The sequence below is a fragment of the Tamandua tetradactyla genome, chromosome 6 (genome assembly GCF_023851605.1).
Source record: "Tamandua tetradactyla isolate mTamTet1 chromosome 6, mTamTet1.pri, whole genome shotgun sequence".
NCBI lineage: Eukaryota > Metazoa > Chordata > Mammalia > Pilosa > Myrmecophagidae > Tamandua > Tamandua tetradactyla.
Genome location: NC_135332.1, coordinates 118,116,323 through 118,244,776, shown reverse-complemented (window position 1 = coordinate 118,244,776; position 128,454 = coordinate 118,116,323). Strand labels below are relative to the sequence as shown.

The 128,454-nt window shown below is 39.5% G+C and overlaps 1 protein-coding gene and 1 pseudogene across 3 annotated transcripts; both read left to right on the top strand.

Moving 5' to 3' along the window:
• Positions 1-33,413: 33,413 nt before the first annotated feature.
• JPH1 (junctophilin 1) lies at positions 33,414-119,937 on the top strand. 3 transcript variants are annotated; one of them, XM_077167027.1, is made up of 6 exons: positions 33,414-33,917; positions 39,238-40,000; positions 94,300-94,418; positions 111,194-111,840; positions 117,378-117,473; positions 119,228-119,937. In XM_077167027.1, exons 1-5 carry the CDS (start codon positions 33,539-33,541, stop codon positions 117,456-117,458), a joined length of 1,989 nt encoding a protein of 662 aa, XP_077023142.1. In that variant the 5' UTR covers positions 33,414-33,538; the 3' UTR covers positions 117,459-117,473; positions 119,228-119,937. The 3 variants fall into 3 exon arrangements, with proteins under 3 accessions (XP_077023142.1, XP_077023141.1, XP_077023143.1); XM_077167026.1 differs by having other exon boundaries at positions 117,650-119,937; XM_077167028.1 differs by lacking the exons at positions 94,300-94,418; positions 111,194-111,840; positions 117,378-117,473; positions 119,228-119,937 and adding an exon at positions 47,879-49,235.
• Positions 107,487-107,644, top strand: LOC143689293 (U11 spliceosomal RNA; annotated as a pseudogene).
• Positions 119,938-128,454: the final 8,517 nt, after the last annotated feature.

The following is a 128,454-nucleotide window of genomic DNA, read 5'->3' as shown; positions in this document are numbered from 1 at the left end:
ACAAAGATATATAAAATCTGATAACTGGCACCCAAGATGTAAGCCCAGTAGGGGAGATGATAAAATAAATAGACAAGCACAATAGAGGTAAGTCTCTTATGGATAAGCACAGGTTACTATGAGAAAGGAAAGTTGAGCATCCAATGCATTCAGAAAAGAGCTCCAAGAAGAGGTGAAATCTCATGAATCCTTCCTCTCCTTTACAACACTTCATTTCCTGTTCTCCATGATTTTTAAAATAAATTTAAAAGGTTTATAACATCTTGTTATATTCTTAAGTTAATTCAAATGCTGCAGCATCAGTGATCCTTACCAAATTTTTTTTATATCAGTTCACTCGTCAGAGAAGTAAAAAAAGCAAAGATTTGAAATCAGACAGAGCAGGATTTAATTTCTAGCTCCACCCCTAACTTGACCTTCCTAGGCCTTCATTTCCTCATTTGTATTTGTAACATAAGAATATAGAAAAAATATGGCTAACCAGACTGCTGTGGGAATCCAATGAGAGGATATATATAAAGCCCCTAGGACATTACCTAGAATGCCACATCTAAGGAAAATGTTTGTAAAAAGCCCCTCACTGACATTAAGGGACATCATATTACAATTGATTTTCTCTTTTAAGCCTCGAAATTCTTATAGCTACTTATATATGCTCCTATCCCATTCCCTTTCAGAAGAACCTCATTTTTAATTTTAGAAATGGGCAAATATTATCTGTCATGGCTTTTTCTTCCAAAGAGTTGGTTGTTAGACATTTAGCAACACCCCACTGAGTGCAGCTATCTTATTCAGTATTTAATAAAGTGGTTTAATGATGATGACAATCAGGAGAGTTTAGGTAAATTGTGTATGAGTAAGTTTGTATATTAATCTGCTTTTGGTACTTTTTCTTGCACCTACCAACTTTAGATCTACTTCCTTTTCCATATCTCAGACACCCACTATCACCAATCTCATTGATCCTCATGGCAGCCTGTGAGGTAGCTACTATCCCTAATTTACAGTTGAGGAATAAAGTTTGTAAATGAGAAGTCCAAAACCTAAAGCTAGTAAGTGACAGAGCTGTAACTCAAACAAATTTTCTGCCTTCTAGCGAACTATTATTTTTTTACTATTCCATGCTGGCCTTAAACCAGAGATAAAGCTGTCAACTTTCAAGCATTAGAGAGCCTTGAAGTAAGCTTTGGAGAAAATATAACCACCTACTTGTTGCTCGTAAAAAACAAAGGCATATATTTAAATCACTTATCAAGCTACTGTATCAAACTACTGTTATATGACTTTCTTGTGCCTTAGACTCTGAGCCTCTTAAGAGCAAAGACTCAATATTATTCATTTTAGTATCCCCAGAGACCTAATAGTGCTTTGTACATAAAAGATACTCAAAAGGTGCTTATGAATTCATGGGGTGGGGGGGAGGGAGTAGGTGACACCACCAATGAAAACAACCACAGCATCAATCAAGAATAATAATAATTGATATACTGTTCAATCTACTGTTCTAGAAATTCTATGTGTAAAAGGTCATTTCATTTGACAATTTTTGACAGTGGATCTTGGTTCTATAACCTGAGACTCTTATGTTAATATTTATTCAATTTATTACTTCTCAGTAAATGAACTGAAAATTTGACTCATGTTCTGAAGTAAAATTAAAGTTTAAAAAAATTTTATCTCATACAGAATACAACTAGGACATTAGCTCTTGTTCTTAAAATAATCTCATAATCTTACATGGTCCAGCCTTACCTTATCTGGAGGATTAGGCAACTGCAATCTAGAAAGGTTAAGTGATCTGGTTGACTTCATGCTAAAATGTTAGCAATTTGTGAGATCCCTTCATCCTAAGGGATGTGAAAAGAAAATGAGCTAAAACCAGGGACAAGAATGAAAGGGGGAAGAGTGGGGCAAAGAGGAATTCTCACTCGCAATGTTGCCCATGGCTGAATCTGGGCATGGAGAGTCTCTTGATAAAGTCAGCACTGGTTTCATGCAATCCGAAAAATGTTAAGGTCTTGGATACAATACAGTCAAAGCAAAACTTGTGTTGATATGCATCTAGCTCAACCAGGTGAAAGACAAGACATTTGAAGAATCAATCCCTTTTGTCTTCATTTTTGAAAAACATGGTTTGAATGATTTTCTTCCCACCAGAGAAACCAGAGAGGTTTTTGTTTTTGTTTTTTTTACAGGTTATGAATGTAACCTGAATAATTAGTATTACTACCTAATTGTTTCTTTGGGGTTTGAAACATGGTCTAGCAATTCTGATACAAAGGGATTAAGAAAAATTATTGAATAAATGCATAACTTTTAAAAAGGAAGTCTTTCCGAGTATGCATTCAGTCTTCTCTGAAATCATAGACTTACTCTCATGGGTCATATACCTCCTTCTCTGGGTTTATGTACTAACTTCTCTGGGGACATTTACTAACTTTGCTGGGGCCATATACTTACTTTTCTGTGGTCATATGCTTACTTCTCTGAGGCCATATACTTATCTTTGTAACCTTTGCAACATGTATCATAGAGCTTTTCACTTGGTGAGTGTTGATAGAAGTATTTTGAACTTCATAAGTCTCAGTATCATTGTCAAAGTGAAAACACTGGCCCAGATCAATTGCTGAAGTGAGAGGTTAGGTAGGAGCAATCTTAGGATTTGGAATGAGGAGACCTTTGAGTCTTTCCATGCTTTGGCAGTTTTAATTTGTTAATGCTGCTGGAAATGCAGTATACCAGAAATGGATTGGCTTTATTAAGTTACAAGTTTACAGTTCTAAGGCCATAAAAATGTCCAAATTGAGGCATCCAGGGAAAGATACCTTGACTCAAGAAATGCTGGTGGGTCCAGAACAGCTCTATCAGCTGGGAAGGCATGTGGCTGATGTCTGCTGGTCCCTTGGCTTCTGGTTTCAAACAGTTTCCCCAGGGGTGTTTTCTTTCTGCAGCTCCAAACATTTGGGTCTCATGTTGGCTCTGAAGCTTTTTCCAAAATAGTTCCCTCTTGAAGGACTCCAGTAAGCGACCCACCTTGAACATCTCTATGGAAACCACCTAATCAAAAGGTCCCACCCACAATTGGGTGGGTCACATCTCCATGGAAACAATCTAATCAAAGATTTCCACTCTACAATACTGAATCAGGATTGAAGGACATGGCTTTTCTGGGGTACAACACTTTCAAACTAGCACAAGCGCTTAATAAGTGTATGCATCATCTTTGACAAATCAAAACCTCTCTGAATCTTAGTCACTTTCCCTGTTGCAAAGATGCTTAAAAAATCTACATTCATGCCGGTTACATAGATATACTGTTTCTGAAAATTCACCAAGCTAGACAATTATGATTTGTGCACTTTCTTGCATGTCTTATGCAGTAATAAAGTTTTAACTTACTATCTAGTATTGTTAAGGCTGAATGAAGTATATGTTTATAAAAACAACCATTATGTAACATCCTATTACTGATCTTACTTATTTTGACAGATATTAGGTAATTCTTATGTAGATTTTTTAAAAAGTCAGTTAAGGTATTACGTGAAACTTGACAAATTAGAATACGCTGTTTCTCTTTTATAAAGTACTTTTATGAATAACCACAAGAGGTCTCTATATTTTAAGAATAAGCAGTCGCCTATTTTCTTGAAGACAAATTCAAAAACACAAATGGTCATATTCTTCAGAAAATGTATTTAATTAAGCTACCTAGTTCAAAACCAAATTTTACAAGTTAAAAAGAAATTTAAACATGTGAAAATGAGAATTTCTTTCTCCTGACAGCAACACTAATAAGCACCCCAGAACTGCTTTGCCTGCTCTTCTTCACACATGCCAGTAATCTGATCCACATGAATTGTGTAGGATTTGTAATTGGTATCCATTTAAGAAAAGGGATGGGTGGGTCCTTATTTAGAGATTGTCCTTGAGAATTTTTATCATAAATGTGAACAAATCCCTAAATTCTAATATCCTCAAGCATCTACTAAATTCTGCAAGTATTGTCTAATTGACTGAGAGGACAGTTGGCTCATTGAGTACATTGATTTGGTTAAAAAATCACAATAGTTCTGGGAAGAATATTTCTGAGTTGTTTAGGCCAGAGCTCTAAACAACTCAGCTGCTGTGTTTATCAAAATGGTTCTCAAAGTATAGTCTCCTTGCAAACAGCATTAGTATCAATCTGAGAATATGCTTAAAATGCACATTTTGCTGACTCTTGAAACTCTGGGCTGGGGGCCCGCAATTTGTGTTTTAACAAGCCCTCCAGGTGATTCTAGTGCATGCTAAAGTTTGAGAACTACAAAAGTAATTGGATGGGGCATGCAACAGTGGCTCTCAGTGGCAGAATTCTTGCCTGCCATGCAGGAGACCAGGGTTCAATTCCTGGTGCCTGTCCATGCAAAAAAAGAAAATAGTAATTGGATGAACTATCTCAATTCTCAGTCTTCACTTGTAAAATTTATAGGGCAGAATAGTATTGAAAGTCAAAAGGCTGACTGACTGGTGGCCTGTGACTCCCCTGTCACATGGAAAGGCATGTGGTGGCACCTGCTGGTCCTTCTCTCCTGGGTTTTGTTGCTTTCAGACTCTGGTTGCTCCTGCTGTGCTTTTCTTTCTGTTTTCTGTGTCCTCTCAACTTCTGTCTATCTTAGCTTCTCTGTGTGAGCTTCTTTTTTTTTTTTTTTTTCTCCCTGGGTCTTCTCTCTGACTTTTTATCCTTTTATAAAAGACTCCAGTAAAGAGTTAAGACCCATCCTGAATGAGGTGGGTTACATCTCAACTTAAGATCCTACTCACCAAAGGATCCTACTTACAGTGGATCCACAGGAATGGATTAGCAGTGTCTGTAAGAAAGGGTTAAATAATTTGGAACAACCTCCACAGACCTGGTAAACCCCTAGGGTGCTGAGCTGAGCTGACACTTAGAGTTTCCATGCTCAGGATGCCAGAAATCCTTCCCCTCAAAAAAGTGTAGATTACCCTCAGCGGCTTCTGAAGAAATGCCTTGTGGCCTTAAATCAGGCAGGACTTGCTTCTGAGACTCTAAAATAGTTTCTCTGGTCTTTCTTGCATCAGATATCAAATAATCATGTTTAATATCAAGCACAATATATTAATTTAGGAGGCTCTAGCTATGTGATTACTGAAGATTATAATAATTTGATTGATTTTCTGGTTTCTTCAAGAACGACTAATAATAATGTTAATGATAGTGCACTAAATTATTTTTTAGTAAAGAACTTAGTTTGAGCCATATTTTGGTGTCTACTGTGATGGTGTACCTTTTCATCAATGAGCAGAATAAATACATGAATATGGACCAAGATACAATTCAAACGAAGATGTACTTGCACTGCTTCATTGGTAATATTTTGGGGAGTGCTTACTGTGTGCCAGGAACTGTTTTACAGGCTCTACCTTTGTGGTTGCATTTAACACTTGCATAATCTCTTAAGGGAGGAAGGAAATACCATCCCCATTTCACACATGAGGAAATTGGGGCACAGAAAGGTTAAGGTAGCTGTGATGGTTTGAAGCTATATGTATCCCAAAAAACATCATGTTCTTAAAGCTAATCCATTCCTGTGGATCCATTGTAAGTAGGATCCTTTGGTGAGTAGGATCTTAAGTTGAGATGTAACCCACCTCATTCAGGATGGGTCTTAACTCTTTACTGGAGTCTTTTATAAAAGGATAAAAAGTCAGAGAGAAGACCCAGGGAGAAAAAAAAAAAAAAAAAAGAAGCTCACACAGAGAAGCTAAGATAGACAGAAGTTGAGAGGACACAGAAAACAGAAAGAAAAGCACAGCAGGAGCAACCAGAGTCTGAAAGCAACAAAACCCAGGAGAGAAGGACCAGCAGGTGCCACCACGTGCCTTTCCATGTGACAGGGGAGTCACAGGCCACCAGCAGCATTTCTTCAGGAAGGAGGTATCATCTTGTTGATGCCTTAAGTTGGACATTTGTGTGGTCTAAGAATTGTAAGCTTGTCAATAAATAATAAGCTTTTACAGCAAATCCCCATTGTGAACGCCAACCCATTTCTAGTATATTGCATTTCATCAGCTTTAATGAACTAACAGTAACGTTCCCAAATTTACACTATTGCCACTAACAGATCCTACCTCAGTATATGAGGCACGACCATAGAATCATCAGATGTGAGTTCACTTATCTCATATGCAACTATTCCTTCTTCTTTAAGTCACTAATTGTTTTATTTCAGAAATTGTTTGTCAGGATTACTTAAAGTTCATAGAAGAAACTTGGAGGAACAGGGTGGAAGAGAATTTCCTCCTAATACTAAGCCAACATTTATTACAAACTTGTATCAAGATTACACTAATAATATCTAACTTCCTTCTAAATGATTACTAAGTACATTTCTATACATTATTGAATTGATCTTCTCAGCAACACCCCTTTTAGATATAAAAAATCTAGAAGCTAACTGCCCCTCTCATAATTGGTAAAACTGGACCTAAAATGGAGGAGGCTTCTAGCTTCAAATTCTCTGTGTATTTTGTTGCATCCCATAGCTTCCATGTGGCCTACCACTTGCCCCAGCATTTATATGGAGCCAACTCTAGAGCTCTCTTTTTATTTATATACTGGCATCAGAGCCCAATCTCCATTCAGTTTGTTATCTCTACCATGAAGGATTTGGATGTGACATGCAATGCCTGAGGTTGTACTTCACTGGGCCCCTTTTCTTTCAACCTTCTACAAATTGGATTTCTCCACTTTAACTTAGCATTACCCTCCAATTTTATTATATAGAGTGGTAAAGATCTCAGGCTATAGAGTTGGAACTGGATTCAAATTGAAACTCCACAGCACACCAGCTTCATGATCCTGGGTACAGCATCTCATCTATAAATTGAATAAGACGATCATACCATCTTCATGGGAATATTTGAGGGCTAAATGTGATTTTTTAAACAGAAAGCATTTAATACAATGTTTAGCACATGGTAAGTAAAAATTACACTAGAGAATGATAGAATGGTAAAATAACTAATATTTTTTTAACACTCTCAGTAAATGTTAACTACTAACTGTGTTTTCCAGTCAGAGTAATTAGGCTACTAGATTGACTGCAGTTTGGAACGTCATTTTTGGCAGTTCCCTGTAATGATTTAATGTCAATCTTAGCCATCTATACTTCAAAAATCCATATGGAAAATGAGTATTCAATGGAAATTGAATTTCCCTAATGAAAGAAATAACCAATGGTGAAATACTTATACTTAGATCCTACTCATAGTTCCACACAGATTTATTTCTTGGCCTCATGCTGTGCCTACTGGAGTAGATCATTAAAGGAAAACCTGGATGATTATGTTCATGTCATGCAAATATCACTTATAATATGAAGATAAGAGAAGTCAAGGAGAAAAAAAGAAAAGATTCACTTCCAAGTGTGTGCTAGAGGTATTTGAATAAAATTAGTATTATCACTAATGTTTCTTTAATTAATGTAACAACAGTAAAGAACACTAGTTACAAATGTTTGCAACTATGAAAGTCTCTAGGATACGTTAGAAACAGTGTTGCAAAAGGCATATTCCGAAGAGGATTCTTAATTCTTAGGTTTAAAATTGCAGCATTTTATTACATTTGCTAAAGGTAAATGCATTCTTAGTAATTTGAAATGTGCTTGGTACATCTTATCTCTCCTTTCATCATAACTACAGGATGCGTACCTCTCAGTGGAAAGTGACTTTTTCTTGCTATTTCCCAATAAATGATTCAGGTGGTCTTCTTCGGTGACCTTATTTTATCGTTCCCTTTTTATGTTTAAATGAATCTTTCCAGGGATTTAAGATCATTTGGGACTTATCTTTGTCATTCAAATTAGAATATTTAATAATACATTGGTATTTATTTTTCAAATGTCCTTACTTTTCTGGTCTTTTAGTCACTAATAAGTGGAGAAGTTAATTTACGCTTGCATTGTCTCTAGCTTACATAAGAAAAATGGCATAAAAACTCTAAAACCTAACTTTTAAAGAAAGAAAATGCTAACGTTACAAGGGTTGCTCTAAATAATATTTTGCTCTGTGAATGTATAAATAGGACAAGATAAGATTCTGGGCAGCAGCAAGTCCTGGGCACCAAATAGTCGTCTATGTTTTTTGGCACTAACTTCAACACACTGGCGTGATTTTTTTCTTAACCTCCCAACGTCACCAGGGACTAGAGAACAAGCATGATAGGTAGGGCTATAAAAACACACTTCATTTAACTCATCAGTTTTAATAAGTTACTAAGAAGTATAAGATAATAGTGACAGTAGAATATAGTGCTGAATTTCACATTGAGAGACCAAAGTATAAAGCAACATTTGCTTTAAGTTTATATATACATATACACTATAAGTTTATATATATACACACTTAAGTTTATATATATATATATATACATATTTTATTCAAATAAAAGCAATACAGTGATCTACAGAGAGAAGATGAATTTAAACCCTGAGCATGGAGCTGAGAAAAATGAAGGCGTGGGGTTGAATATGTGCTTATTAAAGCTGCATGAGAGAAATGGGGTGATGTGAGTGATGATATGTGGCTGAAATGGACCTGTTTCCAGTGACTCCCTGCATGACATCGGAAACAAATTGGGGAGACTAGTGAGCCACAAAATCTCAGAGAGAAGGAGCTTGGATTTATAAGATGTCATATCATTTTAGAGCAGGGAAGTTTAATAGAAAAAGGAAAAGCAGTCAAATTCAGATGAAGTTTGGGTTTCCAGCTTACATGGGAAAACCAGCTATGTATGTTAGCTTTAAAACTTTTCAGCCTAAGAGACCACTGCTGTATGCAAGTTATGAAAATGTAAAAGCCCAAACTTGCCAATTGCAAGTGGCAGAAGAATGTAAAGATGGTAAAACCATAACCTCCCAAAGACAAGGTCATGTATTGTAAGCAGTTGGTGGAAAGGACAAACAAAGATAAAGCACCTGGGGTTGCAGAAATGGGTAGAGCCAAGTTGCTCGGTCTGGAAAAGGAAACTTGGTCAGTTTTGAAAGAAGGAAGATGCACCTTCCTCCAAAACCTCCTGGAGCAAAGGTGCTGATTCTGTAGAATGAAGTGGCTGAAATCTGATGGGCCCTCTTAAAATAACTGATGACCAACAAGAACCCTCTTTTTCACCTTTCTCATTACGCATGTGCCTTGATGCGTTGGCAGCTGCAGATAACAGCAAGTTCTCAGGCAGACGTGCAGGGAAGTTCTCAGCTCAGCTCTTGAGAGTCCTGAGCCAGCTGTCCTGAAAGCTGTTGTAGAACACACTCCCTGTGGCCAGAAGGGTGCCGAACCCTGTCCAGCTCTGTGGTGGATTTTGTGCCCTCTTTCTTTCTGTGCTAAGTCAGAGCTGGGAAATCGATCTCTTCATCAGCATTACTTTTTGCACATTTCCTTCAAAGCCCTGCGCCATCCCCTTAGAGAGCCAGTAAGCCTTTTGGGTGCTGCAAATGTGATCCTACCTGTCATTTCGACCTCAGCAGAAGAGCGACATGACCATATTTATTGCTGTTGCTATTCTGGGGACTGGATGACGTTTTTCTCCCCTTGTGGTCGAGCACTGCCTGTTCATCTTTCACCACTCCCTCCAAGTCTGCAAGGCCAACACCAGTCATACAAATAGAATCTATCAGAGGGAAAGTTAAAATGAAAAGTTCTTAGATGCTTCCAAATCTGTTTGCTGTCTGTCACTAAAACATTTCAATTCTGTACACCTATATTTTAAATGTGTACTGTTGGCATCTCACTACCCCCGTTAATTGCTATTGGTGGTAACTTTGCTAAGAAAAGAGAACAGGAATAGGTGGGAAAAAAAACAGCATAACCAATAAACACGATTTGAAAATTAGGCAAATGCTGAGTTTTTTACTGTTGAGCGTTGGAAGTATCCGAATGTCACAGGAACACTTGAAAGGTTTTCACTTGTCTGTTTGTGGACCTCAGTCCCTTCCCTCTTCCTTATTCAGACACTCCTATTTCGTGACGTGAAAGGGACTAAATGACAAGCTGCAGAAACTTCTATTAAAGGTACAATGATGCAGGACAAGGAATGAAGCCATAGATGATGGCTCCTGAGAAGTAACTATATACAGGTTTTTCTAGATGAGGAACTTAGACACATAAATAACCAATTACAGCATGCATTGCATGATGCTTCAAGTGAGAGTGATTCTTAATCACTAACCCTTATTCATTAATAACTGATGAAATTTCTTCTGCCATAGCTCATAACCCCTTCTTGGATTCCACATTTGTCCTCACCTGTCTAACCATCTGAACTTGGCAAAAGTTATATATTTAGCTTGGTTAAAATGACTCCAGCTTCCTTATTTCTTTCCACAGCTCATGTCTGTAAGCACACATAGCAGAATAGTTTAGCAGGAGGCGGCGAAGGTGAGTGCAAGCCTCAAAGCCAGCTGCTTGGGTTTGAATCCCTGTCCGGTCACTTCCTAGCCCTGTGACCTCTTTAAGCCTCAGTATCCTCTGTAAAATTTAAGTGATGAATTGTGAAAATTATATGAGAAAATGTATATAAAAACAGTTAGAAAACTTTAAAGCCTGAGAACAGGAGCCTTATTTTCAGCTTTGTTGCAAACTTTTCTCTTTTCTTAGCCTCACTCTGACATATTTTCTTGGATCCGTTGTAGTTCACCTTCAACCTGTCTGTACACTCTTTTTTGTGTATGAATACCTTCCATTAGTGTGATACATTTCTATAATTCATGAAAGAACATTTTTATAATTGTACCATTACTATAATTGTACTATTACCTACAGTCCATCATTTACAATAGGGTTCACTGTGTTGTACAGTCCTATCTTGTTTATGTTTAAATTTTATTCTAGTAACATACATACAACCTAAAATTTCTACTTTTAAGCACATTCACATATATAATTCAGTACTGTTAATTACATTCACAGTGTTTTACTATCATCACCACCATCCATTACCAAAACTTTAAGATAAACCCAAATAGAAACTGTAAAACTCAAACATTAACTCCTCATTCCCTACCCCCAGCCTGGCCCCTGGTAAACTATACTACAGATTCTGACTGTATGCGTTTGTTTATTCTAATTATTTCATATCAGTGAAATCATATAATATTTGTCCTTGTATGCCTGGCTTATTTCACTCAACTTGATGTCTCCAAGATTCATTGATGATGCATATATCAGGACTACTTGCCTTTTTGCAGTTGAATGATATTCCATTGTGTGTACATACCACGTTTTATTTATCCACTCATCTGTTGATGGGCACATGGGTTGCTTCCATCTTTTGGCAATTGTGAATAATGCCATTATAATGTACAAGTATCTATTTGTCCCTGCTTTCAGTTCCTGTGGGTATATACCCAGAAGTGGGATTGCGGGGTCATATGGTAATTCTCTTCTTAACCACCAAACGTCTTCCACAGCCAACTGAACCACTTGGCATTCCCACCAGCAATGAATGAGTGTTCCTAGTCCGCCACACCCTGTCCATTCTGCTTTTTCATTAGTAGCCATTCTAATGGCTATGAAATGGTATCTCATTGTGGTTTGCTTTGCATTACCCTAATAACCAATGTTGTTGAATGTCTTTTTGTGTGCTTTTTAGCCATTTGTGTATCCTGTTTGGAAAAACATCTATTCAAGTCTTTTGCCCATTTTTAATTGGGCTGTTTGTCTTTTTATTATAGTGTTGTAGGATTTTATATATATATATATTCTGGATATTAAACCCTTATCAGATACGTAGTTTCCAAATATTTTCTCCCATTTTGTAGGTTTTCTTTTCACTTTTGTGACAGTTTTTTTAGTAACAAAAGTTATTAATTTTGATGAGGTCCCATTTATTTATTTTTTCTTTTGTACATGTGCTTTGGATGTAAAGTCTTAAGAAAGCATTGCCTAAAACAAGATCCTGAAGATGCGTCCCCACATTTTCTTCTAGTAGTTTTATAGTTCTAGTTCTTATATTTAGTTATTTAATCCATTTTGAATTAACTTGTGTATATGTTGTGAGATAGGGGTCCTCCTTCATTCTTTTGTATATAGATACATAATTCTCCCAGCACTGTTTGTTGAAGAGGCTATACTTTCTCAATTGAGTGAACGTGGAGTCTTATCAAAAATTGGCCATAGATGTGAGGGTCTAATTCTGAACTTTCAATTTGATTCCTTTGGTCTATATATCTATCCTTGGGTAAGTATCATGCTGTTTCAACTACTGTAATTTTAAAATAAATATTTAAGTCAGGAAGTGTGAGACCTCCAACTTTGTACTTTGTTCCTCGTTTCTATAATCATTTTGGCTATTCAGAGCCTCTTCCTTACTCTTCCAGATAAATTTGATTATTGGTTTCCATTTCTGCAAATAGGTTATTGGAGTTTTTTTTTTTCAAGCCAATCCTTTGTACGTAGTTTTTTTTTCATATGATCATTCTGTTCTACGTATATAATCAGTAACTCACAATATTATCACATAGCTGCATATTCATCCTCATGATCATTTCTTAGAGCATTTGCATCAATTCAGAAAAAGAAATAAAAAGACAACAGAAAAAGAAACAAAACGAAAACAGAAAAAGAGATTATACATACCATACCCCTTACCCCTCCCTGTCATTGATCACTAGCATTTCAAACCAAATTTATTTTAATATTCGTTCCCCCTATTATTTATTTTTATTCCATATGTTCTACTCGTCTGTTGACAAGGTAGATAAAAGGAGCATCAGACACAAGGTTTTCACAATCACAGAGTCACATTGTGAAAGCTATATCATTATTCAATCATCATCAAGAAACATGGCTACTGGAACACAGCTCTACATTTTCAGGCAGTTCCCTCCAGCCTCTCCATTACATCTTGAATAACAAGGTGATGTCTACTTAATGCGTAAGAATAACCTCCAGGATAACCTCTCGACTCTGTTTGGAATCTCTCAGCCATTGACACTTTGTCTCATTTCACTCTTCCCCGTTTTGGTCGAGAAGGTTTTCTCAATCCCTTGATGCTGAGTCGCAGCTCATTCTAGGGTTTTTCTCAATCCCTTGATGCTGAGTCTCAGCTCATTCTAGGATTTCTGTCCCACATTGCTGGGAAGGTCCACACCCCTGGGAGTCATGTCCCACGTAGGCAGGGGGAAAGTGGTGAGTTTGCTTGTTTATTTGACTGGAGAGAGAGGCCACATCTGAGCAACAAAAAAGGCTCTCCTGGGGGTGACTCTTAGGCCTAAATTTTAAGTAGTCTTGACCTGTCCTTTGTGGGATTAAGTTTCATATGAGCAAATCCCAAGACTGGGGGCCCAGCCTATAGCTTTGGTTGTCCACACTGCCTGTGAGAATATCAAAGTTTCCAAAGGGGACTTTGCAAATACTTTTCCACTCACTGGGGTTATTGGAGTTTTGATAGGAATTGTGTTGAATCTGTAAATCATTTTGGATAGAATTGACATCTTGACAATACTTAGTCTTCCAATCCATGAGCATGGAATATTTTTCCATTATTTAGGTTTTATGTGATTTGTTTTAACAAAGTTTTGTAGTTTTCTATGTATAAGACCTTTAAATTCTTGGTTAAATTTATTTATTCCCAGATATTTGATTTTTAGTTGTTATTGTAAATGGAATTTGTTTCTTGATTTCCTCCCCAGATTGTTCATTACTAGTTTATAGACACACTACAAAAACACTATATGTTTTTGTATTGATGTTGTGCTCTACCACTTAGCTAAATTTATTTATTAGTTCTGGAAGATTTGCTGTAGATTTTTCAGGACTTTGTAAACATAGGATCATGTCAATGCAAAGTGAAAGTTTTATTTCTTCCTTTCCAATTTTTATGCCTTTTATTTTTTTTCCTTGCATAATTGCTGTAGCTTGAACTTTGGGTATAATGTTGAATAACAGCGGTGACAATGAGCATCCTAGTCTTGTCCAAACCTTAGAGAGAAAGCTATCAGCATTGAGTATTCTGTTAGCTGTTGGTTTTTCATGTATGCCATTTATCACATTGAGGAAATTTCCTTCTATTCCTATTTTTCTAAGTGTTTTTATCAAGAAAGGATGCCAGAGTTTGTCTAATGCCTTTTCTATATCAAATGAGATTATCATGCAGTTTTCCCCTTCATTTTGTTAATATGGTTCATTACATTCATTGATTTTCTCATGTTGAACCACCCTTTCATACCTGGGATAAATCCTACGTGATCATGGTGTATTATTCTTTTAATGTGCTGTTGAACTTGATTTGCTAGACTTTTGTTGAGGATTTTTGCATGTATATTCGTAAGAGAAATAGTAATTTTCTTTTGTTGTAGTATCTTTATCTGGTTTTAGTATTTTTTATGTTGGCTTCATAGAATGAGTTAGATAATGTTTCCTCCTCCTCAGTTTTTGGAAGAGTTTAACAGGATTCGTATTAATTCTTCTTGGAATGTTTGGTAGAATTCATCTGTGAATTCATTAGTCCTGGCTTTTGCTTGGGAGGTTTTTGATGACTGATTCAATCTCTTTACTACTAGTTGATCTGTTGAGATCTCTTTCTTTTTTTTTTTTTAACTTTTTTTATTAATTAAAAAAATTAACAAACAAAACATTAAGATATCATTCCATTCTACATATACAATCAGTAATTCTTAATATCATCACATAGTTGCATATTCATCATTTCTTAGAACATTTGCATCAATTTAGAAAAAGAAATAAAAAGATAACAGAAAAAGAAATAAAATGATAATAGAGAAAAAAACGATTATACATACCAGAGATCTCTTTCTTTCAGAGTCAGTGTAGGTTGTTTTTGTGTTTCTAGGATTTTGTCCATTTCATCTAGGTTGTGTAATTTGTTGATATACAGATGTTCTTAGTATCCCTTATGTGTCTGTTCACACTTAAGTGGACATTACACCCTTCTGCTCCCAATTTAGGTTTCTCTGGCTGCCTGGCTGACCACATGTACCCTGGATATTGTCAGCTGGCAGCTGGGACTAATTTTCACCTGAAATGTATATAATCTTTAGAAATATTTAAATAAATATTATTTAAATGTTTCTTAGAACAGTCCCTGGTTCTTAGTATTAAGAAAGTGGTATATAGGGAAATATTTTATATATGGCTTTTTCACCCTGATTTTGTTTTTGCTTGCCTCTCTTTTTCCAGCTGCACATTTCTGTACCATTGAATCTCAGATGTGTAAAGATGGGACTGATTTTATTTCTCTGTGACCAAAATTATCATTTCTAGAGACCCATTTCCACTGATAGTGGAAAAACTCTTAATTTTATACATTTCTGGGTAACTCAGTCACCTCCAGTATAATTCAAATATCTTTGGAGTAAATATGCAGTCATCCTTCTCCTTCGTTTTTGGTGGTGGTGGAGGGGGGAGGTTTAGGAATTGATCTAATATTTGGGGTGGCCCAAATGAGGGTCATCTCATTTGAGAACCAACCTCTGATCCTCACTGGCCTCCTCTGGGGTGTCTTGCATCTGCTGAAGGGTTCGTATCTTGGCTCATTTGTGATCAGTTTTTCCAGCACAATCAGGGTATGATCAACATGTGGCCGTCCACCCTCTTCCCCAAAGATGACTCATCTTGGCTCTATCCAGTCCTCTGAAATCCAGCCATATATACCAGAGAGCCTCTGGCTTTATGACATCCACCCTTATATCTCACCCCACCACAGCAACCTACTGGAAGCACACCATAACTCTCTTCTATATTGGGTTAGGAAAACTTTTTTTAGGTTTCCCTTATATTTCAATACCCCAAGTCTAGAGGTAGGAAGACCTAGGCAACTTGTTGTAGGAAAAGTTCACAGGAAACAGGCATAGAGATTTACATACTGAAGGTTTATTGGCAAATGCTCTCCAAAACAACACTTATAACGGATGTAGAGTAATTGGACTGAACAGAAAAAGATGTTAGAACTATCATGTAGTTGCAAAGAAGCTGATTATACAAAAAGCTTGGCGCTGAGAAGCCCTTTCAGAATTATCCCAATTCAGGCAAATGGCCAGACCTTTATATCACCTACAATCAACCAGTTTTTGGGTGTAGGCTGTCCCCAGGGAGCTCACAATGACCTTGCACTAGATGACCTTCTTTGGCTAATGGCAATTCTTGGAGAGGGACTCAGCTGTAAGCTATCAACTGCCAACACTCTCAGCAGCTGGAGGGATGAGTGCCTCAATCCCAGAAAGGGGATCTTGGCAGCACTACACAGTGCCCACTACATGGCTGGGAGCTCTGGGCAGCACTACACAGTGCCCACTTCGTGGCTTTCTCTGGTTCTATCTTGCTAAACACCGTACCATCTCCTCTGTCCTATGGTGGCTGTTCTGTGTTGGTTCCAGTTGTTTCATGAGGCTGCTCCTCCCTCCCTACACCTCACCTCTACCCCAGAAGTCCATGACAGAAGTGGAATATATGATACTTTTACCCTCAGATCCTCAGTATAGCTGGGAATATATCTGGGAATTTCTACTCCCACTCCACCTCTCCCAAACTTCTCCAGACTGCTCTAATAGCATATCCTGCATCTTCTCTAATCTATGTTGTATTGTAAAAACCCTGTGTTCAATTCTCTAATTAATGATTTGGGGGAACTCTGTAAATATTTTATTTTCCTTAGCAAAGCCTGAATCTTTTTTTGTTTTGTTTGTTTGTTTTTTCAAAGCCTGAATCTTACAAGTATTATCCTTTATCTCTTCCATATTATTTCTTTTAAAGTTGAAATTTTTCAGTTAGAAGTTTCAAGTTGACTTCTTTGTACCTTGCCCTCCTTTCCTCCTGAAGTAATGAACACTGATGGATAAGATTTACAGCAACTTGGAACAGTTAAAATCAACTTCAGTTGACATTTCAAATATATTAACTGTATCAGCTTACAAATGTAGACTACATCGTTTTCTGTCTTGTCAGGAATACAACTTTTTATTGGTTGTTCTTTGCACTTGGTAAATTAGGCAAACTGTTGAGCTCTCAAAATTTTGCAGAGCCCTCACTCAGGCTTCTTTGTGACCTGTTCTTTATATCCTTGAAAGTAGGGCTCGGGCTTCCTAGGGCTCTTAGTACTTTCCTCCCACACCCTACTGGATCACTTTGTGCACCTGACTTTGGAGACCTGTACTCTCAGCCTCTTCCAGCCAGATGGCCAGGGAAGCAAAGTTCTCACAGTCACCTCTTTCTAATCTCATCTCTCCTGGATACCATAAGCAGGAGTCACAGGACTTATGAACCCACACAGTTGGTCTTTCCTTACACTCAGATCTCAGTGACCCATCTTAATCCTACTAAACCTTGGATTCAAATATTATAATGTTGGAAGGAACAATTCATCCTGTCCCCATGGCTCTGTGTGAGAAGAAACAGTTTCCCTTTTTTCCTTTGAGAATAACCTATTCTCTATTTAGGATCGTTTTCCAAACAGAAGTCCACACACTCCTGGGAGTCCCCACTATAATCTAAGGGGCCTGGTAGTTTTTTCTAGAGTTTTCATCTCTACTTCTGTTACCTGGTTCTGGCAACTGGTTTTGTAATTATGTTTAGGCTCTACTTCATTTATGGCTAATGAGAAGAGAGGCAGACCTGATATGTAAATGATGCATCTCACTAAGCAATAGCTCAGTAGTATCCCAGCACACCATATAGAGAAAGGCTTCATGGTAGATGATGTGGAGGTGTCTTTAACAGTGTTGAGCAGGGATGGATGTGCTGAACTCAGGAGAAACTGTGCCTCCATGGACAGTGCTTCATTATTTTAAATGCAAGCAGCAATTTCATTTAATTAAAACATCATCTGGGGGCACAAATGAAATCAGAAGGAAAGATATACGATAAAGACTGAGGTGGTATCATCTAGGAATGCCTAGAGTGTATAATGATAGTGACTAAATGTACAAATTTAAAAATGTGTTGCATAAAAGAACAAAGGAATGTCAAGAATGCAGGCTGTTGAAAATAGATGGTAATTAATATTTTAAAACTTTAACTTATGTGTGAGACTAAAGCAAAAAAATTTTATTTGGTACAAAATTTATATTTTGACTAGCATTTCATAATATAACTTATGTGGATAGCTTAATTGAACACCGTAAGTACATGGAATCTTGAGTAGGGCACGAGATTTTGTAGGTTTGTCCAGAGTGATGCCTCGATAAATCTCAGAAGGATTTGAACAGTGAATAAAAAAGTATTTGCAAAGTCCCCTTGGGGGAATGGTGATAAAGGGGGAAAATTCACCTTCCCCAAGTGGAGAATTCTTGATATTCTCACAAGCAGTGGGGACAACCAAAGCAATAGGTTGAGCCCCCAATCTTGGGGTTTGTTCATATGAAACTTAACCCCGCAAAGGATAGGCTAAGCCTACTTAAAATTAGGCCTAAGAGTCACCCCTAAGAGAACCTCTTTTGTTGCTCAGATGTGGCCTCTCTCAGCCAACACAACAAGCAAACTCACTACCCTCCCCCTCTCTACATGGGACATGACTCCCAGGGGTGTGGACCTTCCTGGCAATGTGGGACAGAAATCTTAGAATGAGCTGGGACTCAGCACCAAGGGATTGAGAAAATCTTCTCGACCAAAAGGGGGAAGAGCAAATGACAAAATAAAGTGTCAATGGCTGAGAGATTCCAGAGTCGAGAGGTTATCCTGGAGGTTATTCTTACGCATTAAATAGGTATCACCTTTTTAGTTAAGGTGTAACGGAAAGGCTGGAGGGAACTGCCTGAAACTGTAGAGCTGTGTTCCAGTAGCCATGTTTCTTGAAGATGATTGTATAATGATATAGCTTTCACCATGTGACTGTGTGATTGTGAAAACCTTGTGTCTGATGTTCCTTTTATCTCCCTTATCGACAGATGAGGAAAGCATATGGATTAAAAATAAATAAAAAATAGGGGGAACAAGTGTTAAAATAAATTTAGTAGATTGAAATGCTAGTGATCAATGAAAGGGAGGGTTAAGGGGTATAGTATGTATGAATTTTTTTCTGTTTTCTTTTTATTTCTTTTTCTGAATTGATGCAAATGTTCTAAGAAATTATGATGATGAATATACAACTATGTGATGAAAAAAAGAATGTTCATATTGTATGTTGATTGGTTTTATTAATAAAAATTTTAAAAATCATCTGTCTTATTAAATTCATGTTGTTCATTTCAACCTTGTTTTCATTTTATATTTTAAATAAACCATAAGCCTGCAGAGTTGTACCTTATTTTTTTAAGTACCTGCATGCAATGATTATGTTTTTTAATAAATAATAAAATTACTTAAATCACCATGAGGGAGGGGTCTTGATAAACTTTTGTTTTCCTCTGAAAACAATGTGTGGATTTCTTAGGTTTGAAAAACACTGCTTGCTCTGTGGTGAGGGTAATATCTTGTTTCAGGGTATACATCATTATAGGGAAAAGGTGGCATTTAACATCTTTGTCCTCCTTTCCTCTCTCTGCCCCATCCCTAGCCATAACAGAAGTGACTAGTCACCCTTTCTGATGATGCTTTTAGAGTAGAGATCACACTGTCTCTGGCCCATGCCCCCGTCTACACCATCATCTCTTATCTGATCCTCTCCCTTGTGCACGAAGCCCGAGTCATACTGTCTTGCTTTCAGCTTCTTCAGTGTGCCAAGCTCTTTCCTACCTCAGAGCCGTTTCTTCTCCAGCTGATCTCCTGTGATGGATGGACCGGAGGCCTTCCCTGATCTTGCAGTCTAAATCAAAGTGTCTTAGTAGTCCTTTTAATGGCACTAATTTTTCCTTCCATACAGTGCAATTTGCAATGATATATTGATGCAGTATATATTCCCCCACTGGGCTGTAGGTTCCATGAAGGCAGGGAGTTAATGACTGTATGCCCTGCCATTTAGAAGGCCTTCACTGTATGTGCACTGAGTGAACAAATTCAAGGAAAAATGAAGATTACATTCAGATCACTGGAAGGGTTGTAAAGAGCAGGAAATACTTTTTTAAAAAAACTTTTTAAATATGTAGTTAATGGATTATGATAACATGAAACAACCCAAAAGAGCAGTAAGTTTTGAGGAAAACTAACCCCTGGTCTTTAAGTTAAAAGAGAATCACAAACTGAAACCCTTGTAAACAGCCTCTCTGGACAATAATCAGAGACAAAATATGTATCATAATTGACATGAAAATGACTTTAAAGGCCACAGATGTTTTAGCAAAATTCATTAATTATTTGGACAGAATAGCTCTTAAGATATATGTGGTTCAGTAGCACTCAACCATTTGCTCATAATAGTAGCAAAAATAAGATTGATTTTTTTTCATCTAGCAATAATTTTAAAGGGCACCTTAAAAAAAGGAAATCTGCAGGAATGATCGCTAGAGCATTTAGACACATTCTCTTACTATGTATTTAACTCTGGGCCCCTCCTGCCTCCACACTACTCTAAAAACCCCTGGGAGTAATGGAGAGGGGAACCAGCTAACTCAGATGTGATCAGCAAGAACAGCAGACAAGCCCCTGAGTCTGGCTGCCACAGTGCCCAGCACCAGCCGGATCAAGGCTATACTTCTAAACGGGCTGGAAATCTCAACAGCTGAGGACAAGGGTACTTTGCTCTGTGGCTCGCCTCATCTTCAGGAAGATGAAGGAGAAAAACTGGTCAAGTCAGTGATCACCAGAGAGCACGCCCTGCAGGGTTCAAGATCAAGGCAAAAAAGACCTTTTAATTATAAAAAGTGACAGACTGATCTGGTCTAGAGTTTATCTGATTTTTGTTAAGGTCTGGGCTTCGCGGCCTTCTCATTAATGGTTTGTTTTGTTTTTAAATATTCACTGCCCGTTGTACACACCTTTGGGAGACAGACTCCTGCATAGTACTTTTGAATTTTACTTGTAAGATGATGAGGACCATATTGTGTATAATTATCAAAGAACTTAGAAAGAATTCATGCAAGGAAGATGCAGTAATGTTGAAATCACCAGTATCAGGTAACTGTGTATGTATCAGTTTATGGCATCTAAGGTAGTCCTTGAGAGATTACACCACAGCAGTGTTTCCCAGCAGATAAAAACACCTGTTTTATTTGTTAAAAATACAGGTTCCTGAGCCCCAATTCAAACCCACTGAATCAGAATTCACCAAGGCAGAGACCTGGGCATTTGTATATTTAACAAGTACCCTGTTGATTGTTATCAGAGTAGCTTTAGAAATTGTTTTCAGAAATGATTCTTCGTCCCAGAAACCCATTAGGATGGCTGGCTCCATGGCTCAGAATGTATGTGATACAGCCTCTGAGCGATTTTGCTAGGGGAGCATGAAGTCTATGGTAAGTTCCTTTTGAAATCCCTTATCAGGGGGTTCTTAACTGTGCTTTGATGAAGTATCACTGTACCAAAGGATGTTCAAAATGGGTCTGAGGTGTGGAAATGGGGCATAGTTTAGCCTAAGCCTGTCATGTTGAAGACAAAAACGGTGGTGCATACTACTTTTGGGAAGCAGCAAAACTTTCAGACCAGCCACCCCAGTGTCTTTCCAGCAAACATGCAGGGCTGACACACCAGTATAGAGCTGGAGGTTCCTAAATGACCACCTCTGTCATAGTCAAACAGTCAGTCAGTCTATGAATTATTCAATTAGTTGGTGAGTCAGAAACCACTCATACTGTCTGGCTTTTACCATTTTGGAGGGCCCTATAAGTCTTTTTATGACAGGTCCACTCATTGTTCTACACGTGTGATTGCATCATATGATTACTGGCAGTTCTGGCCAATCACATATAAAGGATTGGTTTTTTCAATAACTAAGAATAAAACGATAAGATACTGAAGATTAAAATTTTATTTAATTATTAACAGGTAGTACAAACTGAAGTTCAAAAATAAAACTAATCAAAAGCTCTACAATGAAGCTACCAATTCCACTTCCTTTTAATTTTTTTGGATCTTTACAGGCTTTTTTATATATATACAGATACATCAAAATATGGCATGCTATATACACTGGTTTGTACTTTGCTTTCTTCTACCTAATACGTTTTGGGGATTTTCCCATAACAGTGTATCAAGAGTTTCCTCATTCTCTTTTAAGGACCATGAAATCTGAATTTCAGTTCAATTTTATTAAGCACTGAATCAGACTTTTCATGCCTCTTTGACTAAGACTCACCTGTAAATTAAAAGTGTGTGTGTGCGCACGTGTGTGTGTGTGTGTTTTAAAGATTGCTGGGTGTGTCAGTTCAAATCCTCCAAGAAGCAAATGCCAGTATAGAATTAGACGTACAAGAAATGTACCTGTATGAAAACACATGTGAAGAGTAAAGTCTGGAGGGAGCAGAGGTAGGTAGAGAGTGCCTTTGGATCATGATGCTGATGTGAAACCAGTAAAAGGAAACAAGGAGGATTGGATTGGGTAGAGGAGCCTCTGACTGCAGTGAAGCCCTGAGAAAGTTTCAGCCAGGTCCATGGAGAGCCCAAGAAAATACATAGCTTATCAGACAGGGCCTGTATTGAGGAAGGGCCCAGCACTGATAATCCCACAGTGCTCAGTTTTTGGCTGGAAACAGCCTAGGTAGAGCCTAGCCTCACATGGACACTGCAGGGATCCAAAGGCACTGATGGTTGATGTCTCCCAACCATCCTCCTCACAGCAAGTTCTCTTGAAGGAAGATCAGAATGGTCCACATCCACAGCTGCCACAATTCCCCTTTTCATCACCAAGATTCTCATCTCCACACATGCTCAGACAGCAGCTCCCATGAGCCTCTCTTCCAAAGGGAAATCTTAAAAAAGGGAAGTTAATGGGACAACGAGCAGCCCCTATCTCTGCAGTTGGTCCTGGGGTTGCAAATGGTTCTTCTCCACTACCCATTCTAAATTCCCCTCATCCTCTGCTATCACCTCAGCAGGTCCTGCAGGCTCACCTGGTGGGTATGACCACATCTTCATTCCTGGACGGTCTGAACCCTTGGAAAGTCAAACCCACCTCAAACAAGCATGGCCTCATGTGGGTAGTCCTGGTTTTAATGGGCCTGGGGAGTACAGGAAGCCCCCAAATGGATCACCTGGTTCCACACATATCCCTCCCAGCCCTCATTGTGTAAAAGCCTCTTTCTAGTCATCAGGGTATTATTCCTGACAGTAAGGTGATTCCTTTTCTTGCCTGTTCATCTCTGGCCACAAGGAGTAAATGGGACTGCCAGGTAGCTGCCATAGTTTGCAGTTCAAGAGGACCCTTTCCTTGTTCTCTAGCAAGACTGCTCCCCCTTTGGGGGCCCTGTAGAACCCAAGCTGCAGGATGGGAAGCACAAAGACCCAAGTGGATCACTGTATGTGATGCCAAGTAGGCCTACCCTTGCTTCTACCTTTTAGTTCCCAGGCCCTATATATTCTTCCTATTGAGGACATAGCGATATACCTAAGTCTGATTTAATGCACCCTGAAAGATGTCACTCCGTCTTTGCAGATTATTACCAGTGAGCTGGCACTTAGCTGGGCCTTTACAGGCTATGCCAATAGTCTGTAAAGCTGGTCCCTTCTAGATAATTAGACATGTGATAGACCAGTGAATCCCATGGGTCACGGCTCACTCCCTCAATTCCTCCACTTCCTTGTAGTGGGTCCCCCAAATCGGACATTTGTTGTGCAAGATTCCTTGCCTGAAGATCAGACATTCCATAAGCACCTGAAGAGTGGCAGTGCAAGCTGAGGCTTTGTGAACAGGAAAGGCAACCCAGACCCAGAATAGATATTTATCTCCAGTGAGGATAACCCTCTGGCTCTTTCAGGCTGGAAAGGCCACCAAGTGGATGGTTGCTATTTTCGAGGAACAGACTCTCCTCTCTTGTTAGCAGGTTGGACATTCAGAGGTAGTAGTTGCTGAACTGGCCTTTGTAATTGGAGTGCATGCTGTTGGGCCCATGTTTAACCTCCATCTCTGCAAACATGGCAACTGAATTGACATGCCCATTGTTCCAAAATGGAATAGCTGATGACAAATACTGGGTAACAAATGGCCAAGTCGTGTGGTTTGCTTGGTTTTTCAGTGCCTTTTTCATGGAGGGCATTAACATGTAATACAGAAATCTTCATACTTTGTGTCCAACCACATGCCTCTACCCCAGTCCTCCATGTCTCCAATCTTCCATTCCTTTTCCCTCCTGGCCTCTGACCAGATGGCCAGACTGGGGCCACTGCCCAGGAATCTACATATATTCTTATCTCAGGCCACTTTCCCTTTCACATAAAATAGATGACCAAGTCCACTACTCGCAGTTCTGCCCATTGGAGAAGTTTTCCCTCTATAGACTTTCAAAACTTCCCGAGTGTAGCTGTAATGCTGCCTCCATTTATTTTCAGCTTCATGTATATACTGTTCCTATCCATCCATAAACTAAGTGCAGGGTTTTCCTCCTCCTTCAGCTGGTTGTATGGGATCCTCAACCTGCCTATAGATGAGATCTGGGGGATAGATGCTGGTGCAACCTTTGTAGGTCACTTTACAATCTGGCCAATTTATTTTTGCAGGTTACTTGTGTCCTCTGGTCCCACTATTTTGGTCCTGGATATACCGTGTCCATCTTACAATAGACTGTTTCTGTATCTGTCTAGTTTTGTCTTGCGAGCTTCAAAAAGACCCAGCTTATAATGGGCAATTCTGGATGAATGGCCACCAGTGTCCCATGCTCAACATACCAGGAGTTGTTTCTCAAAAGGTGTATTTCTCTGCTGCAGATGGCATGACCTTTTCCCAGAACTCCATGGGCATGCATTGTGTTTCTCCCACTAGGGCTTGCCATAAACTTCATATTACATCTTTTCTCACCACTGACACTCCCAACACCAAAGGGTCTGCCTAATTATGTGGCCCAAGAAGCAGGACTGATTGTACCACAATCTGGACCTGCTGAAAAACCCTTTCCTGCTCTGATCCCCTTCAAAGCTGGCAGCCTTTCACATCACTCAGTATACAGGCTGGAGCAGTTTCTAAGGGTGGTATGTGTTACTTCCAAAACCCAAGAGGCCTACCAGGTGCTCTGCTTCCTTTTTTGTACTAGGGGATGCAAGCTGCAGCAGTCTGTCTTTTACTTTGGAGGGGATGTCCTGGGGAGAGTGTGGCCTTGATGTGAACACTGCAGCAGATCTGAAGTAGCAGCAGCTGGAAGCTGTCTGCCAAATACCCTCCTTTTTGCAGTTCTTATGAAAGGAGATTGGAGTGGTACACCGCCATGGCCACATGTGGTGTTCTGACGTCTCAGTGTGCTTTAAAGTGCTTGACATGTGAAAGTAATAAGTGAAATGCAAGAGATGACAAAAATGCTAAGAGTATAATTAGGGAAAGGAAAAGGAATTTAAGCTTTATCTGGAATGCGATCAGTATCTGAAGAATCCAACAAGGGCTTTGAGGTGTGTGTTGAGGTGCTATGTGGATTGGGACTGCAACACCTGGCAAGCATAAAACATTCCCCTTTGTCATTTAGTTAGAGGAAAGCCTTTCCATTATTGGCTATTGTTTCAAATCCCATTCCAGAGCTCCTGGAACAATTCATTCCCTAATTATAAAATTTACATTTCTTTTACTGCCTAATAACTTCTTTCTTCTTTGCTCTCCTTCAGTTATCAGTCATTTAGCAGCTACTTACTTCTTAGTTGTGCTTTTCTACAAATCACGTGCCTGCTTTATTCAGCCTCTTTGTGAAAAGGTTATCTCATTTATTTTCACAACTTTTAGTAACATCTTCATACCAACACTCCCAACCATGCTTTTATATTCACATGCCATCCCCAATTTGCGCTATTTCAAATTTTGAGTTGCCTTTCAGCCATATCTTCAGAATAAAGCATTGCAATTTTAAATGTAGCATGAAATAAATGAACTCAACATCTTGTCTTCTAAGATTTCAGTGGCCTCTTTTCCAGCAGGTCTCTCCTTTCCTTGCAAAGACATAAATTCCCCTCATTACCTCCCCTGTAGGGTATCCCCTAACTCAAGAAGATCTTTCCTTTATAGATACCTGGAAGGATGCCTCTTTCTCTTTATCCGTAGAGCTAAAGAATATGCCCATGATTTTCAGAAATAGTTCACCCATAGCAACTCACAAAAATCACTCTCTTCTTTGAATTCTCATGAACTCGGTACTTATTTGCTACTTGTAGTTTTTTTCCTTTTTACTTGCTTCTTTAGAGATAGTTTATGCTCTTAAGGGCAATGTCTGTGCCTTACTTCTCTGTTCCAAACCTAACACTATAATCATATATACATATATATGTATATGTATATATATATATACATACATGTATACTTAGTTATTTCATTTTCTGGTTTGCTTCAGCTACTAGGGCTGCAATCCACTCTGTGTCTTTCACGCTTACTATGTCTTTTAAATCTCTCTTAAGTCTGCTGTTACTGTTTTCCTCTTTAGAACCTTCCTGAAACCTTCTCAGAGTCTTGACATTGGACATGTATGCTGCCTGGGTCTTCATGGAGCTTCCCTCCTAGGAAGAGCAGGGACAAGAATTGGGGAGAAACCAAAACCCTGCCCTTGAGATTTAAATAAGGGTCAGCTGGTGTTTTTACATCAGAATTAGACTATTTCTAAATTAAACTGTTAGCCCTGAGGGTAAGATTGCCTAATACTTGCACAAGATAAGCCAAGTATCCAGCAGTTATATCCAAGTATTAGCTTCTAGTACCATGAAGCTAATGTCTAGGACACACATGATAGCGTAAAATTAAGAAGACTGGAAAGGGATAAATAAAAGCCCAAAGGCAGAACTGTGGAAATAACAGCCATCATTTAAAAGATAGGAAGAAAAATACACAGAGAATGTGACCCCTGAAGTGGTGGGAGAGGGAGAAGAGAAGCAAAAGATACACAGAAGCCCAGTGGCTTAAGACCTCACAAGTATCAAATGCACAGCTGCCACTGGCAGGACAGAACTGAGGAGATGCCATTGTAGCTGTCAAACAGGAATTCCAACAAGCTACTCTAAAATAGTGAGGACAGAACCCTAATCGTGGTGAATTAAAGCAAATATGAGATGAGAGGGTAAAGACATAGGCTCTTTCAAGAAAGCCTGAAGTTTCAAGAAGCACAGACATAGAGGACTGGAGGACTTGAGGCAAAGGTAAGACCCAGAAAATTATGATTGTTTTAACATGAGCATACATAAGCACATTGGCCGGCTGGAAGGGAAGAACTTAAAGCATATTCAAAAGAGAGAAGAAGTGATGGATCAAGAACTTGGAGAAGAAAAAGGGCATCTTTCCTTCTAGGATGAGGTGGGTAGAGGAATCAATAAATTCTGGAGGGAAGAAGTTGAGGTATTCCCATGTGTTTACTATTTCTTCTGTGAGGAAAACAAGGAGCCTGCTCAGGAGAGAGTCAGAGTTGAGAGGGACTCCAGTACAGTAATAAGCATCTGGAAGCTGTTGGGGGAGAGAGGGCTATGATCTGCTTCATGATGTCAAGGGATTAGTTGAGGCTCAACCCACAACTTGTAATAGCAGCTGGTAATGATGTGATTATCTCCAGCAGGGACTTCCAAGGAATAGGGGATGAGAAATGGTGGCTTAGGACTGGAGAACTGGGCACCAGGAGGTCACTATGGAAATGAAATTGAGTACCAGGGAGAAGAGGGTTATAATGACTCATGAGGGCCTTTGGGGAGGGCAGGGAAGAGAGTGGGCCAGAAGGACAGGTTGGGTATTGCAGGTGTGGAGAATTTGCTAAGTTAGAGTGGAAACAAGAGATTTTGTCAAAGAGTGGAATTGTAAAGTTCCAGTTTTCAGAGTTGACCTATCCTTGGGTCAAAGTCAGGTCCAGGCTGTGTCTAAGGAAATGACTTTAAGGTCAAGAGGGTAAGCCTGCCTGGGACAATGGCAGAGGACAGTGTGTGGAGGAAGAATGGATGAGCCACTTGTCCTCACCAAACATGGGAAAATGAGTGACCTAGAGAAGAGGGTGATAAGACTGGACCACAGATGGCAGGAATGAATAGTGCAGGTCTCAAAAGGAGGTGTTGGGAACAAAGGCTGTCAGAGGAGGAAAAGAAGGATTATTTCTTTATCTACTTATGAATTTTTAGTTCTTGGCTTGTATTATCCAACTGCCTACTGGACATCTTCTCTGGGTACACTTGTCGAACATCCCCTTCCAAAGAAGCATACTGTCCCTAACTCCTACAATTTAGTCTTCTTCCTCCACTTTTAACATTTTAGACAGCAGCATCTCCATTCATCCAGGCAGCTATTCTTAAAAATAAGAAACAACATCTTCTTCACCATCCCCTTCTTCCTGTGCCCCTAGACTGATCCTTCCACTATTTGAATGTTCTCAGTGTGCTCTCATACTCTTACCAATGAAGAACAGTAATTAAGAGAATCACCTCTAGAGTCAGTCAGACCTGGATTTGAATTCCAACTCAATCATTTCTACCTTGAATGATCTAGGGCAAATAAATACTCTAAACCCTATTTTCATCTTCTGTAAAAGGGGATAATATTAGAACTAATCTCACAGGGATATGATGAAGTTTAAATAAATTAATGCATGCAGAATAGTGGCACAGTTTGTTGCTACGAAAGTCTTAAAGATCTTTAATTTGGGGATTCTCTTCCTCTTCTGGCTTCATACTATCTGCAAAACTTCTTACCATATTTCATAATTATTTTTATTTATTGTGGATAAATTTCTTAAACTTTTATGAATGTACTGATCATTCTAAATGTGCTAGTGACATTCATTTTGATTATAAAGTACTAGTGAGTAATTTTAATTGTCTGTGCTTTTATTACACCACACTACCAAGAAGGACCTCTGGATGAGTTTCTGTCTTTTGTAAAATTTTTATTAAAAGTTATCAATAATAATTAATTCTAATATGTAGACAGAATGAAGTCATCAACACATTTTTAAGCACGTCTTCATTTAAAAATTCAAGGTTCAATTCTAACCAAAACATCCTTGCCAACATGTTACTGGCCATCATAACACTCCAAAAGAGCTTACCTCTTGTTACAGACATTCTGCAATGGAAATATATAGTAGCTGGGTTTTGAGCATGAAGGAACACAAACGGTTACAGTAGTGTTGGCCCCTCTACTTTAGTGGCCTCCCCCATCCACCTGTCGGCTAACAGCCCTATTCTCTTCTTACTAATCCCTTCCTAAAGCTAAATTCAATTCCCCCTTATGCAGGGCAAAGGTTCCGAGTGAGAAGGAGAATAAGGACATTATTAACCCTGACAATTAAACTGCAACATTATTTCTGCTGCTTTCTGTCTGCTATGCCATCACTTTTCAGGCCCTCTTCCTCCTGGTTCTCTTTCCCAGTCTTCCCCCAAGCACTACAACTGAACCTAAACACTTACATCAAAGAACAACTCAGTGTGACTGGAAACATCATATTGTGATGGAAGTAGGTAAATGGAAACAACTTGTATAGTGTTTGCCAAAAATTGTCCAGTAAGGTACCAAAAATTCAATACTACCTCTCTTCCATGAAGAGAGTCAATGGCAGAGTCAGGTTATAATTAGGCTTCTTTGAAATTTAAAGCAGATATTTGAATCCCTGGTGGTGGATTTTCTCTTTTAATTACGTTTCCTTCCATGAAAGAATGAAGGGAGGCAAAAGATTAAGAGATAAATGGCCACATTTTTTATCCTCCCTAAATCTCCATATCCATCCAGATGTGTGTGCATCACCATCCTTTGTCCATCCACAAATGGACCAGACATTCACCATAGAAGCTAGGATTTTGCTCTAGCAAAACTGTTCAGAAAAGCCATCATTTGTGTGAGAGCTAGCTATGGAGAAAAAAAAGTGTTCACCATACTGTGGTGTATACATACAATGGATTACTGAGCAGCTACAAGAAGGAATGAAGTTGTGAGGCATACAACTAGGTGAATGAACCCTGATGACAATATGTTGAATGAACAGTCAGAAACAAAAAGACATATCATGCCTCACTCATATGGACTATAATATATAGACTCAGAGAACTGAAATTGAAAGCATGGGTTATCAAGTTGGCGCCTATTGTAAAGGGTCCTACAATGTAAGCTCCTACAGCAGTCACATCTATTCTGGAGTTGTAACCGTTACTAAATTCTGAGATGCTGAGCTATTTGTGTATAACCTAGTCATTCCCTGAAACTGTGGGTATTTATGTGGCATCTGAGACTTAGAGTTAGGGTTCTGAAGCTATGAAAGTCAGCGTTACACCATACATCAACTGTTTAAAAAGTTGAAAAAGTGATCAGACTTCGACTAGAGATATGAATGAAGCTGATCTGGATAGGACTAAAGTAATTCAGTATATAGGGTAAAAGATGATATGGTCCATATTTTAAAACTTCAACTTCTGCATGAGACCAAAGGAAGAGATGTTTATTTGGTGCAAAATTTATATTTTGGGTAGTGCATTATCTAATTTAGCCTGTATGGTCAGTTTATTTGAACACCATAATTACATGGAATTTTGAATAAGGGAGGAGATCTTGTTGGTTTGTACATGTTAGTGTGATGCCCTGATATATCCCAGAGAAATCTGGGCAGAAAATAAGAAAAGTATTTGCAAAGTCCCCCTGGGGGCTGGGGAGAAAGGAGGAAGTATTAAACTTCTCCTTCTGGAGAATTCCTGATATTCTCAAAAGTGGGACAACCAATTCAATAGGCTGAGCCCTCAATCTAGGGGTTCACCCCTATGAAACTTATTCCTGCAAAGGAGAAGCTAAGCCTACTCATAATTATGCCTAAAGTCACCCCCAAAGAACCTCTTTTGTTGCTCAGATGTGGGTTCTCTCTCTAAGTCAACTTGGCAGGTGAACTCACTGCCCTCTCCTCTTCATGAGACATGACTCCCAGGAGTGTTAATTTTCCTGGCAACATGAGATAGAACTCCCAGGGATGAGCTGGGACCCAGCATCATGGGATTGAGAAAGCCTTCTTGACCAAAAGGGATAGAGAGAACTAAGACAATAAAGTTTCAGTGGTTGAGAGATTTCAAACAGAGCCGAGAGGTTAACCTGGAGGTTATTCTTATGCATTTAACAGTTTATAAATAAAAATAAATAAATAATGGGGGGATAAGGGGTAAAAAAAAAAAAGCTGGGTAGCTTGAAATACCAGTGGTCAAGGAGAGAGAGGGGTAAGGGATATATGAGTTTTTTTGTTTTTGTTTTTCTGAAGTGATACAAATGTTCTAAAAATGATCATGGTGATGAATACACAACCATCTGATGATACTATGAACCACTGATTGCATACTTTGGATGAATTGTATGTGTGTGAATATCTCAATAAAAATATTTAAAAAAACATGAAAAAAAAAGTGTTCACCATACTTACAAGCAAAAACATTATGGAAGAAGCCAGTTAAAAAATAATAATAAAATGGCTTGAGTAATCATAGAGTTTCTCTTATCAAACAGAACACCATATAGATGGAATAGGCATGTCTATGCTAAACCCTGATTCTGGTGTTTCCCATACCAGAGAAGTGGGATTATGGCTCAGATGGCTCAGCTGCAAAGCCCTGGGCCCTTGTTTCCCAGTGGCCTAAATCAATCCCCATCTCTAGTCCCTGACAAGACGCTGAGCAAGATGCTAAATTATTTCAGGCCACTAGGGTAAGCACTATTCCTGGCAACTCTGCAAGCAGCACCATGGATGAGAGTTTCTAATTCTCTTTGGTGATTTGGTTCTGTATAAACTGAGATTTTTCCTTCAGTATTTCTGCCAGATAAGCAGGAGAGGCCAGCTCTGGCCCCGAGATAGAGCCAATCAAGGTCAATTTTAGTTCCTTTTCTGTACTGTTTAGTCTATTTTCTACAACCCTGATGCCTTCCCTTACACCTGCCCTTATATTTTTATCTGATTATCAATTATCTGCTGAGAGAATGCTTGGCAGCCTCTGGTGCTCACCAAGTCTTCCAAAGGCCTCTTAGCCTAAGGAATACAAATACTCCACGAGGCAGGGTCCTTGGCCTAAGCCCCCAGGCTGTGAACCACTTGGAAGTGTTTCTCAAGGATATTTTGAGACCACAGCCCACTCTATCTAGAAGCAATACTGAGTGATTCAACTTGCTGATTCCCAAATCTATCATACTTGGCTTTACACCACACCCACAATATACTCGGTTATTACTGTATCTAATATACAGTGGGAAAGACAAATATTATCACTCCCACTTGGAAGATGGTGAAGTGGAGGTTTAAAAGTTTAAAAGAGTTATCTAAAGGGAATTTAACAAAGCAGTGCTGTAGCGGGAAAGTAGATCAGTTGACACCTGTCCTGGGTTTTGTAGGTCATGGACTCTGTAAGTTTAGAGCAGTATTTTACTTACCATATTCCTCCTTGAAAGCTTCTGTTTACTTTCTCAAACTGTGGTAGTGGTGCAGAGGTACATTCCAGACACTTATACAATAAAGAGAGGCTGAGCAGTCTGCCTGTTGAGTACACAGCTCCAGGCTGAAGAATTTTAAGGTTGTTAGAAAAACAAACAAAACATCAAGTGGGACGACTGATATGAAAGGAAATGCCCCCATACCCCCCCCCCCCCCGCAAAGACAGATGGAAAACATCCTCTCCATTATTACAAATAAAAAAGTTAACCAATCCATTCTGTGCTTTTTCAAATAGCACTGTTCTCCTCTGCTATATTCATTAGATAAATGCAAACACATGTGCCTTGAAATGGGTGGGTGTAAAAGAACATTCTGCACAACTATATCTGAACTACCACGGATTTATATCACATGCATGCATAGATGGGGGATATTAATTCATCACGACAGCTGAGGAAGACAAAATGCAAGAGTGCACACACTGACATGCCGAAAAGATGCGACTACGAACCCCAGGCAAACACTCACACAGGAGTTTTCCGTCAACACACACGTGGCCGCACTTACACGAGCCTAACCACACTATAAAAGCCCAAACAAACATAGGAGGCTCCGCCACCCGCGAGCCGCCCCCACACGTGCAGCGGCGCGTTCATCCGCGGGCACGGTTCTCGCGCGTGCCTGGGCACACTCGCCCCCACCCCCACCCCCCACCGGTTTCCCACCGCGCGAACACTCGCTCTGCGCGAGCCGGTCCCCACGGCCGCCGGAGAAGCAACGGCGCCGGGGCTGGGGGCAGGGCCCGGCGAGGCGGGCCTCGGCGCCTGGGGAGGGGACAGTGAGGCGGGCGCGGGGCGGTGCCCGGCTCACGTGGGCGGGAGGGAGCAGCTGAAGGTCCGCTCGGGAGCCGGGGCTGTCCTCTCGCGCGCAGCGCTGGCCCGGGCGGCGGCGGCGAAGGAGGAGGAGGAGGAGGAGGAGGAGGAGGAAGGCGGCGGTGGCGGCGGCGAGAAAGGAGGGGAGGACGGGGGCGGCGTCGGACTGGAGCCGAGCGGCGGCGCGAGCTGCCTGGGGCGCTGTCGTGAGCTCGCCCTCCGGGCCCCCACCCCCGAGCTACACCCTGCCGTGCCCAGCTCTGTCCGCGTCCGTGCCCCCGCGGGGAGCGCGCCGGGGCTGCCCCCCGAATGACGGGCGGAAGGTTCGACTTCGACGATGGCGGCACCTACTGCGGCGGCTGGGAGGAGGGCAAGGCGCACGGGCATGGCATCTGCACGGGGCCCAAGGGCCAGGGCGAATACTCGGGCTCCTGGTCCCACGGCTTCGAGGTGGTCGGCGGCTACACCTGGCCCAGCGGCAACACCTACCAGGGCTATTGGGCGCAGGGCAAGCGGCATGGGCTGGGGGTGGAGACGAAGGGCAAGTGGATGTACCGGGGGGAGTGGTCACATGGTTTCAAGGGGCGCTACGGGGTCCGGCAGAGCCTGTGCACCCCAGCTCGCTACGAGGGTACCTGGAGTAACGGGCTGCAAGACGGGTACGGCGTGGAGACCTACGGGGACGGAGGTGAGCGGCGTCGCAGGCGGCTCGGCCGCTCTGCGAGGCGGTGCGGTGGGCTTGGCCCAGGCTGCGGGCGCCGGCGGGGAAGCTGGGAGGACGCGAGGCGCACGTGTCCGGAAACCCGCCAAAACACCTGGGGCAGCCTCCCATCCTGCTAAGCACCTTCCGCGCCTTACCGCCCCCGAAGGGTGCATTGGGACGGGACCTGAGCGCGAGAGTTCGATCTGACCCCACTCTTGAGGCGGGCGGTGAGTCCGAGCCCACACTCGGGGGAGCCAGGCGTGAATATACCTGACCGGCGCCAACGCTGCTCTGCCACCAGGAGGGAGCGCCGCCTGGGAGGGCTGGGCTGGAGAGAAAGCTCTGTCACTTGAGCCCGTCACATTACGTTCCTGATCCCTCCCTCTCCCGGTAGGGTTTGAAATCGCCACTCCCGAGGACTTAGAGCGTAGGCCCTGGGTCTGGCGGTCCGTGCTGACCGCTCCTCGGATTGGTTTCACGTGGAGTCGTATTTCGCCTCTGGTCCTCTAGTAGCCTAAAGATAGAAGCCAGAACCTCATAACTAGGATGTTGGGGAATTGTTCCTTATTTGGGGTGCATTTGGAAACATCCTAATTATAGGAGAGAGGAGGCCACCTGATGCATGGTGGGATTCAGAGGGTGTGGGGTTTTCTGCCTGTTTTTTAATTCGGTACCGTAAAGTAATCAGTTTTCGGCCAAGAGACCTTGGACAAATTAGTAGGAGAACATTTTAGAGATGAACTATGAAGTCTAAATTTAAAAACAACAGCATTTGAATCTTGTGTTTTTGTATTCTGAACCAGCGAACAGCTACATTACTCCCGAGAGTTGCAAAACCAAACCTATTGATTTGCTTTAAGGCCATAATCTAAATAGGACTTCTGGCTATGAACAACAACAAAAAAAACCCACCTTATTTTAATATTTAGCAATACTTGCAAAAGAAATTATGTATATAATAGGACATAAGTTCCTCTTTTTTTAAATTAGGAAAAATGTACATTATTGAAACAGGTGTCAGCACCTGATGAATTTCCTTGTGTAATAAGCTAAGAGAGATGAATGGCTTATGCTTTGGCAAAATAAATTTTCCGGTGATGAACATAATTTTCTGATGATAAACATAATTATATTTAATTGAACAGGGTTGTGGGAGGCGAAGTCATCTATTGGAATTAAACAGCTAAGAGTTGAGGAATATTGAAGGGATCCAATTAAAAGTTTCTCCAGCCCACTGCAACCTCAGTTATGCGCTTATATAAAAAACTTGTACAATTTGTACACTCCACTTACTGAGAACACTTGGGCAGTGTTTCAAATGCAAAATGGCAGATTGGTAGGATTTGCTTTTAAAAGGACATCTTTTCGTCCTACACTATAAATAAAGGATATGGTTTTTGATGGACTTAAAAGAAAAACTTACTTCAGTACTCTTCTATGGCCTGAGTCCTGAGTTCCACAGTAGTTAATTAGGGCTCTTCAACGTTCTGAATGGGCATAGAGTGCCTTAGCTGACAGCCCTATAAATATGTTAGTCTGTGGTTGCATTTTGTTGGAGGCCCAGCTCTACTATGTAACTATATTCCATGCTCACAAGCAGAATGCAAAATTTATTTTTTAAATGTGTGCATTTTTAAATACCCTTTTAAGAAGGTCATGAATAGTTGTCTCATTTCAATTTTAGAAGGTTAAAGATAAAATTAGTCTCCTTTAAGGTTACTATTCATTAAATAAAAACCTTTGGTTTGGGGTATTCATTATACCTAGTAATCAAAAAATATATATAGCACAGTAAAGGTCGTCTATGTATGAGTTGTAGAAGCACAAATACTTGTGCAGCTTTATGGATCATCTGCCTTCTGTTTTAAAACCAATGTGAAAAAAAAACCTTAAAACTTGGCATCACCATAGTACTGTTTTCTTTTTCTACAAAAAAGAAAAATCATCTAATATGCACCATTAGGAGGAAAAGAAACCTTTTTAAATCCCTATTGAATGTGTAGTCTGTGCTAGTCGATTTTCTGCTTTCTTTCATATGTCAATTTCATTAAAAAATCTTTAATGTTTGTCACAACAAAATGGGGGTCTAAATGGAAGTGTACCACTCTTATTTCATAAAAGGTTTGGTCAAAACAGTAATATCACTTTCCCTATTAAAGATTTAGCTAGTTTTCCCCCTACTCTTCCCACCACCATGTATACATTCATGTATGCTCACTACTAGATTCCCGGAAAATCTGATTCCATGTATTTGGTGGTGATCAAGTTGGAGGAGAAAGAGCAGTAATCCTATGTGAGAGCTATCATTTGATTTTTTAATGATCTTTCTGTGCAACTTGCTGAAATAGAACCCCCAGAATATTAATAATAAATCGGACAAAGGAAAACAAAAATAACAAATTAGAACCATACTCATGAAATCCAAATCTAGGTATACAGTCTTTTGTGCAGATTCTGATCTGCTGTACCTTTTTTTTTCCACCTGTCATAAAACTATTAACATAAACTCACAAATACCCATTCAGAGCATATACACTTGACGTTTAGCATAGTGCAGTCTAAATTCTAAACTGGATGCTTTCTCCCATAAAGTTATGTCATTAAAATGACTCCCAGCTAAAAATCACAGAACACAAATTAAAACACCAACAGCCGTAAAAAAAATAATTTGTATACTTGTAAAGTACACATCTATCTATGTTTAAGGAACCAAGAGGAACTAATTAAAACTTTGAACAGCAGGGAAAAATAGGAACCCACCTGCTTTATAAAGAGAGAGGCCCTTTTATTCATTGACTAAACCTATTTTAAATTTCAGATGAACTGCTAACAGTTCGACTGTAAATAGATTTCTAGCTATTCTACAGAGGCATTCTTCCTTATAACTGGTTTAAGAGAATAGGACCAGTGCAGTAATGCCCCCCCCCCTCCATATCTGGCAGTTAAGCAGAAGCTTAAAAGTTTTCTAATTGTTGCTTTTGCCTTAAGCCACTTGGATTTTCAAGCAATGTTTCTGTGGAAGTTCTTGATAGTGTCACAGAAGATAACAGTGTAAGGAAACTAGTTAATTTTTCCTTGGGCATTAAACATTTACTGGGATGATATGATTGTATTTAAAAAGTGTAATTATTTATATCAAACAGCATTTTTGGACATTGTTCCAGTTAAATTAACTTGTCATTATGTAGAAAAGTTAAAATTAGAAAGAAATAATTACAGCATTCCTTGTTTGTTGTTTTACAGAATCACAAACTAGATATTTAAAAAAATAAGGCGTTTGGTTTGTTTTAATACATATAAATCAGGATATATAGCTTTTATCCTAGAACTCAAATTTGTTTCTATATAGGCAAAGGAAAAGTCAAAGTTGAACTGTCAACTTTCCTAATAATTCCGTTCTCTTCCCTGTTGCTGTTGGCATTGGGGCAGGGCTCAAATTCAGTAGGAAGCTTCTTAACCTGAAATGCTCTCTATGACTATTTTATCCTTTTGGGTTTATCCCACTGAGAAAGCTATAGCCCACTCGCCTCCTCAGACGTTCTTAGACCCCAGGTAAAGACTTTTGTGTCTACCCAGAATATGACATTCAAAGTACCAGACTTGTTTGCATTTCATTATTGCCCTGCTATTGGCTAAGTTTATATGATATACATTTATTTGAATGAACAGAAAGAGAAGCCAGCCTTGAAGTTGGTCAAAACTTCTGACTTTTGGAGCCATTTCAGATTAACTCTTAAGTGCAATGAAATAATCAGCCCTTCAATGAAATAATCAGCCCTTGTTAATACAATGATATAAAACCACTAGTGTTATTACTCTGTATTTTAAAAATAAATGTTTGCCATGCAATGGAAATTGTGCATGCCATTCGAGAAAGCAAAGTAACTGCAAACTGGATCTATATAATCAGCAACCAAAAGAGGGCAAGGCAATTGGTAATCATGATTTCTTTTCTATGACTCTGAATTATTATGAATAATACAGAAATAATAACATTAAACATTTTCTACTGAGCTTCTTTTGAGGATACTATAATTTAAATTTTAGTATTTCCCTTGTACAATTATATCCCCTTGTATTAAAGAAAACAGCCTTGATTTTTTAAAAGAAAATTCTAAGTTCCATGATTTGAACATTCATTTCCTCCTTAAGCTATTTAAAAGGCTGTTTTAGGTTGTTTTTGAATTGGCCTTCACCTACTAATTTAATAGAAAAAAATTACTGAAACAAATGCTTTAAAATAAAGACTATCCTATTCACGGAAAGGCGTAATAGTCATGCAGAAGTGATCTGATGTCAGCAAAGTCTTAACTGACAGTGTCAGATATACCTTTACTCTGAGATGAGTTCCCCATAATGGTGGCAGTGGAAGGTTTCCTCTGGCCTGAGCTCCATTTCTCCAAGGGTAAATGGGGTAGTTCTTTTAGCCACCATAGCTATTTACTGTAAATACAGTCATCAAACACTCCCAGTTCACAAAAATGCCAACACCCACCAACCAAGGGATACACAAATCAGGGAGTCTGGGAATTTTGTGTTCTCTTATGAAGTAATTCTTGCCCACAAGGTGCTTCTAGCCAAATGACCTGATTTAGGATTGAGTAGCAGAGACTAGGGAGATCCATGAAGAGAACTGCCAGGAGAAAGTAGAGATCTGGCAAATGATAATGGGACAAGTCTTGACGTTTTACACTCAAAAACACCAAATGTTAAATTGCCCATTTTTTCCCATAATGCTTCAGTATATTCAGGACATATGTTGTATTTGTCAAGTCACTCTTCCCTTTCCCTACCCTTAAAAAAAAAAGACTGAACATAGTAGAAAGAAAACTCAAGACAGTTTGTTTGATGATGGTGTCCCAAGTATTCAGATCACTGAATATAAGTTTGTCTGTTTGTTTGTTGGAATGTTATACTGACATAGAACTAAAAGTTATTTTTTGAGTGTTTCAACTGTGGATTAGTAAAATTAGATTTAAATTTCACAAATGGAGTTTGCTACTGTTGATATTTGATGTCTTAATTTTAGAGGGGAAAAAGCTGTTTTCTAATGATTGCTCTTTTTGTATTAGAGAGTGGTTTCCATATAAAATACTAATACAATGAAACGCATGGCTACTGGCCATTTGAAAATCCTATACAACTGCATTGAAGCCAGAGACCTGAAAGTACAGGGCCGGGATTCACACGCAGTTCCCTAGGATGTATCAGATCTAACCGTGGGTCTGCAACCTTGGTGCGGGGGGGTGGGCGGCTCCCCTCTCTGTCCTCGACTCACGCTGTGCTCTCTCGCTGTCTCTCCAAGGTACCTACCAGGGCCAGTGGGCCGGCGGCATGCGGCATGGCTACGGGGTGCGCCAGAGTGTGCCCTACGGCATGGCCACGGTGATCCGCTCGCCGCTGCGCACCTCCCTGGCCTCGCTGCGCAGCGAGCAGAGCAATGGCAGCGTGCTCCACGACGCCGCGGCGGCCGCCGACAGCCCCGCCGGCACCCGCGGTGGCTTCGTGCTCAACTTCCACGCCAACGCCGACCTCTCTGCCGGGAAGAAAAAGGGTGGCCTCTTCCGAAGAGGTTCCCTTCTCGGAAGCATGAAACTTCGAAAGTCAGAATCAAAGTCTTCCATCTCGAGCAAACGCAGCTCGGTCCGCAGCGACGCGGCCATGAGCAGAATCAGTTCTAGCGATGCCAACTCCACGATTAGCTTTGGCGATGTGGATTGTGATTTTTGCCCTGTGGAAGACCACGTCGATGCCACCACCACGGAAACCTACATGGGCGAGTGGAAGAATGACAAACGCAATGGCTTCGGTATCAGCGAGCGCTCCAACGGCATGAAGTACGAAGGCGAGTGGGCAAATAACAAGAGGCATGGATATGGCTGTACCGTGTTTCCCGACGGCTCCAAAGAAGAGGGAAAATACAAAAATAATATTCTGGTCCGTGGAATAAGGAAGCAGCTTATACCAATAAGAAATACAAAAACTAGGGAGAAGGTGGACAGAGCAATCGAAGGTGCGCAAAGGGCAGCCGCCATGGCAAGAACCAAAGTGGAAATAGCAAATTCAAGGTACGTAAATGCAGGGTAGATGGTTTTGCTGGGTAGTTCAGATGAATAGAATATCGGAAATATCTGATGTTTCAGTCTGTTGGTGACATCATTAAAGATGTACTAACGCCAAAAGTCGAAGGTGGAAAATGATTAGACCCCTATAGGAGAATTGAAAATGTACCTGAACTGTCCTGAAATTAACTTTGTATCATCAGAAATGACTAAGGCACATTTGAGCTCTCCTTCCTGTTTTAATTGCTTTCCTAATACGTAATAGGGTGATGGACCTCACTTAGGCCATGGCTCTTCCAGAGTACAAGTTACGTATTTTAAAGAAGTCCCTTTAAAGTTCTGTCAGAGAGAGCACTGCTTTCTATGCCAGAAAGAAATTATCAATCCATGGTGAAACATATCCAATGTAAATGTGTAGCCTTTATCCTAATATTTAAGTTGGATGTGTGCTCAGCTTCCCTTATAAAATTATCCTAATTCATAAAATTGTGGGTTTTTTGGATGCATTGTAGGTGAAATTGGTTTTGAGAAAACCACCAAAATCTAAATAAGGCAAAAATGGAAAGTTACATTTAGCATGCATTGTTTCAAATACAGAGCTCATCCACATGGAAAAGACAAAAGACCTAATAATAAACCTTAGAGAAATCACCACATTCTTTGCAGGAAAGATGAGATCACTGGTATATTGAAGGGAAAGGGATGTGGGAAGCCTGACGTGGACAGATGGGACTCTAAGCAGCCGAGACTGGAAGAAGGTTGAGCAGCAGAGAAAGACTGGAGTGAGTAGGAGAAAGCCAGTGATAAGTTGAGAAGTGCGGGGTCAGAAGGACAAAGTGCTTTAAGTTTTATCATTCGTAGTTGGATTCTGGGATCAAGCAGAGGGATCTACTGGGAATAGAATTTTCTTAGGAATAAATGTCATAACAAAAAAGCTGAAGATATTATAAACAGAAAATTTTCTTTTTAGCCTGAAGTGGTGGGTAGTGACTGGACACAGTCTTGTATGACTTGAAGCATAAATGTAGCATGGAATATTAAAAAGACATTTCCTGCTTCAGTAATACTCATCCATGATGTTAACCTCATTTGCAACCACACATACTCACACACAAAAGAATTTACTCAGGTTTTTATTCTTTGCATTCATTTAATGAGACACACTTTTAATTTGGTTCAACCCTAAGAAATTTCTGATCTTTGATCTTTTTAATATTAAAAAAATGGCAGTTTTATATGGTTCAACCTGACATTTCCAGACTTCTGCAGTTTCCTTTTTTTTTAGTGACTCTCTTCGAGGACTAGTACATACTTCTGAGTATCTGAACCATTCATTGGAAAATGGAAGAAGTTGCAGGGGGGTTGCATTATTTTTAGACATATAATATGGTATAATTATTCTTGTGTTCCACTTCTATCCATTTCTAATCCTATTTAAAGTTAATATTTCTCAAGCAGCACAAACGTTCATGAAGGGTCTCTCTTCTGTCATCTCTGCCACTAGCCCTTTAATTTATAGTTTTCTCACCTCATCAAGCAATGGACCAATCTGCTTGCTTTTCAGTTTCCTTATAGATAGGATTCTTGGCTATCTAATCTTTTCAGCTTCCTTCGCCCTTAGCTTACGTCTAGAGCTGGTGATATACTTTTTGCTAGGCCCTAGTGCCAGGATTCTTCTGTTTTATTTTCACGTTACAATCTAGTAATATACTCGAGGCAGTTTAATCGTGGCCAGTGGAAATAAACCTGAGACACTCGAGCAAATAACTTTCATATATTTGTTCTAATTATTGACTTTTATGATTAGTTAAAATTGGAGGAATCTGCCTAACAGAAGAGAACTGGCTACCCATGATGCAAAGATGACCTCTGATTATATAAGTATCATAAAACTCTTACCCTAGTCCTGGCAACATGCACTCTATTGAATGTTTTTTTAAGATCCAGGAAGTACCATATCATGTAGGTTATGCTAAAGAAATCTTTGACTTGAGACCTTACACTTTTGTCCAGTTACCTGCTTCTTAAAGATTATACCCAGCTATTAAAAATGTTCAGTTAACCTTTTGTATTTTACTTGTTTTCACTGCTTTACTCCCATTTCCAGATTCCTTGCTTTAATGAACACTTCAGACATAGTGTTTTGCCACTTGTTCATGAGGAAAGTAGCTGAAGGATTGATATTCTCCTTATCAAAACTCTTGAGTTTAGAATTCTGTATTCCTTTTTAAAAACTGTCTTAACAATAAAAGAAAACAGAAAAAAAGATTCTGTTAAGGTTTCAGTGACTGCTGCCTGTTAGAAGGACTTCTGGATATTTTATTGTCATAAACAATCATAAATCTTTGTAGCACCAGATTGTCTGTTCTTTGGTCCTTCCTGGCCCTTCTAGCAGTTGTCATTATTTTCAAAATATCAAAAGCTTAGGAATGTGAAGTAATATTCCCCTTACTTGTAATAATGGCAGGGTAAAAATCAAAAACTCCTGGCTACATGCTGCTGTTGAAATCACTGCTTCAGCCAATGAAGCAAGAAAGGGAGATGCTTGATTAACAATTGTAAATCATTTCAATTTGGCTGTCCACCTGATATTCTATCTCTGTTCTTTCTTATGCTTTAGAGATTTTCATTTAAATCCCAGGGAAATGGATCTTCTTTTGTCCAATAACCCTGTTTTATCTTGAAAGGCAAGGTGATTCTGAGGAAAAAGAAAAAGAATTGTATCTTCCAGTAATGTCTTCTTTGGAAAGCTCAAGAGACAGAAGCCACTATTTCCGCCCAAAGAATCAAGAAAATATAGAAAGTCTGGCATTCCTTTGCCTCTCTGAAGAGGGAGTGGTGTTCCCTCCAGAAATCACACTCAGGAGGCTCATTTCTGAAGGTTAATTCTCTGCCCCATTTAAAGCTTCTATATTGGGGAATACGTGAATAAACTAACAGTTGGTAGATAGTAGGCATAACATAGTAGACATAGAATTAGTAGACATTAAATTAGTTGATACTGATAGTTTCCTAGCAGGTTAGCACTTAAAATAGTTAAAGTTATCAGCATCCTTACTATAAAGGATGCTGATCATTTGCTGACACCTATGGTTTTTCTTTAGGTTTCTGTTCTGATCTAAAAAGTGTTATGTTTATAGGATTTAACGAAGTGTTACATTAGTCCCTTGTTTGGTCTTGAGGGTAAAAGTCATCACCTCAAATGGTGAAGGGGCCTTAGCCTTGTCTTTTAAGTGTTAGAGAGGTGGGAGAGGCAACTCTGAACATTTCAAAAGCAAGCATGCCTAGTGCATTCCGAGTCTGCTGTGATTCAATAGTTTGCATACCTTCTCTGGTACGGTCCCAGCAGCCCTGTTTTGCAGGTGAAGGAAACTGCTCTGAAACTTTGGAACTAGAGATCCTGAGCCTGGGCCATGCGCCAGGCCTTGCAGCCTCTCCTCCATCCCTGCTTACCCTTTGTAGTTACTTGGCAAGTCAGACTTACATTTGAGTCACTGTAACTAGAAGATGCCCCTTCAATATGCTGAATTCACTTTCCAGAAACTAGATTAGGCAGAACCCTTTGGGAAAGGAGACTGAAGGCCAACCACAGGTTTGTAAAGGCCATTAGAGTGGGCCGAGCCCCTCACTTTCAGAGGCAGAGACAGAGAAGCCCAAGTTCTCCAGCCATTCTGTTGTAGTTCTCATGTGATCAGTTTTTATTCCATGAGCTCTCGCCTCCAATAATTCCTTTGTTTCTCCCTGTCATTTCAGTTGTGTTTATTTGGCCAATTTCTATCCCATTAATCCTTGTCTCAAATAATTCCTTAAGAGAGATGTTCAAAGAAAGCTCTGTTCCTTGAGAAAGATATTGAAAGGAAGGATTTTAAGTTAAGGCATTCAGTTGAGAGAGAGAATAGGAAGAAAACCACACTTGGTGAGAACGAACGGAAGGGGTGTAGACAGGAAGAGAGCATTGTCTGGTCTGAGCCTTTAGAAGAAGCAATTGTCCTGCAAGAGATGTAGAGTATGTGATAAAAAAAAAAATGTCGTCCAGCAGCTGGGAACCTGAAGCATCTGCTTGTCCTAACTTCCTTCTGTCAGACAGACTGGAAGAAAGAAAAGGAAGTGGGAAGACAGAGCCAGTGGAACCATCCTATTTGGCAGGAACCCCCTCACTGGCCCTGACCAGGCTCCCTAACTGGCCTGTGCAGTGCCAACCCCAGGCATGGAGCGGGTGTGCGGGACTGTGCTGTCGCCAGCCTCTCCCTCCCCATCTGAGCCACTTCAGGTGGTGACAGCAGCACCTGAACAGGTCAGAGCAGGGGGGAGCGTCTTCCGGCCCTGCCCCACTGTGGCGGTCACAGACACAGCTGTACACGGGGGTGGAAAAGCTGGATAGGAAGTGGAAGGCAGGGAGCTTGCTGCATCTCTCTTCAGAGCCGGAGCGCGGACCCCATCTTTGCCAGTCTAGGACTTCAGTGTGAAAGCGATACACACTTTTCTCAGAGAATTTGTAAAGAAATGTCTCCCGTGCATTTCTTTAACATTATCTGTACTAGTTTTGTTTGACCTTTGGATTGATAGTGAGTAAGATACAAATTGCTTTTATTTTTTTTTAATCAAAAAAATTGCGAACATGTTGGGAATAATATGAAGAACGGCGTGATGACCTCCGCAGCCCCACTCGATGTACCCCTTTACCGGAGTTACCAGCCTACACCCAGCTGTGTTTCACCTGTATCCCTTTCTCATTCCCCTCAGGTTATTTGGGGGGAAATTCCAGACATGTCACTTAAACGCAAGCCAGAAAACAAAACACATTGATTCTTGTAGAAAGCCCTAAGCTACTGCTGACAAGGGAATATATGAAAACATATTTCAGCTTTGAAATTGGAAGTTATAAAATGCACCCCAGAGACACATTTCAAGTCTTTCTGCTTCTGTCCACCTCCACGGCTAGCACGCTCATCCGCGCCACTACCCTCTCTTGCCTGGATTATTCCAGTCGCCTCTTAACTACACCACTCTCTCTGCTCCTATCCCTGACGCCCCCAAGTCAGGTCTCCACACCACAGCCAGGGTGATCTTTTTGAAAACATAAATTTGATCTGGACACTGCCTGTTCCAAATATGTTGAGCCATTTCTCAGGGATCTTAGCATCTGGGCCTGGAGGCCCTGGACACTGTGGCCTGCTCAGCTCTCCTGCCTTGCCACTGCGCCTTGTCCTGGACTCGGAATCAGGCAGCAGATGAGCCCTCTCTCTGCTGAGGAAGGTCCCGGCCTCCCATCCCCTCTGCTGGACTGGTGTCCCCCCCTCCACCCGGCCATCCTCTTGGCTACTCTTCCTCGGGGGTAAATAGAAAACCATCTCAAAGGTTTTCCTCACCCCATACCCCCCACTCCACTTCCACCCCCTAAACCCAAATTTAGTCCCCCCATCCGTCTACACTGTAGTAGCGTTTCAGCGCATTTGTTTAATAATCTCTCCAGCTAGATTGGGAAAGCCAGACCCTGGAGACAGCTTTGTTCACTTTTGTATCCCCAGCAGCTGGCTTAGATCAGGCACGTAGTGAGTGCGCTAGTAAATATTTGATGGTTGAGTGAATGAAGTTCTCACTACTACTTAAGGTATGAACTCTGCCAGTGCTTCTAATTCAGTTTTGCTGGACATTTATAAACCACAGGTTTAAGGAAGGAAGAATAATAATTCAACATGCCATAACCTGACAGCAGTCAAGGAAATGTAAAAATGCAAAAGCATGTGTTAAAGATATATACCATTTTCCTTAATTAAGTCAGCACCATTATGATATCATAACCAGGACATAGCTTCAGGAGGGAAAGCCAGCCCATCACTCCCGTTCTTCAGGGGTGTCCACGTTGTCCAGTGATGCCCGAGTATCTCCCTCATGGACATGGGGCTATAGGAAGTCAACATGTACCCTGGATAGAAGGCCTCATCCAATATGTTTGACATTACCAAAGTATGTGACAAGTCAGAACATAAAAGCTTATTGCCTGTTTAAAAAAAAAAGCCAAAGTTTGCTGTATGGGATATTTAACTGTCTCTATTTCCCTTTGGAAGTTTTTCTCGTCCTGCCACTATTTGGGCCATTTGTCTTAAGCTCAAATAAAAATGTACAATTTAACACATGGAGGCAGTTGGCTGGGATAGACAGAACAATCCCTCCTGAGATTACTTGACTCTATTCAATCTAGAGTAAATAGCTATTATGGATCCAGATTAAACTTCTACCAATTTCAGGAAAAGTTCAACTCTACCAATCTGTTGTAAAGGGCCAGTAATTTGAAACTCTTAAAAATTCTTTTAGACAAAAGGGTTCCCTTTTTCTTTTGTAAATGAAAATAATAGTTTATAATAGTTTATGTTCTATGTGTTTTCTGTAATGTTTCTGTAATACTTTTTTTTTTTGCCTGGGCAGGCACCGGGAATTAAGCCCAGGTCTCAGGCATGGCAGGCAAAAACTCTGCCTGCTGAGCCACTGTGGCCCGCTCTGTAATACGTTTTTACGAAGCAGTTTAAGGTGATCTTGTTCATGAATTTTCTGTTTCATCTACTTGGGCTCTGATTGATTTTCGGTTACTAGCATGAGTAATTCTAGCAGGAAACTGAATTCCTTCTAGTGCCCCAAAAGTCATTTTGATATGGAGTGGTCATTAAGCTAGGTAGAAATTTTAGGGGAATAAATAACCTAAAATGTGTGAATTTACAACTAGTGAGGATTTTACATGTAGATTTTCTTTAGTTATGCCTCTTGGGTTCATCCATATCTGTCTTTGCTGTCTGATGCCTTTCCTATCTATTAGAACCAGCACTTCTATGAATAGATTCCAGAGGCTTGAATTAAAACACTCAGGCTCTGAGACTCAACAAAATTATGTACAAACAGTGCTATCACAGCAGGTTAAATGAGGGAGCACAGCACTTTGTAGAATGTAAATCCCTGTGTTCAGTAAGGGGTTGGGAAATGTTTCGAGCCTACAAGTACCATTTTCAAAAGTGCAAGTTGGTAGAAGACCAAGAAACAAGACAGGATAGAAGTAAGGAAAGTGAGGAAGAAAAAGAGAAGAGAAGGAAGAAGGCTTGGGCAGCAGAAACAGGGATAACCAAAAGGAAAAGCATTTTACCTACCAACCTTGAAAGCCAAAGTGCAGGTATGAGTGTGTACCAAGACTCACCCCTGCCCAGCCTCAGATCTGTGCAAAGTCAATAGACTGTCGACAGACTATTATATTTTTAAAAACTGAAAAGGAAATGAGAGGGAAGATGGCATATGTGTTTATATCAAGCTGTGCTGGGTGGGGTATTATTCTGAAGACGCCATAGGATAGTAAAGATTTTACCTCCCTATTTTCCAGGTATGCTAGTATAGCTCACCATCACCTTTTATGCATATTCTAATTTTTGTATTGTACATAAAAATTACATTTTTTTAAACCTGAGTAATATAGGCATAGCGCTCCACCTGGATGAAACAGAAGGGCCAGGAAAAGAGGCTATAGGTGAGCTGGATAAGGGATAGTACTCCATAATACAAATCTGCATGGATCTACTTAGTGCAATCTGACTGTGAAGATGGAAGAACACACACACACACACACACATACACACCCAGGGTGATGATGAGTTAGGTTTGGGGACACGTGTTGGCCTTGATTAACTGCCAGTATCTGTTTATTCAAGCAGTACCAATTTCAGCAGATTCCATCTCATTTTGCTGTGAAATATAAACGACATTTTCCTGTTGCTGTAACTATGAAGAATTAAGGCAGCAATTTATTTTTGACGCTAGCTTCGTTTGTAATGAAAACTACCCTAGAAAGTCCCAAAGGTGTGATTGCGCTAATGTTCCACCCTGTCTGCTCTGTGTGAATTTCAGCTGTGACCTGGAGAACGTAGCTGTTAGGACAAGTGGCAGAGCTCTGTGAGCGTGCTAGCATAGCTGGGAGGCTCCTCACAGCAGCAGCTGCCAGGGAGCCCGAGAGCCCCGCTCGCAACTTTCCATTATGGATTAAGCTGACTCTGCCAATCTCACTTTACTCAAGACACCAAACTGGACGCTTGCAAGACTAGCGCCTTGCAAATCTTTGAGATGCTTTTCTTATTATAGATGAAATATGAACATTGTGTTTGGGAACAGGATCCAACAAATGCCAAAGGTATTTATGTAAGTCATTCAGCTTTAGTACAACAGGCTCTTGAGAATAAAACCAAATAAGCTTTTAATAATTTTGCCTTTCTGTTTTAATGGTGTTTTGTATAATATGCCAAATTCAAAATAAGCTCCTTTTGTAAGAAATTTAATTAATATGTAAGGACTCAAGATTGCGTATAAAATAGGACAATTCCTTGAAGTCAAATCTTCTTAGCATGTCCACGTGTGCCAAAAGAAATGCATTGAAACCAAGAAAAATACATTAATTCACTCTCCAGCCTTTAAAACAATAGCTTATGCCAGAAATTAATAAGTAATTTTATTACACTTAATGATTTTTAAAGGCTTTTAAATAAGGTAAAAATTTTTGCTGAATTTTACTGTTTTGAATCAAATGGGTCACATTTTTATCTCAATTGTTTGGTCCTGAAGTGCCTGTTTAATTTGCTACAAGGACTTTTTTGAATTAGTATTTTCAAGATTTCATGCCTTCACTGCAGTCCAGGTAAGGGGAGGGGGAGTTTGAGAGACACGTGAGGAGCCTGTTAGTCAATGTATAACCCATAAAAGCTAGCAGGTTAGGGCTCGAGGTTGGGGACGACGGACTTCTCCCACCTTCCCACCTGCCCAGTTGATTGAGCCCCGTGATTGAGTCAGGTGTGCTTACATCCTTACAGCTGACCTAGCAGAGACCCTGAAAGAGTGGTACTTTTAGTTCCTGTTGGTCAGCAGTTAACAGTGTAGCGTGGATTGGCTGAAAAGACAAGCCTGCCATCCCATCTACCAAGGTTTGAGTCTTAATTCGGTGAACTGTTCATTTTAACCATTCTTTTAACGGTAACCAATTGCCCACTATATAAATGTAAAGCAATGAGTAAGATCTTGTCTTTTCCATCTTAAAATCTGGCTGGGACAGATACAAAAGCAGTTACCGGTGGGATGATTGGCACCTGGCTATGAATTCAGGAGGGACTTACTTATAGCCTGGGGGCTAAAGCCAGAATTCCAGGGGTAGTATCCAACAAGAGAACCAAAGGGCACGTGAACATTTTCCTGAAGCTGAAGAGGGGCACAAAGGGCAGAGGGCTATACATATTGGGGGTACTGTACAATATATGGCGTAGTTGGAAAAGAGAGTGCTGGGTGTTGAGGGGTATGTTGAGAGGTGAAGTGGAGATGTAAGGGGAGGAGCTAGTAAGGGGTGAGACATCATCCTGTGGACAGGAGATGAGACATCATCCCGCGCTATTGGTAGGTCCTAGACAGAAGGATTAGATCAACTTATAAACATCACCCTGGCTTCAAGTGGCACAGGAGAGTACTCATGGGGAGAGTACGGAGCAATAAAATGGGAGACAGACTAAGTAGTAATCTGTTAACTGGTAATCTAGATAAATGACCATTGGCTGAGTTAAGTGGTGATAGTAGGGATGGAAAGAAGTGAATGTATGTGTAAGAGTCCCCAGACTTACAGACTCAATAGGACATGATTAAATGAGTACAGTGAACCTAGAAAAGGAAGAACTAAGATGACTCCTGAGTTTCCAGCTGGGCCATCTGGGTGGGTGGTGTGACTGTTTATCAGACAGGGGCCAGAGAGGAAGAAACGGATTTAGGGAGGAAAATAAGTAAATTTTGGGCCTCTTGAATGCTGGCCCAAAAGACAGCAGGGAAGATGGGCCTAGAACTCATAGGTTTGCACTGTTCACGTAAAGCTCAGATCAAAACCTGAGGAACAATGACATCTAAGGGGCACACAGAGAAAGAGGACTTCCTTGTAGATGGTGCTAGATGCAGCTCTTTTTAAGAAGGACGAGTCAAGCAGTTCTAATATTAAGCGACAAGGAGTCTCTTGCCTTATGACAATGCAATTCAGGAACCAGAACTTCCATTCTTGAATTTTTGAAATTCTGCATTTCAAGATTTGTGCTCAAGGGCCCTCGCCAATGTGCAAGATCTGCTAGACTGTGTCTTGGCAGCACGTTGAACAAAATACCACTTTCACCAAGTGTTATGTTAGAGAATCATCGTCATTCAGCAAACATTTATTTAGTGCCAGCTCTGTCCAAACATGGCCCTAGATTCTGGGAATACAGCAATGAATACGAAACAAAATCTGCCATTAAGAGAAAATACCCTACCAGGGATACAGGGCTACAGGACACTGTCAGGTGCTGTGAGAGCCATGGGGGCTGCAGGGTGGAAGGGCTGGAGGCCTCCAGCTCAACCTGGGCAGGCTCAGCACAGACACTTTCCTGGGGCCATTTGCGCCAGAAGCTCTCTGTCTGGAATGCCCTCACCCCCGGAACCCCATTCCTTAGCCTAATCCCTGTTCATCTTTTGTAATTAAGCCCAAGGTCCGTAGTGGCATGGACTATATTAAGACAACCTAACACAATGTTTCTGGAAACAAGTGGTTTTTGTTTTTACCTCCTGACAATAGGAATTCTATCAACAGAACATACATAAAAGTTACAAGAATTTCACAATGATGAAGGGAACATGATTAGTGTTTTTTTTTTTCTTTTTAAGCTGAGAGAATTAAGTTATTTCTGCATATTTCAAGTCTATAAGATACGATTTTTGGTGGTAGCAATATCTCATAAGCAGTATTGGGATACAGAGACATTAAAATTAGTGATTTTGCAGTAAATTAATTTGGGGGCAATGTTTCCAAATATGGAAGCAGTGCAGACACCTTTAATTGTTTCCTGTGTGTATTATGTATGAGTGCAACCTGCCCTTTGTTTCCATTTTAGTCAGAGGATAATTTGAGTGAAACTTGGCCACACACAGATATAGGCATCCAGGTTTCTTGGTGCCTGGACCTGTGCTGATGACATCCATCAGTCCACTCTAATCCCTGCTGCAACTCTGTTGAGTCAGTAGGGCGCTATGGTAGAAACAGTTATGGTCAGGTCACAAGACATGTGCATTAGATCTAGAGTGGGCCACAGGCCACAGAGTCAGAGCCCAAGCCCTTAGCTGCCACTGGATTCTGAGCATCAGGATAGGATTTTTGTCTTTGTCCCATCTGTTATCTTTCAGTTCATAAAAAGAAGGTCTGTCTAGGAATCATTTAGTCATATACCTAATTTGGCCACTGTTTCATTCGACAGACATTAAGCATTGTACCTGCCACCCACCTTATTGGCAAGACAAACATAAACAAATGTTAGTATAATATGGAAAATTCGAAGAAAGAAATATGAAAATGTTAATGAGGGAGGAGCACTGAAGTCACCTGGGGCATAAGGAAATGAGATGGCCCTCAGCTGGGAGTGACGAGGGATTGGGCAGGAAGCAAATGGTGGCAGGGATGTGCTAGACAGCAAGGAGCATTCCTGAATAAAGATGCGGTGGGGAGAGGGTGCATGGTGTACGAGGGGGCTACAGGTTGTTGGGTGGTGGAAGAGTGGTTGTCCAGATGTGTTCCACACATTCCCAGCCTCATCTTAATGGGGTGTGTTTTAAAAATGCAGAGTCCTGGCCCCACCCAGTACTGAATTAGTATTTTCTTGAGTGAGGCCCAAAAGTTTGCATTTTACAAGCTTCCCAGGTGATTCTCAGGCACAGAACTTGGTTAAATATAAGGTGGGATGTAATAGCAAATGAAGAATGCTGGTTTCCTACTGCTGACTTCAGGGAATCTTTGAAGGAATTTGAGCAGGTAGCAATCTCTGAATGTGCGGTCTCACGGCTTTGTTCATTTAAGTGGGAATGAGGCTGGAGGCCTGGCCTGAGGAGGAGATGAAAAAGGCTGGTCACTGGAGGAGTGGTAAAGAAACAATAAAATTGGCTTGACCTGATGAACCAATGTGGTGGGTAAAGAACGGAGATGAGTCTAAGCTATTTTTGTGTCTGAGCATCTGTGGTCCCTATGTAAGGTTAAAGCTCCCTAGATCTATTACCTGGGGTGGTTTACAACCTACTAATCAAGTAATCTTCCTGAGCCTCCGTTTATCATCCGTACAATGGGGTGAGAAAGTGGGAAACTGGACCATATAGTCCCAGTTGCCTTTTCTGGAACTCACCTTGAACTTTTCTGTTTTGTGAATTCTCCTTTTCCCTGTTTTTGACCCTGAGTCCACGTTACAATACCAACAGTGTTTCTTATAAAAAGGATTCAGTTGGTAAACATAGTGAAACATCACTGACGCTTTACTTTTCCAACTGCTGATTTGTCCGCAATCAGAAGATAGTGAGCTGAAAAGATAAGTGTCCCGCTGTGCCTACTGCAAGGAGCCAAATAATAATTAGGAACACCAACCAAAACTGAAGCTGTTTTGAAGTACCCTCAAGCATTCTAGGAGCACCACTCACATACCAGTCATTCTTGTGCATGGAAGAAGTATGATTAAGTACTTAAACTTAGTCCTGTGGTAGGCCTGAGGTGGGGGGGAACCTGAGCCCCGACCCTTCCCCCACCTTCAAGTCAGGTTGAAGATAAGTCATACAACTGTGAAGAAGATGAATGAAATAGAACATTGTATTCAGTCAGTCTTTCGGTCCTGCCTGATTCCATAAAGGCTTCAAAGCAGTTTCAGTAAATGTAATATTGATTGATCTTATAGGAATTAGAAAAGGAATAGATTGACTTATTTATGAAGCAGTTCCAAAGACTTCTTTTTACTTGGCTACATAGCCTAGTAGTATTTCTTTTTTTTTTTTCATGTTACTACATGAACTTGATGGTAAAAGCATGTTTAAAGCCCATTTTATTCTTCCCACTCTTCACTAAATCAGAATGGCATTCAACCCTCGTTGGAATCATTGAACTCCAGTTCTAGGGTAAGCAATCATTAGTGTTTAATTCCATAAATGAAAACAAGTGAAATAAGAGCATATTTACTTCAATTTCAGTTTTTACTTTAAAATCTTCAGTAATTTGTTAATTTTGTGTTATTAGAATTGTTACTGAACTTAAGATTTAAAAGTTTTCCTTAAATTATTGTTCACGCATTTGCCACAGTTATAAAGCCTCCACTGTCATTAGTGCCCAATAGTAAGATCTTAAAGATAGTTCAAGGGAAGATTTTCAAGAGAAAATAGAAGGTGTGAGTCAAAAGATGAAAGGAAATAAAACAAGACTCAAGTAAGCATCCCCCCATAAACAGTGTCTATGAAAACGTGTATAAATGAATTCTAGTCCTAAAGAACTGCCCGATAATCAGAAAAGGGGTGCCGTGGGGGAATGAAAGAGATGACGTGGACAAAGGGGTTCCTAGTATAATTGGAGGGTCTGGTGCCAAATGGAGCTGACTTTATAAAGGTTATAAGCCTGAAGGAGCATTTTGAAGGGAAGCTGAAACGTGCTTTGTCACAGGGGAATGGAGTTCGTCCCAGGTGGGGAAAGAATAGCGTATCTGATGACTCAAACTACAAAGAGAATAAAGCTTGCTCAAAGGCAGTCAACATCATCAATGCTCATTATCTGTGGGCAATATTGTCCTTGTGATTTGCTGGAATAGACCTTCATTTTAGCTTCTTAGCCTTATTAATCTCATTTTTATGTTCTATGCTGATCTCTCCTACTAAGTCCCCCACCCACACCAATAGAACCTGAAAACAAGGATCGTACAAATGCAAACACAAATTCTACCCCCAGGAAAGAAGCAATGCAGAAAGCACCTAAATTTCTGGAGGGCAACAGTGGTGCTACTCTTGAAATTTCTGAAAAGTAATGTTGGTTTATGGCAAAAGTTTAAATTTAAATTAAAAATTTTTTTTTAAAAAGTTGGAAGCCAGAGAAATTTTGGATATAACCCTACCGTCAGATTTTGATTCTAAAACTTTATCCTTTTTTGAGACATCTTATACACAAATATGTATGCAAAAGTGTATTCTGAACGCTTCTGCATTTTGCACCATTGTGTTGGTGTGTATAGGCAAAGACTCAGTGCTTTGCTTTGCAGTGGTGTAGGGTACCTGCTGAGTCATGGCAAGAGAAGAGGACAATTAGATAAGGGTTCCGGACTATTAAAGGATCTTATAAGAACTAATCAGGTGTTACGCAATACACAAGTGGAAGCCATTTCAGAGTTCCGGGGAAGTTAGTAACATGAGCAAAACATCTGAGGAGAATGATTTTGGCTGCTGTGCATAGGATGGATTGTAAGCAGCAGAAGTTGGGGACAGGGAAGAAGTCAACAAGGATGTGACTAAACCAGTCCATGCAGGAAGAGCTGGACCCTTGAATGTTAAGAAGGAGATCTCCTTTTATACAACTGATCATATGTAAGGGAGGTATGAGTGTAGTTGGTGAAGAGCTCAAGTGGCACCACAAAGGTGGAAGGAAAAACTTTGGAGAGGAGGATAGTGAATCTTTTTTGTTTGTTTTTTTAAATAATATACTTATTTTTAATCGTAGTAAAATATGTAACATAAAAATCATTTTAACCATTTTAAATTGACAATTCTTTGACATTAAGTGCATTGATAATACTTGTTTATCTTTAACATCTATTTCCAGACTGTTTTCATCATCCCTGCCAAAACTCATACTTACTTAGCAATAATTCCCCATTCCTTTCTCCCCCACCCCATAACTACTATTCTGCTTTCTATATTTATGAATTTGCTTTTTCTAAGTATTTCGTGTATGAGAACTCATACAATGTTTGTCCTTTTGTGTCTGACTTATTTCACTCAACATGATGTCTTCAAAGTTCATCCATGTTGTAGCGTATTCCAACACTTCTTTATACGGCTGAGTAATATTCTGTTTGTATGTATATACCACATTTTGCATCTCCATGCATCTGTTGATGGACACTTGGGTTACTTCCACCTTTTGGCAATTGTGAATAATGCTGCTGTGAACATCAGTATACAAGTACCTCTTTAAGTCACAGCTTTCAGTACTTGTTAGTATGTACCTAGGAGTGGGACTGCCAGGTCATATGGTAATTCTGTACTTAACTTTCTGAGGCATGACCAAACTGTTTTCCACAGTGGCCATGCCATTATTGTCACCAACAATGTATGAGGGCTCCTGTTTCTTCACATCCTTGCCAGCATTTGTTATTTTCAGTTTTTTTTTAATAATGTTCATTATTAGTGGGTATGAAGTATCTCATTGCAGTTTTAATTAGCATTTCTCTAATAGCCAATCAGCATCTTTTCATATACTTATTGCCATTTGTATCTTTAAAGAAATGTCTATCCAAATCCTTGACCCACTCTTTAATTGGATTGTCTTTTTGTTGTTGAGTTGTAGAATTTGTCATATACTCTGGATATTAAACCCTTACCAGATATATGGTTTCCAAATATTCCCTCTCATTCTGTAGATTTTCCTTTCACTTTCCTGATACCGTCCCTTCATTTTGATGCCCATTTTGTCAGTTTCTTTGGTTGCTTGTGCTTTTGGTGCAAAATCTAAAAATCTATTGCCTACTTCAAGATACTGAAGATATTTCGCTAGGTTTTCTTGTTAACATTTTATTGTCTTAGATCTTATATTTAGGTTGTTGATACATTTTTAATTGATTTTTTATATGGTGAGAGGTAGAAGTCCACATTCATTCTTTTGCGTGTGCATTTCCAGTTGTCCTAGCACCATTTATTGTAGACTGTTATTTCCCTCATTGAATGGACTTGATACCCTTGTTGAAAATCAACTGGCCATAGATATGTGAATTTATCTCTGGACCCTCAATTCTATTCCATTAGTCTATATGTGTATCTGTTTTTAAGCTAGTACACACTATTTTAGTTAACTGTAGCTCTTTATTAAGTTTTGAAATCAGGAAATGTGACTCCTCCACTTTGTTCTTCTTTTTCAGGGTTGTTGTGGGCCTTTGGGACCCCTTGAAATTCCACATGAATTTGAGGATCAACTTTCCCTTTTTCCAAAAAGGGCTGCTAGAATTTTGATAGGGATTCCGTTGAATTTGTAGATCACTTTAGGCAGTATTGACATCTTAATACTAAGTCTTCCAGTCCATGAGCACATGATGTCTTTCAGTTTATTTAGGTCTTTAATTTATTTTGGCAGTGTTTTGTAGTTTTCAGTGTACAAGTCTTTCACCTTCTTGGTTAGATTTTTCTTAGATATTTTGTTATAAAATTATGCTTTTATAAATGAAACTGTTTTCTTGATTGCCTTTTCAGATTGTTCGTTACTGGTGTGTAGAAACCCAAATGATTTTTGCATGATACGTGTCTTGTATCCTGCAGCTTAGCTGAATTTGTTTACTAGTCTAGCTTTCTTATAGATTTGTTGGGATTTTCTATATGTGGGACTATGTCATCTGTAAATAGGGATAGTTTGACTTCTTCCTTTCCAGTTTGGATGTATTTTTTTTTCCCTTGCCTGATTGCTCTGGCTAGAACTTCCAGTACAGTGATGAATAAAAGAGGTGACAGCAGGCATCCTTGTCTTGTTCCCGATCTAGGGGAAAGCTTTCAGTCTTTCACTATTGAGTATGATATTTGTTGTGGGTTTTTCATAAACACCCTTTATCATGTTGAGAAAGTTCTCACCTATGCTTACTTTTCTGTGTGTTTTTAATCCATAATATTGGATTTTGTCAAGTATCTCTTCCTCATTAATTGAGAAGATTATTTGTTTTATTCCTTTCATTCTATTAATATGATATATTACATTCAATGCTTTTATGTTGAAGCATCCCCACATTCCTGGAATAAATCCTGCTTGTCATGGTGTATAATCCTTTTAATAATAAACTGTCTCAGTTTGCCTATATTTTGTTGAGGATTTTTGCATCTGTAGTCATCAGGGTCTGTAATTTCTTTTTCTCTTGCTGTGTTTATCTGGCCTTAGTATCCAGGTAATGCTTGTCTCATGGAATGAATTAGGAAATAATACCTCCTCTCTTATTTTTGGAAGAGTTTGAGAAGGATTGGCATTAAATGTCCTTTAAATGTTTGGTAGACCTCAGCAGTGAAACCATGTGGTCCTCGATTTTTCTTTATTGGGAGGTTTTTAATTACCGATTAAATATTTTTACTTGTTACAGGTCTGTTGAGGTTTTTTTACTTCTTCTTGTATCTGGTTAGGTAATTTACATATATCAAGGAATTTGTTCACTTCACCCAGGTTTTCTCATTTGTTGGCATATAATTGTTCATATTACCCTCATATAGTCCTTTTTTGTTTCTCAAAGATCTATGGTGGCATCCCATTTTCATTTCTGATTTTAGTTATTTATGGCCTCTCTCTCCTTTTCTTTGTCAGTGTGACTAAATTTTGTCAATTTTATTGATCTTTTTAAAAGCCAATTTTTGGTTTTGTTGATTCTATTTTTCTATTTTATTTATCTCTGTTCTAATCTTTACTAGTTCCTTCCTTCCTTCCTTGTAACTTTGGTTTAGTCTGCTCTTCTGGTTCTAGTTTCTTTGGATGTTCAGTTAGATTATTTATTTGTAATCTTTCTTGTGTTTTAATGTAGGCGTTAAGAGCTATAAGTGACCATCTGAGCCCTGCCTTCACTGCATTCCATACTTTTTTTTTTTTGCATGAGCAGGCACCAGGAATCAAACCCGGGTATTCGGCATAGCAGGCAAGAAGTCTGCCTGCTGAGCCACTGTGGCCCGCCCTCCATACATTTTTATATGTTGTGCTTTGGTTTCATTTACCTTAATATTTCCTGATTCTCCTGTGATTTCTTCATTGACCCATTGGTTGTGTAATAGTATGTTGTTTAATTTCCAGAATTTCTTGCACATTTTCCAGTTTCCTCCTGTTCTTGATTTCTAGTTTTATTGCACTGTGCTCTGAGAAGATATTTTGTATGATTTCAGTATTTTTAAATTTAAGATTTGATTTGTGGCCTAACACATGTCTGTCTTAGAAAATGTTCTAGAATCTGTATTCTGCTGTTACTGGATGCCATGTTCTATGTATATCTGTTAGGGCTAACTGATTGATAGTACAGTTCAAGTCCTCTATTTCCTTATTGATCTCCTGTTTAGATGTTTAATCAATTACTGAAAGTGGTGTATTAACGTCTTCAGCTATTATTGTAGAGCTATCTATTTCTTCCTTTAATTCTATAATTTTTTTAAGGTGGTATTAATTTTTATATACTGCCTGCTGTTCTATTTGATCTAGTAGAGTTTTTTATTTTTTTTTTAACTTAGGCAGGCACCAGTAATTGAACCCAGGTCTCCAGCATGGCAGGAGAGAATTCTGCCACTGAGCCACCATCGCACCACTCAATTCTATAAATTTTTGCTTCATTTATTTTGGAGCTCTGTTGTGAGGTCCATAGATATACTTACAGTCATTATATATTTTTGCTGGATTAAACCTTTTACAATATATAATATGTTTCTTTTTTTTTTTTCTTATAATCATTTTTGACTTAAACTCTGTTGTCTAACAATAATATAGCCACTCCAGCTCTCTTTTGACTACTGTTTGCATGGAATATCTTTTTCTACCCTTTTATTTTTAACCTTGTAGTGCCTTTGAACTAAAGTAAGTCTTTTGTAGACAGCATATAGGTGAATCATGCTTTTCTACCCAATCTACCAATCTCTGTCTTTTAATAGGGGAGTTTAATCCGTGATATTTAAGGTAATAACTGAGAAGGAACGATTTATTTCTGTCATTTAGCTATTTGTTTTCTGTGCTTCTTGTGTATTTTCTGTTCCTCAATTACTCCATCAGTACCTCTTTTTTGTATTTAGTTGATTATTTGTAGTGAACCATTTTTATTCCCTTCTTTTCTTTCTCTATATTTTTTAGTTATTTTCTTAGTGGTCAATTTGTAATTATAGTTAATATCTTAAACTAATAACAACCTAGTTTGACTGGTGGTGCCAGCCACCGGTTTCAATAGTATATAAACTGTACTCCTATGTATTTCCATCCTTCACCTTTTATAGTATTATTGACTCAGATTAGATCTTTATACACTGTATGCCTGTTAATGTAGAATTTAATGCTATTTTACACATTTGTTAAGTTCTATGGGACATGGGCGGCAGGGGATAAGTAGTTACAAACCAAAAGTACAATAATAAAGGATTTTGTATTTACTTATGTAGTTACTTTTACCAGTGTTCTTTATTTAACCTTACAGCTTAAACTTACAATCTAGTGTCTTTATATTTCATCTTGAAGGACTACTTTTAGCATTTTTTGTAAGACAGGTCTTCTGGAAATGAACCCTTTCTGTCTTTGTTTATCTGTAAATGTTTTAAATTCTCCTTCATTTTTGAAAGATAATCTTGCCAGATAGAGAATTCTTGGTTGGCAGTTTCTTTTTTTCTTTAAGGACTTTAAATATGCCATCTCCCTGTCTCTTGGCCTCCGTGGTTTCTAATGAGAAATCCTACTGTTAGTCTTAACTGGGATCCCTTGTGTGTGACAAGTTGCTTCTTTCTTGGTACTTTCAGAATCTTCTCTTTTTAATTTGGATTTTGACAATTTCACTATAATATGCCATGATGTAGATACCTGTCCTTGGAGTTTGTTGAGATTCCTGGATGTATGTATTCGTGTCTTTCATCAGTGTTGGGAAGTTTTCAACCATTTTTCCTTCAAATACTTTTTCTGCCGCTCTCTCTTGTCTTTCTGAGACTTCAGTCATATGTATGTGGTTGTGTTTGATAGTGTCCCACAGGCCTTAAGGCTCTGTTAATTTTTGCTCACACTAGATAATTTCAAGTGTCTTGTCTTCAAGTTTGCTGATCCTTTCTTCTGCCTATTCAAATATGCTATTGAATCAGTCTAGTGAATTTTTCAGTTGTTACTGTACTTTGCAGCTCCAAAATTTTTGATGTATATGGACATTCAAAGGAGGGACAAGACTAGAGAGATTTAAGATTCATGCAAGAATGGTATTTTGAAGCCTTGTGCGTATAAGATCTACCAAAGAAATGGAGAAAAAAATCAAAATTCAAAGATATATGTTGCAATTTATAATGAAGAGTTATTAGGAAAATGAGTAGAGGGGGCTGAGTAGGAAAGAGTCACAGATAGTGACCCACTGCATAAACAAGCTGGGAATTGTTTTATACTAAGATGAGATCATCTAAAGCAAGATACCAAATAAAGTTTGATTATGGTTATAAATGTAAATTGTTTCTATCTGTTTGCGTAATCCCATTGTCTGAAATCAAGTGAGCCAATCTTATATTATTTAAAGTGTAATCAGTAGAGTAACCATCACAATATTTAGTCCCAGCACTGTAGTTACAGCTTAAATTGACCTTTTTCATACAGCCTGTTGTCTCTATATAAAAGAATAGAATTAACCTCTCTGGCTTTCTTTGCCTTAGAAAAGGCATTTTTCATTTTTATTTGTTATGTGTGCAAAATAGAACAAGAGAAAATAACCACATTGCTTGCAGGAAGAAATTTCTTATTTATTAAGCTAAGTCTGAAGACCTTGCAATGGCCAAACCCTGTCATCCTGTCTGTTCCTCTGGAAAGGCATTATTAGGCATTTACCTACATGGAATAGGTAGAATGTAGAACAATAAATGAGTTAGGTGAACTTCAAAGAGTGCTTGAGCTCACTAAGAAACAAAACAAAAGGGAACTAGAGTCTCTTTAGTGTTTATTGTGTCCCACAGTACTCATCTACTTCTTTTCTTTCCCTGGTTCCCACCCTAATTCATTGCAGGGTCACTTCCTATTTTGGAATAGCCCTACCCTAATTCCTTTGTATGACCCACTGTCTGATAGATACTCTGTATAGACTATGAGAGCTAGTATGTCCAGAAACCCAATCCAACCTTCCTGCAAATCCTTGCCTGTGGCAAGTCCCTGCTTGAAAGGGACTTGCTCCCCTTCCTCAGGTCTGATCAACCACCCTGTGAAGTCACCCCTCCCCGCAGAAACTAGGCAGGTAGGAGTGGGGGTTGGTGAGGTCCAGGGGCATTGTCGAGTAATCTAATTTTCCTATTGAGAAGATACTGGTTACATGTATATCTTCTACTCTGAGTTATCAAGAGTTTTTCTTATTGCTTATAAAGCAGAGGAAAATATGAAAAGAAAAAAATATTTTTATGAACTATTGGACATTTTTCAATGAATTGAAATATAAAATTGTTTGCCTTGCAGGCTTTTTAGGTATTATTATTCTTTAAAAAATCTTGGATTGCACTGAGTCTTGCTTTATCGTTTTTTATCTGTATGAGAACTTTAAATTAGCCAGAGATGGACAATTATTTAGAAGGCTGTTTTAATAAATACCAAACTAATGAGCCATACTGTAATACAGTTACCAACAGTTTGTTATAATAACTTAGTACAACTGTAAAGCTAGCTAGAATCATTTTTAGTAATGATTTGGTTTGCAATGCTTACATACACTAAGAAAATGTAATTTTAGGAATTTTAGGCTTCAGTGACCCACTTTATGATTATTAGTAATATACTGAACAGCTAATACAAATAATTATATATTCTTTTTACCTTGTATGGAACCTCGAACAGGTTGCAAAACATTGTAGGCATTCTAAAATCTTGATCGTGATAGATTTATCCTCTTAGAGTTAGTATTCGTCCTTAGAAATTTAGAAAATGCAGCATAAGGCTAAGGTCCAATCATATTTGTAAGAGTTCATACAGTTCAGTGCTGTATATGTTACATATATTTGTAAATCTCCATATCGATCCCTGCATAGAAGTTGTTCACGCTATTGTGACTATTTACTGAAAGTCCTTTGCAGTTAGTGACACTGATTTCTTAGGGTTCAACTAAAACAAACACCTGAAATCTAAGAGCTCTGAGGTGGGAAGATGAATAATGTCTAGTTTTAGACGTCTTATTAACTCATGGCCTGGGGGCTGCTCCAATCCCTGAACGGCTCTGAGATCAGGGCCCTGGGGCAAGAACTGCCACAAGACCCGTTTGCAGGCAACCTCAAGGAAAACCTCTTCCTCTTCCTCATGGCATCAGCCCTGCTTCATTTAGGGGCAGATACCAGAAAGACTCTAGGAACCTACCGGACTCAGCTGAGGTGAGAAACCTACATGTGTCTAACTGTGCACCCTTTTAAGCCTTTAGATTCCTTATGTAAAAGAAAATGGGAAGATTTGGCATGCAGCTCACATGAGGTTGGGACAGTTAAATGAGATAAATATACATGAATGTCCCTAGCACAGTGAGTAGCCCTTATTATGTGCTAAATAAACCGGTACATCCATTCCAAGTGTTGCAAAAAGACAGTCCTTGCCCTCCAAGAGATCAAATTCTAGAGTGGGAGAATTGAGAAGAAAAACAGAAAATATAGGTGGTGATGAGAGTGATATAGCAAAGGACAGTGTAGATAGGAGCCCAGCAGGGGCCCCCTAACTATCTGGAGGAAATGAGAAACTTCCAGGGGGCAGCTCTTGGGAAGGCTTTTGAGGAGACAAGTAGTAGTTACCATGAAAAGAAAGGAAAGGGAGAGCTTTCCCATTAGAGACTGTATGGGCAAGAAGAGCGTGGAGGATTAGAGTTCTTACTTGTTTCTCCCCTGCTAAAGCATTATTGTCATTCATACGTGTGTACTTACAGGGCGTGGGGAGGTGGTTTACAGAGTGATTAGGAGCCCACACTGGGCACAGGCAATCTGGGTTCAAATCCGTGTACTCTCCACGTCTCTGTCCTTCATCTGCAAAATGGGAAAAAACAGTTAATAGCTATTTAGATGATTATTGTAGAAGTTTAAACAAGTTAATAAATTTAAAATAAAGTGTATTAAAATGTTTATAATAATTTCAATCAACATTTCCTGAAAGCCTCCTCTATGTAAAGCAATCTACTGGGTGTCTTGGGAGAAGTCAAAATGAAAAAGATGTGGTCCTTATCCTCAAGGTAATTTATAACTGAGTGACAGAGATCAATATGTAGACAACTAGCAGTACAGCTTGAAATTAAATAAAAGCCATCTGGAGGTTCAGGCAACCAATGGGAGCATCACCAGAAAGGAGGTTGGTTCCAAGAAAGAGGAGGGATTCCTGGGAGAAAAGAAGATAGCGTAGGATTTTTGCACCATGCTCATATTGGTTTACTTTGGTTTTGCCATCTGTGAATCAGGGCAGGTTTGTCCAGGATGCTGTTTGCCTTATTTGATTTACTGTGACTGACTTGTTTGAATCTCCTGTTTAGCTGGACAGTGTTCAGTTTCTTCCATTAGAGCTTAAACTGGAGAGGTGAATAAGGTAGGCTTGTATTGTCAGGTTAATCACCCAGCTGCCTGAGATGGGTATAGAAAGAGCCAAGGCTGAGGGCAGTGGGGAGTTGAGGACTTCATCTTCAAGAGGAAGAAGCCACATTACAGGCAAGTCCCCAGCCCCGGACTTTGCAGCTCATTCACATCATTCCCTTCAGCCCCTCCTGCTGCTCTTGTCTTATTGGTGTTGGTTCCAGTGGCTCTGCTGACTCCCACATTCAAAGAAGCTCCCTCAGATTGGCAGAGTTGCCACCCCCAGTGCTCCCCCCAATCCAGCCAGGGTGAGGCTTATGTTGTGTTTTAGAATCCAGATCCATGAAATCAACCACAATTGATGTAGCCTTCCCTTGAAGCAGAAGCATGTCTGGTCTCTACTCTGGAAGGGAATCCCCACCCCCCCAGGGACCACCAGCTCACTAATCAGTGGTATTGTCTCTCAGTCCCCAGTGTCTTCCAACAATTGGGCCCAAACTGTTCTATTTCTGGCAGAAGTATCTCGTGGATGATGGCATGTACCTGGCATTGTTCCACAGCTTCAGCTGTGATAAAGCGCCCTCCCCTCTTTTGGGCCAGTCTGATCCTGGGAGGAGAGGCTTGTAGGTCAACTCTAACTCAATTATCACTGCCAAAAATCAAGGAGAGGTGAATTTAAGTTGTATGGCAAAGAATTTCAGAAGGGAGAAAAGAGAGGAATGAGTCAAACCCTTAAAATGCCAGCCTGGTTTTTGCCCAGAGAATGGTAAGAAATTACCTTGAAATCTTGCAGCAGGGGTGGTCCAGGGGTAAGAACCTCAACCCCAGAGCAGAGCAGCTTCAGATCTTGGCTCTGTCTCTTTTTAGCCACATGACCTTGCACAAATGGCATTACCTCTACAAGCCTCAGTTTCCTCATCTGTAAAATGAGATCAGAATCAAAGGTTCTGCCTCATAGGGTTGGAGTGAGATGAGTTAGAACGTGTAAGTGCTTGGAATTGTGCCTGGCCTAATAAGCACTGCACAGGTGGGCCCTCTCTGTGCCTGTTAGGGGCACCTCGGAAGATCTTCGTGAGGTTATGCTCCTGCTGCCTCCCAGGGCTTTTGTGGCCCTTTTGCTATTCACCTGCCAAGGCTTTTGTGAAGTTCAGGTAATGCAGTGTTCAGTGCCTGGGTGAGTTCATGGCACTCATAAGAAATAGCTGCAGAGATTCCCACCTGAATTCTGAAAGAGGGTAAATGATTTCCTCAGAATACGGCTCATACTAATGAGAAGGAAAATCCCCATCTGCCTTGTGCACTGACACACCCCTGTTTGAAGTTCCTGCAGGCCATCCAGGGTGTGTGAAAGCTGTGGATATAAAGACAGATTTTTGTGATACATGTTTCCTTTTTGAGCCCCCGGCTAGCCTGCCTCACATGGTGTTCTCGACGATGGAGTTTAAACCGCTTTGAGCTGAACACCTACAGCTCTGTCCTGGTCTGCCCCGTCAAACAGGACTAGACTGGACTTCCCTTTCCAACAACATCACTCCCCTCCACACCTGCATTTCTTGCTTCCCATTCCTCATATTACTTCACCCAACCTGTTCAGAAGAAATAGCGAGACTCTGAAGTATGGGAAAATAGCATCAAAGTTAGACCGGAAAATCTCATTCTACTTTTTGGTTTAATTTTTTTTTTTTAAAAAAGCAATCTGTGAAACTTCTGTCTTAAGATTATTGAAACATCTCCATTATATCCTTTAAGTATATCTGTTTAAACTCTAGGGAAATAACTGAAACCCATCCTTTTCCCAAAACACAGCTGGGTAAATTTGTCATCTGCAAAATGATACCAGAAGAATTAAACTAAAAATGCCGCATGCACACAGACCCATTAGGCAGTGTACTACAGCAGACAATTGGCGCTTGCTGATGCTGCCGTGAGCAGACACTGCTGTGTGTTCAGCAGACCAAAGTGAGTGAGAGAGAACCCTGGCTCTCCAGCAGCTCCTCCAGTGGGAAACTTCTCTCTGGAGAGGGTGAGGACTAAACCACCTTGATGGAAGCAGCTGGGTTTTGCAGACTCTTTCTGAAGTGCTAGCTAGATAAGAGTTTGAAAGAGGAGAGGCATTTATTTGTTCACGTAGAAGCAGCAAGAAAAGACTCGTGGAAGAAGGGGTTTCTGAGCCCTTCATCATGGCAAGGACTTGGGCAGGCAGAAAAGGGAAGGATGGTGTTATAAGCAGAGTGAAAGAGCCCAGGAAAAGGGCACAAAAGCACTAGTGGGGAGACAGCACTGTGGGGAGCCCCTCAGAGCATGCCCCTTCTGGTGGGGGGATGCAGGTTCCTGGTGTGCTACCGACAATTTGCTGTTATTACACATTTTTTCAATTAAATTTCTTTGGGGTTGTTCGCTTTTTTTTTTAAATCAAAGTTTTAATGACCATAGTAAATCTGTTAGGCCATCTCGTTATTGTTCTTGCTAAGCAGATTTGTGTTATTGCCTTTCTCTGAAGAGGGCCAAACTGTAGCAAGTGGTGAGTGTCATGGATACCAGTGGCCGTTGCCTGGACTGCAAGCACAGTAGCCATTTCCTCATTAATCCCATAAAGAAATGAAAACCGCATCTGACTGTTCTATTGCTCCGTTTTCTCGAACAGACAGGTTTCTGCAGAACCGTATAAAAGGTTGTTTGGTGTAATGGATCCTGTGGCTTTAGTAAAAACTGTGTCTGTCTGGATTGCTTTGTTGGTGAATTTACACAGCAGCCTTCCTTCCGGGAGCTCCTCCACTCCCGTCAGTTATGGGTGGGCCCATGTTTGCCAAGCAACGAACTCTTAGGTAAAAAATCCTGACTGCATGCACAAAAGGCGAGTGTAGTTTGAAAATTAATTTAAAGGCCATGTGAGCTCTATGCAAGTAAAACATTTACTAGCTTTTTCTGAAATGGGTGAACAAAAGATCATTAAAGTAGCCTACGCACAGTATTATAATTACATAAGTCAGTCATTTAGGCACTCTGTTTGTTTAACATGTACTACAGATAACTCATGTTCATCTCTCTTGAGAAACCCTCAAAGGGCTCAACTTTATGTTTCACCTTCCTAGTAAAACATTCGCAGCAGTACTCGTGCTGTTTTCTTCATCCTCTTTGTCTTCCCTTCTATCTTCCCTTCTATCAAATCTGCCCCCCTTTTTCCTTCTACACTCCCATCTGACTTTCTGGACATCCAGCTCTCCTTTGTCCAGATTTGACCCTTCAGTCCCTCACGGATCCAGTTCATTTCCCTGGTGTTGTTTGAGAGCCTACTCCATGCTGACACTATGCTTCTTGTTCGGGAAATGGGTTTTCACGGGCAGCCCTTACCCCTCAGGCACTCATAGACTTAGGAGGTGACAAGTCAACAGCCACTTCCATGGTGAAAGTGCTGGCGAAGCGAAAACCACTGGAGAGGCCCACAGGTGGAGCCTGTCCCTGCCAAAGCCCCTCTCCCCTGGCCGACCTCCCCTGGTTCCTCTGTCTTCCTCTTTGCTCCCATGGCATTAGGTCTAGACCTCATTTTGGTATTTGTTAGACTACATTGTCCTTGTTTGTTTGTTTTTGTAATTGTGAACAGTAACATATATACAAAAAAAAAGCAATAGATTTCAAAGCACACTGCAACAATTGGTTGTAGAACAGATTTCAAAGTTTGGTATGAGTTATAATTCCACAATTTTAAGTTTTTCCTTCCAGCTGCCAGAAGACACTGGAGACAAAAGAAAATATCCATATAATGACTTAGCATTCACGCTTATTTGCTAAATCCTATCTTTTCAGTCATAATTCCTCCTTCCCCTTTGGTCTTTCTCCCATTCTTTAAGGGTATTTGGGCTATGCCCATTCTAACTACTTCATGTTGGAAAAGGCTATCCATAATATGGGATGGGGGGATGGAACTAGTTGATGTTCTGGAAAGGCCCGCCCCTCTGGGTTTTAGGACTTGTCTAGCCTAGAAACCCATCTGGGGATTGTAGGTTTCTGGGAAGCAATCATGGTGCATGGAACCTTTGTAGAATCTCGTATGAAGCCCTAGGTGTTCTTTAGAGTTGGCAGTAATGGTTTTGGTTGAGGTTTGACCTTTGATAAATTGCAGTATTTAGCTGAAGTTTGCATAAGAGTAGCCTCCAGTGTGGCCTCTCGACTCTATTTGAACTCTCAGCCAGTAATACCTTATTTATTACACTTCTTTCCCTCTTTTGATCAAGAAGGCATTGTCAGTCCCACAGTGCCAGGGCCAGGCTCATCCCTGGGAGTCATCTCCCACGTTGCCGGGCAGACTTTCACCCCTAGATGTCATGTCCCACATAGGGAGTAGGGTGATATTTTCACTTGCAGAATTGGGCTTAGAGAGAGACCACATCTGAACAACAAAAAAGGTCCCCCAGGGCGGGCCTTGGTGGCTCAGCAGGTAAGAGTGCTTGCCTGCCATGCCCGAGGACCCGGGTTCGGTTCCTGGTGCCTGCCCATGTAAAAAAAAAAAAAAAAAAAAGATAAAAAAAGGTCCCCTGGAAGTATCTTTTAGGCGTAACTATAAGTGCTCAGCTTCTCCACCATATAAATAAGCTTCGTAAGAGCAAGCTTTGCTTGTTTCTTTATGTAAATCCAGATAGATCTCCTTAATAATTTTATCCCTTACAGCACTCATTAGCAAACAGAATACATCCAATAAACTGTGACTTTTCTGGACTTGGTTTTATCATCTGTAAAGTGAGAACACTGTCTTAGAATTATTGCCATGGTTTTTCTGGCTTAAAAATATCCTGTCATTATCAGCTAAAGCCAAATAATAATACTTAAGGAATTTGCATAGACTATTTGGCTTTTTTTGTTGTTGTTGTACAGACATGGATTAAAAGTAAACTTCTTCATTAGGGTTCATTTCCAAGGATAAAAAAGGGGAGAGAGTGTAGTTTGTTTCTTTTTGATAGTTGATTATGAAAGTTTGTTACCAATGCCAAAACAGTGGCCTTGAATAAAATTTATAGTCAGAGGGAAATTTTGCTTCACGGGATGAAATTTCACCCTTCTTCAAAGTCTTTGCTTTCTGCCTTAATAAAAGAGAAACCAGACTAATTGTTAAATATGTACACAAATGCAATTTTAGTGACCTTTTAAAAAATCATTTTGAAGTGATTTCAAAGATTCTAAGAAAGCATATGGAGTTAGGTTGTTAAATGGAGTAGCATGCAATTTTTTAGAATTTTGACTCTTAGGTTAGTTCCTTGGGCTCATCGCAATCAGTAGATAACTTTTTGCTTTTACATTATAGGGCACAAGTGAAGTTTTTAACTCATAATAATTCTTACTGAACCGTTTATATGAGCAAGCAAGAAGATCAAAATGTCACTGGGTTTTCACCATCATAAGGATATTATCAGTATTGGGAATTGTAAATTCAGAACAGTTCTCCAGCAGCCCCAGGCTCCATCTCATGTATATACAGTTGTCTTTATAGATGGTATTTGAGTCTTCAAAAAGCCTGCCTTGATTTTTTTTTTCATTGTATTTTTATCTTAAAACCTTCCTGGGAAATTATTCTGTTTTACAGGCTCAATTCAGTTTAGCAAATATTTACCACCTATTATTTGGGTAGGCCCAGGAAGGCTCATTAGGAAGACCAAACATAAAACTCACTACAGTTAACCTTCAGGGTACAAAAAACTGGGCCAAGCAAAATTTTAAAGCCAGGTTATTTTGTCCCTCCTTTCATGAATTCTCAATGTAATGGAGAAGATAGGACAAATAAATCTGCATGTTATCTGGCCAATTACATGATTTTTATAGAGTTGCGCACGTAATAGTAGTAACCACAGATGGATTAAGGAAGTGAAATCCTCGTTGAAGAAATGAGCAGTGAACAGTGTTTTAAAGAAAGGGTTGGTGGTTTGGGGAAGACCTGGAAATGCTTAGAATGAGATTCAAGAGAAACCTGAGTTCGTGGTGAGTGAGAAGGGCTTGTCAGAAGAATCGTCTAACAGTGGGTGTAGAATATTGCCTAATGTATTTTAAATAGATCAGTCTCTTGCTATATATTTATAAGTGGTGGTTTTTACATTTTTTATTTTCTTCATATTTTGAATAGATGGTACATTTCATGCTTCAAAAATTTAAGTCAAGAAATCAATGGTGTAGACTAAAGAATAAATCTTCCCCCACCCCCCTCTCCAGCCACCCAGTTCCCTCCCCTGAAGTCAACCAATGTTCCTAGCATCTTCATAAAGTTTTTCTTATATGTATACCTACAGATAGGCATTTTATCTGTTTTACATAAATGGTTATATATCACGAGTCCACAATTGCTCATTCAAAACCATCCGAGTCCAGAAATGTTTTAGAATTCAGAACTTATTAGATTTTAGAAAAGCAGTATGGTACATCTGCCATATATTATGTAATACCCCAGGGGGTTCTGAAACAGCACCCTGTAATCCAAACACTTTAATTCTTCAGTGACGCTTATGAATATTCACAGTAAGTGGGATAAGTAAGAACTACACAGAACCTCATATCAGTTCCATTCAGTTTCACTATCAAATAAGCTTTGGCATTAAACTTATAAAAAGCTTATTAAAAATGTTGGTTTTTAAAGCAATTTCTATCTTGATATTACAGATAAAGGGTTATAAATGGGAACACACCTCACTCTGTACCCTGTTTTTTTCCAATTAGAAATATATATTGGAATTCATTCTGTGTCAATATGAAATGAGTTTACTCATCCTTAAGCAAATAAGATTAGGTCACGTGCTAGACTTCTTGTAGAAAATAATTTAAGTGTAATATAAGAGATTCTTATATATTAGTTTAGTTAAAGGAAAAATCAGATCCGGATCAAGTCTTCGACTTCTTATATAAGGCCCCTTTAACATACCATATTGCCTGTTATTTTAAAAGAAATTGTAGTAATACTGATCTATGAAAAAACACGCAGTTTAGCAAATCAATAATATATGACACTGCCATTTGTCCAGTGCTGGGGACGGAAAAAAACCTTCTGAACTAGAATTTCATTTTTAGTGTTCCTCATGAGAATACTTTCTGCCAGGTAGGCATAATATCCAGGTTATAATAGCCTTATCACTATTCTTTGTAGAAAAACTAAGTCGTAGGCAAGGCAGCAGGCTGTTCAAGTCACGGAGGCATTTGAACCGGCGTGTCAGCAGATGAGTGAAAGGAAAAAGACTTGCGATGGCATGCGCAGCTGTCACCGCGCACCGCTGTCCAGCAGAGAAGTCCGACTAAATAAGGCAATGCCTGAGTGGGCCTTTTCGGCATTTGACCGGAATTCGGACTAGCAGCTGACAGCCAGCAGCCGCCCCTTCTCTTTGCCTGTCGTGAACTGCTGGGCAGATGTGTCTTCGTCACAGCAAAAGTCACTACCTACGGTGCTCCAGGTTACCTCACCTGCATTTTACTTTTTATAAAGCTGAATAGAATGAAGCGTAAGTCTTTAGAGAGGATAAGGGAGAGAGTTCAGTTTACTGTTCCAAAAATGTGTCGTGCATGTAAGCATACTTATTTTTAGTGATGTGTCACTGGAGAGTTTGTTTAGGAGTTCATTCACCACCCCTGGCTCCCCGCGGCATTTTCCCCAGCCACCATAGCGCCTTGCTAACCTGGCTAAGGTTAAGACGCAGGAAGGCTCTGGGAGGCTGGGTCCGAGGGAAGGAAAGTTTGCAGTCAGTCCCAGCTCTTTGGATTCGTTGGCTGCAGGGCAGAGGGAGGAAAGTGAGAAGAAAAAACTCAAACATTTAATCACAACCGCTCACTATCTGACCTCTGGGCTTTACATTTCCTTGGTCTCTGTGATGTTTATGTTCTGCCAGTCTATATATTCCCAAAAAGAAAATGGTGCATTTTTTAAAATGGGGATAAATCCAAAGGTGAATGCTTGCAAGTACCATTTTCAGTTTAAGTTGGTGTTGGAGCCTACAAACTAGGCTCGGTTGTGCAAGGATTGTGGAGGGTGGGGTTGGGGGAGCTGTGTACGCACGTGCACCCATTAAAGGAGTTTCCAGAACTGATGATTGAATATTATACCACTAAAAACAAAAATAGAACTAAAAGATGAAAATGAATATGTAGAGAAAAAGCTGTGATCTGGGCTCATGATTTGAATCCATCTGCTATCCATCCATCCATCCATCCGTCCATCCATATATTCCTCCCTTCTCCTTCCCTGTCCATTTTCTTGTTTAAAACCTTTGGCATAGAAAGTTGAAGTCATGACATTCCTGAGCTTCTGGACTTCTGTGTGCAATGATCAGTGTAAGGCCTCTCTCTAGTTTTCCTGTTTGTCTGTTTTTCCCGGACCCATTCTCTTCTCCTCTGTAAATATGTGGTATTTATATATTGTACGTATTGAAAAATAGTGTTGCTTTCTACATATTTTTAGTTTCCAGCACTATGCCATGTTAATTTTTCTTTTATATACAATTTAGTTTGGTATATTTAATATATAAATAGCATTTTATGCATTTTTACTTATTTTTTCCCACTCCACACTGTGTTTGGAGGTTGACCCCTGCTGCTACGTGCACACCTGACACGTTGATCCTGACCACTGTGTAATATTCCACACTGCTCAGTGACCACGTTTTATTTCTCACTCCCCTAGTCAAGCACTTAAGTTGTCTTAACTGCCCACTGTCACAAGCAGTGCGACAATAAACATTGTGTTCAGCTATCTCTTAAAAACCGAGATGCAATTTGTTAAAATACCTCTAATAAAATATTGTACCTGTTTAAATTCAAAATTGTGCATTCTTAAGTTCCTAATTTAAAATATTTTCCAAGTTTAGGATACTTTTGCCACCGAACAGAGCATATTCTCAGTATCTCTGTCCTAATGGCACAGAAAAATAAAATTAAAACTTGCTTCCAGGGTCTGGAATGCATTCTGCGTTGGGTAGACAGGCCTGGGTGTTCCATTTAAGAATAAAATAGTCACATATCTTCCCTAGTAATAATTCTGGTTACTGAAAGGCAAAACTTGGTGGAAGATTCTAGACTAGTAAGTATGCCATGGAGACTGATCTTATTCACACAATTGTCCTTTAAGACAATTGTGAGCCCATGGGAAGAGCTTAAGCTTTTTCCTGACTCCACCTTGGGCAAGTTATTTACCTGCGCTTAGCCTTGGTTTGGTCACCAGTAAAATCAGGGTAACTACAGAGCCCTCCTCATAGAGACATTGAGAGGATTAAATGAGTCAATGTATGTGATGGATCTTGTGTAATGTCTGACACATGATGAGCCTGCTTTAAGGGGTATCTAGAGAACATGAGGCAAGTCTCTTAACCTCAGGTGGAATTAGCAAACTCCTCAAATGTTTTCCAACTCTGAATTTCTAAGAGCCAATTTGGCAATGCCTGGGCAGTCTCTCGCCATCTTCCCGTCAGTTACAGCGTCAAAGGTAGCTGTCCTTGGGCTCTCAGGAGAAGGAGAGGCTGTTGGTGAGAGGCTCAGTGGTCACACAAAAGGACAGGGTGTGGGAGGGGGAAATCCAACTGTGTAAAGAAGATTTAGCCCATGACTTAAGATCGTAGAAGCCTGGCTGAGGCGGCAGTTATGGAATGGGTTAGGTCAGGGCTGGGGTGGCCTGTGAGCCATGAGAGTGAATCCAGGGCGCACTGCGGTGTGTGACAAGCAGGAGAGCACTTAGCACCTTTTACAAACTCATAAAAAGTGTGTCCTGTGTCAGACTTCAGGTAGAAAGTTGTCTGTTGTCACTTGCTTCTAAAGGAGGAGGAGGTTATTTCAATGTGGAGGGCACAAAAGCTGGGGCTGTGTGACTGAAACGATTGGGCAAACCCATCTGTCCACTTAGTATTTTCGGCTCTCTTAACCGAAGTGGCTCACCGAGGGATCAGTAGGGTTTTTGCTCTTGCTATATTAAGACAAGCCATACACTCCCAAGCGACCACTGGTAACATTCGGATCCAGGGAAGGAGTCTTAAAAGCATAGTTGTTTTAGTTAACGTTTTATCTGTAGCTACGGAATTGATAAAAACCATCTTTATCTGAATCATCAACTCTGAAAGTTCATTTTGTCAGGATCATGTTTAAGAATTAGATACAAAAGCCAGTATAATAAACAGACAGGTGTCATACTTTTGCAGATTTCCCCCATAACATTCTAATTATTTCTGACTGATGGGCAGGGAAAAAGAGCATGGGCTTTATAATTAGACATAGTTGGGTTCAATCCTGGTTCTGCTGTTTATTGGCGTGTACTTAGGACAAATCATTTCCTATCAGAGCAAGTTTCTTTATAGATAGAATAGAGAGAAGTATAACCTTGCAGGGTTGTTGCAGGAGTTCACTGTGATAATTTTTCACATAAAGCATTTAGCAAAGTTCTCAGAATATAAATGTTCAGTAATTGGAGGCTAGTCTACATTTATATATCATTATAAATTTTATATATTATCATACATTATAGATTGTACTATATAATATTGTATGCATCATGTAGACATTATATTTAATGTCTGCTTTAAATATTATATAAAACTTTTTAATTACAAATTTTAATTTTCACATTCTCTCAGCAACTTAAGGTAGATTTACCCTGTTACATTTACTCTGGAATATATACTGGTAAGTTACCCTTTGCCACATCAACCCACAGTCGCTCATGCATCGTCTACCTCCCTTTCTTTCCCCCCTTCTTTCCTTATAATCCACCTTTCTCCGTGCAGCTCTGTCCCTCTCTTCCTCCCCATGTCATCACTAATCAGAAAGTTGAACACAGGGATAGTATAATTAAAAATTAAAAACTACATATGCAATCAGTAATTCTTAATATCATCACATAGATGTATGATCATCATTTCTTAGTACATTTGCATCGATTTAGGAAAAGAACTAGCAAAACAACAGAAAAAGATATAGAATGATAATATAGAGAAAAAAATAAAAATAATAATAAAAAATAGAAAAAATATATAAAAAAGAAAAAAAAAGGAAAAAAAATTAAAAACTGATATTTGGAAAACATCTGTCTGCTTTGCTGAAGAGCGGCCGAGGTCAACAGCAGTCAGGTTTAAAGCGCATCCCACACAAGACAAGTTTTTACAGCCGCGTGGTGATGACAGGTCTCCTGAGTTTTCAGCACCTCACAGCGAGGCAGTGATCCCTGCTACCCCGCCTGCGAGGGGTATTTGTACTCTGATCCTGTGGGGCTCTGTTATCATGCTTCCTGCCCTGGCTTCCAGAGGATGCCCGGGAGGCTGCGTCATATAATGCAAACATTTTCAGTGCCTGGATGCCCGTGTGTATGTGTATGTGTGCGTGTTGTGTGTGAGAGAGAGAGAGAGAGAGAGAGGTGTAACCTTAACTGCTCTGGGTCTTAGCTTCCTGGGCTACATGAGTTGGAGCTCAATGATCTCTGAGGACTGTCTCTGTTTCCAGATTTTGTGAAAAGTGCCGATGCAGTGATTAATAATTCCAGGGTTCATTAACAGGTTAGAGGTCATTTAAAGACTGATTTGCTTGCATTTGAGACCTACTTATAAAAACAAGCATTGCGTACGCTTGAACTTTATGCTCATATACATTAATATCCATTACTAGACTTTTTGATCTATTTTGTTATAAAATATATATAACTGTCTTTTACTTTACATGCATTATTTGGTTACTGCATATAAGCCATTGTTTAGGATTCTTTATCATTCATATTATAGGAGTTTCAGGTAGAAAGTATAGTCTCCTCTCCCTACTTAAATCTGTAACATTTACCTTTATTACCAAAGCAAAACAATTTATCAGACTTAGCAGGAAGGTTATAAGCACTTAAAAAAAATTACAGTAAATAAACATCTTGTTTTTAGTTACATATAATAAGCAAATTTCCCTAGAAATAAAAGTATAGTTACCACAGTTACTGAATATTCAAGTTGAAGGAAACTTAAGCCATTTCCAGCTGTGTTCCTGGAAGTTCTCAGGTTTTGCTGAAGAGCTGTCAGTAAGAGGCAAGGGAAAGCCAAAGAGGTGGAGGTAGGGTCCCTCAGGCCAGAGTATTTATGAGATTTTTATATTGTAGGAGAGAGAACGGATTTATTATAAGAAACAAATTAGAATTGTTCTAATCCTAAACTCCTAATTTTACAGATTGAGGGAGCTAATTTTTCACAGAGAGCTAAGAGGTCTCTGGTCATAAATTGTAAGGAATTAGCAACAGGACCCGAATCCCATCCCCCAAGCAGAGTTCTCACCCCTCACCTGGACCCTGACCCCCTACCCAGAGCAGCGACAGGCCCAGCTGCTGCCTTTGCAGGGAACGCATGGAAGTGGGAAGGCCAGTGAGCCACGCTTTCGCAGGACTGAGCACATCTGGCCAGTTCTGAGGACGTGGACGCCACTAGAAAGTCTTTTGTGTCGTCTTCTACTCTCCTTCCCAGATTACTGCTCACTGGTTGTCAAACCTTAAGCCTAGTATAATGTCAAGTGGTTAAAAAAAAATGTTCGTAGAATTTTAGATCAGCACCAAAGAAACTACATCCACATTGGAAAAATTCCACAAGGTGAACTTGTGGGCTCCAGGTCTGTGTTCCTCCATGAAACGGAGACCCTGGTGACCCTGAACCAAGGTGTCCCCTGGCAGGCCAGACGTGGAGGCAGAAATGGGGTCTCGTGTTCTCCGTGTCCACGCACTGCTATGTCCATGGTAGGAAGAGTGACCGTGAGAGGTGATAATGATCTGTGGGGGGGGGGGGGGGGAAGGGAGGAGAGGGGGCCGCTTTGCCTCACAACCTACAGAACTCATGTACATCCATCTCACACCCTCACAACAAAAGTGCTGACGTACCAGTACTGGGCCTCCAAGATGTTTGGGCCGCCCGCCCGGGGTCACACGGACTCCCAGACCAGGCCCCACGTGAGCACCCACAGCCTCTCCGCTCCCCTGCCTCACCCGGGCAGTTCCATTCACCGTTGTCTCTCATCAAGGTAAAGGGAGACAGCAGTGAGCACACCTCTTGCCTTCAGCTCTGCTTGGTCACTGTTTGCAGTTTGCCTTTCATGAAGTATTGTATGTATGGCTCCTTTTGTTTAGAAAAAGGGAAAATAAGAATTGATATGTAGTTTTTAAACATTGGAAAAATTCATTTAAACAAACCCAACCACACTGGTTGGTTGTGGTTGGGTTAGTGCCAAGGTAAAAAGGTACAGAGAGGGAGACTTTTCACATTATTTTAGAAATATTTTATGGACCCGAGTGTGTATTTTACCTATTCAGTATACTTTAAGTTACTTAAATGGGCAAATTTGATTGATGATTGTTTCAGTTTGCTAAAGCTGCCAGAATGTAATATATCAGAAATGGGTTGGGTTTTGTAAAGGGGATTTATTAAGTTACAAGTTATAATTTTAAGGCTGTTTAAATATCCAAATTAAGGCACTAACAAGAGGATACCTCCTCAGAGGAAAGGCAGCCGGCATCCAGAACACATCTGCCAGCTAGGAAGGTACATGGTTGGCATCTGAGGTCCTTGCTCCCGGGTCATTGCTTCCAGCTTCTTCTCCAAGAGTCTGTGGACCCTCACTTAGCTTCTCAGGGCCAAACTCTGGATTTCATCTCCTAGCTTTCCGTGGCTCTCTCCAGGGTCTGGCTATTTCTGTGAATCCTTGCTTAGCACCCAGGATATTTCTGTCTGCTCCTCTTGGCCATGAGTGAGCTCTCTTAAAGGATTCTGGTAAATGGATTAAGACCCTCCTTGAATGGATGGAATCACATCTCTGTGGAAACGATGCAAGCAAAAGGTCAACTTAGCGGGCCACATCTCCATGGAAACATCCTAATCAAGAGGCACCACCCTAAACAATAGCTCTATCCAGTGAGATTGGATTAAAAGAGCATGTCTTTCAAACTAGCACAGTGATGGTGATGCTGAGAATACTTATCCTCTGCCCAACTTTGTTGTATTGTCTGTTCTAAGGTTTTACAGGTATCTCCTATCATACCCTGCGAGGTAGGTTCTTCTAGCACATTGCGTAGTTGGAGAAGCCGAGGCCTAGTGGGGCTGCTGTCCCTGCCCTGCATTGCAGGCTAATGAGTGGTGAGGACTGATTTACATTCAGGCAGTCTGGTCCTAGAGCCCATGTTTTTAACCATTCTAGGAATCAGTTAAACAGCAAGAATATCAACTTGAGTGTACTCCAATATGATGTAAGAGGTATTTTTAGCTTGGCACTTTCGAAGTCTGTGAATCCTAAATAATGTGTCTACATCTATATAGTGAGTCTAGGGAGACTGTGAAGTTTCTCTTATGCTGATCTAATCCATGGATGACATTTATTCTGTGGTCATAACCTAATAAGCTATAGATTGAGGTATCCAGGTTTTCAGTGCAAAATATTGTGAATACTGAGATCCCTAATTACTTGCTGTGGGCAGGAGGTGGGAGAGAATGGGCAAGGCCCGTGGATGCGGGAGCACAGCAGAGTCTAGTATGGAACAGCAGGTGTGGCCTCAGGATGGCCATGGAGGTAGGAAGCTCCACCTGCCGCTCCAGGGGCCCAGGCCCGGGTCCAGAGGGCTTAGCCTGTGTCACCCACTGAAACCCCAGCAAAAAGGAGAAACACTGGCAGCAACTTATCATTTGTAAGAGCATGAAGGAGATGTTCCAGCCTGACAAATTCCTTATCGTAAAGTAAAATTATTTAGAAGCTAGTGCACCTAATATCACTTATAGAGTCAATTATACTTTTATTTAAATTAGAAATTTTGTTTGTCCCCAAAAGATTGACATAAAAAAAAAAAATCAAGCCATACAAATGGTGACATGTATGTGATAATTTAAGAGAAACTTTAAAATTGTATCTTGAAGATTATATTCATCTTTTGGTAATCCACATGTTGAGGAAAACCAAGTATTCACGGAGAGAATGCAAAGAAAGACCACCACAGGAAAAATCCCCGTCTTCACTAGGATGGTGTGTCTGTGTGTCTGCGCATGCGCGGTCCTCACCTTCAGTTCGTAGTCACTCTTATGACTAAGGTGTATTACGGGAGATCCTACATGTCAAGTCCTTACGACAGATAATGCAAGTAAAGCCTGGCTTATGATAAGCCCTCAATAAATGTTGATAGCAATTATCATCTTCATTATTATAGTCCATCCGTCCTTGATTAATTTCATGCAATAACTATATTCCAGGTGTCCGTATTTTTCCAGTGGTAGTGCTTTGCAGATTGCAAGTCCTTGGCCAGTAGGAGAGTCTGCGACTGCCACTGGTGTATAGTTCTGTTACTGCTGCGTAACAGCCAGAGACGGGCCAGCCTCCGTGTAGAATTTGCAGATCATCTCCTTGCACACACCTTTTCACCTTCCTACCGATCAGCCTGTTATTCACAAGGAGTGGAGCACGGGCCCATGACTAGGGTACAATTCTGACACCTATCCCATCCATCCACTACCATTTCCCCCGAAACTCCTCCCCTGAAACTCCTCCCCCGACCCAAGAAAAAAAAGACCAAACAGATTTGGCCTGTGCCAAATCTTGTACTTGTACTTGACTCCTACTACCTATGGGTTTTTTTTGCTTTGTTTGGGAGAGGTGCATGGTCCAGGAAACCTATGGTTTTATTTGTCTGTTTCTTTGACCATTATTCCTCACTTTCTAGGCTTCTTCAGAAATGAGACATAAGTTGTCTTAACTTCTTTACTCTGTCATTCCTAGAAATAGTAACTCATAAACTCTTCTGTGGGTTTATTTTAATCTTGAAGAGTAAGTGATGTGTGTGTGTGTGTTTTAGTTGAGAGTAATTACTAGGAAGCCCATGATATGTAACAGTTTAATAGGAAGTTATTAGAAATATTGCTTTAAAAGGCTTTATAGTAACCATTTCAATTCTTAAAAGAAGCCAGAATCGGTCTCTGTCTCTTTCCTGCCTTGATTCTGACCTGAGAGAAAACTCAGAAAGACCTTTCCGTCTCCTCTATTCTCTGAACCCACCTCACATACAGTTCCGTGGTGGCTGTTGTGGCAGTTGCATCAAAGGACTCGGAGTTCCTTTGGGGACAGTATGCTCTCATTCTCTGTTGGATAGAGCCACAGTTATACTCTCATTGGCAGCATTCTCCTGGCAGGTTCTTGATCCAGCCTTGCAAATACATGACTTATTGCTAAATCTAGTTACCCATACTTCCTAGTCTCTCATGCTCTTTATTGTCATGCTTTCATTGAGTGTGAGCTTAGACAGTATCTTAAGGGAAGAAAATAGAAAATCTAGAAAGGCCTTAGATAATTTTCTTACCTAAACTTAATACCTGGGAGCCTGGGAATTCATTCAGGAATGATGACATCCTGTTTGTTGAAATTTATATAGAATTAGCTCTCCAAAAGCTGAGAGCATGAAGGGTTATATGGGTTTTATTTTGAGTGTGTTGTCACGGTACTCAGAACATAATCATATTCAGTAACACTTGTGTACCCTCTAGTAAAAAACAACCATCTGTCTTGATGCATTTTCTTCATCTTTATTTTGTGACTATTTAGATAGTTTGAAAGTGTGTAGCCCTAACTAACGCTAACCAAATTAGTCTTCTAATGGCTTCTCTTCTGTTAGGAACGTTTTAATTTGGTTCCATATTAATCGATTCGTCTATGTAGATGAATCCTTTTTTAGCATAACATTGGTCAGATGCTTTTCTTGCTTATTCCAGAAAACAAAAGCCCAGTTTACTCAAAAGATCAAGTTTATTCAGTAAAAAGTCAGGTAGAAACTTGACTGACGGCAGGTGAATCCCAATAGCCCGAGCAGTAAAGCCAGCAGACAGAAGTCCTAGTTTCTGTACTTCAGCTCCTCCAGCCCTACTACATGAGGAGGACCATAAAACCAGCCTGGATTTTTATTCTGCTGCAGCAAAATGAGCATATCAACGCCAGTGTGATGTACAGTAAGGTCTTTAGGCAAAAGCACAGAACTTATAAAATATTTCCTTAAAATGTAACCATCATCTGCTTCTGTCATGATGGATTGATAATTTCGGCTTTAGGCCAACTTTGAACTGTGAAAGTTTACAAAATCTCAGCAGCAGCTCTCTAGAAAGGTGTTTCTTACATTTTATTTAACTTGAAGTAATCAAGGGGCACTTCTAACTTATTTTTCTTCTCTGAGACACCAGCATAACTCCAACTAAGAACATCCTGTTCTTACTTTCTGTTCTATACATCTAAGCATATACAGTGATGGCAATGGAAGGGGACATGCAGGAGGAGCAGCTCGAGCCACATGTTTCTTGTGATATCCATTTGTAAAAGTTCTGAAACTTGAGAAACTGGAGAAGGCTAGCTTTTTTGTGCACATGGTTTTTCTTAAGGCTCATTCAGTAGATGCATTAGATGCTACAAAATGCATACCTGGAAAATGGTTTTTGAAAAATTATTCTCCAAGAAGTTCAGCACTCAACCAGAAACCAGAGGCATCTTTCCTTTTCCTTTAATCAGCATTCATGTTTCTCAGTTTATTGTTAAGTTTTTGATCTCTGCAGATGCTTGCCAAGGCTCATCCCTCCCATCAGGCGACCAGCACCCCACTTAATGGGTGGTAAAAACCTGGGAAACCAGAAGTGGAAGTTAAGCCAGTGTGTGCGAGACAAAGCCTCATAAAGCTTGATTCAAAGCCAAAGAACAATTGGATTATGTCAAAAAGGGAAAAGGTGCCACGTGCAGTTGCCGTGTTTCTTCATCGAGTAGACCAATTTAAATATAGCCTACTACCACAACCTGTCCAGAATTAAAATAGCTCAGAACAAGTGGCAAATGGCAGGGAGTGGGGCTCTTTGCCAACAGATGGCTAAGGGATGGGAAAAATGGGCTTTTGAGATAGATGTCAAAGGCTAGAATAACAGCAGACAGGACACCCATGATCCTACTTCATAACTTAAATTTCAAGTCCGCATAAACTCCCCAAGCATAAAAGAGAAGCTAGTTAAAGCACTCTGAAACTTACGAGGATATTTCAAAAACTGAATAAACCTTATTATTTTAGCAATGAAATCTGGTTACTGAATTCTGGATTAATGATTTCTCATCAAGAGTCAAAGACCAGAGAAATATAAAAAATAAAGAGTCAAGGACGACACCGATGCAATGAAGTTTTCCAGGCATAGGAAACATTTTTAGCTCATGGAATAAATTACAGAATATCTCTTTAATAAAGCCTTATTTGACAAAGAAGCCTGGTACTATGCATAATGAAATTATAGTTAAAAATTATAAGCATCCCTGATTTAACACTTTACCAGAGTGCTGCAATATTTTTGGCTTGTTAGCTTGTTTGTTTTATATTTTTCTTGAGTCCAACCCTAATAATATATGCCCTAGGATTCGACAAAAATAACATTTTATTAGAGAGGGGATAATAAATACCGTTAAGTATTTGCACCAAATTAAAACAAGCCTTGAGACACTCATAATAGTGGTTGACATATGTTGATGCAGATGTGTATTTCAATAGAGTGTACACATGAAAAATGTGTGCATATTATATATTTACATATATTTATGTTTTCTTCTCACAAAATTTACTGTCAGATTAAACCTACCAAGCAAACAATTTAAGTACTTCATTAGAAAATTTTAATGGCATACAAGTGATTCATCTTCTTATGGCATTTAAATAGTTCTAAAATTTCAAAGTAGATTTTTAAATAGTAATCCTTTCTATTGTATTTAGAATGAAAAATGTTTTTTTCAAAAATTAGCTTCAGACTTTTAGAACCAAGGTAGACAAACTGTTTCTGAAATTATACTCGCACCATGGAAAGAAGATTTTAACAAGGAACTTGCAAGAAGCCATTTATCATATTAAAGTGTGTCACTTGCAGGGATTTTTAGTGTCTCAGGATATGACAGAGGCATCTGTCTATCTTAGACCTGCATCAGAACCTTTTTCATTTCATTTCGTCATAAGAGGTCACTCATTTGAGCTCTTGTTGCTGTTAAATCTCAGAGAAATATTGCAGAGAAAATTCGTATTTACAGTTGACCATTGCTAGCAGTGATCATCTACCAGAAAGAAATTGAAAGGGAAAAAAAGCGTGAATTTTGCCACCAGAATTGCAGAAGAATAGAAGCAGGGAGGTGACTTGCAATATATATAATAAGTAGTGAGTAGAGAAGGAAAAATTCTATTTATTTGCTACCTGTAAGCCTGGAATAGCAAATGTTTTAAAAGTGTTTCTAATCATTGGTAAATCGTTAAATATGTTGAAAACAATAGTAGGTGGCCATGAAAAATTAAGAACTGTAATACTGGACATTAGAACGAGGATCTGGTCAGCAATGAAAAATTTGTCATGTGAGATCAGCCAGGGGTGAGTATTTTAGGGTACACAACTTCTGACATGATCTGAAACCTGGAGAAGCGTCGGTAGGAAGGAAAGGAACAGCGGGACCTGTGTGACAGCAGTCAGAGCCCTGAGGAGAGCAGAGCAAGCAGCAAGCAACTCTCCGATACCGAGCTTAGCTGTGCTGGCTCCTGTTCCTTGGCTTGGTTGGAAAGAAGCTTTTTAACTGCCTTTCTTTCTCTGTGAACTAAATGTCATTTACTAGGAGGTTCCCGTTCCTTCCTGGAAGAAGTCCTGTTCACTAGGGTGGTGGGAGTCACACATGTTCCTAAAGACCTTCAGTCTGAGCTGCTTCTGGCCACCGTGATTGGCTCTGATAAACCTGACATTGGTGTCCCTCACCTTTTCAGGGTAACTGGTCAACCCAAGGGGCTTCCATATGAAATGCTCCCCCATTTCTTTCCTGCCAGAACGAAGAGTAAAATGTGAAGGCTCAACCTGAGTCATATCTTTTGCAGCATTGCTGTGTTTAAATCCAACATTATAATTATATTTTACAGATTTGCACCAGAATCCTAGAGAGCCTCTCAGGCCACAGGTACTCGGCCTTAAGTGCATGGGGATTTTCACACTCTTTGCTTCAGGTGGGGCAGGGTCAGCCAGTCAGGCAAGGGCATATCCTTTTGCCGCCAGTTCTGTTGTCATTTCAGTTAGAGTAGCGTGATTGTTTTGAAAAGGAAGGAAGAACTATTATTTCTGGTGATCCTACCACTGGTGAAAACTTGCACCTTCAGGAAGTCTCATTTGTAGATTATAGGCCAGTGTTCTAGGGCAAACCTGCCGACTGCTGGAGTGGCAGTCAGATACTGGTGAAGGAGCAGGTAAGGCCAGCCCTGAACCTTGTTAACACCATGCAGCTCTCAGCCTTGAGCAGGGCAGGCTTTGGGGGTCAGCAGGTAACTCTTCCTGCCCCTCTAGAATTGCATCAGCTTTCTCATAGTTTATGACAATCAGTAGCTTCCGAATTCTTGGCCCTCAAGGGAAATCCTTAACTCAGTGGAAATCACATCCTCCATTTCCCCCTTTGTCTTGGGATGTGCAGCATTCCTCCTCTGCCTGGAATTCTTACTAAGATTCTTTGGACTTGTTCTGCCTCTCTTATTGGTAAGGACTAGGTCCCTTCAGGTTACTGCATCTGTCACTAGGGGTGGGGCACAGAAAGGCTGGCCGTGGCAACAAGCCTCCCTCAGGCCCACTGGCAGCTGTGACATCTAGTCGCAGAATTAATCAACCACCACAGAGATAAGTGAAGGTTAAACAGAGAGTAAGCTCCTGGCCAAGAATATTCCAAATATTATAAGCACCGTAAAGATGAAAGTATTCAAGCAGATCACTAAAACTCTATCAAGAAGGGAAAACTTTCATTGTTTCAGCCAGAGTTTAACATGATTCTTTCACTTACTTTATTTGAATCCTGTCTTGCAGCTCTGCCACCAGCTCTAGTAAAGTAGAAGTATGTTTTTACTCTCTGTGCATGCATTCATCTTCAGTTTTGAGGGAGCATCAGCTCTCCCAAAATTGTATGACTGTATCATTTTATTTAAAAGTACTAAACAGAAAACCAGTAACCCTCATTTATAAATTTGTTTCTATCTCCATTTTTCTTGTTGTGCTTGAGTAAGTTGTTATGTCATTTTATCTGTTGTGTATGGGGTGGATGAGCAGTTTCTATCCTCAGTTTATAATATAACAAGTACTGAAAACAGGTAAAATCACAACAGATGTTTTTTGAGCCCCTTGTGAGGAAGACTGCTTCTTTTTAAGAATTCAAGAAGAACCTGATGGTCTTCTGTTTCTTTATAAACTTGGAGGTGTTAATTACTGATTTGATGGTTTTGGAAGGCAACTATGAGTTCAATGGATCTATAGTATTTTTAACACCACTTAGAAATGTTCCTGCTAAAGAACACCCTTGATAAAAGTCAGATTTTTCCTGTATTCTTCAGTAAGATGTTTTCTAAGCTGTGTTATTTCATTTGAAAGTGAACCAAAACTGGTTTAAAAAATATGTAAGAGAAGAAAGCTCAAAATTTGCATTTTTCAGTAGAAGTTGTAAATCTATTAAAATTAAAGAATTGCATAGAGAAATAGGACAACAGATTCAAAGTATAGAGAAAGTACAAATTTAAGGAGGTAAAATAATGAATGTGAATGAATTTCTATAGCAGGAAAAAATATAGCTTTGAAGATGAAATAAATAAATAGAAGATTTCCTAAAACAAAATCTAGAAGACAGTGAAAAAAAATCTCTTTTGACACCATCGTCACCAGCCTCTGCCCTGATGGTTGGGAGGACTAAGTCCCACCATATTCATCCCACTGAAAAGCTGTGTGATTTTGAGTATGTTCCTTAGCCTCTCTGAGACTCAGATCCGCACAGAAGGGAGAGTAATTGCCTGGCCACAAAGGAGAAACCATGTGGACTCTCAAAGGCCCTTCCAGTTCTAATAATGTTTTTAAATGTTTTTGTAAAGCAAAAATTTTCGAGTGACTTCCTCGAAACCAGGAGGTTAACATAAATCCAAGCAAATCCTTTATTCTCATTGTATTGTTGTCTCCAAAATCTGTTGTAGCAATAGACTGAAGATTTAAAGTAAAAATAGTCAAGGACTTCTTAGTTGAACTACTGGATGATTCCTTGTCACAGAGCAGAGGTGAGATAAATGGAATAACAGAATTATAATTCCTATAAGGAAAAGCAGAGTGAATAGAACAAGTCTACTGAGAGAATAGCTATAGTCCTTTCCCTTTGGCATTCCTTACAAAGCAGTCCTCTGGTAAATTCTGTCACTTTAAAGCCTGTGCAGTGAAGATAATACAGCTTAAAAAGCAGAATAGTTTTGAGTAACCTGTTGGGTCCCAAGCAAGTTTGTGCTCATACATTCAGCATCAAAGGCCCAATACAGGAATAGATCCCTTAATTGTTTACTATTTAGACATGTCCAGACAGAACAAGTAATGAAGGTAAACTGGTACATTTGGGATTTTTTAGAGAGCCATTTCAGGTAATGTAAGATAGAAATGGATATTTTGTTTACCTAAGGGAGTGTTTTTCAACTAAGAATTCAAGGAAGAGTTCTAAAGCGTGCATGTCATTTTTAGGGAGAGAATAGTGTATGCTTAATTTTAAAAAAGTGTATAAATATTTATAAAATGAAATAGTTCAGGCACACAGCATGTGCATTAATGGGGCTTTTTGCAGCAGTAAGTGGAGATTCAGTTAGTTTATTTTCCAGTCACTCAGTTTATCATTCAGCTGAACAATGTTAGTTGCCATTATGTGTTTTGATCATTACGTGGTCTCATTCTTAGTCAGTCATACTTTGTTTAATTTGTGCCCATAATGGACTATTGGTAAAGGACAAGAAGCCTAACAGCATTGTTGTGGAAATAAAAACAACATAACCATGATAATCCTCCTTGCTCAGAACTCTTTGCATCTGTAGGTTGCAAAGTTCTTATCCAAGCACATCGAGATGTTTCTACTACAATGCTAAATAAAAAAGAATATATAGTGATTATATTTAGTTTGATTTTATAGAATATGTATCCATTTTTAAATAATTTTTCCCACTTTTTGTTACCAATGCCTGCTGACCAATAATTTGAACTAAAAATACACCCTTTCATATTGACTTGTAAACCACATAAGGGAGGAGCTAAAAATTTACAATAGGAAAGGCTGAGGGTTTGTATCAGTCAATAAGCACCTACAACTATAACAATCTACTTGTGTATGACTTAAGAATTTTGAAATGCCTCTCATTTTTTCATTTGATCCTAATTTAACCCCTTCTATTTCATCTGACTGTTGGGTGTATACCCTTCCTGCAATGGTTCCCCCTTTCCCTTGCTCCAGACTTCTAACCCTGCATCAGGGCTACCTCTCTGTTCCCTGATTCTTCCAGAAAAGAGAACATTGCTAGAGAAAGATGCAGAATCATGTAGATCTGAAGTTGGGCCTTTCTCACTCATTCAGCAATTCTAATGTTCCTTTCTTCAATTTCTTATAATTTTTGTACAGTACTGATTCCACATCTTTTCCTGCTCTCTTTTAAGCCCCCATATTCTTCCTACCAGCCCTTCATTTCAGCAGAACTATAATGGCCATTTATCTATTAAATACCATCTCTAAGTTAATTCTGTTTCCTTTGTATAAATCAGTTCTGTTCCCAGAGCAACTCTGTAAAGTACTATTGTCAGCCTTTTACTTCTGAGGAAATCAAGGCTAAAATGACAGACAATAAGCAATATGCCATCTGGGGTTTGAACCTAGATCTGTCAGGTTCCAAAGCACACAGCACTCTCAGCCTGCAAGCTGAGGTCCTTCGGATAACTTAAAAACCTTGCATGAATCCATTGTTGTTCTTATTTATTTTTTCTTCATTTCTTGCTGTGCACTCTAGCTATTTTTCCTTTCATCTCATCCAGGACCTGACTCGAACAGTTACTGACTTCTCAAAATTTTTTCATCTTTTCCTATTCTCTGAGCATCTTTCTCTCCACCTTCAGAATGTAATCAGCTATTTCTTTCTCAAAATACAAGTAAAATGTCTTTTCACTTGATCTAGCTAATCTTTCTGGCTACTGTCCAGATCTTCTCCTTCCCTTGTAGGGTCAGAAGTCTGCAGCATGAGGCACACATGTGCTTCCTGTACTTCCTCTGCCCATTTCCTCAGCACCTCCGTAAAATCTGACTTCTGCCGTGCACTACCCTCTCAAAGGTTCTTACCAAATACGGCAGCCTTCTCAGCCATCACGTCTTTGTCCAGCACGTGACAGGATTGACAGATCATCCTTCCCTCAGATTCTAACTCCACTTGTTTGGGACTGCACATAAATCAGCCAGTCAGGCTGATTTATGTGCAGCTGCCCCAGAGAACAACCTAGGATAAGACCTGCTTAACTCTTCACAGGAGCACAGGATTTACCCAAGAACTTTAAATTTTTCGATTATGGGAAGTTCATCTTTTACCCATATGTTCCTGCCTCTCTGCTTTGCTGTCTCCTTCACTGGGTCCCTTGAACTCTTTTATTTTGGTTCTTGGTTCTTTGCTTTTTTGATTGACTTCTTTGATGGGTTCTTCAACTTTTCCTGAATTCATCTTCTGTGATCATCATGTCCACAGTTTGTGTTTCCAGTCCTGACTTTTAATTTGCTTTGCAGCCCTGTATTCCCAGCTATAAATACTGTGTCATGTAGAATTCTGCTCAACTATTTGTATGTCATCTTCCCATCGTCTCCCTGTCCCACCTGTACAGCTTCTATCAAATTAAGGCCATTCATCTGGACACCAAGCTGGAAATCTCAGGGCTCTCTTTCATTTTTCTCTCCTCTTTATCCATTATTCCATTCCACTCATTTGTTGAGTACAGCCTCAAGTGAGGCTATGCCAGGTTTCATCTTAAGAGCTGGCAAAGCAGACCTGGAGCCCGCTCTCGTTTTCAAAATTCCAAGACTTCTTCCTTTAACATGTCATCAGGTATCCCTTTTCAGGTGTCCCTTTTCTTGACTGCCATGACCCATAGTAGACCCCTAGCATGTCATGACCAGGATTAGTACAACAACTTCTCCATCTAAAAGCCCAGCCTTTGGGCTTTTCTCCTCACTTCTTCTGGGCACATAAGATGTTCTGTAAATGCTTATAATTCAGGTAATTATGTTTTCATGAGAAGTTTTTAATCTTATCTAATAGTAGTGATTTTGAACTTTAGAATAACCCACATTAAATTAAAAAAGCATTTATCAAAAAACTATCCCAATTGGTTGTGCACCATGTGTAGAAAGTATGTGTGTGAAGATTTTTTCAATAAAAAATTTTTTTAGAAAAAAGTTTACTTTCTGTTAAAAAAAAACTACCCCAAGAATAAAATGCCCCCTTTTTTTACATCAGATTTAATAAACACCGTTTCCTATATATTTATTACAATTTACACATTTATTATGTGTAATAAATTTATAAATTTTACAAAACCTAGAAAAAAAGTAGAAGGTAGATTATTATTTGGCATATTCCAGCTGAGAATTAGAAATGTGGTTTTGATCTGGCTGGTATATTCAGAGAATATAGACTTTAAGCTTATTAATTAAATTTATGGTCAAATGTTACAGGATAAAGTCCGTAAAGTATTTAAGAATGAGGATTTATTTTCCAAGCCTGAAGATGTTCTGAATATAGAAAATATAAAAGAAGTTGAACTTAAGCTCTACTATCTTCAAGGTATTGTGTATGCACACTGAGTATTAATACTCTGTGAAGGGCTAGATTTCAGGGGAGAAAATCATATAAAAAGACTTTATTGATCCAGGAATAATATTTTGTTTTTGCTGTTTTGCTTTTTCCCCCTTTAATATCTTGCCATTTTCCAAAACAGGATTTGCAGGGCATTTTGATGAGTCACATACATAATAGTGTTGTTGACATTGAGGATACAGTCAAAGCAGTGTAGTTAGAGACAATCACTATATGCACAGGCTGAGGATAATTTTATTCCAAGTATCCTTATTGTCTTAACAAAAAGACAAGCATTAGATTACATAGTTCTCATATGATACAAGGAAGTTCACCAGTTTATCAACAGAGACCAACTTTTTTTCCTGGTACTAAAGCTAAGGGTAATTTATCACCTAGATCTTTATAAACATGACATTGATAGCATAATGGACAGCATTTTACAGAAGATATGTAAACATTATTCACTTCAATCTTGGTTCCTCCTATCTTCTATTTATTAAAAAAAACATAAAAAGTGACAAGGGTACAATATTAATTATGAGTCTGTGAAGCATTTGTGTGATAGCAATGGAGTGTGGTTTAACTTTTCATTTCATTGACAAGAATCATCTGTGGCATCACTTTATGGCTTCACCGTGCTGCCTCACTCGTAATACCTCTGCAAGGGTTTGGGCTCTGAACTATCAAATACTAAACTCTAATAGGGATATCATATCATGCCCTATAGTCTATATTCTATGCCTAAATAACTTCATAACTTGCTAGGCAAGGAAGACATATACCATCTTGGAAAAAGGAACAACTATTCGCTGATGATGTAATTTGTTTAAACCAGGACCAAAGAATTCTGTCTCAAAAAGTTCCTATTCAAGGACCTATCTTTTAAAAAAAGGGAAGTGAGCATTCAGTAAGTAGTAAGGATAGTGAAGATGAGGGTCTATGAGTAGTCTTCCCAAGCCAAATCTACTGAGGATAAAGCTTTAGCAGAATCGTTGTCCACTCCAGAGTAAAATCTTTATCAGCTACATCAGCTAATGATTGGGTAAAAACTAAAGATAGAAGTTGGAACAGCCACCTAAAGCCTCAGTGACCCCTAAGCAGGAGGAGTAGATACTGAGTCTTGCTGGGTCACTCTTACCAGAGAACCAAATCAAGATTGAAAGTCCAGTTTCTCACTCGGTGCGGGTAACTTAGAACTTATGCCTCTAGTTTTAACTGGAATCAGTGGAGCCTGCCTGTTGTAGCCCATCCCCAGTGTATTCCATGTGTAAGTACATGATGCCGGTTTTCTCCAATCTAGGTCTCTCATAAAGAAATAACGTCACAAACCAAAAGAAAGGCTTCCAGGTCGTATTGTCTGCATTTTCTCGCATGTGATACCTTACCCAGTTGTCAGGCATCTTCAGGAAAACCTGAAGGGAGACGAGTAAAGGACTGCGAGGACAAAGGCAGGGAGCTCAGTTCTCCATTTCCATGACCCTGATAAGGAATGACCGTGGCTCCTGCAGGGCAAGAGCGGAGTTGGGCACGAGCCATGGTTGGATTTAGGTTTATCCTGGCAGTGGTACCAACTCGGTTTACTGGCAGAGGGATGTGGAGAGTGAGAGAAGGGGAGGTGCCAAGGCTGACTCAAACATGTATGGCTGGATCACCTGGAAGAACCGTGCCATCAACTGAGGTTGGGTTTTCGTGTGAAATTGCTCTTATTTATAAACTTTGCCAATAATCAGTTTTCCTTAAATACTGGAACATGCAAGCAAATCACATCTACAGCCCCTGAGCCAATTAGAGTCCATCTTCTGCCATCACATTTAAAGTTAGATTGGTAAACTAGCTTGGATATGATGTGTTATCACAAATCTTAAAAGACTTCCAAAATCAGCATGATATTTTTTGAAGCAGTTTATTATCAGGAAGAGAATGTATAAAAAGTAGAAATAACAAAACATAAATGTTATATACGGTTTTATCTTGTATTGTTGAATATGTTCATTTAAAAATCTTATTACGAAAGGAAAAAAAAAAAACATCATTACGCTTAAAGCTGGGGAAAAGCCAGATTATTTTGTTCAGTGTAAGGTGATCTGACAGCTCATGAAATATGATTTTTAGTCAATAAAAAAAAGTAAAATACTCATCAAATTCCTGGTTGGTAAAATGGTTTGTAATTAAGTTCTTAAATACAGGCAATGCCCAGCATTCAGAAATACCACATTTGCAGGCTCAACTGTACAACTGACCTTTCCAGGGCTTATGTCCAGAGAGTTTTTAAGGTGCTGTGTGAGCTTCTTAGCCAGTTGCCCAGCCTGTCTGTATCTGCATTTTTTTTCTGGGGGTGGGGTGGGGTGGGGTGCATGGGCCAGGTCTCCTGCATGGCAGGCAGGAATTCTAGTTGTCCACCCTCAGTCTTGTTTTGATGCCTTCACCTGTAAAGAGTAACTCAACAAACAAAAGCTTTGGTTTATTTGTAAAAATACGGCTCTAGGGCAGGCCACGATGGCTCAGCAGGCAGAGTTCTTGCCTGCCATGCCGGAGACCCGGGTTCGATTCCTGGTGCCTGCCCATGCAAAAAAATATATATAGACATATGGCTCTAAAAGAAGGTCAACAGCTGATGCCAAACTGAAAGAAGTTGGTTTTTCACTTGCTTTTGATTGCATTTTATGGAAGAAACTATATGCGGTTATGGCATTTTGACGATCTGTGAGGGGCTGAAGAGTTGTGAATTTTAGAAGTCTTTTGAATAAATGAAATGCCTCTTGGGTGCACGTGCTTCCTTTGTGTGTGTGTGTGTGTGTGTGTGTGTGTGTGTGTGTGTGTGTGTTGTCCATGTGAGCAGCCGCCACAGTAGGGCCTCCTCTGGTGGTTTTCAGGAAGTATTGCTGGATTTCACGTGATCCTCCCAGTCTCACCAGCCTGACCCATTCCCACTGCCCCAACCCACCAACAATGCCATGTCTTAGTAGCTGTCGGATTAAAGGGGTCGCATGTGGCTTTAAACTGAGCCTGGGATTTGAATACATGAATTCGTTAACATGGGCCACAGTCAAGCACAGGTATTTTCTGGGCAAAACCTAGGCATGCCAGTGGCCTGACCACCCAAAGCTGGTGGTAAAGCAGATTTAGTATGAATTCCTTTTCTCTTCTTCTTCTTGTTGTCAGGTGCCAGGCTACCAAAAGCTCTGAAGCAGACCTCTGGTTTCAGTTTTGAATTTGATTTTAACTCCTCTTGCCAGCTGTGCGCTGAAGCAGGAAAAGAAGTGAAAAAGTAAAGGGTTAAGTGCAAAATCACAGGTGAAGCTTCATTGATAACATGCTTCTAAAATGAATTTGCAGAAAGGTTGAGCTGTATTTGGCCTCCTTTTCCCATTTCACATGTAAAAAGAGGTGGGATGATACTACCATTTTGTTTGACTGTATGGTGGCAGTGTGATTGTGTCAGAATAAATAGTTTGTACCTGAGTTTTGTGAATTTATCATAGAAGGGCTACCAGATGATAAGGCAACAACTTCATTAATTGTGAGATTTTGTGCTATTTTGGAGTTGGTATTGGATGAGATTTTGTAGACATAATTAGGCTCCAGCTAAAAGTAGAAGACAAAATGGAAAATAATTCTGAAAAAGGAGTTTAGATTCTGAGAAACTGAAGGAACATTATAGAGTGTGTCCATTGATGCTCACGCCCAGCACACAAATCTAAAACATCGTCTGTTAACAAATGGTGCCACCCTTATATGGGCCACTATGGTGTGTATCTCAGGAATATCTTCTTACCCTATTGATTTCATTTCCATTTCACCTTTCATACCTAAGCAGTTCTTTCTATGTTGAGATCCCATAGACCAGAATCATCTGGCGCATACTGAAGGACTCCGAAGCAACTATTTTGATGATTAAAAGTTGTTCCATTTATTTTTAAGTCACTACCCAGCCATTCCTAAGGAAACATCAGTCCTTATGAATAATCATGAGTGGGCCCTCAATAAATACCATATGCCAGGCAGTATTCTATGCATTGGAAATATAGCAGAGGATCAAAAACTAAAACCCCCACCTTTATGAAGATTATATTCTAGTATATCAAGCCTTCAGGCTCAGCCAAGTCCTAAATAGGGTGAAACAGAGCCCCATGAGTAGAGGTGGATGGAGAAAGGAGTTTGCAAATGGGGCCTCCCACCAGCTAGCCCCATGGTCTGGGGTCCCCTTGCAGACCCCTGCGCCCCTTTGTTCTTCCTGCAGTCCCTGGAATTCCATTCACCGCCTCTTCTAGCTGTTTCCTGTGTTTTCTACCCTAACACAAACTAGGCCACAAAGCTATTTCACAACTTCTCCTGCCTCCTGCTGTCTCTGAAATAAGTGCAGACACCTCTTTTAGACTTGTATTAAGCTTTTACTATGAGTTATTTGTAGTGCTAATAAAAATATCATAGAGAATTTACAAAATTATTTTTTAAAAAAAAAGGCATCCATGATCAGCATCTGAACACTAGTCAGACTGTGTCATCCCCTGTCTGACCCCAAACTCTCTCTCTCTCTTGCCCTATAAACCTCTCTCCTTGGGCTGGCTAGACACCAGTTCCTTGGCTTGTCATAAGGAGCCTCAATCTTTTCCTACTGTTCTCTCCCTAATCCTCTAGAAAGGTGAGAGGATTCAGGGAGTGGGATGGAAGACCAAAAGAGATCCATTTCCTCCTCCTCCAGTTCTGCCTCCCTGTCTCCTTTCGGTTTCACGTGAGAAATACGGACAGAGATCAGTTAAATGAACTCCTTGGTAACCCTCTTGAGACCGTTTTCATGGCAGAACAGTGGAGTGCTTGAGCCTGTACCTGCATGCTGGTGACAGCCAACTGTGCACATCTCTTCCCGATTCCACATCACGAACATCAGGATAGTAGTTTGAGATTGGCCCTGGCAGGACTTTCTCCACCATGGTAATCAAATCAGGATTTGGTTTTGCTTTTCTTTTTACCAGCCCACCACTGGGCAGACCCTTAATTACATTCTTACATTGATTCTACCATATAGGAATGCAATCCATGGATACTATATTAACTCTCATATGCTTTAATTCTGCTACCCATAATTTGGGGGACTTGGGGGCAGATGCCACCCAGAATCAACTGGGGGTTTGACCCAGAAAGCCTTGAAAGTTATAGTGGCATAAGGCCACACAGACCTTGTTCACACTTTCGTTTGTTTTGAAAGGACTGAAGAAATTTATAGGTAGTTTCTTCTATGCTATTTCCATCAAAAGCTCACAGCCATATAACTCTGAAACTTGCTCCTGCAGATGTGGGGCCACGATCCTACTTAACTTTTCTTTTCCGTGACTGTAGACGCTTAGCTTGTTCATGGTTAATTCATCGGCACTGCCTTTGCTGACTCGCCCTTCTGTGCTCTGTGTAGGACTGCACACGCGAGAGCTAAAGCTGACGCCGCTGACCAAGCCGCACTGGCCGCCCGCCAGGAGTGCGACATTGCCAGGGCTGTAGCCAGGGAGCTGTCGCCTGATTTCTACCAACCAGGTAAAGTTCTCCTCTGGGGAGAGTGAGTTGCTAAAGCCGGGACCTTTGGTTCTCTTTTGTCAATTTATTTTTCTAGTCTGTTGCTCTTTGTTAAACCGAAAGGCCTGTGCATCTTGAATCCCAGCAAGTCTGCAAATGAAGGGGAAGGGCATAACAACAATTACGGTAACATACCGTCGGAAGACAGAGTATTAGCACTAGAGATGTGGGCCATTTGCCAACCTCTCTCCTTCCCCCACTCCGCCCCGCTAGCAACATATGACCACTAGACTTTGAGCGGATGGCAGTAAACAAGATGAGAATCAAAAGAAGTATCTGATTCTTAGAAATTGTGTTAGTGGCAATTGTGATGCTGTAAGAAATGCCCAAGTTCAGAGGCACCTGTGATGATTACGTTAGCAATATGAGAAAAGAAAGCAAGTAAAGATTGTGACTCTTATTTTTAATGCACCAGATTAAAGCTCAAAGGAGTATGCTTAGGAGATAGAGCAAAATAGCACTGAACAACCGCTGCACAGATAAGAGGAAATTAAAGCGACAACCTCAAAACAACAAAGAATCCATCTTCGTCATCTACCTCTCAGTTAGCATTAAACACTTATTTGCAGTAGATTTAAATATTGGCTTCACTTCCTAGTGGTTTCATAGTAGACTGTTTCCATCACTTTCTGTTTTTGTATTGTATTTCAGAATGACAGTGGTCACTTTTTTAGGTATATTTCTCCATTGTTATAAACAGTATCTCCCTAGGGATTGTTTGAGATATCAACAGGTTTCCGGGTGACAAGACCACACAACAAATCTTCTAAATATCTAAATGCCAAATTTTATATCTTCTTGGTAAAAAATTTTTCCATATTGGTTTTTATCAAATCGAGATTCCTAGAGTCCTCCGTCCCTAGCCCAGCACCCTGCACACCACAGGTGCCCAGGATTATGTTTGATACAGATGAAGGTGGTAAATATTGGCACCCACACGACATTGTTGTGTGTAAATAAATAAGGTAAGTCAATGTGAAGAGAAAAGACTCGTATAAAAGCTAGCAATTCGGTGATAATAAAGGACGTGGGAAGGAGAAGGAAATGAGGAAAGAAGACAAGGAAAGACTGGGTTAGGAAGACTTCGTTGTTCTAAGAGAAGGGTTGGAGGAGGGGCCCAGTCCAGTTGCCGAGTGATAAATACAGTCGTCATAGAGTGACTTATGTAATCATTCAAGTTCAAAAGGAGCAGCCAGTGACAATGGGATGTTGTCTTATACATGCATCTTTTAAAAACCTTTCAGTGGAATTTAAATCATTTAATCTGTATATATATATAATCAGCATGTGTCATACACTCATATGCATTGGCGAACTTCTGGATCCTGGGTGGAATTGCTGCAGGAAGGGTTCAGCTACCCGGGAGGGGTTGTTCTCATCCTCCCTGACTGTGCTGCCTTTGTGGAGAAGCTCTGCAATTAGGGGACAAAGCTGTTTCAAAAAACAGCACTGGGTTTGAGCTGCATTTGAAAGAAAACAAACTCACTGTTGTCGCCTGTAGATGGTAATTTCTTGGTTCTGGTGTTGATTCCATTGGAGAATGGGGTCCCTATAGATTTCTATCAGGTGTTACCAAGAAGTAAATGATTCAGAAGGTCATATCAGTTTCCAAAATGAAATGGTTTTAAAAGGCTTTTATGGTATAAAAGCATTTGAGGAAAAAAATATTGTGGGAAAATGTAATTCCACCCTTCCTTAGTTAAAACAGCGTCATGTAAGCGAGTTTTCGGTCAGTAATGAATATGTCACAGCAGCATGAGATGACAAGGGGTCTATTTAAAACGAGAGCTAAGGGTGATGGCTAAAGTCTCCTTTGACCCACAGCCAGCACTTCCTGTAAGCAACTGTATAGAAGGCCTTTTCTGTACTGAGTACTATTGATCTTCCCAAGAGAGCATAACTCATGCTTTCCACTCTGCATTTTCAGGATGATCATATCAGATAGACATTTTCTAAAAAGGGCTTTCAAGTGCTTTTTGTAAGTCAGTCTGTTCATTTAATTTGCATATCTCAGATGGAAATGTCTCCGCTTTTGGATTGTAGGCATTGTGCATAGAAGTTGCTAACCCAGGAGAAAGGATGCTGTCATAGCTTACATTTTGAACACTGTCATGGTAGGTTATCTATTTTCAGGAGCTGACAATATTTTCAGATATTTATCATCTCGGTTAAACCTTATGTTTGTAGTGTAAAAGTGCATTGATCTATAGTTTGGTTAAAAACTAATGGGAAAAACATAGCCATATGGGATGACTATTATCAAAGTATGCTTTATTATCAAAGTGTTCTAATAAATAATAAGCATATAAATGCATGTATGTGAATAGGTATATACATAAGGAATTTAAATTGTCATCTGTATGGATGACAAGAACTTAGAAATGAGATTGCCCTCTGAGAGTAAACTTTAAAATGAGCCCACGATACATTGGCACAGAGATATGTAAATGAGCCCACGATACATTGGCACAGAGATATGTAAAGTGATCTCCAATGATAGAATAACTTTAGGAACTGCAAGATTTGCTCGAAACCTAATTGAATGTATTAAAACATCCAAAAAAAGAATTGGTCAGTCAAGGAAGTATAGAAAAAAAAGTCACAGGCAAAAATTGGCACTGTCCATCCAAACCCTGTCCAGAGGATGAGAAGCCTTAGCCAAAACCTTGGCATACTGCGGTCACATTGGCAGGGCTGTTTCTAGTATGGGGAAGGAGGCAGGGAGCTGTAGCCAACAGCGTATGGCTTCAGTGGCAATCATCCCGACTTGGGAAATGGATGCATCAGACTAGCTCAGCCTGATGCCATTAGAGAGCTGATGCCATTCAGGCACCTTGCTCCAATTCCTTGTTCACCAGGGACCTTCTTACTTTAGTTAAGTTTGTCAGGGAGGTCTGCCAACAGGGAGAGCATGCACTAGAAGTATCAGTGCAAGTCCCCTGGCCTATGTGACATTTACATTGCTCATTGTAAGCTAATGAATTGGCCTTCTGGTATTATACATCAGTCTTGTCAGCTTTGGAAATGAGTCCGCCAAGGGATGGATTTCTAAGCCAGCAAGGTCGAGGTAAGACTTTGGACAATGAACACCAAGGAAGGAGGGGAGCTTGGAGTGGGAAACTAGCCATGTGGCTCTTTGTCCCATTGTTTCAATTCCCTATTAATTGAGATACTCATTTTGTTTTTAATTTCAAGTGATATTAAGTAGGGGATAAAAAATCTGTCAAAAGGGGAGGTTGGGGCAACAAGGCAGGGATTAAAACGATTGAGAAACACTGCCCTGGAATGTGGTGAATGTATTACCTTGCACCCTCTTGGTAAATAGCCAGTCCACTTCCCTAGACAACATCCTCAGCAAGCTTTGTTTTCCTGTGCTTAAGCATGCATGTACTCACACACACACTACACATGGATTATTTAAGGAGAAAATTGAAGCCTTTAGTATAGGTTATTATGGACAGTGTTAACTAAGCTTGCATTACTGATATGAATTAGAAGTCTTTAAAAATCGAAGCATAATTTCATTGCATAGTGGGCTATGCCTGTCATTAACATGTAATACATTTGATTAAGAAAAGAGCAGTATACTGAAGTAGGTAACTTTAAACTCACCTGTATTAGGGTTCTCTAGAGAAACAGAACCCGCAGGAGATATAAATGTTTACATATATGTTATATATATATATTGTGAGATTGTTTATAGGAATTAGCTCCAAATTGCATAGGGCAGACCATAAACTGGGAACTCCAGTGAAAGTTTTCAGTGAATTCCCTAGGAGAAGCTGACTGGCTAAAGTAGAAATTCTGACTGCTGAAATTTTCACTTTTCCTTTTAAGGCCTTCAACTGATTGGATGAGAATTTTTCTCATTGTTGAAGGCAATCTCCTCAGTTGATTGTAGATGTAATCAACCATAGATGTAATCAACTAACTAATGATTTAAATCCAGAAAATATCCTCCCAGTGCTTGCTTGACCAAGCAACTGAATACCATAACCTGGCCAAGCTGACAAAAGAACTTAAACATCATGCCTTCCCAAGCCAAAATTCTGAATATATTTTTCCTAGAAAAGGGAAATCAGATAATCCATTAGTTGACATAAAATTAATAATTCATGAGTTTGCTGGTTATTCATACCACCTATTCATTCCAGTGTATTCAGTTTCATAAATAGTTGTTGAGTGCCAGCCATGTGCCAGGCACTGAAATGGGCATTCCATGGCCTGCAGACAAGAATGCTAAGTCTGTGTTCAAGGAAGTTGTAGTATTGTTACAGATGTGACCATAAGTCCTACAGCAAGGTAGCACTCTTCTCATATAAAATATAGACGTGATTCTACTGCTGATTATTTAATCTTTTTTTATAATCAATCCGTTGGTGGTTCTCTATTACTGATTGGCAGTTTCCAAAGAAAACTTCTGATTTTTATCTAATGACTGCTGCTGTTGCTACAAAGCATTTAATACCGGCACTGCCTTTGTAGACATTTGTTTTTGGGAATCTTCATGGCACACCTTCTGTCCATTCCCACCTCACTCAGGCTCACCTGTGAAGAACTAGCTGGATACCCTGCCATTACCATCTGCCATATCCATTCAGAGCACTCCTGCCAATAGGAACCAATAACATTTCAGTGTGGGTGGGTTCCTTGTGCCGATTGTTATTGTTTAATGTTATATGGCTTATCAGTGACCAGGTGACCTCTGTCTGCATTCTTCCCAACATGAATCCCAGGAAAAAAATCTTAGGAATCATAGATACTATCTATAAAGCAGAGGAAAATGCTGACTGCAACAACTATCAGCATTTGTCATATTTTTCCTCCCTGGCAGTGTTCTGATGAATCTTTTTAATGAACTGCTGCTTCTCATCAACTTTATGTTTCTGACATTGCAGTGCTAGCACACATTACTACAACACAATGAACAGCAGGCACAATGTATGCCTTCCAAAAGAAAGTGGTCCAGCAAAAAAGTCTGTCCTCTGCATGTTAAACCATTAATGAAAGGACATTTAAAAACTATTTAATAGAAGGGCATAGTGTGTTCATGGATTGGAAGCCTAAATATCATTAAGATGCTAATACTCCCCAGAACAATTTACAGATTCAATGCAATCCCAATCAAAATTTCAACGGTGCTTTTTTGCAGAAACAGAAAAACCAATCATAAGTTTTATATGGAAGGGTAAGGGGCCCCAAATAGCTAAAGCCATCTTGAAAAAGAAGTGTGAAGTTGGAAGACTCATAGTTCCTGATCTTAAAACTTATTACAAAGTCACTGTAATCAAAACAGCATGGTATTGGCACAAGGGTAACATATAGAGCAGTGGAATAGAATTGAGAGCTGAGAAATTCAGCCCTCACATTTATAGCCAACTGATTTTTGACAAAGCGGCAAAGACCATTCAATTGGGAAAGAATAGTTTCTTCAACAAGTGGAACTAGGAAAACTGTATCTCCATTTGCATAAAAAAGAAAGACCCTTACCTTAACACCATTTACAAAATTCAACTCAAAATGGATCAAAGACCTCAACAGAAGCTAGAACTGTCAAACCCATAGAAGAAAACATAGGGAAGCATCTTTAAGATCTTGAGTTAGGCAATGGTTTCTTAGATTTTTACACTCAAAGCACAAGCAACAAAGAAAAAATAGATAAATCGGACCTCATCAAAATTAAAAACTTTTGTTCCTCAAAGGACTTTATCTTGAAAGCAAAATGACAACCAACTCGATGGGAGAAAATATTTGGAAACCGCATATCTGATAAAGGATTAATATCCAGATTATATAAAGAAATCCTTTAACAAAAAGTCAAACAACCCAGTTTAAAAATGGGCAAAATTATGGTCTTTATTTAACAGGAATACATCACTAGTACCACAATATTAGGAGTAAATAATTGTGGAGTGGAAGAGACAAGAGTTAAGGGGAATTTTGTATTTTCTCTTTGGTGTGGGTATGTCTATTTGTTATTTTTCTCTTTGCAATGAAAATTGTCTGAAATTGAGTGATGATTGTACAACTGATTGAGAATATTCTGAAATATTGATTGCTTACTTTGGATAGAATATGGGCTATATGAATATATCTCAACAAAGTCTGAAAATTTAAAATAAATGAACAGAAAGATTCAAGTGTCAGTAGAGTAGCAGAATGGGGTAACCCCTCCAGAGGACAATGTAGTGGATTCACAGGAGGCAAAATACAGAGTTTCCATATGATTAGGTAATCCCATTACTGGGAATATACGCGAAAGAACTGAAAGCAGAGACTTGAATAGACATTTGCACACTGATGCTTACTTTGGACATTATTCATATACCCAGTGGATGGAGGTGACAGAAGAGTACGTTCACTGAGAAGCAGAAGGGCAAACTGTGGTATATACATAGGTTGGAATATTGTGCAGCTACAGAAAGGAATGATGGCATGAGACATGCAATGAGGTGAATCAACCATGCAGATATTATGTTGTGCAAAATAAGCCAGAAACAAAAGGACAAATATTCTGCGGTCTCTTTTAGAAACTGCGTATAAGAAAATTGGGGCCTAGATTCTAAGCTTTTATAGCAGTCGCATTTATTCCTGAGATTTGTGTTATTTCTAAATTCTGTGAGATGCTATGCTATATGTGCATAACCTGGTATTTTCCTGGAACTTAGGGTACCAGTGTGACACCTAAGACTCAGAGTTGTAGTTCTGAAGCTCTGAAAGTCAGCATTGCTACGTACAGTAACTGTTAAAGAAGCCAAAAAAAAGAGATCAGGCTTCAATTAGAGATAAGAATGAAGCCAGTCTGATTCAGACTAAGGTAAATCAGAAAACAGGGTAAAGGAAAGTATTTTCTGTATTTCAGAAATTCACCTACTATATGAGACCAAAGGAAGAGAGCTTATTTTGTTCAGAACCTTAATTTTCTGTAGCACACAGTCTAACTTACCCTATCTGGCCAGTTCAGTTAAACAACCTAAACACATGGAGCCTAGAATTGGGAACTAGGTCTTACAATTATAGCTTAATGTAGTACCTGGATACATTCCAGAGTATGTTGGGTAGATAATTAAAAAGTATTGGCAAAGTCCCTTGAGGAACTGGAGAAAAACTATAGAACTATTAAACTTGCCCATCTGGGAAATCCCTGATACTTTCTCAAACGTTAGAAACTCTCAAGTTAATAGGCCATGCCCTTGATCTTGAGGTTTGCTCTTAGGAAACTTTTATCTGTAATGGAGAAGCTAAACCTACCTATAATAATGTCTGAGAGTTACTTCCAGAGAACCTCTTTTGTGTCTCAGATGTGGCCTCTCTCTCTCTCTAAGCCCAACTCTGCAAGTAAAATCAATACCCTCCACTGGGACATGATGTCTAGCGATCTAAGTCTCCCTGGCAAGATGGGACATGGCTCTCAAGGATGAGTCTGTTCCTGGCATCATGGGATTGACAATGCCTACCTGACCAAAATGGGAATAAAAAAATTTGAAAAAATAAGGAATCAGTGGCTGAGAGTTCTTTTGATCCATTTATGTCTGCACCCTTAGTCTACTTTGCCTTTATTATTTTAACGTCTTTAAACTGTAGAATATAATATAGAAAGCAAAGTAAGAAAAAAGCATTAATTTTCAAAGCACACTTCAACAAGAAGTTCCAGAACAGATCACAGAATTTGTCACGGGCTGCTTTTCCATCATCTCAGGCTTTTTCTTCTAGCTTCTTCTAAACACTGGAGGCTACAAGGAATGTTAAAATAGTGATTCAGCAGCTATTTTCTCTGTTATACCTCCTCCTCCTCCTTTTATCCTGTTCCCATTCTATGGGGATCTTTGGGGAATGCCTGCTCTGACTTTTTCTCTCAGAATTCCAAATAGATAGTTTAGATATTTACTTGATACTAATCAGGAAATACATAGTATTTATATTTCAACCATATTTAGTTATATATAATGGTCTCATTCTTGCCTTTTCATTGAAATAGTTTTCATTTCTATTATTGCAGTTTTAATAATATGAATAAATAGGTTTGTGCCCCCCAAAAAGGGGGAAGTAGTTGTATCAGAGAAGATAGGATTTAACAAATGAGTATGATTACTGAACCTTTATATAAATATTTCTATTTAGTCTCCAGTGTCTTAGACCACTTAGGAGGAAAAATCTGAAATGGTGGAACTGTAACCCATACCATACTTTGAAATTTGTTCTAAAACTGCTTGTTAAAATGTACTTTGAAATTTATTACTTTAATATATATATATGTGTTTATATATATGTTATATTTCACAATAAAACATGTTTTTTAAATATTTGCAAAAGACTTGAACAGACATTCTCCAAAGAGAATATACGATGAACCAAAAAAAAGCACATGAAAAAGATGATCAACATCATTAGCTATTAGGGAGATGCAAGTTAAAACCAGAATGAGACACAATTTCATACCCGCTAGAATGGTTACTAATAAGAAACAAAAAATTACAAGTGTTGGAGGGGATGTGGAGAAATAGGAACACTTATTCATTGTTAGTGGGTATGTAAAATGGTGCAGCTTCCATGGAAGACAGTTTGGCAGTTCCTCAGGAAACTAAGTATAGAATTACCATACGACCTGACAATCTCGCTCCTACTAAGTATATACTCAAAAGAACTGAAAGCAGGGACTGTTCTCACACCAATGTTTTTAGCAGCATTATTCATGATTGCCAAAAGATGGAAACAGCCCATGTGTCCATCAACCGATGAATGGATAAACAAAATATGATATATACAGAACAATGGAATATTAGTCAGTCATTAAAAGGAATGAAGTCCTGATACATATGACAACACAGATGAACCTTGATGACATCATGTTGCATAAAGTAAGCCAGCCACGAAAGGACAAATATTATATGATCTCACTGATTTGAAACAATGAGAATAACAAATTCAGAGTGTCAGAATCTAGCACGTAGGTTACCGGAGGCGGGATGAGAATGGGGAATGGGGAGTTAAGCATTAAAATGTAGTATGATGGTAGCATGACATTATGAATGCAATTAACGGCACTGAAATATTCATCTAAATATATATTAGAAATATATATCTGAATAAGATGAAAAAGGGAAATGTTAGATTGTATGTATGGTAACAGAATAAAAACTTTTAAACAAACCCATGGTACTACACTACAGTGAACCCTTTGTTATGCCATGGACTTTAATTAATAGTATAGTTATAAAAATAGGCTATCATCAATTGTAATGTTTTCCACACCAATGCAAGTTATTGGTGGTAGGGTGGTATATGGGAATCCCATATTTTATGCATGATTGTTCTCTAAACCCACAACCTCTCTAATGAAAAAAAAAAAAAAAAAACCATTTATCCTACCCTGGAAAATCTAACTGTATATCCTCATTTAGTTGGCCAGTCCTCATTTGAATGTGCCATGCTGGGACCCTTCCAACTGGATATACTCAGTTCGGCTGGAGTTGGGGCCACCTCTAGACAGTATGTTTATTTGCTTTCCAACACCTGTAATGAGGCACATCACAATCACCAGGAGCATTTTTTTAGAACCATTAGGAGTCTTAGTCTTTGATTCAGACTTATTAAATCAAAATCTAGGGGAAAAGCCCCCCAGGTGTTTCTAATTGGCAGCAGGTGTAGGAGATACTATGTGTATGTTTATTCCTGTAACCAGCCATTTTTGAATGCATAATAAAACTAGGAATTTCTTTTTAATCTAAACGTTGATGCTAGAATGTACTTTTACTGTTCTAGTGGATTTTTAATATCATCAGAAGCCCTTTTAGATCAAGCTGAATGAATATGCCCAAAAGGCCATCTTTGAAGAGTGAACATAAGTTAATTGCATAAGAAATGCATTCTCAACACATATAGGCCAAGAAAACTACATCCAAAGATACAGCATATCAGATTTCTAAAAGTCTAAAGAAGTGATAGGACCGGTATTTGAGAGTTAATAAACATAAGAAATACATTCAGTGGAATCTAAAATTTAATTGCATAAATCCATTAGTACAGATTTCCCCCAAATTTCCCCCATGGTCAAATAATTCTCAACTTGATCTGTAAATGACAGTATAAATGGAGAGGTAGAGAGAATTTTAATTTTAAACGCACTTGAAAATGTGTTTTGTATTCAATTAAGATGGGTTATTATTCCTTCTCCAGATAGCTAATGCATATCCCTATAAGCCAACTTAAAAAAAAATTGTTAATTTTTGTTGGACTACAGTTATTGAAGTGCCTGTGTTTACTCCTAGTAAATGGCCTCCTTTAGCTGTTCGTGTTTCATCACTGTCACCCTTGCTGACAGCTGTCTCTTTCATTTGGATATGTCAAAGCAGCTTCCATTTCTGCTTCTAATCTTCTAATCAGTAAATGCAGGTGGGACCAAAGGTCACCAGGATAAATCCCAAGTTTGTAAACTGTGTTATCACATGCTATCACATCTCAAAATAAAGCTTTTGTGACAGCTTTATTCCTCATGGTTCAGTGACTCTTTTTCCTTCCAAACTTTAAGAATGTGTAACCAGTAACGTTTGCCAGTGTTATTTTTATCCACTCTTCTCTGTGTATGTATTTAACATTAACTTTTAATGTGCCTTCATCTTATAATAGAAAAGTATTGCCTTTTTTTTTTTTTTTTTTTTTTGCAGAATAATTTTGTGCTTACCCCTTAGACTGAAGACACTAAAAGGACTTTGTAATTTGTGTAATTAGTTCAGCGTATTATGTGGCTTAAATTCAAAATCTCTTGACTCCAAGGGTCTGTTTTCATTATCTTTGCACGGTACATCTACTACCATACTTAGATGGTTATTACAGTGATGCTATAGAAGTGAATAATAGGAAAGCACAGATAAAGCCAACTCAGATAAATTTTGGGTGGAGGGCAAAGGAAAAACTGTTTAAGCAACAGGCCACATCCTGCTCTATCACAGAAGAGAGACTTTGTAGAAGTAAATCTGCAAGTAGAATAACAATGGGCTTCTCCATAAAAGGCCAATATAAATGGCCTTCATGCTGAGGACACTGCTTCTTCCCCTAAGTAGCATGTCCCAATCATACAGCACCAAGAACTCAGAAACAGTGAAAGCCTTTACCTTTCACATGGTAGCAGCTGATCCTTCTCCTGAGCATTTGCCTTTCCTCATAGAAGTGAGACACCTTTCTTCGGGCCAGGAATTCATGCTGCCATTTTTTTAAATGAAGGATTTATTAAAAAACTGAAAATTTTTCTTAAAAGGGGGCTTACCACCTTCAGAAATCTCAGTTGTGGACATGTACTCTTGACACATTTGGGAAATTTGAATTCCTGAGAGGTGGATATCCCTGCAATGGTGGATCCTAAGGAATTCTCATCTCCAGATTTAAAACATTGTATTTTATCTTAAAGGGTATATACAGGAGCTATGTGACTTTTGGTTTCTCAGCTGCTATAGCTGTTTCCACATATCTATAAAATAAGTATATCAATACCCCCTTCCTAAGATTTTGGTGAGGCTTTGAATTTTGGAAAATATCTTGTATAATAAATAAATAGAAGTCTGATTAAAAATAGAGCATAATAATAAATTATTACTAAGGCTGCCACTGGAAAAGCAATTAAAAGTATAAGTAGGTATTCTGCAATCACTTTTATTGAGGTAACATATATAACATAAAAGTTACAATTTTAATCACTTTTAAATGCACAGCTCAGTGACATTAATCACGTTTACAATGTGGGGCCACCATCACCGCCATCCACTACCCAGACTTTTTCATCACCCACCACAGAAACTTTGTGCCCATTAAGCAATTACTCCATATTCTCTCTCTCCCACCTCCCAGCCCCTCATAACCTCTAATCTACTCTGTCTCTGTGAATTTGCTTATTCTAGGTATTTCATATAAGTGGAATCCTACAATATTTGCCCTTCTGTATCTGGCTTATTTTAGTGAGTATAATGTTTTCAAGCTTGAACCATAGTGTAGAGTGTCCCAGAACTTCATTCCATTTATGACTGAGTAATATCCCATTGTATGAATGTATCACATTTTGTTTATCCATTCCTCTGTCAACTGGACACTTAGGTTGGTTCTACCTTTTGGCTATTGTGAATAATGCTGTTATGAACATTGTGTACAAATACTAGTTCGAGTTCCTGCTTTCTGTTGTTTGGAGTATATACCAAGAAGTGGAATTGCTGGGTCATACAGTAATGCTATGTTTAACATTTTGAGGAACTGCCAAACTGAAGCCGTCTGTATTTTAACAGATCAGGGTACTTTCTCTTCAGCCCCACTCTATATCGTTTTAGGTAGTTTGGCTAGAGGGCAGGATGGAAGGCAAACAGATTCAGAGTTGTGGATCTGCCAAGAGCTGGTCAGCTCTGTTGATGGGAAAGTTTGCTCCCTTGTGTGCTTGAGAAGTTTGTGTTGCCAGCTCCTGCCCTTTTGCAAAGGAGAGAGCCAGCTGCACAGTGCATGTCCTTGACCTTCTAGTGAAGTGCAGGTGGCTGTTGATGGAGTGGGAGCCAACGGATGCACGTAACCTTATCATATGGGAGGGACCGAGAGGTAGAGTGCCTAGTAGGGGGGCCCTCACCTGAGCTCTGCCTCTGAGAGCCCCAGGGACACTTTCTGGACCACTAACACCCTTAGGTTCTCGTATCCTGAACCATCTTGTGGGGCACAATTTGTCTCTCCCTCGAGATCTCCCTGTAAAATAACAACATACCAGTAGCTTGCCTTTTTTTTAATGAAAATGTACAAACCTATAAAAATAACATACAATTGTTATAAACAAACCTGAAACATACAAAAAAGTGAAAAGTATTCCTGAGACTACAGAGCCAAAGACAAAGGCCTTGTCTTCATTTTGATGCCCCCAGACACACCACGGATGCAAATCCATGTTTTTAACAGTTGGGAGGGGACTATCTGTGAGTCATTTTGTACAGTAATTTAAGCCACAGTAGTTCCTCCTAATTAGGAAGTTTAAATGATCCTTTGATGGAGGATCATTAAAAATATGGCATCTAGGGCTTCTGTCGTGAGTGGCACACGTAGGGCACCTCTGTTGCCCTTTGTGCAGAATCGACATCAAGAGATTTCGGAAGCATAATTTTTGTTGCCAGGGCAGCTGGTGAAAAAATACATATATATATATATGGCATCTGCAGATCGTCTCCTCTACTATGTAACTACTTTAAAAATTTTCACACACACGTGCAGGGATTAACCTTTTTTTTTATACAAGTGCATACTTTAGGTGTTTTGTTATGCCGCATAATGCAAATAAATAAACAGAATAATTGCAATTTAGTTGCCAGTGCACATCACCATTAATTTCATCTCAGTGTTCTAAAGGTAGGCAGGAACTCTACAGTTAGAAGGAGAATCAAAACTTTTAGCTTTTGATATTAAAATTAATATAAATATAGGAATATGTTGTCTTAAAAGCACCTTTTGATACTATTATAGCAACAGAAAGTGATAGAATCCTAAAAGGCGTCTCCCCAGCGTGCCCTGTCCACAGACACCATCCACGTGCAGTGCAGACATTTGGTTCCTTTTTTTGCTTTGTTTGGTTTACCCTGCATCTTGCATGCAAGGGAAGTACTTGCAAAGTTCTGTGCTAAGAGATTATTAAGATAAAAATCACTTTGAAGCCAGTTCTCAATAAATAAGTGGTGCTAGCTCAAGAACCCATTATCTGACTATGGGAAATCTGGACTAAAGGTGTTTCTTGGGTTGGGGGGCGGGCGGGGGGTTGTTTGTATTTTGTTGTTGAATTGGTTTTTAGCAGGGCCTAAGTTTCCCACACCCAGCTTCATGGGTACTGGTTTGCCTTCCCCCTGAGATGACCAGTCCCATGCCTAGAAAGAGATTATACCCTGCCCCCTTTTGGCTCTTTCTCCAGGCTCTTTTGGAAGCAGTCCCAGAGCAAGGGATTTTTAAAGTGCTAAAGCAAGAAAAGAAGTACCAGAGCTTAATAGCTTCATATCAAACAGCAGTAGGTGTGCAATGATGGTTGACGATGAGTAGATGGTAACGTAATCTGAGAGAGATCCAGCCACATTTTCTTCTTGAAGTTTAACCACCATGATATCGCAAACCAGGGCAAGGCTGGTGAAAAACTGAAATTATATCCCTGATGTACCTCAATCGATATTGCTTTCCTTTTGTCACTGAAGTGTTTCATGTACTAGGAAGTGTTTTTTTAATTAATTTTAATAGTCTAAATGAAACGGCGCTATGGTGTTTTAACGTGTCCCTGAACCTGTCTTGCTGAGGTGCTGTCAACATTGTGAAACCGCAACCAACCAAAAAATAAGGTGGGCTTCACCTTTCCCCCGCCCCTCTGTGGTGCTGTCTTCTCAGATCTCTGTTTAACGTGCTATAATCTGATCTGAGCAATTTTTCTGCTTTATTTTTTTCCCTTGGTGGCCAAACAAAGTGGAGAAGGCACCTGGCTGCTTTGTTTCTCATGGGAGTGGCCCTCCCTAGCCTGGCAGGTCCTTTGGCTTCAAACCTGTTTTCTCAGGTCTAATGAGAAAGAGAGGATGAAGAGCCCTTGTGTGGAAGAGGGGGCATTGGGGACCCCAGCTTCCTTTAAGAGTCAGGCATTCTTATAGCCAGGAACACGGGTTTTCCCTCTGCAGCTGGGGAACCAAGGGACACACTGATGTCTCAGGAAGACCCAAGGGTGTTTTGTACCCCAAGATGGACCAGAGCAGATGGACCTCTTCTTCGGCTGGTGCTGGCTGGGACTATGATGGGCAGCGATGCTCGTTCCTTTGCTCCTGCAGCCTTTGTCCCAGTATTGCTTCTGTCCCTGGTTGGTAATGACTCATGTCCCAATAAAGCAAGGAGCCTTCTTTGCTTACCTGATGCCACTGAGGCTGGTTTTTAGTTGCTGCGATCCTGAATTTCTTCTTGGGTCCAGAAGAGTGGATGTTTTTAAAACTTAACAGAACGCTCCATTTGTGTCATACACTGTCACAATAATTTTTAAAAACACCTCAAAAACAGGACATCGCAACGTCTTTGGTAGATTCCGTGAGGATCTGATACTACATGTTATCCTTTGGATGGCATACATGGCCCTTATAAATTGGGGCTCATTTTATTTTTCACTGTTCAGCAGTTAACACTGCAGAACAACTAAAGGAATGAGCATGGCTGACATTTTTTAAGTTTTGCTTTTGAATAAAATGTGAATTTCCTGTGCCCATCTCATTGAGCATTCTCCGTCATCATTGCAGTCACTTGAAATGACTCCCTCGAATCCTAGTCTTTTCTTAGGCTTTTTTTAAGCCAGCTACACCTATAGTAGCACATGGTCAACGTGACCTGGACTAAAAGGAACATTTTTTGAGATGCAAACCCCCAGCCTGTGTTAAAACCCCACACCCACATGAGCATGGAGGGTTTTCTAGATGAGGGCTGAGTTTGGGGACCGGCTCCACACCTCCAGCCCTCCCTGCAGAGTGCTGCCAGCAAAGCAGAGCAGTAGGCTTCTCTCCTGAGCAGAAACTGCCCCACAGAAATCCAAGGTCTACAGTTGCTTTTGCCTAAAAATCGGTGAGCACTTTGGCCTTCTTCCTCGTTTGCTTCTATTCTGATATCAGAGATGCTTTCTGTAGTTACTGTGTTTGCTCACTTCTCACTTTGCCTATCTGTCATTCAGGGATAACCTAGGGCTATTCTCATAGGGACACTAAAAAAAATACAAATTGGTGTATTTGAATATTCAAATTTTCTTGATCCCAATATGTTTTTTTTCTTTTGAGGGGACAAAGTAGGGAGAAAAACAGGAGTGATGTCATTTCTTTTTCATGTATTGTAATTGAAAAAAGAAGCAAGGGCTGAAAGTCTTGTGGCATATTAATGCATTAGACTTCATCTAGAACCCCTGTTGCTTTTTGATCTATTTAGTTCTTCTATTGGAATTCCTTTTTCGTTTCTTGGCTTCCAATGGAAGTGACCTTACCAACAATACTTAAATGTTCCGTCTTGACTTTGTAACTGTGGCTGCTTGAAATGAAGCTTTTCTGGGGTTGATGGATGAATGGTAGATGTTTGCAGTTTCTCAAGGCAATAAGATGTGTATTATTAAACTGTAGATATGCTTAGTACAATAAATTAATGCTGATAATTTTATATCATTTTTACCTTTTTAACATTTTTTCCTTCCCATTTTATTGGTTTGCCTCCTGAGCTACTCCTGTCTACCATTCCTTCCCCACTGTTCTCGTGAATTAAATTTAGGGTACCTAGAAGTTGCAAGTATGTATCCTTTTATGATTTGTATTTTATCATAATTTACACAAATGACTGGGTTTGTGCACTGTATTACTCCTGGTGTCTTTAAAATATTGTGTGTGTTTTAGTAACTTTTGCATTTGTTTTTTGTACTCAAAAAAAAAAAATAGTACCTTTCAGCAATTAATAATCTTTTCCCCTGAGGAATGAACTGTGCCAACGACTTCCTCAAAAATACATCTAGGGCGGGCCATGGTGGCTCAGCAGGCAAGAATGCTCACCTGCCATGCCAGAGGACCCGGGTTCGATTTCCGGTGCCTGCCCATGTGAAAAAAAAAATACATCTAAAAGAAAAAGGGGAGAAGTTTTCTCTGATTTAGAGAAAAAGATATAGCCATAATATATACACCGTTACCCCTTATTTTTATTTTTTATCACCTTCCTTTCTGTTGTCTTTCTTTTTTTTTCTCCCCCAGGTCCTGATTACATCAAACAAAGATTTCAGGAAGGTGTAGATACTAAAGAAAATACAGACGAAAAGGTACCTGAAAAACCACCGTCACCAAAGGAGTCTCCTCATTTTTATCGCAAAGGCACGACACCCCCAAGTTCTCCTCAGGCCAGCCCCAAACAAAGCCACTCTCCCCAGCCTGCTTCCCCAAAGCCCACCAGGAAGCAAAACCCCAGCTCAGGGGCGAGACTCAACCAAGACAAAAAGAACCTGGCAGAGGAGCAGGTGACGGCCGTCGTCAACAAGCCCCTGGCATCAAAGGCTCCCACCAAGGAGGTGGGAGCAGCCGTGCCCCAGTCCAAGTACTCTGGCCGCCACCACATCCCCAACCCCAGCAACGGGGAGCTGCACTCGCAGTACCACGGCTACTACGTGAAACTGAACGCGGCCCGGCACCCGCCGGAAGAGGCGGACGAAGATGACCAGGCGAGCCCAGCCTCAGCACTGGTGCCCAAGCCAGCCCCTAACAAGTGGAGTCCCCCTAAATCTGTGACAAAACCAGTTGCCAAAGAAAGCAAAGCTGAGCCAAAAGCTAAGAAGTCCGAACTTGCTATACCAAAGAATCCAGCGAGCAACAATTCGTGCCCTTCTTTGGAAAAAGAAGCCAATTCAGTAAGTTTCCTGAGACTGTATTCCTTGCTGTCCTTAGGTCCTCTCTGGTGGCAGCGTGTGGTGACCGTGCATCTCAGTGACAGCCAGGCCAGCAGAGATGCTGAGGGGGCGCAGGGTTGTTGAGATAAAGCTTAACACAGCTGCACCTTGAGCCAGCAAGAGCTATACAGGCAGAAATTCCCCCAGGCTCACTAGGCGAAATTCACATGGGTCAGCCCTTATTACCGCATCACATTTTTAGCGAGCTTTTACCAGCACTTCTGTTTCTTTCTATCACCGTGGCTAATTCTCCCCTGGCTAAAAAGGAATCACAGCCCCGGGCCAGCCACTGCTAGAGCTCTAGCTAGGAAGGAGGGCCCCAGTATCATTTACTAGGGTCTTCACCCTCCCTTGGACCCCTACCCCCACGGTAGCAGCATTTCCAGATAAAAAACCCACCGCGATTGATGAGGCACATACCCAAACCTCTGAAAATGTCTTTTCTGGTGATTGTGAATTATTCCCAGATATATAGTTTGAATTTTATTTTATTAGCCAGGCTTTGCAGCTAGAACATTTTTCCTTCCCAGAAGAGAGAACGGCAGATTTTACACAGTTGAAGAAAATCACTTTGGTCTTATGACTTCTCAGAGTATGAATACTCCTACAATTTCAATTTTCCAGTAGATGCTAGGGATTTTTACCCATTAGTTGTTACCCTCGAAGGAATTTATTATTGGACCAAAAAGCTCTGTTAATCAATAAATATCTACATCCTCATTCAAAGATTTAAGTGACATGTGGAATCAGTAGTTTATCAAATTCTGAAGAACTTAGAAACTTAAGAGAAAGCTAATAATTTGCAACAGAGGTTTTAGCTTTTAAGTGTAGCTAAGGGGAAAAGCCACAGCTGATTTCATATTTACTAGTAATTTTATAGAAACATTTACCTTACAGGTTAATGTCTTGGACAACAAGAACATAATATAACCAGTTTCCTATTTGTATCTGTCCAGTTTTATTCATAGGGTTAAACAACTGAAATTCATTGTTTTAATTAACATGTTTGAAGCTTCTTAGGGTGGTTTATTTTACTAATACCTACAAACACTAGTTTTTTTTCAAATTCTTATTTAATGTAAATTCATCAGATAACTGTATTAACTTTCTGAGAATCGGTCTCCATGGAGATACATAGTTTCTAAAACAGAAACTTTATGGGACTCCGACTCGTCGATAAGTATTCAGTAAAAAAAAAAAAAAATTAACACTGAATTGTCAACAGCCTGGTTTAACTTAAATATTTATCACAACTGAATATATTAAATATAAATGACTTTTCATTTGACTTTCAGCATTTACATCCACAGATTAATTAGGCCTCAGGTACACATCAGTATAATTTGCCCGATTTATATAGGAGAATCCAAACAGTGTAAAGGTGTATAGTTTACAGCTTTGGGTGCTGGTAGTGGGGCTCAGTTGGCTTCCAGAACTCCACTGGGGGAAGCAAATGCCCCAGTATTTTATACGTGTGATAGAAGAAAACGTCAAATTGCCTGCCTTGCATCTGTATCAGTCTTTCTATGAAACAGTGCTAATAGCTTTATTTGGTAAAGCCACAGCCTCTTTGATTAGGAAAACAGCATGTGTTTGACTTAAGCACAGACGCTCCCTGTTGGCCCAGCCTCCTCCAACTCTGCAGTCACTAGGCTTCCTTTCCACACCCCCAGAGAGCAGCCCCCTCCCCCCCACCCCCACCCCCAGCATCAGCCTGCCCGCGTCAGGGATAGAGGGACTGCAAGTCAAGATTGACTCTGCACGTCTATGTGAACATTTTTTTCATCCTTATTCATTTTATTTTATTTTATTTTATTAATTTTTAAATTTTTTTTAAAAATGACAAGAAAGAAACACATTCTTAACATACGATCATTCCGTTCTACATATATAATCCGTAATTCACAATATCACTAGTTGCATATTCATCATCATGATCATTTCTTAGAACATTTGCATCACTTCAGAAAAAGAAAAAAAAGACAACAGAAAAAGAAATAAAACGAAAACAGAAAAAAAAATTATACATACCATACCCCTTACTCCTCCCTTTCATTGCTCACTAGCATTTCAAACTAATTTTAACATTTGTTCCCCCATTATTTATTTTTATTCCATATGTTCTACTCCTTTGTTGACAAGGTAGATAAAAGGAGCATCAGACACAAGGTTTTCACAATCACACAGTCACATTGTGAAAGCTATATCATCATTATGTGAACATTTTTTAACAATTGCTATTGTCTTCCTAATAGTAAGGAAAGCTGCCTCGCGTCGCTGACAACTTCTTCCCGGAGAGGTAGGAAATGACAAAATTGTCATCAGTGAACAGACAGGAGTACCATGTGCAATTTTGAGATAGAAAGATGTTGTAAGTTAGACATAGATATTTTAAATGATTTGAAAACTCACAGAAACCAATTCACACCAAAGCAGACATTTGAGGGAAAACCAGAATGTATGGGTCTTACTGCTCCTTTGCAGGTGGAGAGACCCAGGTTGAGCAAGGTGGACTTTCAGCCAGCCAGCCTAGGCAACTGAAGCAGTATAGACGCGTGGCTAAGTGTGAATCCTGGTGCCAGGCCTCCTCCATTCAAAACCAGCTTTGTTGCTTGCCAGTTGTGTGATCTTGGACAGATTTCCGGAGCGCTCTACGCCTCGGTTTCCTCATCTGGACCTGTATCAGAGGGTTATTGTGGAGATTAAATGAGTTCATACTTAAGTTCTTAGCACACAGTGCATGCTCAAAAAGCATTGCCTATTCTTCTTTCAGCACTAAAGCACAAATAGTTTCTTAAATGTTCTAACAGATTTAGACATCCTCAGGATCTTCCTGGATAGTTCTGATCTCCTAGAAATGCAGAAGATCTTTTGGGCTACAGGGTAACCTTCAGAGCAAACTGATTACTTGAATATGTGGGGTGGGAGAAGGGAGGCTGTGGCAGGGATTGCAGCTCAGCCTCCCTTGAGAAGTGTGCGACTCCTTTGGGTGGTGGTTACGTGTGGACCCTGCCCCATGGGAATGCGTTTGTTGTCAGACTGAAGTTTTTGTTGTGTTTCACAGCATGCAACTAGTAATTGCCAGTGGAGGCACCTTGAGAGCCAGTTCTGAAAACCGCCTGCACTTTTTTTTTTCTCAGCCTTGCCTCTGAGCACCTTCCTAGTTTGAGATTTCCCTGATCTTTGAGTTGGTATAAAATGTAAATAAATATAAACATTGCTATTCATACTAAATTGAACTTTTCTCTTTCCTTATTTTTTAGGGAAGCTTTAGCATTAACATTATTCTATCCAGCAGAAAATGTTAAATATGAGTGACAGTCTCAAAGAAAAAATAATTGCTTGGGTTAAAATGTGTATCTTTCAACTCCTTCCATTTTATTTTACAACTGCCTGAAAGTTTCTTCTAGGCAGGACTTATGCTTGCTTCTGTTACTGCCACTTTTATTGCACCTGCCCCAGTCAGTCTTGAAAAGCAAGACTGATTTTTTTTTTTTCATTTTGCTATTTTAAGCTGCAACTGGCCACCACAGTCATATTTATGGGACTTCACCTTAAAGCTTTCCACTCTGCCCCCAGTCTGCATTTCTGAAGAGCACAGAGGTCATATCTTGATACCTGCCTATTAAACAGACCTTTCCAGAATTTATTTTTCATCTGCTAATTTTCTCCTATCTTCATGGAGTTATGTTTAAAAGTAGCTTTATAAATGGAACAACACTGGTAGGAGAAATACCAGTGTAATGTGTGTAAGTTTGATAGAAAAAAAAGCATTTGTGTTCTAGATATAGCATTTGCTATTCATTGATTCTGGATTACCAGTACAATGAGCTGCAGGCCAAAACTTGCAGAAAGATAGTAAGGTAAATTCAAATCCAATAGAAAACAGAAACCCAAGCCTACTGTCCAGTTCAAAAGGGTTAGATAAATTCATGAAATCTTATAAGGATGCCTTTTATGAAATGGGAGCTTAAGGTTCAGGCACACTATAGGCTTTTGAAGTGGGCTTCACTGAAGGCAGTTTCTCTGCTATTCCACTTTCCTCTGAACTCTACATTATACTGTACTGACCCATAGATGTTCCCTCATCTCCTTTCATATTACTAAGTTACCTTTGTGAATTATGAATTAAATCCACCGTTCCAAAGGACTTCATATGATTCCCAAAATTCTTAACATACTCGTGAGCAAAATCTCAACCATAATAGTAGCATTTCATTAATCCCTGCATTGAGTTATGGGGATTAAAAGTTAGGATATTGAAAGATTATCTCAAGTCTTTTGAGTTATAAGAGTTTCCTAGATTACTTTTGTTCCAATAATTGAGAAATTGCATAAGGTAGGATTCTGAGTTAGAACATAACTGTTCTAAAATAATAGTTGGCCATTATCAATATATCATTTTTTCTGATACCTTGGAAATTATAGGATATAAATTAAAATGTCATTTTAAAGACCATATTGAGAAATTGTTTTTAAAGTAAGACCTTTAATGGTGCTGTGGAGAAATAAGCATGGGCTTTAAGGTATCAGACAAAAGTTTAATTTTCATTCTAATCTATTCAAACTGGCTGTGTGATCTTGGGCAGAACACTTCTCTGAGCTCTGTAAAGTGGATTAATAATCACTAGTTATAGAACAAACAACAAAAATATATAAAAGTGCTTGTTAGCCCACTATCTGGCATATATATAGACCTAAAATAAATGTTTACACTCCTCCCATGTAAATAGTGACTACCAAGGTGGTGTCTTTGTAATGAAGATGTTCTTGTCCCAGACCAGAACTGAAAGGATGAATCATTTGAGAGTTCTGTTTTTGCTTTTGTTTTAACCAGGAAACAAGGCTGAATACCCTTGGCCATCTGGTATTTGTTATATTGGTACTTATCTCAAGTAAGATTCCACAATTTGTTAAATGTTACTTGATTTCTGAAATGTTACAGTTGTGAGCAAAGAAAAATTTAAACCTATTAAATAATTTCTGAAGGTATTCATCTGTCTGCTACAGTTTTCACTTTAAAAAGTAGGTGTTGTCCAAAAAGAGGACCAGGAAAAAACAAGAATCAGAGGACCACGTTTTGGGGCTTTTCCTTCATTTTTCCTTGGGGGCTTTATTGTCCTATAGATTTACTCTCAAGTTCCAACTGCGTTTGTGAGGAAGCCGTCGTGCGTTAACAAGACGTACCAGTTTCCTGTAGTCCCTAGTCTTGGTTACGGAGAACTGTCTCACACCCAGACCTGGCTAATGTTTTGAGATGAATGAAGTAGTTATTTTTTAAAAATCATTTTGAGATCAAATACTAGTTTCATTTTTTTTTTTTTTGGAAGTTTAGAAATTGGCTCTATCCAAATATAGCATTGCCACTTACAGTTTATACCTTTTGGAACTGCTGTCATCATCCTTGCCTTATTTTATTCCAAATGTTTTGTGAACTAATTAGCATATTGATATTTACATTAAAAAGTTATGCTTCTTTTATTCTGTTTCATTTCCAGGGCCCTAACTCAGTCATGATTATCCTGGTCATGCTGTTGAATATCGGGTTAGCCATTCTTTTTGTTCACTTTCTAACTTGATGGGAATTAGGAAAGGTAAGCATAGCCTTAATTTCTATCTAAAAATCACTGTATAACATTTTCCCATATTCAAATTTACAATTGTTTTTTTTTTTTTTCACAACTGCATATTGCCCTTCACTTTAATTTTGGCTGTGCCTGAATGTGATTCAACATAGTTACTTAATGATATAACTGTTTTGACCCTTCAGTGAAGTCATGACAACTAGTGGAGTTAGCCCACAGTTCTCTGCCGTGGTGTCATCCGCCTTTTAAATGGCACACCCCAGTCAGACTCAGACACAGGGAAGGAGGCTTGCAAATAGGATGGGAGCACGAGAGACATGAAACGTGGAAAATTCAGCCAGAGGACCTGTTCGGTTCCCCAGGGAATGCTTTGTGACTTTGCGGTTCTCTAATAGCTGAAGCCAGGAGCCGTGTCGGAGAGCAAAACTTAATAATAACTCTTTTTTAAAATCTGCTGAAGCAGCCCTATCCAGTGAAGTTCTTGGCATTGGCTACTCCATCTGTCCTAGCAGAGTGTGACTAAACTGGAAACGTATGGAGCTGCCTTTTTTTTTTTTTTTTTTTGATGGAAGTCAACAGCTGCTTTACTATTTTACCATCTGACGTTTTTAGTAGGGAGCTGGGAAAATGACTGACCAAGGAATGCAGTCGGAGGATTGTGTTGCCGTGGAAGTGGTTCCAACGTTCACTCCTATCTCGTTAGAAGAAGTAGGTAGCAGCATCACTCACCAGTCTTATGCCGTAAGCTGCTGCTTTAACATCTCCTGGTACGTTCCAGGAGAGAATGTTTCGTTGGCTTGTGCACGACTTTGTTCATTTTTGCTGTTTATTTGAGTACGACGTATAGTCATCCACGACAAGCAATCCCAGTTGGATGAAACACATTGCTGCATCTCAAGGAAAAGAAAGAACAAAAATCTAGTGAAAATGTGTTTATTTTGATACCAGTACATCAGTTTTCATGTCGTTTATTTTTCCGAAATCTGTAAAAGGCTATTTATCTTTAGCAATGTGACAGCATATCTTCCTGAGAAATAATTTAATTTTAAATATTTAACACTACCAAGGCAAATTATTTATGCACTTAGGAGGTGCTAAGTTTTAAAAGGTTGAAAGGCAGAATTCAAAAAACATAGTCAAAATTTTGCATGGACTGCGGTAATCGGTGTTTAAAGGATTCAGTTTCATTGCTGACGTACTTTACAACCAAATAAAATCTTGTCGGTGACTCTGTTAATTCCGAGGAAAGTTAAGCAAGATGCTATTAATATATTAATAGCTGCTCTTCTTCTTTTTTTTTTTTTTTACCCCAACTTAAATGTTTGTTGAATACATTCAGGTAGAGCATAAAGCTTTGTTCAATCACTGCTTCTCAATTATATGCCTTTTGTGTTTTGCAAAGTCCATTTGTAATTTTATTTCACAGTTTTAAATACTTTATTTTAGATGTCTTTTGCAGTCTGCGTTATTCTGACATGGTTTTTGCTGTTTTATAATTTATCCTTTATTACTCAGAAGCATGCGTAGACAAACTACATGGACATTATAAAAACAGTTATTTTTAAAAATCAGGGGAAGACAAGTGTCTATGAAATCTCTTTAAAATATTACTTTGCAGAGGGGGAGCTACTATTCCTAAATGCTTTCACAATTTGCATGGTTTGATCAAAGATTCTTTCTACCTTAACTAGCTACCTTTCCAGTGCAGAAGAGACAGCTCCTATGTTAGCACAGGCATGGACTGAATGCTTTGTCATCTGCAGGGTAGTGCCCCGGTGGTGTTTTTTGCAGAAGTACCATATGTTGAGAATCCTGGGTGTGACCAATATGGAATAAAGAAGAAAGCAGAAAGAGAGCAAATGAAAATTACAACTTGTATATTTATTTATTTTTTACATTTTACTTTGACTTTTAAATTTAGGAAGTATGTTTTTACCTGAGAACAAACATTTAAGTTCCCGTGTCGGTCTCAATACTCTCACTGCTCCTTCCTGTCCCCCATAGCTCCTAATGCTGAGAAAGCTGGCTTTTAAAAAAATAAAATAAAATATTTAATCTTATTAAGTGTTTATTTAAAATATGTAATGCTTTGAAGTAATGGGTAACAGATAACTAAAGGATTATGTTTATAAAGTGAGCATGTTGGTTCCATTTATAAATATATGTATGATTTATAAGCTTTTTTAAAACAAAGCTCAAATTGTTGGTATTTTTCTAAAATGTGCACAGCTGTATTTTACATGAAAGGCTCTTTCTAATGGGTTGTTATACTGTACACTACATTTTGGATAGCACATGAAGTCTGCCAATGTACTTAATAAAACATGACTTTGTTTATTTAAAGTTTCTTGCTGTGAAAAAGAACTCCCTACCTGTGAGTTCCTTTATTTATAATCCTTCAAACCAAAATGTACAATGTACAGTTTTCACAACTGTATCTGCTCTAATAAAAAAGATTGGTTATTAATAAAGTTGCAGGTGTGTTTCCTTTTAAACACTGTCTTGAGTAATGTGGAATTTTTTTGGTGGTGGTGATGAAAGAAATATCTGCAGAAAATCTAAGAATAGAAATGAAAAAAAAATGCTTAAAGAAATGGCAGAAGATAGTTATACCATGCTATTATTTCTTTCACCTTGGGACCTTCAAATAATTACATAAAGTAATGAAAGATTCCTTGCTTTCATTTAATACCTTCATTGATTGGATTAGTGCCTTATCCAGGGTTTTGAGTCTGCTCCTATTTCTAAAGAAAACTCAAAGTTGAAGTAAATCTCCCCCTAATTAAAGTTTTCTGAGCATTGTACTCCAAACAAATTAATATGTTGCTATGGCCCTTGCTGCTTAGGCTAATTCCAGGAAGCTGAGACACACTGTGCAGTTGAATTAACGCACTGTGGCTAAACTTCTAGCTGTCCGAGGTGCAGCCTAGGCTGGCTCGACCTGTGGACAAAACTTTCTCCAAAGCAGCTTCCATTGAGCTACCATTAAATAAACTTAATGCTTTTAAGTTGGTCACTCCTGTCGAGGGCTAAGGTAGTAAGACCGCTGTAAAAAAAAATAAAGAATAATGCTCAAAGTTATTGCCTCTAGGTATAAACAGGCTTATATCAACTTAAAGTATTAGTCTCCCAGCAAATACTAAAGGAATAGAACACAGAGCAGTCTGTTTTGAAATAGGGAAAAAGCACAGAGTGCTTGAAAGATTGTTCATTCACATGTCCAAACCACGTGTTTTGACGGCTGAAGCCAAAGTTAGGGTAAAGCCTATGTGGTAGGAAAATCTGTGAGATGCCCAACATGCCCTTTTAATGCACTAACTGTATCTCAAGCAGCATTTGATTATCCCAGGTTGAGAATTATCTGTGTCCATTTCCTTCTCACTCCTAAAGAACTATCTGCTTGGATTCCTGCAGTTAATGAATGAAGGAAAAAAATCCTGCAGTACACATGCCCAGGGTCATGTAACCAAAAAGTTACAAAATTTTTCATCAGATTCCCCGATCTGACCAAATCTTGACTATTTTCATTCCATATAGTGTCTAGTGTTATTCCATACTGTCACTTATCAGCCATGAAAATGTGGAAAATGAAGAAATTCAAGGAAACCATGTGGGTTGAATGAGTGTTTCCATAGCTCTATTTTAAGCTCCTCAGTGCCCCTCAGTTGATAAGACTCTAGCAGAATCTGTTATGAGTTCTGAACAACAGCTATTCATGATCCTACTGTTTTATGAATCTTAGTAGGGTATCTATACATGATATTTATATTTGAACCTAAAATACTAATTATTAATGAAACTACAGCATTTAAACTGTGTCTCCGTATTTCGAGTGAGAGGCACATTATAAGTTAACTTTGTATGTGTGTTTGAACTTGATCTCAAGGATCAACCCAGAAATTGCACATAATACCTAGAGAGTCTGAAAGATTTAGATGAACTTTGTGGTGTTCTTTTGATACTTTATTTCAGTATTCTATCCTTAGTATTCTCTTGAAACCCAAGACTGATTTAGGTAAATTATTGATAGCATTAAAACAAAAAGGGCCTGTGATTTGTTCGGCTGGTGATCAATAAGACTGTTCACTCACTACTGTAAATAGAGTACACCAATATTTGAAAAGAGTTTTGAAGAAAATATTTGGAGGCAGAGATTAATTTGTGGGAGAAGATTACAATGCCAACACACAAGTCTTTCCTTACTGCAAGCAAACTTATTCATAAAATATCAAGAACAGTATTGAACATTCAGTGAATTCATGATATTTGCTTAAGGGACCACAACAGAGATCTTTAGTTTCAGGAATGTACCTTTCTCATTTCTGCCATATATGGCACATATTTGGAAGAAAATCCAATAGATAAATATCATGTCCCTTATGCAACAAAAAGAAGCAAAGTTGAAAAGGAGCCAATGGCTATCTTATTTTCACATATTCTAGGCATGTTTTAACAATAGCTTCCAACCAGTAGAGCAGGTATCTAGTGGTCACATAGCTTCTTCTGAAGATAAAGGCCAAGATGATGCTCAAACATAGCATTGTTGTAGAGCTAGCAGGTGGTGGGATCTGTTACCTAAAAATCAGATGATTTCCAAAAGCAGTTTGATACTGGACCAAATGAAAAGTTAGCAGAGTTTAGAAAACATACCAATTGATGCAATATTTAAAAGGATAAATATCACCCAAGTCAGTTGTTGCTCATCAGTCCATTAAAACCAAGTAAGAATTCGCTAAGTAATCTCATACAGGAAAGCACCAAAGAGTGAAGTAGTTCTGTTCTCAAAATAAGGTTTGATGTTACCTACATCCAGTTTAAGTTTGTCACAATACAGCCAGTAACGTGAGGAATTCAGCAAAATTTTTCACATCACAATGTTAACTTTGTTATTTTCTAATATTTCCTTACCTTACAATTTGGTTTTCTTCCATTAGAATTTTTGTGCATAGAAATATCTTTCTATTTATCTATTTTTCTAATGATCATGTCCATATTTTCCCTTCACGAAATAGTATTACTAATCTAAAAGATCTTAGCAGAATGTATTTTGGGGTTTCCATTGTTTTTTCTCAAATTATTAACAATTTACCTGTATTCATTTTGACCTTCTGAAGACTACCTGAGTGAGTTATAAAGAAACCGATCCAAACACACTGGCTACCTCACTCCAAGCATCCAGGAACTGTTAGCATTATTTGTGTGTTAAGTACGGTGCTTAGTGCCTCGGTGCCCCACAAACCCTAAATTCTTCATCTCATCTGGCCTTGACAGCTCCAAAACCAGTAAGGTTTCTTACAAAATTCACCACACAAAATTCACCAAAGCAGTTTGAAAAATATGCCAGATTAAATGAGGATATTAATTCAAAGAGAAGCATAAGAAGGTCTAAATAAAAGCATACCAGTATTTGCTTTGTCAAATGCCATTTTTACGGAACCAGCAATGCAATTCCTTTTGATTCTTCCCCATGTTTATTGGGCATGTTACCACCAAATATCATGTCCTATTTTGGTACACTCTCTAGGATAGTTTTCACGTCTGAAAAATGGGAATAACAATACCCGCATCAGTATTTTTATAAGAATCAAATTAGATAACTTTAGTAAGCTCCCTGGCACATGTTAGCAACTACAACAACTAATAGTCTCACCTTTATTTGCAATTTTTACTAATCCTTCAACAAACATTAAATACTTCATTGATGCATCTTCAAATTCATTGAAATGAAATTCTACCAGTCCTTGGCCTTTAAGCATCAAGTCCTGCCCTAAAGAATGTACTCTGGTATGAATCATTGTAGTTTCCAGAATAAATTTGATTCCTTCTTGAAAGGAAAGGGCAGACAATTAAAATTCAAAGCTCCTAATGATCATCAGAACATACACTGGTGACTATTAATACATCTCTCATAAGAGGCTTAGGAATATTCAATAATGCAGAGCACTCGTTACATACACTAGGTTACAACTATTCATTAATGTCTGTTACTAACAAACCTGCATGATAAAGAGAATGAAGGTGTATGAGAAGTGGGCCTGAAGAAGGCTTGTCATAGTGATAATACTCTCAACTGTGGAAATGAACTTCCTGATGGGTATAGAGCATCAAAATTTTCATTGATAATGCATTAGCAGACCTAGCTATTGTATTGATTCCCTGGGGTTTTGAACATAGGCCTGTGACTCTGGCTTCAAATAAGATAAAAATGCGTGTATATTTTGTCATGCTATTATTTCTGATTAATGTCAGGTCTTCCAAGAACTGAGAGGAGCAACCATTAGTCTATAAGTTCTGTGATTAATATTGATAGAGAAAGAGCAGAAAACAGGATAAGGACTGTTCATTCCAGTTGAGTACAGACATTTGGATAACATCTTAGATTCCTCATTAAGCTAAACTCTTAAACTTTTCTTCAGCAAGTAACAGGAAACGACTTTGCTGCTTAAACATGTTTCACTCACTATTTTATAGAAAAAGCTGACAGTTGATAATTATGTCCCTGGAACTTTAAATAGCTTTTTAAATCATTAGGACATACCACACTTTATTTCCTTCCAAAAAATCTCATATATCAACCACAACCTAAAGGAGGTTCTATTTCAATGGTTCTCAAATTTTAATAAGCACTAGAGTCACCAAGAGCTAATCAGATTGCAGGATCCTACTGGTAAAGTTTCTTACCAAAGAGATCTTGAGTAGTGTTCTAGTTTGCTAGCTGCCCAAATGTGATATACTAGAACTGGAAAGGCTTTTAAAAGGGGGAATTTAATAAGTTACAAGTTTACAGCTCTAGGCTGTAAAAATGTCCAAATTAAAGCAAGTCTATAGAACTGCCTCACTTAAGGCACCAACGAGAGGTTACCTTCACTTAAGAAAGGCCAATGGCATTCAGGGTTTCTCTCGCAACTGTAAAGGCATGTGGCAAACATGGTGAAGTCTGCTAGCTTTCTCTCCAGGCTTGTTTCATGACATATTCTTTCTTCATCTCCAAAGGCCTCTGACTGTGTGGACTCTGTAAATCTCCCGTGACTCTCTCATGACTCTAAAAAGGGACTCTTTCCAAAATGTTTCCTCTTTTAAAGGATTCCAGTAAATTAATCAAGACCCACCTGGAACGGGCGGAGTCACATGTCGCTCTAATCCAAGGTTAATACTCACAATTGGGCAAGTCACATCTCTATGGAGATAATCTAATCAAGTTTTCAACATATAGTTGTTCCCACAAGACTGGATCAGGATTAAACCATGACTTTCAAACTGACATAGGTAGAACCTGGGTATCTGCATTGCTAGCATGTTTTCAGGTGATAGTTATGCTGCGGGTCCAGAACCAGATTGCTACGTTTAATCAAGCAACAAATAGGTATTGAGCACCAATTATATTCAAGGCCCTTATTTGGCATTGACATAGAGAAAAGACAGTGAAAAAGAACACATATGCACACATACCTAACATCTATATAGCTATATATTGTCATGTTATTTGGTCCTTATAATTTAGTGAACTAGGAAGATTATCCACATTTTGTATATAAGAAAACCAAGACCCAGGGTGGTGGAGATAATTGGTCAATAAAACGCAGCTGATAAATGCAGAGGCCCTTTCCCCTACATCTCGGGCAGCACCACTCTAACCTCTGGCCACCAAAGGCTAAAATTCAAGGCCGTATTGGGGAGTAATTTTGACTGCCATTAGGCAACACAGCATAAAGGTGGAGTCCTGAGGGTTAAGTGGGACAAAATATGGATATCTGGGGTGGAAGGCAATACATCTTCTATTACATGAATGAGAGCCATTCTCAAATCCATCTAGTAGTTTATTTCTCTCAAACCGGATAAGAAATTAAACCCTATTCTTTAAGATTTGCACACTCATACTTCTGTTTTATCAGACAGTTCTCAACATTTGCAAGCCTACACATAACTCCCTCTGTCCATCTGTGTAGACTTCCTCCCATAGTTTCGACAGAAAAACACAAAGATGACGAGGCGTCGGCACGTATGGATTCCACCATACCCTGCTGACCACCCCTAACAGCCACCAGCCTAGAAGAAGAGACAGCCTGTTATCAGAGAAGGCGGAGACTGGCAGGAAGAAAGCAGCTTTCAGAAAAACATCCTGATCTTTATTTTTGTCAGGATAGGAGTGTAGGATTTAGGAAATCGATCCTTTCATAGGGCAGCAGACAAGTTCCCTATGTGTTTCAGTCAGTTTATTTTCAATATTGAGATTTTCCACAAACAGAAAGAATGGACAGCACACGGAAGAGAAAATGTACATGGCCAATAAATGAGAAAAGATGCTCCACCTTATGGGTAGCCAAGAAAATGTAAATTAAAATAACAATGAGATTATTAAAATCCATTGCCTGCCAGGTTGATTATACACTTAGCTGAAACCATAAAAGGGCCAGATGAGTCATGAGCACTGGATCTCAAATTCCGAGCTTGTGTTGCTTTCTGGCTCTGGAAATGCTTTCCCTGATCACCCGGTGTGGTGAGGAGCAAGTGTCCCTCCTCAGTGCCTCCAACTCCCTAGCTGTACTCTTATCACTCTGCTCTGAAAAGCAATCATCTGCTTCTCAATCTGTGTCCATCACTAGGCTCCTTGCAGGTGGGCACTCTCTCCCATTTCTCTAACCCTAACAGTGCCTTGCACATACAGATGTTCCATAAATAATAACTGACAAGTGAATTAATAAATGGAAACAACCTTGCCCTTGGGTCTGCCCACACAGTAATATAAGAGTCACCTTCCAAAACATACCCCTCTTCCAGCTCTGTTGCCCTACTTTGTCAATACCATGCTGTCAAATGTGGGAAAGATTGGGTGGATATTTTGTGGATGAATAAGAAGTCTCGAATGTATGTAGAAAACCTGAGATTCCACTATTTCTATTTTGCAAAAATTAGGGTTGAATGTTTTTGTAAAATTGATTTGCTAAACAACTTCACCTATCCGAGAAGACCAGCAAACCGTCTACCATGATTAGATGTGCCTTGAAAAGATCCATATTTAGGATTAATGGTTGACAGTGTGGAGGGTTTATTCAGGAGGTGAGAGTTTCTGGTTCCTTATTTACCTTACAGCAGGCAGCTGTTGAGGTAAAGAGAAATGGACAGATTAGAGCAACATTTAAGAGACAGACTTAGCCCGAGGTGGTGATTGATTGGATGTAGAGAGTAAGGGAAAAGTAGGTCTCTAGAATGACTTCTGGGTTTCCGAGTTGAGCAGTTGCTGCATGTCATGCCCATAACTCAGATAGGGGATGTGGGAGGAGAAGCAGGCAGGCAAAGGTGAACTGAAAACATTCTGTGTTAGATAAGGTGGACCTGAGATGTGTGTGACATGCCAAGTAGATAGAATGCCATTAAATATGTAAGGTCAGAGTTCAAGGAAACACTTTGGCACCAAGATATGTCCTGAGAGCTGAGTGAAGAAAAAACAGCCACTTATAGACAATCATTTGCTCTTCTCTTCAAAAGATAGTCTATTCATTAAAGCAGACCCCTCAACAAGGCTATAATCTATATTTTTAATCTAATTGCCTATTGTCAAAAATAAATGATGGGTTTGTAATTAATATCACTAATCTGGGCTCTTTTCTGATTATCTACAGAGATGTTTGGAAGTTTCATCACTGAGTCTGAGGTTTCTGAATATCACATTAAATACACAATTTTTCTATTTCTTATAATAAGGAATTTGGTCTTTACAGTAAATATCTGTGAACGCTTGCCATCTTCAGCTGCAGCATAAAGAAACAAGAAAGTTTGTCCTTAAGAAGGAAACCTGGGCCTTGCCATCAGGGACCAGGACAGAAGAAGCACAGCTGCTAATCACCATTATACAGCCTCTGCCCTGCGTGAAGGGTACAGGATTTGTCTTCTCCCCTGTTCTCTTAGCTTCCTGTGCAGTTGAGCTTAAGGTTGAACACATAAACTCACACACACACACACACAAAGCAAAAAAGATTAATCTTGAACCCCACCTGTATTTTTAGTCATTGTCTAGTTTGAGAGTTGCACTAATTATTTATTTATGGAGAAAAGAGAGGGAAGAGAAGAGAGGAGAGTGGTGGAGGGAAGGGAAAGAGAACAGGTGGGGAGAGAGTAGAAAGAAAAGCAAAGCTTCTTGTAGGCCTTGGGAAAGCAAAAAGACAGAACCATCTCTTCATCTCAAATCAGCTTTGAGTTTTCTTATCCCCAAGACAACAGAGACTAACTACACATCTGCAATAATGTCCACCGAACAATAAATCACTGGATAAACTACAAATCTGAATTTCTAAAATCTTATTGTTGGAGACTCAGTTGCTATTAAAATGGTAATAGGAAGGAAATAATTTCAACATCATGTAAGTATTAAAAAGATTGTCAGGAGTTTTCATGCACTCTGAAAAATAAAAGTCCGTCTTATAAATCAGTTTATCTCTGTGCTTAGTAGAGCTGGGATTCTGAAACCTCAGAGCCCCTGAAGAGACCCCAGTGTGAATCCTACCTCATCTAATGCTTCCAAATGTTTATCCAAAAGATAAATATTTCCATCTTTTGACAATTGTGATTAATGCCTCTATGAACATCAGTGTGCAAATGTCTGATTGCATTCTGCTTCCAGTTCCGAGTATATACCTAGTAATGGGATTGTCAGATCATATGGCAGTTTTAGGCTTAGATTCTGCAGGAACCGCCATCTGTCATAGTGGTTGCAACATTCTACATTTCTACCAGCTGTGTATAAGTGTTTCTCCGCATCCTCTCCAGCACGTGTAGTTTGTTTTTTGATAGTGATCATTCTAATAGATGTGAAATATCTCATTGTATTTTGATTTGTATTTATTAGCTAGTGCTGTTAAACATCTTTACACGTGTTTTTTAGCCCGTGTTTTTTAGCCCTTCGTATTTCCTCTTTGGAAAAATGTCTATTTGAGTCTTTTGCCCATTTTTTAAAATTGGGTTGTCTTTCTACTGTTGAGTTGTAGGATTTCTT

Bases quoted from the DNA above. Each gene is read 5' to 3' on its own strand.
- JPH1 (XM_077167027.1), top strand. From the start codon at position 33,539: ATGACGGGCGGAAGGTTCGACTTCGACGATGGCGGCACCTACTGCGGC. The intron at 33,918-39,237 runs GTGAGCGGCGTC...TGTCTCTCCAAG, and splicing joins GGAGACCTACGGGGACGGAG to GTACCTACCAGGGCCAGTGG. The intron at 111,841-117,377 runs GTAAGTTTCCTG...TTTCATTTCCAG, and splicing joins TGGAAAAAGAAGCCAATTCA to GGCCCTAACTCAGTCATGAT.